The 119700-nt window shown below is 61.4% G+C and overlaps 1 protein-coding gene and 2 long non-coding RNA genes across 6 annotated transcripts; 1 reads left to right on the top strand and 2 right to left on the bottom strand.

The window, feature by feature from the left end:
* Positions 1-12646: 12646 nt before the first annotated feature.
* PRR5 (proline rich 5) lies at positions 12647-63221 on the bottom strand. 4 transcript variants are annotated; one of them, XM_042948089.1, is made up of 9 exons: positions 63005-63221; positions 39018-39137; positions 30075-30155; positions 24496-24544; positions 23007-23064; positions 18916-19007; positions 18323-18463; positions 15037-15172; positions 12647-13447 (listed from the first exon to the last, which is right to left on the bottom strand). In XM_042948089.1, exons 2-9 carry the CDS (start codon positions 39125-39127, stop codon positions 12972-12974), a joined length of 1143 nt encoding a protein of 380 aa, XP_042804023.1. In that variant the 5' UTR covers positions 39128-39137; positions 63005-63221; the 3' UTR covers positions 12647-12971. The 4 variants fall into 4 exon arrangements, with proteins under 4 accessions (XP_042804023.1, XP_042804021.1, XP_042804022.1 ...); XM_042948087.1 differs by lacking the exon at positions 63005-63221 and adding an exon at positions 56635-56730; XM_042948088.1 differs by lacking the exon at positions 63005-63221 and adding an exon at positions 31519-31651 and having other exon boundaries at positions 39018-39063.
* Positions 63222-63360: 139 nt separating this feature from the next.
* LOC122223759 lies at positions 63361-66065 on the top strand. Its single transcript, XR_006204461.1, has 3 exons — positions 63361-63431; positions 63965-64139; positions 65800-66065. It is a non-coding gene; the product is annotated as an uncharacterized LOC122223759 (long non-coding RNA).
* A 20270-nt stretch (positions 66066-86335) lies between these two features.
* LOC122223758 lies at positions 86336-88097 on the bottom strand. Its single transcript, XR_006204460.1, has 3 exons — positions 87762-88097; positions 86950-87192; positions 86336-86807 (listed from the first exon to the last, which is right to left on the bottom strand). It is a non-coding gene; the product is annotated as an uncharacterized LOC122223758 (long non-coding RNA).
* Between the last annotated feature and the right edge of the window lie 31603 nt (positions 88098-119700).

Here is a 119700-nt window from a genome sequence, read left to right as displayed (position 1 = left end):
TCTCCCTGCTGTGCCCTGGCCCCTTTGATCTGCCCCAACACAGCATCCACAGGACCCTTTCCTGAGACCCTGCCTTGCCCCAACTCCCGTGCCCCCCTCCCTCTCTTCCGGGGAAAGGAGGAGTGGGGAGGGACAGGCCGCTTTGCACGGACGGTGGCCCAGCTGCTGGTGGCTCTGGGCTCATGTGTGACGGGCTCTGCTGTGTCCAGTAGCCATTATACAGCAACCAAGATAATCAGTCAGGCGTACTGATCTCTCCCCACCTCTAGGGGGGTGATCTGGTTGCAGAGGCCAGTCCGCAATAATACCGCCCCTCTTAACAGCGATGGTTAAGGCTCTGGAAGTCAGTCAACGCAGCCCTTCTTCATGCCACGGTTAGCATTGAAGACCAGTCCAGCAGGATAGTTGGGGGAAGAGAAATCCTGCTTTCTCCTGTTCTCCCCCCCAGCCCAGATGAGGAAGTTTGGTGCACTAGAGACACGGGGCTGACCACAAAGAGATAGAGGCAAAGAGATCTACACAGAGACGGCAAGGAACTGGGTCCTTGGTGACAGTGCAGAGCTCCTGGATCAAACCTGCCCCGAAGCCCGATCCGCCTCTGGACTTGCTAGTTAGATGCACCAAGAAATTCTCTCATGGTCAAAACCAGTTTGCGTTTTCTGTTTCTTACAACCCAAAGCATCTTCTGATAACATACCCTTATACAGTTTAACCAAGTTGTAGAGTTTGTTTCCTGACAACCCTGGCAAACAAACACACAAACAAACAAAAACAGGGAAGGCCTCTGACTGGCTGAGTCTGAGACCCATAACCTTTCCAGGAGTGGGAAAGGAGTTAGACCAAGCCCTGATCCTCCCCAAAGTCGAGACAGCAGGCTTCCTGCCAGTTTTGCTAACGATGACCATGAAATAAGCAAATGTGGATCAGTGTAGACAGGACCAGTGCCCGGCACTAAATGTTGGTTGTTTCCGTCCCATGGCAGGCCAGGGCCGTGAGGCTGTTTGCTCTCTGCCTGCCTCAGAGTTGGCACCAGCTTCAACGTGAATGAAGAAATAACCTCTGTCTCCTCCTAGGGTCGAAAGAGGACTTCCACGGCCTCCATTCTGACCTCGGTCTGTACCTTCTGATTAAGTTTTTTTCCCCCGGCGTATCTTTTAACTCAGGCAAAAGACCCTGCAGGCCAAGAAACCCGTGGTGGGAACCGAAATTACGCCCTTAAGCATTAGGGACCTGCCCTCATGCCAGCAAGTCCCCGAGTGATCGACCCCAGGACAATGGCCGGCCTTTACTGCCCACCTGCACGGACGCACCGACCTTCGTAAACTGGGAAGTATTTTCAGCTCTTTAGAGAGAGTCTTTGCAATGTTAGTCTGTTGCCTACCTGCTGTCACCTCACTGAAATAAATTCCTTTCTTCTTTACCCACCACTCGCTCCTCTGCCTTTGGATCTTGTCAGCCACGGTGGCTGAACATGGTCCGTGTGGGAGCCCAGAGCCAGGCGCTCCCGTGCCCCTGTGCCCCAGCTACATCACCTGTCACCCGAGCGGCTGCCTTTTTCTGTGCAAAGAATCTGTAAGGATCGTCACCGGCCGGCCCGTTCAACGGACACAGTGCACCTGCGGGTTCTTATTAGCACCGTCCTGCTCACGAGGGACTCTTGTGGGGAGGGGACTGTGGCACTCACTTCTCCCACGTCCACGTCTGAGCCTCTGGATGGAGCAGGAATGGGCCTCTTTCTACACCAAATACTTGGCTCCCAAAACAAGACAGTGAAATCAGGGAATTTGATCCAATTGATCGGATTGCCTTGGTGCTGTTTCTCTTTTCCTGTTTTGGAAGGCAAACGTCTTTTTTTAGTATCAGTGCGAGATCAGTCTTCCATGCAAGGGGGACAGTTTGCAGGATTTCTGTCCTAAAAAGTGACTTTGGGGGCGCGTGGGTGGCTCAGTCGGGTAAGCAAGCGTCTGACTCCTGGTTTCCTCTTGGGTCATGATCTCGCGGTTGTGGCTTTGGGCCCCAAGATGGGCTCTGTGCTGACAGTGCAGACCTTCTTAGGATTCTCTCTCTCTCTCCCTCTCTCTCTGCCCCTCCCCTGCTCCTGCTGGCATACTCACTCACTCTCTCTCTCTCTCTCGAAATAAATAAATAAACTTGGGGTACCTGGGCAGCTCAGTCGGTTAAGCGTCCCACTTCGGCTCAGGTCATGATCTTACCGTTCCTGGTTCCCAAGTTCAAGCTCCACATCCGGCTCTGAGCCTGGAGCCTGTTTCAGATTCTGTCTGTCTCTGCCCCTCCCCCACTAGTGCGCGCGCGCGCGCGCTCTCGCTCTCAAAAATAAACTTTAAAAACATTTTAAATAAATAAACGTTTAAAAAAATTAAAAGCGACTTTGGACAGAATTGCCCCCATAATTTCATGGTATTAAGGCCTGGAGGGGAAAGGCCACCCTCCTCGTATTTGTGTGTGTGTGAAAACCTCCTACAAATTCCACAACTGTAGCTTAGCGAGATTAAGATTCGCACAATCGAGCAATAATAACACAGACCGATTACCAGGGAAACAATGCAGGTGTGTTCCACCATTCATAGTAAAAGGAAAGAGAAACAGAAAGGAACCGTAAAACCCAGGCGAATCCCGGTGAGGTTCTCGCTTCTGTTTTTCCCCAAGTGCGTCTAATCGGCAAGCCACCAGTCCCTCGTTTCCTTTTGTTGCTGTAACAATGACTCCGTGCATTTCAAACGCCCGGCAATAGAAGAGGAAGAATAATCATGTGAAACGGAGGAATTACATCTGAATGGCATTATTCCCGGCTTTATTAAATTTGCTCTTACAAATGTTTATGAAGTCAGAGTTGGCTCTCCCCCAAGGAGCCAATTCCACATTAATAAGCACTGGGGGTTGGAGAGCTGGAAGGAAGGAGGAAATAAAGATCCTTCGGTCCAAGGTCTTAGGCTTCACGTTTGTTTTCTCCCAAATTAACTCTCCCTGCAGCTGCTTGAGCCAAGACTCGCTCAGCTTTGAACCTTATTAAAACCGCGAAACCGCAGTTTCCCTGCTGAGCGTGGGCGAGGTAGCCGGGCTGAGCTGAGCCTAAAGGGATCTAGAACGCGTCCCACGCCGCAGCCTGGAGGGCCGGGATCCTGAGGCCCAGCGAGGGGAGGGGCTTCTCCGCAGGCCGGCTCCCGCCGGCCTCCTGACCCCCCGGCCTCCTCGCAGGTGCCCCCCCTCCCCCCCGTTTCCGTTTCCGAGCAAATGCGCGTGGCTGTTGGCACTGCGAGCTAAATGCAACCCATCCGTGCTCCGCAATGTCTTCCGGAATCGTTTGGACCCAGCAATCGAAATCCTTTTGATTTCCAACTGAGCAGGCCACACTCTTGATGCCCTAGTTGATTGACATCAGGGAGGGCGTCGGGGTGGGGCGCTGCTTGTGGCCTCCGGACCCCGGCACCTTTCACATGCCCCCGCCACACTGGGATTCCTGATCTTACTGGTCTCTCTGCCCAGTGTGGCCAGACAACGGGTTTACCCAGAGCCTGCTTTGCAACCGGGGCCCAGACAGTGACTTAGGCTCCATCACTGTGATGTGGGCCTGGAGGGAGGAAGCAGCCCTGGGGTACATTGCGGTGGAAAGGGCAGCTGCGGGATGTTCAGCGTGGGGGGCGGGGGAGGCTGCAGTGGCTACAAGTAAGTACCTGGGACACGATTGGTGGCAGCTGTGGGTACACGATTGGTGGCAGCTGTGGGTTCTTCCGGCACAGTGGGAGCATCTCTGTGCCGGGGGAGCATCTCTGTGCCGCGGGAGCATCTCTGAGCAGGGGGAGCATCTCTGTGCCGCGGGAGCATCTCTGAGCAGGGGGAGCATCTCTGTGCCACGGGAGCATCTCTGTGCAGGGGGAGCATCTCATCCCAGTGGGGGCATCCCGGTGCAGTGACAGCAGGAGCGGCTGTTCTCTCATCAGGTGTGTGTTGGGGGGGGGGGGGTCCAGCACTGCTCCTGGAAGGCGCATGACGTCAATGTTGGCTCTCCCACGTCCCGACAACGCTGGGGGTCTCCCAGCATCCTTGAATGGACTGCTTCTCCACAACCAGCCAGAATCTGCTTCGCTTGCTTGCAAATAAGAACCCTGCCCGATCCCACATCCTAGCTCATGTTCCTCTCCCCCCACCCAAGCCAGGCTGACATAAATCATCGCAGTGAAAAGAGAAATGTCAGCACGAGAAATTCTTCTCGCCACGATGTGGATGAGACTCTACATTTTTATAGCTTTTTACAGCCTGTTCAAGCGGTTCTGAGCTCTAAGCAAACACATCAGTCAACGAGGAGGAAGAGCATTCTTGGGGTAAGACCATCCGTTTATTACGAAGCCATTATCACTTTCAGGTCAAAACCCGTTAAGTACTTGTCTGCCCGACGCACCGTCATCTGCGTGGAGTTACTTAACCAGGGACGCTGGTGTCTAGGATCCCACGGTCTTTTTTTTTTTTTTTTTAATTTTTTTTTAACATTTATTTATTTTTGAGACAGAGAGAGACAGAGCATGAGCAGGGGAGGGGCAGAGAGAGAGGGGGACAAAGAACCCGAAACAGGCTCCGGGCTCCGAGCTGTCAGCACAGAGCCCGACGCGGGGCTCGAACTCACGGACCGCGAGATCATGACCTGAGCCGAAGTCGGACGCCCAACCGACTGAGCCACCCAGGCGCCCCATAGGATCCCACGGTCTTATAGCCATGCTCTGCGTGTGTCCATAGTGCGTGGACAAGCAAAGAAACATCACCAGTCACAGAATTTCGTATGTGAAAAGTCCTCACTACAGATGCGGAAAATGAGGATAGAGGACTTGCCCGATATCACACAGGAAGTTAGTGACCGTTCAGGCTCAGAACCCAGGGTCCCGGCTCTGCCGACGAGGGCATGCGTTACACGTACATATAAAACAGCATATCCCCCATTCTGCCTTCTCCCCACTCCTGTAGAGGATTCGGGAAAGAGGAGCGTGTCGGTCAGACTGAGCCAGGTTCACCACAGTAACAAACATCCCCCAGTCTCAGGGGTTTACGCACACGTAGGCCTCCTTTTCATTCACACTACATGTCTGCAGCCCCCAGGACCCCACCTACCCCATCTGGAATCCGACCGGTCACCAGGCAGAGGAAAGGCGAGCTCTGGAGAGTCTTCACCTGGCAGAGAAGGGGTCCGGCTCCAACCGAAGCGTCCCGCATCCCTTCTGCACGCAATGCATTGGCCAGAGCTGCTCGCGTGGCCCCCCACCAGCCACGGGAGACAAGGAGGTACGGGCCTTCCGTGTGTTCAGGAGCCAGGGCCCAGAAGAGCATCGTGGGGTCAGGGGCTCGAGTCTGTGCCCTGTGCACCCCGGGCTGGTGCTCCACTGAATCCCCAAGGTTATTGCCCACTCCACTGCTGGACGCTCCTGGAGCACGGGGACCACAGTCCCCACTAGAATGATGCTCCTCTCCACTCGTGCCTCAACAGAGGAGCCAGCACGGGGCATTCCACACTCCCCAAGGGGACTGCTGCAGGGAGGGGAGGAGGTCTTTCCTCTTTTCTCCTTCCCTCCCTTCCTCCTTTCCTTCCTTCCTTCCTTCCTTCCTTCCTTCCTTCCTTCCTCCCTCTTCCTCCCTCCCTCCCTCTTCCTTCCTCCCTCCCTCCTCCTCCTTCCTTCCTTCCTCCTTTCCTTCCTTCCTTCCTTCCTTCTTTCCTTCCTTCCTTCCTCTCTCCCTCTTCCTCCCTCCCTCCCTCTTCCTTCCTCCCTACCTCCTCCTCCTTCCTTCCTCCCTTCCTTCCTCCTTTCCTTCCTCCTTTCCTTCCTTCCTTCCTTCCTCCCTCCCTCCTTCTCCTTCTTTCCTTCCTTCCTTCTGTCCTTCCTTCTTCCCTCCCTTCCTTCCTCCCTCTCTCCTCCTCCTCCTTCCTTCCTTCCTTCCTTCCTCCCTTCCTTCCTCCCTTCCTTCTCTCCTTCCTTCCTTCCTTCCTCCCTCCCTCCCTTCCTTCCTCCTTTCCTTCCTTCCTCCTTTCCTTCCTCCCTCCCTCCCTCCTTCCTCCCTCCCTCCCTCCCTCCTTCCTTCCTTCCTCCCTCCCTCCCTCCTTCCTTCCTTCCTCCTTTCCTTCCTTCCTTCCTTCCTTTCTCCCTCCCTCCCTCTTTCCTTCCTTCCTTCCTTCCTTCCTTCCTCCTTTCCTTCCTTCTTCCTTCCTTCCTTCCTCCCTCCCTCTTCCTCCCTCCCTCCCTCTTCCTTCCTCCGTCCTCCTCCTTCCTTCCTCCCTTCCTTCCTCCTTCCCTCCCTCCTTTCCCTTCCTTCCTTCCTTCCTTCCTTCCTTCCTCCCTTCCTTCCTCCTTCCCTCCCTCTTCCTTCCTCCCTCCCTCCTCCTCCTTCCTTCCTTCCTCCTTTCCTTCCTTCCTTCCTCCCTTCCTTCCTCCTTTCCTTCCTCCTTTCCTTCCTTCCTTCCTTCTTTCCTTCCTTCCTCCGTCCCTCCTCCTCCTTCTTTCCTTCCTTCCTTCTGTCCTTCCTTCCTCCCTTCCTTCCTTCCTTCCTTCCTCCCTCCCTCCCTTCCTTCCTCCTTTCCTTCATTCCTCCTTTCCTTCCTCCCTCCCTCCCTCCTTCCTCCCTCCCTCCCTCCTTCCTTCCTTCCTCCCTCCCTCCTTCCTTCCTCCTTTCCTTCCTTCCTTCCTTTCTCCCTCCCTCCCTCTTTCCTTCCTTCCTTCCTTCCTTCCTTCCTTCCTTCCTCCTTTCCTTCCTTCCTTCCTTCCTTCCTTCCTTCCTTCCTTCCTTCCTTCCCTCTCTACCTCCATCCATCCTTCTTCCTCCTTCATAACCATTTCTTTTTTAACAAATGTTTATTTATTTATTTTGAGAGAGAGAAAGAGAGAGAGGGAGGAGGGAGGGGCAGGGAGAGAGGGAGAGAATCCCAAGCAGGCTCCTGGCTGTCAGCGCAGAGCCCGACGCAGGACTCGAACTCACAAACCAGGGGATCATGACCTGAGCCAACGCCAAGAGTCAGACGTTTAACCGCCTCGGCCCCCCAGGCGCCCCCTTCACAACGCCTCCTAAGTGCGCATTGCACGCACATTGTGCGGTGTGAACGGGCCGGACTCTTTCCGTCCTGCGACGTTGCACCTCTCCTCCCAACACCCCATTTCCCCTCCCGAGCCCCTGGCGACCACCTTTCCACTTTCTGCCCCTATGAGCGTGATGGCTCTAGGTGCTTCATAGGAAGTGGAATCCGGGGCTCCCGGGGGGCGGCTTCAGCCCCGCAGCCTGTGATACTGGTTGTGGCCGCAGGAGCTGCGCCGGCAGATGCGGACAGAAGCCTCGGACGACCGTTTCTCCACACCTTTGTTCAGGTGGCAACGGGAGGAGGGCTCTCTGGGGGCGACGGGAGGTGGTCGGAGGATGTGTGACCCTCCTGTGCACGACCCCCCCCCCCCCCAGGGGGAGGCTGCTTTCCCAGAGCCACGCGAGTGCGTGCAAACCTGCAGGTGTGTACGCGTGTGCGGGGGTGCGAGTGTGAGCCAGCACGTGCATGCGAGCGCAAGTGGCTGTGGTGTGCGTGTGCCTGAATAGCTCGGACCCCACCACGGTGGGGACAAGCCCGAGAGCCTTCCCAGCGCGGGGCTCCGGATCTGGAGCCCGGGGCTGGAGGAGGGCGGGGCATCGTGCCCGGGGAGGCCACGGAGAGGCCACGGAGAGGAGGGGAGTTTCAGCAGTGGGAGGAGTGGACGAGTGGCCAGCTGTGGCAGGGGTGGGGCCTCCTGCGGCAGCTCGGTTCCCCGCCCTCAGCCAAGAGGCGGCCAGGGGAGCCCGGCCCGGCCCTCGGGACCCAAGATCGGGGGCCTCCCACGGCCTCGGGACGGCCGGTTCCAGGCACGTGGGTGGTGGATTCTGGGACATCTTGGCTGTTGTGAGTGTGTGCAATTGCGGGACCCGCGTCCTTGGGAGCACGGGTCCTCCGCGTGACGGGGCGGCGATGAAAGCCGAGCGCAGCCCCCTCCCCAGGCGCGGGCCCTGCGTGGGGGTCCTGGCTGTCGGGAGCAGCGGTGGCGGCAGCTGAAGGGGACTGCTCGGCATACCCCACTGGGTCGCGCGTCCCCGTCTGCCGGTGAGGCTGGGAGGCTGTGCGTGCGTGTGCGTGTGCGTGTGCGCGCGCTCCCTGCGCGCCCCACAGGTGACCGCTGCGTTTGCAGTGTGCCCCAGCCTACAGTGACGCCCTGGAGAAACGCCAGTGGCGTTCTGAGCTGAAGTCTGGGACGACGTGAAGGAAATGGTAGACGAGGGGCCAAGAATACGTAGGGTTTCGGTTTCCCTTTTCCAAGAACAGGATCCAAGGCTCCCTCTGGCCTGGACGTCTCTCCTCTGAAAGTATCCTTTTCCGTTCAGCTCAGCCCGCAGACGTGTGCCACACGGGCAACCCCTGAGCCAGGCCCCGGGGGGTGCAGGCCCCCAGCCGTGGGTCCCACGACCCGTCCCCAAATGCTCGGGCCAGCGGCCACCAGAGCTCCGCAGTGGGACAGAGCTGGGACAGCGTTCCGGGGCCACCATTCTCAGAGCCGAGGGACCACAGCCCGTCTCACACCCACCTCTTGGAGCCGCTGCCACCTGTCAGGGCGGGGACGGAGACAGGGATGGGGGACGGGGACGGGAGGACCGAGCAGACGCTGGCCCAGAGCGGGTGCGTGCGTGGGGGTGCACGTGTGCGTGCATACATGTGCGTGGGGGTGCACGTGTGCACGTGCACGCGTGTGCATACATGTGCGGGCACGTGCGTGGACGTGCGCGTGCGCGCACACGCATAGTGTGCGCGTGTATGCACATGTGCCTGCATGCACGTACGTGGGCGTGCACGTATGCGTGCATGGGTGTATATGTGCTGCACATACATGGAGGGAGTGGCGTGTGGGGAGCCCGCAGGGGAGGAAGGCCTGGAGTCCCTCCTGCCCTTAGAGGTGAACTGTAGGGTCTGGAGCGCCACTCCAGGCCCCCTGAGCGACCTCTGACCTCTGGGTGGAAGTTAGCCCCGCCCCCCCATCCGCGGGGTCAACGAAGCCCCGCCTCATGAGCAGCCCCCAAGGTTTGTCCCCAGCAGAGATCAGACATGCTCACACCCTGGGGGGGGGGTCGATGCCCCGACCAGTCACGTCCGCTCCAGGCCCCTCCAGACACCCAGTCCGCGTGGGACCTGCGTGAGATCGGGCAGCTGACGGGGTCACGGACGCGCGTGGATGTTCCCATTGACTCGTTTCAAACATGTGTCGAATGCTGCTTCAACAGACGAGGTTTCCTTTGGGATCTTAGGTGTTTTGTTGTAAAAACTATTCTAAGAAAAGTGTCCCTGGGCTTCCCCGGATGCCCGAAGGAGTCACACGGACCAACTCAAGACCCCCTGAGACAGAGTGGGACCCCGGCTCTGGTTTCCCGGGATGAATAAAAAAAAAAATTTTTTAATGTTTATTTATTTTTGAGAGAGCAAGAGACAGAGTGGGAGCAGGGGAGGGACAGAGAGAGAGGGAGACACAGAATCCCAAGCGGGGTCCAGGCTCTGAGCTGTCAGCACAAGGGGCTCGAACTCACAGACTGTGAGATCACGACCTGAGCCGAAGTCGGACCCTTAACCGACTGACCCACTCAGGCGCCACCCCGCCTCGAGATGAATTTTTTAATGCAATTTTTGTTCCCCCGGATCATCCCGCTGCGTGGCCCTCTGTGCCCTGCACCCCTCTTCACCATCCTCGTCATCTGGTGAGGTCGCCAGACAAAGGGGGCACCCCTTCCGACACGTGCGACGGTCCACAGCCTGCTTTTTGGATGTGTTTCTACCTCAAGTGCTATTGGTTTTGACTATGTAGCGGGACTTTTCGTTTCAGACTTTGGCAGCACCTGCCTTGGGCCGAGAGGGTTTCCAGTGTCTGGTGTGGATCGGGGCACAGGGATCCGGATCCCCCTGGGATCTGGCTGAAATGCAGATGTAGCATCGGCAGGTGTGGGCTGGGCCTAAAATCCCATATTTGAAAGGCAAGGTCATCAGAATCTACCACAAACAAACAAACAAGGACAAAAACACTAAGAAGGTTTCTTAAACCCCAGCCCTGGGGATGCATAGGAAACATTCCATTGGAGAAGGTTCCCTGGGGATGCTGCCGACCGATCCCAATTATTTCACTCATTCAACAGATCCGTTGACCTGTGGCTGGGGACAGGACAGGTGGCCTCCTCATAGGGGCAGACCGATCACGGACTCATCTGTCAGAGCAGGTCTCCCAGGAAGTCATGAGGCTAACACCCGGGGGCCTCTCTTGGACTCAGGTCTTTTCCAGGGGGTACGGTGTTGCAGATGTACGGGTTTTTCCACAACTGGAATCTCTCTCCAGTCTGCTTTTAAAGAAAACTCCCACACTGTATGAGCTTCCGGTCCCACGACCCCTGACTCTACCCCCGAAATTTCAGTGCCAAATCCCATGGAGGGAACAGGGGGAGACACTGGAGGTAGGGTGCGGGCTGGGGTGTGAGAACAACAGAGCAGTGGGGCAGACACAACCTTGGGGCTTGACCTGAGCTCCCTGGCGGCCAAAGTGAGACCTGGTCAGGGATGCGACCTTCATCGTAAGAAAGTTCGGTTCTCGGGGGGGACACCAGTGTTTCATCTAAGGCCAAGGCCCACACATTCTGTGGATTTGGGGCGGGGGCTACCATAGCTGGTCATTTATCCTAATTTATGTAACGCTCGGCCCTGATTTTTCTTATGTAATTCACCAATTTATAACAAGATGTTCTGATGTAGATGACCATCAATATTTTTTGAACAAGGCTGAGTATAACACATGGTGCCTGGGTGGCTCAGTCTGTTAAATGTCCGACTTCGGCTCAGGTCACGGTCTTGCGGTTCACGAGTTCGGGTCCCACATTGGGCTCTGTGCTGACAGCTTGGAGCCTGGAGCCTGCTTCGAATTGCGTGTCTCCCTTTCTCTCTGCCCCTCCTCTGCTCACCCTCTGTCTCTGTCTCTCTCAAAAATAAACATTAAAAAAAAAAAGGCTGGGTAGAACATGTGGACATGTTCCAGGCCAATGTGATGAGCGGCTCCTTTAAAGGGGGTATGGGGGCAGCCCCAGCAGAAGCAGCCCTTCACTGCTTCAGGACCCAGGCTCAGCACCCATCCCGCTGGGACCCAGGCTCAGCACCCATCCCACCGGGACCCAGGCTCAGCACCCATCCTGCCGGAACTCAGGCTCAGCACCCATCCTCCTGGGGCTTCAGCCTCTCTGTTGCAGGTGAGGCACCACTGGCTGGTGTACGGGGCCTCCCTCCCACCCCCCAGGGGCAGGATTTGTCACAGAGCTCAGGGACGCCCACAGAGCGCCCATACTTGACCATGAGCCCACGTGCTGGCAGATGCCACTGGAGCCCACAGGGGCCTGGGATGCTCAGACCCCCACAGAGGAGGTCATCGCTAGGGGGTGGGGGCAGAACAGGGGGCCCAGCACCCCGGTGAGGGCAGAGCCCAGCCAGCCAGGTCCCTGCCATTTCCGCCCTTCGCTGGGCCCTTCTGCTTTGAGGGGACCCTGCTGATAATGGTCACCCCCAACCCCCACCCCAACCCCAACATTAGCTGGTCTCGAGCTTGTCCCGAGCTCCATGAAGGAGCTGGGAGCCAAGGAGGGCAGTGCAGGGATCTCAGCCCCATCGGCCGAGCAGCACGGCCTTTCTCTTTGGTTCTCGGACCGGGGACAGCCTTCCGGCCCAATTCCCAACCCCGAGCCCAGCTCCCGGAGGCTGGGGTCACTCTCTTGCTCCCCAGCTGCCGGGCCGAGCCCTACCTGTTCCTAAAGCACCTTCTGAGTGCTAAGTGGTTGTGAACCTTGTGAAGGTGGTAGGTACATTCTGGTGCAAGTGACAAGACTGAGCTCCTCGGGGCTCCTGGCTGGTCTTTCCCGGTAGGTGGGAGAAACTTGTCCATGCGGACGGCTCTTCCAGCGGATGCCCGCGGGCGGGGGCTCCTGTGACTCCGCACTGGCCTCCCTTCCCTGGCCACCCGACGCCCAAGAGTCCCCAGTCCCCCTTCCGTTAGGACTGCTCACCAGGCGGTCTACTTGTTGTTTGCTCATGGGACACTCCCCACCCCACCTCCAGCAGAAAACTCCGGGAGGGGTGGGTCCTTTGAATGGGGCCAGGGGGTTGCATTCTAACCTGGTGCAAAAACATCCCCCCCCCCCGCCCCCCAGGAGAAACCCCGCACTCCCTTCACCCCCTGGTGGCCACGCCGACCCCTGACCCTTTAAGAGTGTGCCCCTACCCGCTGTGGTCCCAGCCACTCCTGAGGCTGTCCAGCTCCTCCTCCAGGGGCCCCGCTGTCAGGATGGGACACAGAAACTAGGCAAAGGGAGCCCCCATCCCCACCCCCCTGCTCTGGGAGCGGGGAGGGGTGGTCCCAGCGCGGGTGGTGGGCGAGATCTGAGGGTGGGGACCGCGGGAGGACACCTGGGGCCTGGCGTCGCAGACACGAGCTCAGGATGGGGGCAGACAGGTTTTATTCTATCCTCTTCCTGCCCGCGGCCGCCCTGCTGGGAGGGTCTGGGACAGGCTGGCACAAGGAGGTCACGTCGTGGCCTGAGGTGAGGGGAAGGGGGAGGGGGGTCTGCCACCGACCCCCCCCCCCCCCCCCCCCCCCGTTGCTCTGGGAGTCATTCCGGAGGCCTGGCTGAGCCACAGGATTCACAGTCTCTGCGGATGGGGACGCCGGAGGGCCAGAGTGGCCGTGTCTGTTCCGCGCACACGTGGCTGACCAGTGCCCCCGGCGGCCCGTGCGACCCAGCATGGGGTGGGGCCGGGGGCCGGGGCGGTGACGGTTTTTCCAGCAAAGACTCAGGAATGGCGGACGGGATGGGACGGGACAGAGTAAAAACAAAACCTCTCGCACGCACGCACCCCACAGGCACACGCACACGGGGTCGGTGAAGACGCGAGGCCCTCACACGACGCTCTGCCGGTCCCCGGTCCCCTCGAGCTCAGCCGTGCCAGAGCTCCGACCCCGGCCAAAGTCAATGAAGATCCCTTCGGAACCCGAGTCCACGGACTCCAGGATCCGGTCCACCAGGTTCTCCGGGCTGGAGGAGGGAGGGGAGCCGAGGGCTGGGTCTGGGCAGGGCTCAGGGGGCTGGGCGGGGGGATACAGTCTGCTGGGGCAGGGCCCCGACGGGGGGACCGGAGAGTGTCTGAAGGCCGCGGTGGGGCCCTGGCCAGGCGTGTCGGAGAAGCCCTGGGGCTCGGGGAAGGACGTCATCTCGGAGACCGAGTGCCTGCGGATGCCCGGGCCGCCAGCAGCCGCGCCCTCGGCCTCGTGCTCTGCCACGGGGTTCAGCAGCGGGGTGTTGTAGCTCTTAGAGCGCACTACTGGGTTCTTGGCCAGGACGTCCCCTGAGCGGGAGCGACGCTGGAGGTGCTTCTCTGCAGAGACAGGCAGACGAGGGGTCAGGGCGGGAGGCGTCTACTCGGGAAACGGGGGCACCTGTGTGTTCCAGGCCATTCCTTCGCCAGCACCTGCCGTGTGCTTAGCTCTGCAGGAACGGGCGGCCCCGGGGAAAAGCCCAGTGAGTGCAGATCCCCGGCCCAGCCCCACCTCACCCCTCTGCGGGGGCGGCCTGGCAAGTGAGGGAGGGGTGCACGGACTCCCACCCCAGCTCTGACACTGCGTCTGCCCCGAAGAGACGCCTTCCTCTCCCTCCTGAGTCCCAGCCTCACCCTGGATGGGCAGGAGCTGGGCAGGGGTGGGTGGAGGGTGCTCAAGTCAACTGCTTGGTTCAAAGGTACACATGCCTCAGTTTCCCCACCTGTGCAGTCAAAAATCTTAGCCAGCACTTTCCAGGCAGACTCAGCTCCTGCCTGGAGGAGTCCCGGTGTGTGTGTGTGTGTGTGTGTGTGTGTGTGTGTGTGGCGGGGGGGGGGGGGGGGGTGACAAGCCCACGTGGGTGGGCCATAGGTCAGGAAGTGGTGAAATGCCAGGACAGAGGCAGGATGACAAAAGGCCTTTCCACGTGAGGTCGTGGCTGAGGTTTTATTCCGAGTGTGGTGTGGTGGGCGCCCCGGGCGGGGGGCAGGAGAGGACAGCGGGGGTGGGAAGGGAGAGGTGGGCAGAGCTCAGGCTCCCACTCGGGGCCCTGCAGTTCCGCAGAGTGAACCCTAGGTGGCAGCACTGTGCACGGCCAGCGGCTCAGCGGCCTTTCCGGGGCGGGAGCCAGAGGCTCCTTCCTAGCCGGGCAGGGTCCAAGTTCTCCTCCCTGTGGCCCTCCTGCCTCTGTCCCCTCCGTCCAGGACGCGCTACGTGCACCTCTTCCCAGGCCTGGCTCCTCCTGGTCCTTCAGCTCAGCCGTCACCCTCCAGTCTGGCCTGGGCTTTCCACCCACAGGCCCCTTATCACTTGGGTATGGGTCACCTTGGGGACTCCTCTGGGGACTGTTTAGTCGTTGGTCTGCCTTCCCTGGTGGCGAGAGCCCATGTGGGTGGGGCTTGGTCTCTGCCGATCCCTCAGGGCCAAGAACAGGGGCCGGCACATAGGAGCCACTCTGTTTACAGAGCTGAACGAACCAGCGGGCCCTCTGTTAAAGGAGCACCAAGCCAGGCAGCCTCACTCCCCCCTTCCCCCTCCCCTGCGATTCTGCAAACAAGGTAGGTTTCTCGGGCTCCCGGCCTTTGCACATGCCGCGGCCTCTGCCGGCCGGTCTCGACTTTCAGGACTGAGCACAGATGTGACCCCACTGGGAACACGGAGGCCCCTGCGGGGCTCTCAGGGGGGTCGACGCATCACCGTACACGGTGTCTGCCTGCCGGGCCCCCCTCAGTTCTTGAAGGAGGGACCCCAGGCCCTAGTGGGTCCGGGGCCCGGCACATAGCGGGGCTCCTGCTTTCATGACCGAAAAGCAAATGCCCAGTGGGGTGTGGTTCTGGCCGTCTGTTCACTGGGAGGCCTGGACCCTGGGCAGAGGTGCACGGGGCCAGTGATCGCCCAGCTTCCCGCCCCAGGCCCAGTCAAGCCCTACCCAGCATGCAGGAGTGTGTGAAGGGGCCCTCGCTGGAGTGGAGGCCGTAGGTGCCCAGGTAGGGCGACACCACCTTCTGGATCAGCGTCTCCAGACACAGGTAGTCCTTGGTCACACCCCGGGACTCGTGCACCCCCTGCAAGAGAGGGAGGGAGGGAGGCAGGTGGTCACTAGATGGCCTGTTCCTTGCCTCCCTGGCCCAGCCAGCCTCAGCTCAAAGGTCACCACAAACGGCCCGTCCCTTCTCCCCATTCCCACGGGGTCTCTGCCCCGATCGCAGGGCACACAGTGACCTCCCCCCTCTGCCCTCTCTCTCGAGTTGGGGCCGCCGAGTCCCTCTCCTGCTTCGACACCCTGGAGCCTGCCCTCTGCGCACAGCAGCCGGCGCGGTCCGAAAGCATGTGACGTCCCGTGGAAAAGGGCCCGGTGGCTAAGCCAGGCTGAGCACTCCGAGCTCTGCCCTTTGGGATAGAGTCTCCTCCCTCTGGGAGCCCTCGGGGAGACAGTAGCTGACCTCCCCCAGCGAGGGCAGCTCATGCCCTGGGGCCCCCTGCCCTCGACCCATAGAGCGCTATGGGCAGAGCAGGTCGAGCCAGCCCTGCCCCTCATCTGCCGGCCCGGCCAGGTCCCGTCCACCTCCTCCCCGAGCCCCCTTGTCCAGGGCTGTGAAGGGATCTCTACCCCCTCCGGTTCCATTAGGGCCAAAACCTGAGGAAGGCGGCCGCCCCCAGGACAGCCTTGGTCTTGCTGATGCGGGGAGTGGGGGGGGGGGGCAAGCTCTGTGCCCCCAGCAGCCGAGGCAGAGGGCTGGCACATGGGAGGCCATTAGTGAGTGCTCGCCGAATGAATGTCTGAATCCACGGGAGCAGACGCCTCTCTTCTAGGGGGTTGCCAGCTGCTCACAGGACAAGATACACTTGGACGCAACGTGTCAAAAGACAGCTGCAGACGGCCAGAGAGTCCACCGACATGCTGCCCCCGAGAAACCCACACACAAATTAAAAGTAAGGGGCTGAAAGAGCCCTGCACGCCGACGCCAGTCACAGGAAAGCCAGAGCAGCTAAGCTGATTTCAGACAGGGTGGACTTCAGACCAAGGAAAGTCAGCAGGGGTCAAGAAGGTCGCTATGCCACGATGAAGCGGTCAAGTCTCTGGGACGACGTAACCACCTCTAATGTGCCTGCGCCCGACGAGAGCGTCAGATGGTGTGAGGCGAAACTCGCGGGAGTTAGTCCGCTCCCTCGGTGGGGGGACCCCGTGCTCGCGCAGGGACAGACCGGCCCCGGCAGGAACTCGGGAAGGACACATCGAACTCAACACTACAGCCGATCGACTGGACCTAATCGCCATCCTTCACCCAACGAAGGCAGAACACACGTGTTCTCCTCCAGCCCACGCGTAACATCTGCCAAGCCAGACCACATTCTGGGCCGTAAAATACACCTAATTTAAAAGGATTAAAAAAAAAAAAAATCATACAATACCTGCTCTCGGACCCCAGCGAGACTGAACCAGGAGTCAAGAACAGAAAGATAACTGGGGGAAATCCCCAAATACGTGGAGACTAAAAAACTCCCTCACTTCTAAATGACACGTGGATCAAAGAAGAAACCTCACAAATACCTTAAAATGATTGGAAACAAATGAAAATGAAAACAGATCCACATTTACCGGATGCGCTGAGAGCTGTGCTTTGAGGGCAAGCGTAGCCTCGAACGGATATATATTAGAAAAGACAAAGCGCGAAAGTCAGCCATCTAAGCGGAGACCAGAAAAAGAAAAGCAAAGGAAGCAGAAGATGAGAAACAGTAAGAGCAGAACTCAATGAGACCGAAACAGGGAACCGACAGAGAAAAAGCCAAAAGCGGGCTCTTTGAAAAGGTCTGTAATGTCGCTAAGCCTCCTGCCAGGCCAACCAGTAAAGGGAAGACACGAATTCCTAACGTCAAGAATGAGAGAGGAGCCATCACTACCGACGCCAAAGGTCTGGGGGGCGGGATTCCACGGGCACCCCATAAGCCATCTAGATGGGCACGAGGGACCCCACATTCCCCGGAACTGCCTCTGGCCCCAGCAATGGTGGGGGGTGGGGGGAAGGGACTGACTGCTGGTGAAGCAAAGGGCACACAGTAGGCCCTCAGCACAGGCTAACCAGCATTTGTGCCTTCAGATCTATCTGGGACGAGTTCACTGGGGGTGTGAGACGAGGTCGCTCAAAGCGCAGGCCAGGAGGAGAGTGGGGGAACGGTGCTAAGCCCAGGACGCTGCGTCAGGCACACGGGCCACCAGGGGGCAGCACCGCCCCAGCCTGGCCACCCACCTGGGTGCCGGGATCCAGGTGGGACCTCCGTCTTGGCCCCAAATCCCAGCCCGGCCACCGTGGGCTCCCAGAAGCACCACAGAGGGCTTTACGTCTGATTTCTCCCCCTCATCCTGGAACCTGCCCTGCAGGCAGGTGGTTCCACTGTGTCACCCAGGTGAAGAAAGAGGCTGAGACACCCTGCTTCCACCGGCCAAGGTCTAACCTAAACCCTTCAAAAGCCCGGCGGCGGGCCCGTCCCGTATCCTGCTTGGCTGCCAGGACGACCACCAGCTCTCACCTGCCGCTGGGACGCTTCAAACCCCGACATTCATCCGCCCTTCCCTTGCCCTGGAATCCGCACGGGCTGGGCTGCCCGGGACCCCGGGACCAACCTCGCAGACCCTGATCAAGGGTGCCCGTGTGCACGGTGGGGGTGGGGGGCGAGGAGGAAGAACAGGACCTCGGAGCCTGTCAGACGTGGGTGAGGCCAGGCCCTCTTGGCTCTGGGCAAGCGAGGATCCTATTTCCCACCTGTGAAACGGGGTGGTTGATAGTGCCTGCGTCCGTCCTGTCACCCTGGAGGGTAAGCCGGCAAACCGTGGGGTGCCGTGCCCGTCACGGGGCTTGGGGCGCAGCGGTTTGCAAAAGACCCTGTCTGCAGTAAAGGCTGTCGGTGGCCCGCGGGATCCTCTGCTGTCTCGGCCAGGCCACTCGCCCCCAGCTGCCGGCCCCCTCCCAAGGCCGCCCTCTCGGGGAGAAGCCATGTGCCCCGGAAACGTCTGGAACCGTCGCGGGGCGGGAGGGGCGTGAAGGCGCAGCCGTGGGCCCGTGCCCGCTCCCGGGCTCCGCTTCTCTCGAACCCCCCCCTCCCCTGTTGGCAGGTCACGTGCTCTGGGCCTGGGGAGCCTGGCCTTGCCCCCCCGCCCCCTCCCCGGACGCCCCCGATGCAGGAGCGAACCGTGGCCTCCCGGAGGCCCCGCCCACCTGCAGCACCAGCAGCATCTGCACGATGGCGGGGGGCACGCGGGCGTGGGTGCGGGCCAGCGCCCCCTCCAGCTTCACGCTGAGGGTGATGGTGTTCCGGAAGTGCAGCAGGGCCAGCTGGCGCACGGACGGCTCCTTGCCCTGCAGACACAGAACGGTGTGCCCCGCCCGGCGGCCGTCACGGGAGACCCCCGCCTCCCTCCGCGTCCACACATCGGGGGCCAGACCCGGGGCCGTGGCCCCGCCGGCCCTCAGGCCCCTTCCACCCCGTCCTCCTCCCCAGATGACCCTCGTCCTGAAGACAGGGCCCCGTCAGCTTCCTCAGGCGAGGGGAGGGTCGCGGTCCCTGGCCGAGCCCCGACTGTGTGCTGGGCACAGCCTACTCCGCGCTGCTCAGGGCCTTACGGGGCCCGGACGGGGGGCACCGGCCTTCTTTCCAGACTGTGGGTGGGAGACAGGCTCTGGGAGGTCCAGGCACCTGCCCATCACCGGGCCGGGGGGCCTGCAGCGAGGCCAGCACGGGCCGCGCCCCTCCCCCCCCCCCCCCCCCCCCCCGGGGCCCTGGGGGTCCCACAGCCGCAGGGGCCACTCGCCTGCACCGGGTAGAAGATGGCCTGCAGTGTGGGGAGCACGTCACTGAAGAAAAAGTCCCACGTCTCCGCCAGCGAGTCCAACAGCTTCTGTCCTGTGGGCACAGGGAGCCGTCGCTGCGCTTACCCTGAAAGGGCCGTGTCAGACCCTGCAGGCCCCCCCCCCCGGGGTGGGAGTCCTCCCCCGTCCGCAGGAGGACACAGGAGCAGAGGGCCCGGCTCCGGGCCTCCCCCCCCCCCGCCCCACCACCCCGGGAGGCGCCCCCCGCCCCCAGGTCGACAGCTCCGTGGCCCGGAGTCCGCCGTTCAGCCTCTCCACTGATAAAACGGGACAGTGAAAGGGCCACCTCCCAGGGCTGCAGGGATGAGATGGGCTGAAACGGGGCCTGGGGCGGAGAAAGTGCTGGTTAGCGCTGCCTGTTGGTTCCTGGTCCCTCGTCACACCCCAGGCCCACACAGGACCCCCCCGCCCCCGCCCCAGGAGCCGCAGCGCACATCCCGGTCCCGTCCGATTCCCACGGTGACCCTCAAGCAGGTGGGGGATCCATCCACCCATGCAGGTGTTTCCAGAGCCCGCGCTGGGCACCCAGAGGAGCCTCAAAGGTCCCCAGACCCATCACAGGACACGGAAGCAAGACCCTGAATGGCAGCTATGAGCACAGTCATCTGTCCATTGAAGGGGTGACCTCAACGGGCAAAGAGTCGGAGTCTCCAAGAGATTCAGGCCGCGGGTCCCTGCCACCCCGGGCTGCCTGAGGTGGGATCCGGGGAGCCAGGGAGACCACATCCAAGAGCAGCAACATGCCCCAGGCAGGAGAGGAAGTGGAGAGAACCAGGCAGGGAGGGCTTCCTGGAGGAGGTGCCATCCATCCAAGCTGATTTAGGAGGATGGTTTGGCCAGGCTGACTGACATCCTCGGGTTGGAAAGGAGGCACGTGGTCAAGCTCTGGGCATTTCCGCCAGCCCCGGGGAAGGAGCATCCATCCTCGGGGAGGACAGCCCCTGAGGCTGAGGACAGAGGTGTCCCCAAGCCGGCTCTGGGCTCCCCCAGCAAGTGCAAAGCGCTGAGCCCTCAGCCCCCCTGCCTGGACTGGACGGAAAGCGAGAATGAACGGCTGCGGGGTCTCAGACAAGCAGGCCCCGGGATGTGTCACCAAAGCCTCTGTTTGGTGGGACCCCCCCCAACCCTCTGGGAGCCAGACTGGAGACTGGCTGGTTTTCCAGACCACACTGCTCACGTGGGGCTGTCTGGACGCTTCCACGGCAGCCAGGGGGCTGCACAGGGGCCTCTGCCGCTCCTCCTTACTTTCTCTGGTTTCTGGGCCCCACCCCTCCCCCGCCCATAAAGCCCCCCAATCTGCGTAGGGCTCCGGGAGGGGGCAGCCCCAGGAAAGCCCACCCAGCTGAGGTGGCGTGGCCTCTGTGCACGGCCAATCTGCCGGCACCGAGGCTCCGAGCCGGCGGCCGGCTCCTGACCCTCCCTGGGGGCCCACACCTAGCTCTGCGGAGCCCTGCCCTCCAGAGGTCCCTTCAGGTCCCCGCCGTTGGGGGCAAGAAGAAAGACGGCTCAGTTCCCTGGGCCGGCCGTGGGGTGGCTCTGGGCACTGGCCAGGCCGGCGTCCGCGGGCCGTCCTCCAGCCCACGGGGCGGAAATGCTGTGGAAGGCAGATGTCGTAAAACACAGACTCCGGGCCCCACGAGGGCACGAGGGGCCGGGAAGCACGGCCTCGCCCACTGGCCACGTTCTCCGCTGGGATCTAGGGGTGCCGGGGGAGGGGGGCGGTGACGGGGTGGTCAGTGGGCAGAGTCAGGCGGCACGGCGCTGGGGCCCTGCTCTGCTTTGCTGTGGGACCCCAGCGTGATCCTCCGTAGGGCGGGCGTCACGGGTGTCCTCATACACACGGGGCCTGGAGCCTGCGGGACACCCTGCGCCCCTCCGGGGAGGTCTCACGTGCCTGCCCGCTGAGGGGACTGTCCTGGCTGCAGCGAAGACCACCGAGCCACACCCTCAGAAATGGCCCAGGAGAGGGACTCCCCCTCCAGGCTGTCCCTCCGGACTTCCTGCTTCTCTCTCCGCTTGGGAGCTGACGTCCAAGGCCTCGCTGGAGGCCGGAGGGAGTGCGGGGGGCGTAGGCAGCAAGGTCCTGGGGCCACCCCGCGTGAGACCACCCATCCCCCTCCAGCAGAGGCACAGGTGAAGACATGGCTGGCCACAGGGAGGGGTCTCAAGGAAGAGCTCCCCTGGGACCCACATGGGGGCAGGAGGCGGGTGGGGTGGGTTCCAGAGGCTGACCCTCAGGGCGCGGCATCAGCTGCTGTCCCCACGGTATGTACTGAAGGGGCCAAACGTGCTCCCGAACGGACCGCGTTTTGAGGCCTGACTCCAGGACCACCACCTCCGTGCAGCCCTCCCTGATTGCCAAGACGGAACGGACTCTTCCTTCCCCACGGCTTCCCTTCACCCTGACAGTCCTCACACTGAATTGCCACCTTCCGGTCCGTGTCTGTGTCCCCAGCTGGGCTGGATGGGAACTGCAGGCCAGGCCCTGCGGCCCCCGGACTGGGGCTCCATGCCTGCCCCCGAGGCCTGGGGAGGCCGGCTGGGGCCGGCACTCCCCTGCTGGGTGGCCTGGCGGACACGGCCGCTCCAGGCACGATTCCACTAAGCCGCACAAAGCTTCTCTTCTCTGAGGATCCCAGCCCCGCTGGTCCGGAGCTGGTGGGAGGCACAGCGCGCTGGAATGTGCCGAGTAAGGAGACGGGCGTGGGAGGGCGTCTCCGCCCGGCGCCAGACCCCCACTGCCCTGCCCGGCTGGCTTCCTTTGCTGCCTCCTCCAGGAAGCCAGCCTAAACCTCTGGCGGTCTCTGTCTCCGCCTCCCCTCGACTGGTTCTGGTGGCCCTTCTCGGGCTCCTGCCCCGAAGCTTCCGCCCGACAGAAGCAGGGGGTACAGCAAGACCAGGGGACAAGCGGCTCTGAGTTCAGCCGGCACCCACCAGGCCACTGGCCTCGGCGTCCTGCTCTGCGAGATGGGCTAGCACCCCTTCTTTCCAGGATCAGAGTGGGAACCGAGGCAGCAGCGTGGGCCCAGGAAGCAGGCCTGGGTGCCTCGGTTTCCCTCTTTGTGCAGCGGCTGCAGCGATGACGGCCCTTTCGCAGGGTCGTCGGGAGACCCAACGGATCGGTAGCCGGAAAACACTCAGGACGGTCCGGCACAGAGGAAGCACGTGCCCGGTGCCCCGGTGCCTGGTGCACGGAACGTGCTCAGAAACGTTCTGCTGGGGCTTGAACTCGGTGCAGGGCCTGCAACGAAACCGGCCTCGGAAAAGGCGGCGTGGTTTGGCCGGGTCCTCCCGTGACTCCATCTTTCCCTACGCCAATTCTCTCCTGCAAGGAGGCCAAGCGTCGTGGCTGCCCCGAGGCCGAGGGCGCGGGAGCCTGAAGATCCTTCCCTGCTTGCAGAGGCCCGCTGGAGCTCGTGGGGGCCGGGGCCGGGCTGGCCTGGGCTCGAACCTGCCCCCACCCTTTGCTCCCAGCGCGGCTGCAGACGGAGCCCCTGTCATCACTGAGCTGCCACTAGCCGTGAAGGGGACAAGGACCCGAAGGTCTCACGGGTGGGTGTGAACTTTAAAAGAGAAAACTCGTCTGGAAGGTCCAGGGCCAAGCTGAGGCCCCCCAAACCCCACAGGGCAGCTGTGCCCAGCCAGGGAGCAGCCCCCTGCCAGCCTCCCCCTTCAGGAGCATCAGGGCAAACCTCTGCCCTAAGCTAGTTCCCTGGTCCTCAAACCGGGGCTTCTCCGGGCTGCTGGGACGGGGTTCACTGGCGGCAGAAGGCCCCGGGGGCAGCGAGGGGAGGCAGGGCCTTTCCCCCGAGGGCTCTCAGCCCCCCGGGGCTCTCACAGGTCGTGGGAGGGCCCACGCTCTCCCCAGTAAGGTCCCCTCCTGGGGTCAGACGTGGTCTTGCCGCCTCTCCTGCCCTCCCACCCAGAGCCCTGGGGGCACAGAAAAGGCCGGCAACGTCACGCCGCCCAGCGGCCACACCAGCCGGGAGGGTGGCCGGGCGCCCGGTCCCCGCCACGGGGCCGCCAGACTCACCCTCATAGAAGCGGATCTTGTCCCGCAGGATCACCATGCCTTTCGTCAGCAGCTGGTTCTGAAAGCCACACACAGAGATGCCGTCACTGCTTTGGGGGGAGGGGCGGGGGCCGGCAGGCAAGGCCCCCGGAGTCCCCCAGCCACAGCTGAGGCCCAAGGGTGAACGTCAGCTCACCAACCCCCCCCCCCCCCGGAGGGCAGTGACAACTGTCGGGGCTGGTCAGACGGGAGGTGGCCGCGGGGACCCCTCAGAGACAAGCCGAGTCGGGCGGGTGGCTGCCTTCACATCCCACGGCGAAGGAAGACCTTCCGGGCAAGAGGGGCCCCGTGCCGGACGTCCTGGCGCGTGAAGCGCCACCAGCGACCTGAGGCCCAAAGTGCGCGGTGCACGCGGTCACGCTGCCCCCGGGGTCTTGGCCGAGAACGACACCGTGTGGCCTCAGCACCACCAACAGCCAGAAGGTGGAAACAGCCAGTGCCACCGACAGACGGGAGGACAAACAAAACGGGGTGTCTCCGCACAGTGGAATATTATTTGGCCGGAAAAAGGAGTGGGGCGCTGATGGTCGCAACACAGATGCCCCTCGCTAAGGCCATGCTCGCGGGAGCAGCAGGCTTGAAAGGCCACTGACAGGAAGTCTCCAGAATAGGAACATTCTGGCACAGAGAGCAGATGGCTGCTGCCAGGGGCTGCGGGGAGCAGGGAACGGAGGATGTTTAGAAACGTGGGGCCCCTGGGGCGCCTGGGGGCTCAGTCAGTTAAGCGTCCGACTCTTGGTCTCGGCTCAGGTCACGATCTCGCGGTTCGCGAGTTTGAGCCCCACGTCGGGAGCTTTGCGTGGATGGTATGAGCCTGCTTGGGATGCTGCGTGTCCCTCTCTCCAAACAAATAAATAAGCGTTAAGAAATTATTTTTAAATGTGGGGCTTCCGCTGGGGAGGCTCTGGAACCAGAGGGGAGGACAAGGAGCCCCCCCGCCCCGAACCGCACGCTTTAAACGGGGGCGCTGCACGGGAATCACGCCGCGGCAAAGCTGTTAAATGAGAAGAGCAGCCCTGAACCCACGGGAAGGGGGGGCCCTCTGCCGGCCCCTCCCGGCTGGTGACCTGGACAGGGAGCATGTGTTCGTGACTCTGCAGGCCTGTTGGCCAGATGAGGGGTCACGGATGTCAACTGAGGCACAGCCGGGGACACAGAGGCCTCGCGTTGCTGACACCACACGGTGACCCAAATGCGGACGTCTGGGAGCCCCCAAGGCCGGTGTTCCAGGAGGCGCACAACCCCTAACGACCCCGAATGCTGATACTTTACCTGCCCGTCGCCGTTAACCTTCACGACAATCCACGCTGCACAGACGGGGAAACTGAGTCAAGGGGAGGCAGAGCCCCGGAAAGCCTGTGCTCCACACGCCCACCGAGAGCGGGTGACCCCGGCCCTTCTGGCCACCGCGGAAAGCAACCCCGCCCCCTGGAGGGCACGGACCACCCACCTGCAGATACTCCGTGAAGAAGGACCCCAGCTCTGTCTTCAGCAGCTGCCTGCGGGCAGGAGGGGACATGACAGTGAGCGGCAGCAGGACTCAGAGGCCACGCGGTGGGGACAAGGGGGCCGGCTGGGCAGCGGGAGGCTGGCCTGTCCCACCTGCCCCAGCCCTGCGGGGGCTCGGTGGGCCTCGGGCCTCCGCGGCGTTCAGCTGTGGCTCTTTACACACCCGCCGCCACCTGCCACACCTCTCCGGAGGGCGAGCACCTCTCACGTTCTCGGGGAGACCCCCCCCCTTCCGGCCGTGCTGGGCCTCCACCACTCGGCTCACCCCTTCTTCCGCCTGCCTGGCCCCGGAGCTCGCCGCCCCGCACCTCTGGGCTCTCTCCTCCCGCTGTAGGTGCTGAGTATGGTTCCCTTTTACAAGTGAGGCAAAGGAGGCTCAGAGAGGTCAAGGGACTTGTCCGAGGCCACACAGGACACACCGACTTAGGATCCAAACCTCGTCCTTTGTACATATGTTGACAATTCACTGCGCCGCTCTGGGGGCAGAGAGAACGGCGGGCGTCCCGTTCCACACCACGCACAGCCTGGAACAGGTCAACGGTAGGCCCAACGCTCAACCTCACGTCTCCTCTCGGCCTTGTAGCTGTGTGTGCGCATGTGCGGGCACGCCTGGGGGGCACTGAACTCGCCTCCCTCCCCCCCACTAAGTAGGTGCTCTGGTCCTCAAAGGCCTTTTAGGGTGGCTACATTCTACCTTCCCAGTGGAACTGAAAGCGGGACCCCGGCTCAGGGCTGGCTGCCCCCCAGTGGGGGTGGGCCCCCGGGGCTAAGTGACGCACAGAGGACAGGTGGCTTGTGGGAGGTAGCCAGCACCCCAGCGGCTGACCGGCTGTCCTCCCTGGTGCCTGGGGCTCGGGCAGGATCCAGAGGAGCAGAGATGGGGCCGGGGGCACAGGGAGGGACACGTTTCCTGACAGCTCCCGGGGGCCACAGCCAGGCCAGGCACAGACCTGAGCTCTCAACCGCCTGACAGGTGGGGCTGGTGTCCCTGGACGGGATGGACGAGGAACCTGCCTTTCAGAGCAAAGGCAGCCCCGGGGCCCTGTCCCACGCCCCTGGCGGGCAGCTTCTCTTAGTACGGGACCCACACTACGTCACAGCCCGACGCCGTCCCCGCGTGGCTGTGAAGTTAGCAGCGGAGGCGCTCAGCAGGCTGCGCTCTGCCGGGACAGCGAGGGGACGGGGTGCTGACCCGTCTGAAGCCAGGTGACCCTCTGCCGCCAGCCCCCAGCCCCAGCCCCTCCACCTCCTCCCAGCTGTCTGGGTTTCCAAGGACCAGATGTGACCTCAGCTCCTCGTGTGACCCCCCCCACGTCCAGCCTCGGTGTCTGTCTCAAGGTCACCACACGCAAGACACGAGGGGCCGCTCTGGGCAGGGCCAGGGAGCAAAGGGCGAGGAGGGAGGGTCTTGTTTTGGGCTCAAGGCTGAGTCTTCTCAGATAGCCCCTCCCCCGACTGAGCTCCAGGACCCTCATCTGGGGCCTGGGATGCGCCAGAGGGTAGAACAGAAGGGCCCAGGCTGTCAAGTGAGGGCACGGCTCACCCTTGATGTATACAGCACCTGCTGTATACAGGGCTCAGTGAAGCCCTCCTCGCCCTCTCCCTGGCCCATCGCTGGTGGAAGTGTGTATGAACATGAATGAATGAATGAATGAATGAATGAATGAATGAACGAATGGTCTCCTTCAGGGCGGAGCAGACCCTCTGCCCCGCTGCTGACCCGCTACATGAGCCCAAGGGCACGTCCGGCCGAGCGTTCCCCCAATGTGTGCCCACCGCCTCTCCCAGTTGCCGACGAAGGGAACCATGGCCATTCCACAGATGCGGAAACTGAGGCCCGGGGGAGGGCAAGTGGTGAGGTCCCGTGGGGCCTGCTGGTTAGGCTGCTCCTGTACCCACAGGGGAGCCTCCGGGCGGCTTCTGCACCCTGGGACACCACTTGGGGAAGGCGCCGCAGGGGTCCAGCCTGGGTGTCGTCTGAGGGGCCGCGGCCACGGCCACCCACAAGCGCCCACAGGCTCCCGCACGGCCCTCAGGACTCCACGAGCCCCCTGGCCCCAGGCACACCAGTAGCCGTTCCGTCGAATGTTGGGGGAGAGGCCGCCCCAGACAGTCACCCTGGCAGGAGCCGCAGGGTCAGGGCAGGCACAAGGAATGCAGAACGTACAGCGGCCTGGGTTGCTGGGCCTGGGGCAAGAGGCCTTGCACAGCTGAGCACAACCAGGGCAACCGGGGGCCTGACTGTGTAAGAAGGGGGGCTGCGGGGCGCCGGGGTGGCTCAGTCGGTTAAGCGTCCGACTCCTGATTTCAGCTCAGGCCATGATCTCGAGGTTCGTGGGTTTGAGCCCTTGGGATTCTCTCTCTCTCTCTCTCTCTCTCTCTCTCTCCCCCAGCCCCTCCCCTGTGCCCACTCTCTCTCAAAGGAGATAAGCACTTAAGAAAAGGAAAGTAGGGGCTGCACGAGTCCTGCAGGGGCATTGCCATCCGAAGTGGGGTAAAAAGAGGTCGGGGTGCTTAAGCACGAGTCCTCTGCAACCCAGAGTGACTTATTCTCTATCTGGAGAAACTATCATGCAAAACGTGTCCGTCTGGAGGGGCCTCAGGAGAAAGGTGGTCAAAGGAACCGCTGAAGAGCGAGGGCTAGACCCGCGGCCCAGACCCCGCCGAAATGAAACCTGCGGGCTTCCAAGGTCACTACCGAGAACACGGGCGTACATCTCACTGATGGGGGCACGGATGTGCAAATCGGTACGTGGCGAGGGTCTAGATCCAGAATATATAAAGAACTCCTGCGATTCAACAACAACAAGATAAACGATCCCACTGAGAAATGGGCCGGGGACGCGGGGACACATCTCCCCCCAAGATGATACGCAAATGGCCAACGGGCACGTGATGCTCCTGTCGTGCGTCATCGGGGAAACAGGAGCCCAAACCACAAGACAGCACTTCCCTCCACCCCCCACAAGCACTGTTAGAATGATCCCCCGCCCCCCCGCCCCCCCACCCCCGGGAGAAGGTGGTGGAGCAGGGCCCTCAGACGCAGCTCGCAGGAAGGAAGCTGGTGCGGCTGCCGCGGAGGGAGGCCGGTGGCTCCTCAAACCACAGCAGTGACGCGACGCAGCCGTCCGCGCCCAGGTGCGCCCCCGGGAGAGACGGAGACGCACGTCCCCACCAAACCCTGCACGGCGCGTTCAGAGCGGCGCGTCCGTGACAACCCAGAGGTGGCCACGACCCACAGATCAGTGGTGAGCAGACAAGCAGAGCGCGGTTTCCCGAGCAGGGGGTATTACTCGGCCATGACGGGAATGACTAGTGACACAGGCTCGGACGGGGACGAGCCCTGAAGGTACCGGGCTGCACGGAAGGAGCACGTTGCGCGATTCCGTTCCGTGAAACGTCCGGGACAGGCCAAGGTACAGAGATGGAAACTTGACTGGTATTTGCCAGGGGCTTGGGGTGGGGGGGGGGTGATGAAAACGTTCTGGAATGACACAGGGGTGAGGGTTGCACCACTCCGTGAATATGCTAAAAACCACTCAACTGTGCATTTTTAAAAAGTGAATGATATGTCGGGGCGCCTGGGTGGCTCAGTCGGGTGAGCGTCCGACTTCGGCTCAGGGCATGATCTCGCGGTTCGTGGGTTCGAGCCCCGCGTCGGGCTCTGTGCTAATGGCTCGGAGCCTGGAGCCTGCTTCCGATTCTGTGTGTGTGTCTCTCTCTCTGCCCCTCCCCCGCTCACGCTCTATCTCTCTCTGTCTCAAAAATAAAAACATTAAAAAAAAAGTGAATGACATGTCAAAAAAATATATATATGTATATACATATGTAAAAAACAAAGAAAGGGTCATGGCCAGACATCAGAGTCTTGTTACTATTCACCGTCTCTGGACTTGGCCATGCCTGGGCACAGCCGGGGAATGCCCGCGCCCCCTGCCCCCCTCGACCCCAATCTCACTCCCGGCCACGAGAACCGAGGCGGACGTTCAGGTGACGGTACGATCAATGGTTCCCGTCACAGGGCTCTCTCGTGAGATCAAAGCTAATGACCGGCGACGGATATCACGCATAATTAAATTCACTTGACTTAATGTGGCCATGTGATGGAGAAAAGGAAGAGATGGGGGGCGGGGCAGGGGGGCAGGCCCGAGGGACCCACAGGCCCTGGGGTCAGGGACCTGAGTCTCCGTTCCACTGACCAGCCCCGTGAGCACGAGCAACCTGCGATCTCTGTGCCTCAGTTTCCTCATCTGGAAAATGCAGATGAGAAGGTGCCCACCCCTCAGGGCTGCCTCAGTAAGGGTTCTGGGGCTGGAGAGGGGAGCCTAGGGCCCCGGGGGGCTTGTCTGTTCCCCCCCCCTCCCTCGAGAGGCCGCCTGCTCTGGAGGTACAGTCCCTGTGGGGAGGCGGAGGCAACAGAGAGCCAGATAATCGTGACCACTGTCTAGGCCACTGGGGGGGCAAGGACGTGCCGGGGGGGCCTCGCTGGCTGGCTTGTTCCTGGATTTAGAAATATCTCCCCTTGCTTTGTTGTTTAGACATCCAGCAGATTCCTCAGGCTTCCTACGAACTCCTGTTTCCTTAAGGGGGGGGCGTGGTGAGGAACACGGGCTCCTGGGGCCCCACCCGTAGCAGCCAGATGAGCCCCTGGCCGGGTCACACGGAGGGGGCCCGGGAAAGGCAACAAGCCTCTACTCTGTGACTTCGGCTGCTCCTTCCCCTCCCTGGGCCTCACTTTCTCTCTCTGCAAGGGTCCCCTCAGCCCTGCCACTCAGCTGGGGTGCTCTGTACGCGAACGATCCCTGTCCCTATCGTCCCTCATTCCCACCTTGGGCCGATGAAGACCTGGGCTGCCTATTCTTCCCAGACGCTGGCACGGGGACAGGGTGGCACAGGGACAGGGCGGGAAGGGAAGGGCACAGCGGTAGGAAATGCCTCCCTGAGCAGCTGTGTGACCCTGGGCAAGTCTCTTGACCTCTCTGAGCTTCAGCCTCCTCCATCACAAAGCAGGACGAACGCGGCTGGCCTTGCGGATCCCCCGCAAGTGACGATGGGGTCCGGCCCACAGCGGCAGCTCTGAGCGGCTGGTCTGTCTCAGGCTCCCTCACCAGTGCTCACTGGTTGGCCATTCACAGGAAATGAGGGGCGTTCGGCCGGGTTGTGACTGCCTTTCCGGGAACGACACTCCCGTCATTAGACAGGTGGGTCCTTCCTCTTTAACAGGATAATATCCTTCGTGATGTTCAGAACCAGCGGGGAATGTGGGCGTTCTCTTGAGCCACCGTCCAAGTCCCACCCTGCTTCCCCCGAAGAGAAAGTCCTCAGGACGGGTGGGGGTGAAGGTCCAGCGGGCTCAAAAGCCACACGACCAGGGCCCGTAGTCAAGGTGCACACGGTGGCCCAGGGGTCACTGCCCACCGTGGCTTTAAGGGTGGCGTCTCAGGTGTGCCTGGGGGACCAGGGTGTGGCCGCGGCCTCCCTGCCGCTCACAGGCCCAGGACGGGACACGGGGCCACTCACCGGACGCCTTCGTTGAGGCTGAAAAGCTCCTGGTCGGGCAGCCCCTTGCGCTGGAAGACGGCGATGACCCCGTTGTGGATGCTGCAGGTGGGAGAAAGAGATGTGTCATCGGGGCCCCGAGACCCCCTCCCCGCCTTCCCAGGCCTCCCTTCTGCCTTGCCTCTTCCCAGCAGCTCACGCTGCTCTGCTCCCGGGACAGAAAAGGGCCCGGTCAGAAGCAGGTGCTGGCTTTTGCCAGGCTGTCCTCCTGGGACCCTGTCCACACCAAAGGCTGAGTTCCCATCTCACTGCTGGGGTCGAGCCCTAGCCCCCGCCTCCCCAGAGCCCTGGGCCCGAGTCACCAAGGCACCTCCCAGTCACCTCCCCAGGAGGTCTCACGTAGCCTGCCCACACTCTGCTCCCCTTCCTGTGTTCTCGAACCCTCTATTCCCGGGCACACCCTTTGATCACCAGTCCCACCCTCTGATGTGTCCAAGCCTGGCGCTCACTGTGGGTTTCCCGGTGCCCCCTCCCGGCTCCTGGCATCCCTGAGCACTGGACGCTCACGTTATCTGTCCCGCTGGGGATGGGGAAGCTGCCTCCGGCCCCAGGGCCTTTGTACACGCCCTTTCTGCTGGCTGCTTCTCCCCCACTTCACATTTACCTCCTTTAGATCACGTGTTGTTGCCAGTTTTCACGGCACTTGTCCGTGTGTAACCACACGTTTATGTGTGACTTTAACTTGTTGCCACCATTATCTACAAAGCCCTAGAGCCCAGGGTCCTGCGTTGTTCGTGACTCGCCTGTATATACCCAGCACCCGGCTCGAAGGAGAAGCTTGTAAACATCTGGTGAAAATTTATCCTTGACTATCCCTCGTCCTCCAAAGCCAATCTATCCTGAAGTCTGATCCCTTTCTATCGCCTGGATCTCCGCAGCACCCCTCCCCTCCCTGCAAGCCAGGGCCCCTCCCTGCATGCCTGGACCTATAACACCAGCCCTGCCTCCCTACTGCCTCAAGTCAGGGAGTCACCTCCCTGACCAGGGTCTTGTGAGGCCTCCACTGTCCTCAAGATACAGCCCAAGGCCTGGACATGGCATTCAAGGCTCGTCAGGAATGCCCCCTCCCTGCATTCCGGGGCATCCTACACTCAAGTCTCAGAGTTCTGGACCTGCCCGAGGCTGCCACACCTCCGGGTCTCTGCACCCACTGCCCTTTCTCCTGGAAGGCCCTTCGCTCCCCCATGAGGCAAGCAACCATTCATATTAAAGACCCAGCTCAGAAGCCACTGCCTCCAAGAAGCCCTCCCAACTTCCCGCCTTTCCCATGAAGACTCCTGTTCTGCAACCTTCCTGATTCACTTTCCTGTTAGCACTGCTCCCCCGCCCCCTCCACGAGAACCGGGTGTGGGTGGCTCCACCCCCCTCCACCTAGGACCCAGTCACTGCTGTAAAGCTCACAGACCTGCTGCTGTGGTTCTCAGGGCAGAGAGGACGGCTGGACCCACGCTGCCACTCCCATCACGGATCGGGCAGCAGCCACGAAGCTCCCGATGCCTGTCTGTCTTCATTGGCTCTACCTGTCCTGGGAATGTGGACTGGCCCCCCACGTCCCAGATGGGGAGACAGAGGCTCATAGAGGCCAAGTCCCCTGCGGGCGGGCACAGAGCTCCCCACCCGATAGCTGCTCCCTCTCTCCATGCAGCCTCCCCACAAAGAGCCGGGTCTGGGCAGGGCTGGGGCGCGAAGGGGCCGTGCCCACCAGGAGTTACCAGCGTCTCAGCAAGTGCTGGCAGAGACGGGGAGGGACACCAGTCACGCGACCTGGGATGCCCAACTACCCCAGGCCTGGCGTCGGAATGCCACGTATTCGTGTGTCTAAGACACATGTCCTCCAAATTCTGTTTCCCGTCTCTGAAAGGGGGTCACGAGTGTGCCTGCCCCCCACCCCCTGGGCTGCCGTGAGGAAGAAATGCCTGGCCAGAGCCTCAGGGCGTGGTGGGGCCCGGACCGCGCTCGCCTCTGTTAGAAGTCCCCGCTGGCCCCGGCCCTGCCACTGTGTCACCGGTCCTGCCACTGTGTCACCGTAAGGCTGCTCCCCATCTACAACCCAAAGAGATAAAAGTCCGCCAGGAAGCCAGTGGTCCTCTAGCAGCCACGCTGAAGTCCCTACAGCTGCAAGATCACTTCTGGCCCTGTGGGGGCTGCTGGGGGGCCGCGCTGCCCTCAGGCAGAGGTGACCAAGAACGGAGGCCCCAAGGTGGGAGGAAGCCGGTGCAAGCCGAGCCCTGGGCGGCTCATCGCACAGACCTGCTCCTGGCGGCCTGCCCGTGGCCCTCCTCCTCTTCCGGTCAGCCTTCCGGAGGGACCCCAGCCCAGGGGTGACCCTACACCTGTGTCACATGCATCACCCCCTCCTGCCTCAGGGCCTTTGTCCTTGCTGTCCCGCCCACCTGCCCCTGCAGACCTCACCCCCTCCCCTGGCCCCCGAGTCAGGTCCTTCCTTCCTTCCTCACCCCGCGTTGCAGAAAAAGTTGACCTTGGCCTTCTTTGAGGAGAGGGGAGGCCTTTTGCTTTACTATGTAGCCCTGGTCCCTGACCCCCAGGCTCGCGCTGGGGCTGCACGGGGAGCCTTGGCCAGCGAGGACCCATCAGCGAGGGAGTCTATCACCTCCCTTGACTCTCCCAACGCCTGTATCTGAGCAGCACCCCGCCCAGCCCAGGGGTGGCCCTCGAGCTCTCCCACCCCTCCCCCATCCCGCGAACCAGGGCCACCTGGGCCCCCGGCTTCCCCATCCACACAGTGGATTCCTAGCTGCGACCTGCCCGTGGGATTCTTCAGCAGTGACTCCGGGGAGGGGCGTGTCCCCCGGACCCACCACCGCTCAGCGTCTGCTCTGTGGTTTCTCTCTATCTCTGCCTTCTATAACCACGGTACGGGGTGAGCTGTCACACCCAGGCTACGGAAGGAAACACCGAGGCTCGAGGCTCCGACACGCAGCGCGGCACTGGGTGGCTGGGAAACCGCCTCCCGCCCGGCCCCTGCCCACACGGGGACCCGCACAGGCAGCGCCCTGCTCCCTCCAGCTGTGGCCTGAGATCTCATTCCTTTGCGCACTCCAGGTCGGGCAAACCAAAAATCTTGCTGTGAGCCACTCGGGGAGGGGAAGGGTGGGGGGGCGAGAGGGCCTCACGTGACTTACCGTCTCCCCAAAAATAGAAGTGAAACCCCAGCCACCCCGGTCTGGGGCCTCCGGACCAGGGGTGGGCCGGCCCAGCCTCGGGCCCTGGCAAACGGTCCCATGGAAACCACAGGTGGCCTCCAAGGGCACTTTCGGGGGAGGCCTGAGTGGAGGTGACCCATGGCCTCCCCTCAGCTGGGCAGTCCCTCACAGAGTGTGTCCCCCTCCCCAGTGCACGAGGACAGGAGGGCAGGGCCAAGTCCCGGCATCTCTTGCCTGGGCACCGGGTGTGTACAGGGTGAACGGGAGAAGGCGCGAGACCCCCCGGTGAGGCTTCGGGGCGTCCTGGGCAGTGCTGAGACCTGCTGTCACCAGGGCTGGCCTGGACCACACGGCCCAGGAAGAGGGCGGGGCGCAGCCAAGCCGGGAGAGGAAAGGCTGGCTGTAGGGCTCCCGGGGGCACTTGCCCGGGGCCACCCTGGCTTGGGCTGGAGCCCGTGTGGGGCTGCAGGCCGAAGGGGCCCCCGTGGCTGGTTCTCTGGCCCGCCATCACCTTTCTTAGTGCGGCCCACCTGCCCATACGGGAAGCCCCAGCAGAGAGTGAGTAGGATCTGGACCCACCTAAAGCCAGGCTTCTGGTCGGTCAGGCCGATGCACCTTCCTGGTGCCCTGGAGGCAGAGCCCTGTCCTTCTCCGGCGCCTACCCTGATTTGGACACCGGAGACCTCAGAGGACACAGAGAGGAGGGCAGGTGCCCCCAGAAGGCCACCCCAGACCCTGAGCGGGGTGGCCACCTCCTTGGGCCCCTCCCAATGGTGTCCAGGCCTGGTGCATCTCACGGGCTCCGTGGGAAGGGATGGTCGAGTAAGTGATGAAGGGCAGGTGAGCTGGGCTCCACTGGGTCCCCATGGGGCCCCCAGGCTCCTCCTGCCACCACCCCCCCCCCGACAGCTGGGCTCTGGTCCTCCCTCTGCCCCGTCCCTCCAAGGGCAACCAGATGGAGCCCCGATGTCCTCGTCAGTACCCCGGGAATCACGCCCAGCCCGGCCTCCTGGCTGTTCTAGCCGCTCTTAGGCGCAGTGCCCACGGCCTCCTCCGCACGTCCAGGTGAAAGGCAAAGGAGGCAGGTGACTTGGAATCCAACCCTGCCCCCAGGCCAGGCCCCGAGCGGACCCTCTGGAAAATGGGGGTGATGGTGCCCCTTCCAGCCCTGTACCAGCTTCCTCTGCCCCTCAGCAAACAGGTGTCGCTCACATCCCGGTTTCAGTCCACCCGGCTGATTCACATGCTGCCCCCCCCCCCCCCCCCAGCAGGGTTCCTGGCTGAGCAGGAGGGACCCAAGGCCACCTCTGCTCCTCCCTGGGCACCCGGCAAGGGCCCTGACCCACTGGTCCTGACCACAGAGGGGACAGTGGAGTGCCCACGTCCTCGAACACCTGCCTGGACTTCGCACCGCCCTTCGCAGTGGCGAGGCGGGTGCGGGATGCCGTGCTGGGGAGGGCTGCAGCGGGCCCGAGCCCGGGCTGGTGGGTGGGAGAAGTGACGACCCAGAGCACGTGGTGGGGGTGGGGGGGGGGTGTATGAGCGTCACGAATGCCACAAACACAGTGGCTCACAGCGACCCAAATGTGTGTTCTTAGGTTTTCGAAGGCCAGAAGTCCTAAGTCAGTTTCACGGGGCTGAAATCAAGGTGTTGGTGTGACTGGCTCCGGGGAGAGTCTGGCTCCGGGCCCTGCCCGGTTTCTAGAGGCGCCCACGTTCCTCGGCCCGGCCTCCTTTCTACGTCCCCACAGCCGGCCGCGTGGCGCCTTCGGTCTCTCTGATTCTACCCCGCCAGCTCCTTCCCTGACGCCGCCCCCCGTGCCTCCCTCTTGCGAAGACCCTCGAGACGACACCGGACCCCCATCTCGAGATCCTTAACTCGGTCACACCTGCGAAGTTCCTTCTGTAAGCTACCACATGCACAGGTTCTGGGGGGCCAGGGTGTTGACATGTTTGGGGGGGGGCATTGCTTTGCTGACCATACCCAGGCTGCCTTGGGGCGGGCGGGAGGCTCAGGACCCAGAGCGAATAGGCAGGGGCCGGGTAGGGGAGCCAAGCACAGGTCCCCAGCAGCCTCCGTCCCCCACTCCCAACCAAATGATCACCCTGGAGCCTTCAGCCAGCCTCCCGTGGCCCCTCAGAGACCCCCTGAGGTGTCGGCAGAAACGCAGACTTCGGAGTCGGCCCCAGGTTGGATCCCCGCTTCTGCCCTGACACGCCGTCACCCACCTTTCTTGGTCCCTGGGCAGTGACCTCAAGCCACCCCTGGGGCAGGCGCCCCCTGCCCCCGCCAAGCCCCCCCCCCCGGGATCTTGAGCAAGTACCCCCCCCCGCCTCAGTTTCCCTATCTGTAAGCTGAAGACAATTATCCCAGCCTTGGAGGGAGATGATGGGGAGTGAGTATCACACGCAGGCAGTGTGCCTGGCACCACAGGGGCACACACTCTGCCCTGCTTGGGGCCTCCCCTCCCACACTGAGCAGGTGGGGTGGGCACTGGGATCTCTAGACCTCAAGCATTCGGGAAGATCCAGGCCTGGCAAGGAATAGCGAACTCCCGGATGGTTTACACCCTTTGGCCCAAATGCATGCACAGGGGACCTGTGCTGGGGAGGCCTTTAGGGCCAAGGTTTGGGGAGCTCCCTCTCACCCCTCGGCTGGCCCCTCAGCTCAAGGGCATGACCTTCATGGAGCTAGAGACCCCACGCCTGCATGGGGTCCAGAGGCAGTGAGGAGCTAACTGGGGCTGGCCAGGGGAACGCGTGGACAGAGCGGGACACGGCCTGCCATGTCCCGGCCCTCGAGGAAGCGGGGGGGGGGGGGGGGACTCCAGGTGGGGGCGGCAGGTAAGCCCTCCGAGGCCCCCACCCTGACCGTGCTGTACACATGCCCCTGCCTGCAGCCCCGCACTCGGCTTGGCTCGAAGGACAAACCCGCCCGTGAAGAAGCAGGTGCTCAGAAAACACCTTGGATGGTTCCAAGGCCGGCCACCGCCCACCCCTCACTCAAACCTCCCCTGCACCGCTATGGCATCGACGTTCTAGACGCAAGAATGAAATGCGGCCGGCCAGCTGCGCGGTCAGCACGTACCGTCCCCCCGGTTATCTTCTCCCCGGCACTAAACACGACCTGCGGTGACCTCACTCCTTTACTTGCGTCCCTGTTTCCTTCCTAACTCCCTCCACCACGTCCAAGCTCAGGACGCTGCTGTTTCTCTGCTGACTCTACGCCCCCCGAGCAGCTCAGGGCCAGGGAGCGAGCGAACGAATGGATGGTTAAATGAACGCGTGGATTCCGCTCTCACGAGAGCGAGCTTTGTATTTTCGCCCCGTGTCAAGATGAGGAAGGGGCCACAGGAAATTCAGGGGACGTGCCCAGGGCCCCTGTAGTGGGTTGAACAGCATCCCCTAGAAATCCAAGTCTCCTGGAAACAGGGTCTTTGCAGATTCGTTAAGGATCTTGAGAAAACATCATCCCGCGTTAGGGGTGGCCCTACGACCAATGACGGGTGTGCTTATACGAGAAAGGAGGGGGAGGACCCGGCCACAGAGACCCAGGAGAGACCACGTGGAGGGGGAGGCAGACGGCCACAAGCCAAGAAACCACCGGGAGCTGGAAGAGGCAGGATACTCCCCTAGAGTCTCTGGAGGGGGCATGGTCCTAACGCCGCCTTCCTTTTGGACTTCTGCCTCTGGAACCCCCGGAGACCACGTCTCTGTTGATCTCAGCCACCCAGCTGCCGGCAATGTGTTTCGGCAGCCCTGTGACACTAGCACAGTCGCACAGATAAAAGGGGGTGCAATCTGGGCTCCAAATGAAGAATCCACAGCTCAGCGAGGCAGGCCCCGGAGACTGAGAGCTGTCTTGCGTGAGGCCGTGGTCCCGAGGGCTCTGCAGGGAGCAGCGAGGGGCGGGCAGGCAGGCAGAGACCAGAGAGGACCCCCGCCCTCCACCGCTCCTGCTCAGGGACCCGGCAGAGGAAGGTGCTTTTGCCTGCCCTTGGCTCAGTCTCCCCTCTGCCTGGGGAGGAGAGAGCAGGGGCTCCGGTTCTGCCATGTCCTACATGGGTGACCGTGACACGGACAGGTCGGCCGGGTTGCTCTGTGTCCCCCTCTGCACCTCTAAAGTGGGGGAGGTGACAGAAGTAACTCCCTCGCTGGGCAAAGTGAGCTAAGGGGCATGAAGGGGCCTGGCGCATAGTAGGAGTAGAGGGTGGCAGCAGGAGACCCCAGCTGGGGGAGAGGAGCTCACAAAGCTGCTAGTTGGTGAGTTGCTGAGCACCCCCCCAACCTCTCCTTACAAACCCACCCCAACATCCGGGGCTTGAGTCATGAATTACAGAGTACCTACTGTGTGCTGGGCACTGTGTAGAGGGTTTTAATATGTGTCTTTGCACTTAATCCCTACAACAGCCCTGTGAGGTGGACACCATTACTAGCCCATTTGATGGATATGGAAATCAAGCACCAGAGAGGTTAAGTGACTTGCTCAAGGCCACACAGCAGGGAAGAGGCAGAGCTGGGAACTGAACTAAGTCTGTTTGGCTCCTCCCTCTAAACCAAAGCAGAGGAATGAGGAGGACAGCTGCATCTCTCTCCCTAACTCTGAGAGAGAAGAAAACAACTCATCACATAGTGAAGTCATTGCGTCAGTGAGATTCCCCAATGACAGTCCTTCTTTCGCAGTCTCCCCACCAGCCCTGTAAGGAGGAATGCACAGGCACATGCCCGCTGACAGCTAGGGAAACTGAGGCAAACGCAGCTCCAAGCAGTTTGCGACTTGGTAGGGGACAGAAGACAAGCACGTGGACAATGGTGTCCTACCCAGTGCACAGACAAGGCTCTTAGGCTGGCGGCCCTGTGCCCACTAAGGTGTTCGAGAAGTTCTGGATCAACAGAATGAACGTGGGTCCACACTGAGGGCCGGGGTCCTGGGGGCCAAGACCACAGCCAGCGGGTGCATCTGGCCACGCTTCACTGCCCGCATCCACGGCCCCCCCCCCTCCCCTCCCCTCCCTTTTCCTTTCCGTGGAAACGTCTACTTTGAAAAGGGCTCAGAAGCAGACACGCTGGGGAATCCCACTAAATAAACCATCTCTTTTCCGGATCCCAGCCCTGCTCTTCAAACAAAGCCTGGGGGTGGGGGTACTTCCCACGCCCCTGCTCGTCTGGGAACGGCCCCCGGGGAGGGGGAGGGTCGTCTGAGGAATGCCTGGCAGCTGCTGCCTCCCTGCAGACAGCTGGGAGGACCAGGGGCCGCTCGGGGGAAACTGCCCGCCCACCCCCCTCCGACCAAAGGGACCTTTACTCCGGGACAGGAAGCGCGGCGGCCACCCACCCGCGGCGCCCTTGAGGCTCATTTGCTCATCCGAGAAATGGGAAAAATACTTCCTGCTCTATTTACCTCTCGGATTGCCATGAGCCACGGAGCGGCGACGTGGGAAGACCCCGGGCGGGAGAGGCAAGCACGCGGGCGCCAGGCCCACCCGGTCGCCCACCAGCTGGGCGCTTCGGGACGAGCCCCGAGGTCGCGGTCTGGTCCCTCCGTTCTAGAAACACGTTGCACTAAACTTCCCTCCCGGCCCGCACAACTCCGGCGGAGCAAGTTCTCGGCGAGCTGTTAAGCGCCGCGGTGCTGAAGGCGCCGTTCCTCGCCCGCGGGCCGGATCGAGGGCTCCCTCTCCCCCCCGGGGCTCGGGGGGCCCCCGGGCCCGGCGGGCGGCCCGGGAGGGCGCGGCCTTACCTGTTCCAGGTGGCGTTGGCGCAGGCCCGGCGCTGCTGCGTGCCCCGCTCGTCCGCGGCGGCGGCGGCCGGCTCTCTCTTGCCCAGGTCACTGAGGCTGGGCGAACTCATGAACTTCAACCTGCGGAGAGTCCTCATGGTGACCCCGGCGGCCCGCTCCGCGCCCACGCGCGCCCGGCGCCGCGCCCTGCGCCACGCAGCGCCGCGGGCCCCGGCCGGCACTGCGCCCTCTACGAGGAAACTTGGGCGAGAGCAGGAAGCTGAGCGGCCCTCGGGGCTCCCGCCCCGGTCCCGCGCCTCCGCCCCGGGCCCCGCGCCGGCCGGCCCGCCGGGTTAATCATTGCTGGGAGCGGCCGCAGCCTGGAGCGCCAGGAGCGCGGCCGGCAGCGCGGACCCGGCGCAAACGGAGGGCGGGGGCGGGGCCGGGGGCGGGGCCGCGCCGGAGGGGGCGGGGTTCAGGGCGGGGCGGAGCAGAGGCGGGCCCGGGGGGGCGGAGCAGGGCAGGGGGCGGGGACGAGGCGGTGCCTCAGGCGAGGGGGCGTGTGCAGAGGCGGGGCCGGGAGGGGCGTGGCCACGTAGCGGGGACGGGGCCCCGCGCCTCGGTGGCCGCAGCCTCCCCGACGCCCCCTTTGTGTGCCCTTCCGGGTCGTGCTTGGACCCCTCGTCTTCCGAGGGCCGCGTGTGCTCACAGGAAACCAACACCCATGGGACGCACGACCCAACCCCAAGCGTCGGCCCCGAGCCGGCCACTGCGGCCACGCACACGCGCAAACACACACACACACACACACACACACACACACACACACACACACACACAACGCTCCGACCAGACCCCCTTTGCCAATGCCTCGCCCAAAGTCACCACCTCCCTGCCGTCCCTCCCCACAAAGGCTGTGCCCACACACGTCCCTCAAGACCCTGCCACGTGGACACAGACTCCTCCCACGTTCTCACGAACACCTGGCCGAGATTTTCGGCCCCCTCGGGCTCCGTGGCCAGGACCCCACCCCACCGGGCCTGACTACCCTAATCGCCCTCTGACCTGGTGGGGTTGCCAGGTTGGGGGCTGGGGGAGTCAGGCGTGGCCTCTCCAGGAAACCGGCAACGCTGTTGCTCCCCCCGCCCCGTGGGTATCCGGGGTGGTGAAAACAAGTGGGTCCCCCAAGCCTCTGCGGCTGGGGAGAGGGACCCCACTGAAGGGAGGGCACCGCCTCCGTGCTCCCCATGCTTTACGCAGCACTTTTCGATGCTTGGTCGCAGGCCGGTCGCCCTCTGTGAGGCAGGAATTCTCGGTCTAGATTTAATTTTTTTCGAATATAGTTGATGCAGAAGTAGCCACGCTTCGCCCCATTTCCCAGTTGAGGAGGTGAGGCCCCAGGGGGTGAAATAACCTGCCTGACGTCATACAATCAGCAAACGGGGAAGCTGGGCCAGGCCAGGTCTCCTAAGCACGCGGCACGGGCATGCGCCCCTCCCCTACCGCCCCCCGCACCCCCAATCAAACAGGGCACGATCGCATCGCTGCCCTCATCCTACATCCTGGGCCTTTCCTGGGGCCGTGCCTGTGCTGAGCACGTTCTGGTGATACCACAACCCCTGCCCCATGTCTTTCCATAAGCGCTTCCTTTGTAAATCAGTGGGGAGAAAGGGGGGCTGATCCTCAGAGGGGCTCAGTAGGTGAGGGATGCTCAGAGCCCCCCACCATGTTGTACAGAAGAGGGAACTGAGGCCCAGAGGCCACTGCGTCCCTTATGCCCGGTGTGCACATCTCCTGCTTCTCTTCGATGGCAGAACCCAGGAATCTTCCCCCTGTGCCCCCTGCGCCCCCTGAGAAAGGGGTTCCTTCCATCCCATGGATAGGGGCCAGCCAATTCAGTCTGATGCAGTGTAGAGACAGGAATCAGCCTGCAGGAGGCAGTGACAGGGCCTGGCTCAGCCCCCAAAGCTGGGGCTCTTTCTGCCAAATGACCCAGATGACCCAGGCCGGATGGTTTGCCAAGGTCAGGCCAAGCAGTGGTTTCAAGGGCCAAGAAAACCCCGTGTGAAGTGTGGGAGAACCTCGCAAGGGTACATTGCCCAGTTAAAATCAGTCGGCATTTCCTGAGCACCTGCTATTTGCCAGGCATTACCCTCATCCTAGGGAGGCAGAGTCATGACCGACAGACTCCCTGGCTCTGAGCTCAAGATCCACGGAGGGGTGAGGCCTGAATGATCTGGTGAGAAGTGACAGGCCAGGAGGGACTGAGCTTGCCCCTTCCTCCCCTGTACCCAGTCACATGGTCTCTCACCCCTTTAGAAACACCTGTGGACCCTGTATGCTCCCTCCACCCCCTCCGCTACCTCCCCAGGCCAGGAAGCCGACTGTCTTCCAGTGCCAGCCATCCCCCCACTCCCTTCTCCAGCTGCCTTCACCCCGGGTTAGGCTCTGGGGTTGCCCTCCGGTCATTTGGTGGCTTTTCCATCCTGTTGCCTTGAGCCGGGAGGGCAGGGACTGTAACACCTGGCTCAGCACTACATTCCCAAGCCCAGCGCACAGTAGGGATGCAGGATGTATTTGGTTGAATGAAGTAACTACCAGTGGAGCAGAAGGCTGAAGGTGGGAGGGAGGCGGGCCCTTCTGGATGAGAAATTGAAGGGGCAATGGGTGGCGTATGGGTAAGGGCAGCGCGTGTGGGAGGCAGGAGGAGGGGAGAAGAGGAGGGGCCGGGAGGGGGTCTCGGGAGCGGCGGTGGAGAGCAGGGCTCTGGGAGAAGTGGCCAGCCAGAAATCCCGGGGATGGCCCTTGAAAGCCATCGGTAGTCCCACAGCCCGTGTTCAGGAATTAGCTGTAGCTGTACCGCCCAGACCGGCTGCAGACCTTTGTAAAATCTGTCTACACCCAGTAGCCCGGAGCAAGGGTGTGGTGACGAGTCAGGGGAAGGTGTGGCTGCCTTGGTGTCCTGGCAGGTGACTTACCCCCAGGATATGGGGGGTGGGGCTGGGGTTCGCCAGGGCAGCCGAGGGGAGCAGCCAGCCCCCAGGGCTGGAACCTGAGGCACAGGCCAGGAGCAGACGAGGCCATCACAACCCCCCCAGAGAGGGGGGTTGCTGGGTGGCCAAGAAACAAGGCAAGCCCCTGAGTGTGTTCTGTGCAGCCTGCGGTGTGGGCAAGAGAAACAAAAAACAAAACTGAATGCAGCCAAGGTTTCACAATGGAGAGATTGACATAGAAACCCTGATTTCTGGCTTCCTGGGAAGCATCAGATGACCAGGCCTCCTGGGCCTGAGGCCCCACGTGATAGCTCGCGCTGAGAGCTGGCCCCACGGGCGGGCGAAGGGGTTCTGGGCGCCCACCAGGCCCTCTGCTCACTTACGGGGTCTTCTAGGCCTGAAAAGCGGTCGGGGACTGAGCCACTGTATTGCAGGGGTGGCCCTGGGCAGGGCCCATCAGTAGCGAGACGCAGGGAAGGGAAGTGTTCTCCACCAAAGAGACTGGGAGACTGGGGCCCCAATCACGCGTCCCCAGAGCTGCCAGAGTAACCTTGCTCTGGATCCATGCCAGGCCAGATGGCCCCAAATGCGCCCTCTCCTTCCCCGGGACCCGAGTTTCGTTCCACACTCCCACCTGCTAGTCGAGTGGGTATTGGGAGTTGGTACAAGGCACTGGTCACTAGGAGGGATCCCAGGACTTGGGAGGGAGCGGCCAGAACTGTGGGCCAGCAGCCCTCCACCAAGTCCGGTGATTTCTAGGGCCTCAGTTTGCCCATCTGTAACATGGATGAGGATTAGGGGCCCTGTCCTCCGCCACTCCCTTTCCCCATGCCTCCACTGGTGAGTTTGAGGGACAGGGGAAACGAGAACCCATAAAGCCCTTTAGAGGTCCCGTGCTCCCTGTGGACGTGGCGGGAGATGGTGACCCGGGTGTCTCTGATCCCTGAGGTATGACGGTGCTGAGGGGCTGGCCCAGAGGTTTTGTCATCACAGGTAAAGCACTGGGACCGGCAGTGACCTTCAGGACGGGCCTGGCACCAGCAGCCGGGCTCGTGGCATTGAAATTTTCATGTCAGGATCTTTGGGGGCAGGGCCTGGGGCTTACTAATGAGCATCTGAGAGGACTCTCGTGTGCCCTGGGCTCTGCACACCCCTGAGCCTGGCTCAGCCCCTCATGCACAGATGGACAGTCTGACACCCAGAACGGACTGCGGGAAGTCAGTGCAGCTCCAGAAGCCAGGCCTCCAGACTTCGAGTCCACCAGGGAGAGTTCTGGAGCTCCGGGGCACCAGCCTGTTCCTGTATGCCAACCCGAAGTGGGGAGTCAGCCCGTCCCGAAGGGGCCGGGTTGGAAGGGGGCCCAGGGATGGGCAGAGAAGCAGGGCACGGGGACCGTCACCGTGGCTGTACCGCGGCGTCCAGGCTCATCCAGGCTGGAGAGTGGGGGTGGGGGGAGGCCCGTGCCCAAAGTCACAGTCAGCGAGTGGCCGAGCGGAAGCTGGAGCCGGGCCAGCTTGGGGGTGAGGGGGTGGACGGCCGCCAGCCCCGTCACTGTCACTGTCACCGAAGCTGTCCTCAGCTGGCCTGCGCCTTGCCCACTCCCAGGCACTGCCTGCTCTGAGCAGGGGTGCTTCTGCCCCCCGGTGGCGAAGGCTGGTGCTCTCCAAAGCTGACTGGGAAAGTCCGTCCAGCACCCTGGGGTCTTGGACACCGGGCACGGGGAGCCGCGGGAGGAGTGCCGGCTCATCCCTCCCTTCTCGGGGACGGACAGGGATGGTGACACGCCTGCCCCACGAGGGGGTGAGGTGGGATGAGACAATTCAACTGTCACCACGGGTCGGTTATGGCCGCGTGGCACAAAGATTCCCGAGTCAGGGCCGCCTGTGATTAGGTTGGTCGTCTCTGATGGCTTTGCAACGCGCCGTTCTCAGTGACCCTCCCGAGGCCGGACAGCAGGCCATCCTCCAAGGCGGGATGGGCGTCGGGCCCGTCAGGAGCGACACGTGTTATCTTTCATGAGTGGGGGGGGGCCTCACGGGGGTTCCCGCTTGCCAAGCCCGGGGTGCGTGGGTCCTGCCCTCAAGCCGCTCCAGAGGAAATGTCCCTCTGGTGGCCTTAGAGCCGGGCTCGACTATTATTACTCCCGTTTCACAGATGTGGAAACTGAGGCCGAGTGGGGTTAAGTTGCCTGCTCAGGGGTTGTCGGCTGGGAAGGGTTGGAGCTGGGATGCGGTGCCACCGGAGAGACAAAACCCACCTCCCCAGTGCTTTAATAAACACTGCAGACGCATTTATTGAACACCTACTACATGCCTGCCCCTGTTCGAGGCGAATACAGCAGGGGACAAGAAAGACGCGGTCTCTGCCATCATGGGGGGGAGCTCCCGTCCTGTCCGACGTCTCCTGACATCTTCGTGTGCCCCTCAAGTCCGCTCTCTACCCGCTGGGCCCCCAGCCCCCCATCCCACGCCACCAGGACCCCATCTGGGGCTCTTCCCCAAGCTGGCGGTCTCTGCCCTCTGCTCTCAGAACACTCCCCCTCCTCTTGCTCTGGATCCTGTTCTAGAGGCGGGGGAGGGGGGTCCGATCAGCAGAGGCCCCCTGTCTCCGACACCACGAGCCCCTAAACGCATTCGCGGGACTCTCTCTCCGAACCTCACGTTCCCCTCGGCGGACGAGGTCTTGAACAACCAGTTCCCCGGACCCTTCCCGGGGAAGGCGTTGTATAACCCTCATTCTGCTCTATAAATAGGTGCCCGGGGCGCGGTGAGCGAGCTGGTAGGCTGCACAGTCCCCCCAAAACCGGGGCGGCTCCCTGCCGGGCCACCTCCTCTGCCAGCCTCTCAACCTCCTGGAGCCTCGTCTCCTCGGATGAACACAGAAAGGGGGGGGTGGGTAAAACCACGCACCTCCCAGCGTGAGCGTGAGGGTGCGGTGAGAGCAGTGACCGCGGACGATGCTTTCGGAGCACTCGCTATGGGCCGGGCACGTTGTGGCGTTCATCCCCGACTTCCCCAGCAATTTTAGACGGAGGCAGCCACCCACGTCATCCCGGTCTATAGGGGAGCCAGCCGGGGCCCCGGAAGGTTAAGTGACCGGTCCAAGGTCACGCAGCCAGGCCAGGACTCCAACGCAGGCTGCCCGCACGCCACGTCAGCGTGTTGATGACCTTCGCGAACGAGGCAGCGGGCCCAGCACAGAGCAGGCCTGGAATGAACAGCAGCTGCCGCTCTTTCGTGTGCACGTAATCACCGTCACGTCTAGAGGCTACGTCGGCAGCCTGCAGGGTGGGGGGAGGCGAGCCACCGCCACCCAGGTGCCCGCCCCTCCCAGCCTCCTCCAAGGAGAAGGACCCCGACGGCCCCATCCAGCGCCGCAGACCTGACTCGGGTACGGACAGAGCAATCTGCCTGCTGGGCTGAGTCCTGGGGAGGGTTTCCAGACTGCTCTCCTGTCGTGGGTACAGTTGTGTCCCCCAGAAAGACACAATGGAGTTCCTAAGTCCTGGCACCTGTGAACGTGAACTCGTGTGGACACAGGGTCTTTGCAGATGTGACCAAGTTGACGCAGGGTCATATTGGAGGAGGGCGGACCCTACCCTACGTCCCGTGACGGACGTCCTTATAAGAAGGACACAGAGATGGCCACAGAGGGAGGACGGCCACGGGAAGACAGGCGGACTGGAGGGATGTGGCCACAAGCCAAAGAGAGCCAAGAAGGGACAAGGTAGGATGCTGAGCCCATGCTGACACCTTGATTTCAGACTTCTGGCCTCTAGAACCGCGAGAGAATACATTTCCGACGCGAGCCCTCCACTCTGCGGTCATTCGGGAAGGCAGACCGAGGACACTACTGCATCGCCAGCCCCCGGGCCCTGGCTTTGACCTCACGTCCGGCAACCCCGCGTCCGCGCGTGAAAGGTCGGGCCCCAGCGCCAGCACACTGGAGACCCCTTCGTTCCCCTGCCCCTGCTTTTTTCCAGCAGGAACACACAAACCCCAGGAGATGGGGTGGCGAGCAGTAACTTCTGCCCAAAGCATCGCACTCGGGCCCCGAACGCTAACAGTATGCCCTGTGGACTCATTGCTGGCTGCTCCACGGACATTTCTCGACCTGAACGTCTGTAGCAACTCCGGAGGTCAGGCCCCGTGATCATCTCCACTATGCAGATGTGTAGACTGAGGCCACGCAGGACAGAGCTGGATGGGATGGGGCTTGACTTCCGGCTTTATTTCTCCCTAAGGCACCCCCACCCCCGCTGCCTTGGCCAGTGGCCTTTTCTTAGCAGAATCCTCGGGAAGAACAGCTTCTCGGGACATCAGAACTCACGCTGGTAACGAAAACACCCGGGAGGAGAAGCCTGAGAGGACGGGCAGGCGTGGTGCGGGACTGGGGGGTCTCGGGACGTGTTTTTGCACTCACCGCTGCCTCATTACCCTTCCAGGCAGCTCCCAAGGCCCTGGGAATTACTAGTCCCAGGCGGGAATTCAGATCCAGCAGGGTATGTAGAAAAGGGTGGCATCCGAACTTGGCCTGCATTCTTGACTTTGTCAATAAAGCCCAAAGAGCCCCGTGAGAAGGTGACATTGGGCCGCCTGGACTCTGCCAAGTCCAGGGCTCCGCCCTCGGAGGAAGGGGGCGTCCACCCAGCATGGCGTTCCATGCACCATTTCCCCGCTCCTGCAAGAATGCGGTTCAAAGCCCACGAAGGGATGGACTGTTTTTTTTTTTAAAGCTTATTTATTTATTTATTGAGAGAGAGAGAGAGGACATGGGGGAGGGGCAGAGACAGGGAGAGAGAGAGAATCCCAAGCAGGCTCCACACTGTCAGCACAGAGCCCGACGTGGGGCTCGAACCCACAAACCGTGAGATCATGACCTGAGCCGATATCAAGAGGTGGCCGCTTAACCGACAGAGCCCCCCCCCACCAGGCGTCCCAGGGACAGATTTAAGGCAGGAGAAAACACTGCTGAGATTCACTGTAGGGTGGGCCCGGCCCACGTATCCCCACCGTAACCCTGCTCGAGGGGCAGCCTCACCCCTGCAGGTGGACCCTGACGTCCCAGAGCCTGATGTCACCCACAGGGTCACAGGCTGGCGAGGGGCAGGGCCAGCGTGGACACTGGGGTGCCTTTCCAGTCCCTGGCTTCCCGCAGTGGTGGACTGTGGACGGAATTCATCCGCCTGGAGGCCAGGACCTTCCGCACCTGAAGCCTGGTCAGGCACAGCTCCCCTGCCATCTTCCCAGCCCCTGCCAGGCCGGCAAGCACAGGTCCCATGCCCGCGCCCACAGCTTGCCCACCCCTCTGGGCCCTCAAGCCCCTGCAGGCTCAGGACTCCCCCCTCCCCCCCCCCCCCCAGACACGGACGCAGAGCCTTCCGGAACCCAGCTTACTGCCAGCACACCCACTCGCTCCCCAGAGGTGATCTGCCCCTCCAGCTTGGAGACCTCAGACGAAGCCCTCTGCCTGCAAGATTTCCAAATATCCAGGTTCAGAGTCCAGGACCCTCCACAATCTGGGCACAGACTTTCGTTCCTTCCGTTTCTGCTTCGTGCCCCACGGAGTCCCTCCAGGCCCCTTTCTGCCACCAACCTCCAACCAGAAGACAAAGTGACTGCTTATTCTCCAGACTTTCTACCTGCTTCCAGCCCCTGGGACTTCAGCCAGGCGCTGCCCTTCCCCCCCGGGGTGGCCTTCCTCCCTTTCCTCCAACTAATTTCTTCTTCAGCGATCGTAATCACAATAATGCTGCTGCTGATGTGGATGCTGTAGGGTGTCTTGATTCAAGGCATCGGCTGCGGAGCCAGAAGACTGCCTGGGCTGGGTTGTGGCTTTACCACCTCGGGCGGACTGCTTCCGTTTCCCTGGGCCTCAGTTTCCTCGTCTGTAAAATGAGAACCATAATAACACCTTCCTCCCTGGGAGATCTCAAGGCTGAAAAAACGTGTCCAGAGATGTGAAATGGGCCAGGCGCACGGTAGGGGCTCGTCAGTACTGGCCATCCTCCCTCTGCCTTGCGTCCGGATCTCGGGACAGGGCGGGCGGCCTCCTCTAGCCGACTGGGCGTTGGCTGAGGCCGAGGGGGCGGCCTGCAGAGGGTAGAGGTGCGAGGTATGTGCCTGGTAGACAGACAAGGACTTTCTTGACCTGACTTTGTTAGGGCTCTTTGAGCCCTCTGCTGGACGAGGCCCTTCCTTGGGCATCTCTCTCTCTCTCTCTCTCTCTCTCTCTCTCTCTCTCTCGGCGTCTCTCTCTCTCTCTCTCTCTCTCTCTCTCTCGTCTTGTCCTTGCAGGATCCAGTTTGAGCAAGAATCCTGCTAGGTCAGTTTCGCCCAACTCCCCCCCCCCCCCCCCCCACCATGTCTTATCGCCGTGGCCTGCCTTCAGCGAGAATTCCCTTCAGCAGGTCACCGAGAGTGTCCCTTATCCCACCTGCTTCCTCCCCGAGTACCTTCCTCCCCCCCCCCGCTGCTCCTGGCCCTGCTCCTCGGCTATAAATCCCCGCTCATCCTTGTCGGCAGGGGAGTTGAGTCTAATTTCTCTTCCCCACTGAACGCCTCTGTCCACAACTAGGAAACACATAAGCTCGGCCAAACTCAGTTTTTTTAGGGCCCGTCTGGCCGCGGAATCTGATCCACTGTGGCGTGAGGCTATTTAGAGCCCTGGTCTACCCCACTCGGTACAGATCTGGTGCGGAAACGGTCCCCGGGATGCCGCCCTGGTGCCTCCAGCAGGGTATCATCGGGTTGAGAGGGAATCACAAGTCACATCTGGCCCTGAGGGTGTCCGCTAAGGGCCGCAGGACTCACACCGGACTCCAGAGATGGCCTACAACGGAGCAGGAGCCTCAGAGACAGGCTCTGGAAAGTGCTTGGTAAGAAGCAGTAATCTCTGGGGGGGGGGGGGGGCATTATGATTATTTTGCGTTGACCACTTAAAGGCCGAGAGGCTGGACAATTCAAGGAATGGCCACAACCTGAGAGCTCTCTCCCTCCACAGCTCCTAGAAACGCTGGGTAACAAAATTACAGACATCTTCTTTTTATTTATTTTTTTAACATTTATTCATTTTTGAGAGTCAGAGTGTGAGCAGGGGAGGGGCAGACAGAGAGGGAGACACAGAATCCGAAGCAGGCCCCAGGCTCCGAGCTGTCAGCACAGAGCCCGACGCGGGGCTCGAACTCACGGACCGTGAGATCATGCCCTGAGCCGAAGTCGGACGCTCAACCGACAGAGCCACCTGGGCACCCCTACACGCATTTTCTAGATGGATAACTGAGCTGGTAAGAAAATGAGGAGCATCAACAGGACCCAGAATGATAATACTAATATTATCATTAAGATAGTCTTATCACCTCACTTCCATCGTATTTAATTATTGATTTTCCTGAAGGCCAGAATAGTGCTTGAAAGAAGCAATGATTCAACGGGGAGGGACATTCTCAGTGCCTCAATGCATCAGGCCATCTAGCACTTGCCACAACCTCAGTCAGGGCTGTCCCCATTTCACAGATGAGGAAACTGAGCCCTTCCCGTGCTGGCAGAGTGGGGACCCAAGCCCCGGGTAGTCTGGCTCCCGGGTCTGTATTCGTTGCTTGTTGCGCTCTAATCAGCAAGATGGTTAAGTCACAGGAAGAGGCCTGTGTGGCAGGGAGAGGGCGTTGAGACAGAGGGTAAAGCCAGCAGTCAGGAGGGGAGACACTGAGCAAGCAGGCTGATGGCGGAGGTAACTGACCTCTTCACACAAAGCCAGGGGCCACGCCCCTAATAAATGGGTGGCCGGGGGGAAAAAGATCTGTCCCCTGACGAAGAGGGATGACAAAGAAAACCTGTGTGTGTCCCCCTGAGCTCAAGGGAGAAAAGAAAAAGCATGAGAGTCTCCTAGAATCTATGGCCCTGCATCTGGATGAGGTTTGACGGGGCTGGTGACAGCCGGGGGCTACCCGCCAGAGCCGTCTTAAAGGTACCCTGGAGGGGTGGGCCCCCCCAAGCCAGGCCAGGTGTCCACAGGTAACTCCCGGCTGGAAATAAACTCAAGATCTTGATGACACGGTGCACAAGGAAACAGGCCACCAGGAGGGAAGGACAGCACACATGACAAAACTCCCGAGAGCTTGAGCCAAGAAACTCTTGGAAAGAGCCTGTCCCGTGCATTTGCTCAGCGCAGTCAAAGGGATACGAGAAAGCAAGACTGGAGCAAGATGTTATAAGAGCCAGCTGCCTTCTAGGAAGCCGGCGTCCCGGGCATGGGACGGGGCTCAGTGGTCCCAGCTTCCTGGGCGCCCCCCTCGGTGCGTGAGCGGACAGGACCACGCAGTCTCACTGTCGATTCCCCCGCCGTCCTTCCTCGATGGACCGCAATCTGCGGAAAGGTCCCAGCCGACTCCAGGGCCCGGGGAGCCTGCTGAGCTGGGGTCCCGGAGTCCCTGGGGTTTTCAGGTTCTGTGACCCCCCCCCCCCCCGAGACTGTCTGCAAAACTCCTTTTGCCTTTGGGCGGGGGGAGGGGTTCTCTGAAAGGTGAAGGTGAGGCATGAGCATGGCCCACTGGAACGGAGCATCCGCGGTGCCCGAACATTTGGAGGAGGGAGAGCGTTGTTCGCGTACGAAACTACGCGCGGCTCTGTTACGGACGAAGGTGAAACCCTTGTGCCTTCTGTAGATGAGGCGGGAGGCTTCGGCCATCTCAAGGTGACGGGACCTCATTGGGTCCCCAGCAAACCTGAGGATGCCCTCCTCCCTCTCCCCTGCAGTTAGCAGAGCCTGAGGACCCTGTTCCAGACGCCGTGTCCTCGGATTAAGCCCGTCCACAGGAACACCGAGGATGCTGCTCTGCTCGTCACACGGGGACCCCTGTATGAGGGCTCCTAGAAGGTCATCCCTTGGGTCTCATTACCAGGAAAACCTGTGCTCTCATCTTAAGGGTTTGCTCGAGCCCAACATCACTCCATATCTCACAGGTACACCGGACCTCCTGGCAGGTTTTGTTTTCTTTTTTTTTTAAATCTGGGTGCGTCTGGATGATGATTCTAGAACAACACTATGGCAGGTATCACCTTAGGAGCATTTTTCATAGAGCCAAGCTCGCCCAAGGGAGGGGCGCATACAATCACATCATCAACATCCACTCCCCTGCAGGTATCAGCATTCCTGCCTTACAGACGGGCTGAGGAAGCTGTTCCTGGTGAGGCCATGTTCCCCCCGGGGCACACAGGGAGTCGGGGAGAGCAGCGGGGCACTTCCCCAGGTGGCCCCGCAGCAGGGGAGCGGTAACGATCTGACTCCCTTCCTGGGGCTGGAGGGGGCAGGTTGGGGAAGCTAGAGACTCCAGATTCCACTTCCAGAGGAGTCCGGAGGGAAGGAACCTTCTCCCACGGTCCCCTGGGGTCCCTGAGCCCCTCAGCTCTCCTTCGCGCTCCCCTCCTCACACACCCGTCTAGGGCTCCCACACTCCCCTTGTCCGCTGACGTGGTTTAACTGGCACAGGGTGTCTAAGAAAGGCATTTAGCCAAAACCACCTGGCCCTCCTTTCCTACAAGAAAGGCCCTTTCAACACCGTAGAAGCAGGAGGAAACCAGAGTCAGGCTTCCCAGGGAAGGACGCCGGGCCGCCCTGTTCCAACATCGCCTCCCAGGCCCTCCTCGCTCGGCTGTTTCCCACAGGAAGCCATGCGCAAGGGCTCCATTTTACAGGTGGGGAGACCGAGGCCTCAGGCAGGGGTGGGACACACGGGCCACCCACCAGCAGGACTGTCCTGACGTGTGGGGAAACGGAGGAGGACTTGCTGAGGTCCCACCGGGTGGCCCGGCACCCACCTCCCTCCCTCGCGGGGCCGCCCTACCAGTAAGAATTCCCGCCCGGTTTTCCGGGGAGCAGGCTGCAGGGCACGGGGCACTGGCCAGCCCTGGATGCCGGAGGCAGTGGGTGGAGGACGGTGATTGCCCCGGGGAGTCCTGAAGAGCCCTCAGCAGCTGTGACATTTTAAACAGGCCTGGAAGGGGGAGCTTGCCCAGCGGTGGGGCGATTGGTGGGCCACACCATCAGTAGGGGCCGACCTTGCGCTCAGCATCTCCACCCGCCCGACGTAATCTCCCAGCAGCTCCCCCTGAGAGGCTGTGGTGGGGGGAGGTGACCCTAGGGGCCTCGTGAAGGCCTTCAGGGGCCCCTGAAGCCAGGGGAGGGTGAAGGGCGTTCCAAGGGATGCAGTGTGGTGAAAAGGGACCCGACCAGACCAGACGGGCAGTCTGGATACTGGGGGGGAGAGTGGGCGCCATGCTGCCGGCCTTGGGGTACATGAAGGTCAGGACGGGCGCCACCTGGGGTTCAGAACTCTGGAGTCCGTGGGTTAGCTCTGCTCCCCTCCGCTCCCTGCCCTGCAGGCCCAGCCAGCCCCCAGGCTCTGGTTCCACCATCACCAGCCCTGAAAACGTGCGCATGTCACGTGGGGGTGATGCCAGGACCACACGGGGCGGTGGAAATGGCGGAAAGGGTCACGGATGTGACCTTTGGGCATCCCCTCCCACCGCGATGCTGAGATGAGGCCAGGCCCACAGCTCGGACTCTGTGGGCACTGGGGTGGGGGTGGGGGGGTCCACATGGCTCACCTAGCTGAAAAGCCCCAGGCCCTGTCCCCAGCCTGCCCCTCTGACCCAGGCCCTCCTGGACCTGTGTCAATTTGGGAACCCCTTGTCTGTGGGCAGGTCTCACGGCTGGCCTCAGACCCAGGCTCTCTGGGGCCCCAAGGGCACTGATACAGTCACCCCAGCCCTGGTCTCCCGCTGCTCATCTGCTGTCCTTTGAGCCTCAGTCTCTTGATCCGTAAGACAGGAAACCAGGGAACGGCAGGAGCCCCCTCCCCACCTGCTCTCTCGCGCGCTCTCCTCCTCTGGGTGCCGGGCATGGGAGGATGGCTCTGCCCAGTTGCCCTGCCTGGTCCCCAAGGGGGCCCTCGTTCCGGTCTTCGTGGTTTCTGGTTTTGCATAACCAGGGCTCTGGCTCTTTCTCTGTGGTTCCCAGTGTGGGTGGCAGATAACGTGGGGACAGAGGTGAGATATCTGCACCCAGGAACTGAGGCTGCCCGGGGGCCTTGGGGCACCTTCAACCTCAACGATCTCCCCAGACCGGAGGGACAGGTGACAGGAAGGGGTCTCGGGGGCCCCGGACCACAGGGATGAGACAAGAGGGTGGGGTTGTAAGCTCCCAGCCCCTTGCAGGGACCCCCAGGCTGTCAGCTCTGGCGATATCTGAGAGGAGAGGAAAAGGGGGGTCAGGAGCCTCCTGAACAAACAAAAGTCAAGGTCAACATTCTGATGAAAGGCGCTGTCCTTGGAGACCGGGCGCAGTTCACGTGCACATACCTGGCCTTCCCTCTCTCTGGAAAGACCTTCCTCTAAGCCAGGCTTGGTTGGTCAACTCCTATTCATCCTGCAAAACCCTGCCCGGGGTGACCTCCCCCAGCAAAGTCTTCTCCACGAGCCCCACCACCCTGCCTGTGCGAGTGCATCTGGGGGACGGCACTGCCCAGGCTTCCCGCCACCACAGGCACATTCCCCAGGAGGTTGAGAGTGAGATCCCTGACTCCTGAGGACATGCTCCTTCCGGACTCTTTCCTTAGCTGGCTCCTGTGGCACAAGTACTATGTAGGATGCACCACACGTGGGGTCTGGCTCCACAGCATTCCCGGGTGGGCGGGCCCCTAACCGCCTCAGTCTGCACTGAGGACACAGGGCCGAGAGGGCAAAGCCATGAGCCGTCTACTCTTCCCTCCTTTTCGTTCTCGGTGTCTATTTGGCCATCATAACTGCTCTGGGAGGGAGACACAATGCTGGGGGGCAGGGAGGAGTCCCCATTTTACAACGGGAGGCCTGCACTGGGGATACTGCAGCGTCTAGAGCCCAGCATCTGAAACTGCATCCAGGGGGCCCGGCCCACCCCACCTTGTCTGTCCAGCTGCAAATGGGGGGAGGGGACCCTCACCGTCTCCTGGTGGAGGGAGGGAAGGGTGGTGGGCTCTGAATGGGGCCTGGACAGGCCTCTTCCTCCTCCCTCCTCTGCTCTGGTCCCCCACTGCCCACGGCACCTGTTAGCAAACAGGCAGGAAAGAGTCGTCTGACTGCAGACATTCTCAGCCCCCGACCATCCAACACCAGGGCCCGCAGTCTCCTGGAGGGCCTCCTTGGCCTTGGGGCCAACAGACCAAGGGGATGGCCTCCGACGTTGACGGTCAGCATGGAGGCCTTTTCTCTTCACGCTCACCTGTGCTGGCCCGCCCCCTCAGTGACTCGGTGGGCAGATGCGTTCCCTGCCTGCCTCGGCGGCAGGGGCCCGCTGCTCTCAGGGCTCTCTCTGGGTGACCTCGTGAAATCAGACTCATTTCCCTTTGGAAATGAGTTCCATCTGGCCTTGAACCTGTGGGTTCACTCCGTCCCCGAGATGGCTCCCGTCCCCTAAACAGCCACCCTGGGAGATGCTCTGACCACAGACTACAGAACCAGTCCCGGCAAGGACTCGGCATGGTGAGCTTTAAGATTCGTTCTATGAATGAGTGGTGACTGATGTCACTTTCTAATCCCCTCTCTGCAGATGACACAGCGGAGGCCCCGGAGGCTCAGGGACAAGCAAGGGGTACAAGAAAGATGCTCCAAGTTGGGCTCCGGGGACAAACAGACCTGGGCTCAATGTATACCTGTGACTCGGCCTCAATTTCCCCATTCTGTGAAATGGGGACACAGCAGTGCCTGCCTCACAAGGTTGGGTGAGGATCTCATGGGTTCCTCCGTGCAAAGTGCCTCCCCCAGTGGCAGCCTAGTGGGTGGAGCGTTCAGGGCTCAGGGGGTGCAGGGGGTGATGCTCTTGGGGTGGGGGGCACCCCTCCCCATCACTCAGGATCCAGTCCAGCCCTCTCCTTCAGGGTCTCCCCATCCCTCCGTCATCTTTCCCCGGGACTCTAGCCACACAGCACTCACTGGCCTAGCACACCTGCCTCCCCGGCAAACCCACCCTCCAGCAAGGTGCCAGCTATGCAAGGCTGGGGCGGGCGTCCCCGGGGCCTCCCTCTGTGATAGCTCCATCACACCTTGGGTCTGTGTCCCATCAGCCTCCCTCATCAGACTACATCATGCCAGTCTGATGGACAGCCAGACCCAGCAGGCAGGAGCTGCGTCTTCATGGCATTTGCCTCCCAGGGTTTAACACAGGCCTCTCAACACACGTGCAAAGCCACCGAATGAACACCCATGAACACGCCCGGCCACCTGCCTGCCTCCCTCGGTCAAATAAATGCTGGGTTTGCAGAATGGACGTGGGGCCTGACAGACGGGGTGAGTCGCTTGGGGTCGCACGGCTCCAAGAGGAGGGACTCTGGCCGGGAGGCCAGCTCTCCTGACCCCCAGGGTTCTGCAATGCTGCCCCATCCCCGGCACCGCCTGTCTTTCTCCTGGCCCCAGAAATCCTGACTGTCCAGCTGAACATCCATTGTGTGTGAAGGTCAGGAAAATGGAGGCCCCGTCTGCAGACTGTAAATGCACTGAGTTTCCTCACAGAGCACACCTTACAGCTTTTCTCCTGTCCCTTACCACATGTTTCTAAAACCCCACCTTGCCCCGGGGGTGGGGTGGGGCGGGGGATGCAGAGCAGCCTAGAAGGCTTCCTGGAGGAGGAGGACCTTGAAGAACCAACAGAAGCCCTCGGTGAAGGTGAAGACAGACAGGAAAAGAATTCCGGGCAGAGGAACCCAGGAAAGGCGGAGAGCAACTAGGCATATACAATCTGACCTGCGTGCATGCGCACGCAGTGAGGGGCGATGCCGGCCCGGGGCCACGTGTCACCTGGCTCCCTCTTTTAGCCGTGGTGGCGAGCCTGGCTCACCAGAGCTTCCCTTCAGAACTCCACGGACAGACGGCTCGGCCAGGCCCCCGGGCACCAGCTTCTGGTTACTCCCCGGGAGAGCCGACCGCAAAGCCTGCTGGGGCCTCTCTGGAAACCAGACCTGGTCCAAAGGCCAATGAACGCCTATCCGGCCGATGTGCACATGTGACGAAGGACAAGGACACAGGCGTGATCCTCACTGGAGAAGGCAGAGTTTACCCCCAATTCGCCAGCGGGCACGAGGCTCAGAGACGCGGAGCGAGCTGCCCGGTTCACCCAGCAGGTGCGTGAGCAGAAGAGCTGGCCCAGGTGCTGAACCCAGCCCTCTCCGGTTCCACGCCCCCCACCCCGTCCCCGGGGCGTTGGTGTCCCCCCACCGGTCCTCGGACCTAGGACGCTGGCCTCTGGGCAGCGCACCCAGAAGACGTTTTATGAATGAGTGAACAAAAGAATCTGAAATCCTTGGTCTTTCTCCCCCCACCACCCGCCAGCAGGAAGGAGCCATCTGCCACTGTGTTTTGTCGTTGCTGTTACTCTGAGAATCAAAAGCACAAACCCAGAGTCACAGCTCTGTGTCGTATCAGGTCGGACAGACACCCCAGCGCCTGATGCCAGGCTGGAGCTCCGTTTGGCCTCGCGGTGGACAGACGAGGACCAAAATCCCACTCAGCCACCAGCCCCTGGAGACCTGACCCACTGCACCACCACCCGCCCCCCCGCCCCTGCTCTGAGCCTTGGTATTCCCACCACCGAATGGAGGTGCCAGGGGACCCACCTACCTTGCTGGCTGCCGTGAGGACTAAGGAGAAGGGACCCTGCAGGGGTGAGTGCAGGGGGGATCCCGGCCCGCTGGCCTCCTCTGCCTGTGACCTTGGCCGCTGGGGAGGCTCTGGAACCCTCTGCACTAACTGCGCCCGATGCCCTGGTCCTGTGGGCAGCTGAATGGCTTACCCATTATGAGGCACCCACACGGCCAAAGGGCAGAGGGGCCAGCGAGGGCGCGGGCAGGTGGCTCACTGGGCTCCCCTGTGACTCAGCAGGACTCAGGGAGGCTGCTGGTGTAGGGGTGGGAGCTGCCCCTGGCCATACCCTGTGCAGGGAAGCCCAGCTGCCGCTGTTTCTGATAAATATTTTATCACTGCTCACAGAGCGGTCCCCGGGAAGGCACCCCTTCCTGCCCGGACAGGAGGACGTGGCTGGGTCGGGTGCGGGGTGGGGTCAGGAGCCCAGACGGCTAGCTCATTCAGGTCAGCTCAGCTCAGCCGATGCCCCCTGAGCCCCACCCACACTCTGCCCCACGCCGTGCTGGGTGCTGGGCTCAGCCCTGCCCCGGGGACAGCACCCACGTTCCTCTCCACCACGCCCAGCGTACCGGCCCCCTGCCCTTTGGCCCAGTCAAACGGTCCATCCTGCTGGCCCAGTGACAGTGCTACCTCCTCCGGGAAGCATTCCCGATGCTCCCCTTCTTACTGTGTGACCTCGGGCAGGGCCGTCACACTCTCTGGGACTGTTTCTAAAATGGAAGGGATGACCCCCCCGCCCCCCACCGTCATGGGGAACAAGGTGAAATTATACAAATGAAGGGTCTCCCAGCGCCTCGCCCATATGGGCACCTTCCATTTGGAGGGCGCTGAACACCAGGAATCCAGTCAATAAATATTACTGAGCGTGTCTCAGGGTGGGACACAGGGACATACGGAGCCTGGCCCCTGTTCGCAGGGGTCCGTGACTTTACTGGGGACACAGGACCTAAACAATAATACTCCTACTGCTAATAACAGCAGCCACAACCACACAACAGTAATAACAGCTGCCACGGTTCAAGCCCCTGTCAGATAGGCGACATCACATCCCCTCGTTTATGTCCCCAGGAGCCCTGTGCCGTGCGGTTCTTACCCCCATTTCACAACAGAGCGGAAGCCACAGCTCCCCGTCTCTCCATCCTTGGGCCTCCCAGCACCCCTAACCCAGTATGGTCAAAGCCAAGCTGGGGGTCTTCTCCCAGCCTTCCCTCTCCACGCTGAGTCTACTGTCCCAAGGATCACCTGCCCCCTACTGAAGTCTGAGACCGATAATCCTGGGGACTCTTAAGGTAGTGAGCTCCCTGTCACAGGAGATAATCAAGCAGGGGCATCATGCCTATCATCAATAAGTGGCCTCACTGGCTGGCTTTCGGTCCATCTCCCTCAGACCCAAAGGCTTGACCAGCTGTGTGACCTTAGACAAGAGACTGACCTCTCTGTGCCTCGCCTTCCCCATCTGTACAACGGGCTCATACGATGGCCTCGGCGGGTGAAATGAGGGCAAATATGTGAACTTGCAAGCTGTCTTCCAAGTGCATCTCAAGGGCTGCCTGTCTGTTGACCATTATCAGGTCGTAGCTTTACCTTACCCCCCTCCCCCCCGATCCCTTCCCGGGAACCAAGCAGGGTGGGAATCAAAATTTCCATTTCGCAGATTTGAAAAGTGAGGCACAGAGAATAACCCCTCAGACTCAAAGGGTCTGTGGTAGAACCAGAACCAGAGTGTGGGTCTTCTGGTGCTGAATGGGGGCCACCCTCCCAGCCTGGGTCCTCCCTCCCCACGGTCTTTCCTCCCGGGCTCTCTTCTGGGCTCCAGACAGACTGGTTTTGCCGGAGAAAGTGCTTTGGCAACACACAGAAGGTTCTTAACCAGTTCAGCTGATGGCACAGAAAGCAAAGCCTTAAGAACCTTCTGGAAAATGAGCAAGACTTCTGCTGGGGAAAGAGGAGCCCCACTGTGGTAGCTCCTGATGGCGAGGTGCCTCGGTGACAGTCTCTCACCTTCAGGCAGGTAGCGGGATGGGGTGAACAGGGGGCAGGCGCACCACCGGCCAGAGACCCTAGGTTTGAGCCCCGCCCCTCCCTCCTTGCTGCCCTCCTTGGTCTCTCGGCAACCACTTGGCCTCTCTGAGCCTCAGTTTGCCTGTCTGTTAATTGGGGATGACCACGATCACCTTCTGGGCTGGCTGGAAGGAGTGAATGGGGTGGTGCCTGGGGAGGTCTGTGCACAGGACCCGGCACATAGTAGGTGCTCAGGAAACAGCAGCCCCCCCTTTCTTTCCAGACAGAAGCCCACGCCCTGGGGTCAGAACTGAGGAGAGCAATATTCTGTGCTGAAACGAGCTGCATGCATTTTCCTGATCGTCCTTTCAGAAGGGACCTGGCCCCGGCGTCCCCACCCCCACCTGCCCCTGTGTGTAGACGGTCAGTGGCGACGGGACAGTGAATTCCACCTCTGTCCTCACTGCTGGCCCGGAGGGTACAGATGGGCACAAGCGTCAGCCGAAGGTTCCCCTGTGCCAGGCATCGAGTCCTCCCGCGACCCAGAGGCGGCCATCAACACCGACATCAACACCGACGCTGACAGTGACTCCATGGCACCTGAGCACTCTTCAGCACTGGCACAGGGCACTGTCCCCTCTCAGGGCCCTACACGAAGTCACAAGGCCCTCGCCACAACCCTCTGCGGTGAGTGCCACAACTGTCCCCAAGAAACGAAGGCAGACGGAGGTTTAGTGACTCACCAATGTCACCCAGCCGGGAGGGGTGGGGCCGGGACTCGAACCCAAGCAGCCTGGCTCCGGAGCGCATGGTTGTAATCACCTAAACAGTTTATGCCAATCTACATCATGCAAACGGCAGAACTGAAGCTCAGAGAGGCCAGGCAGGTTTCCCGTGGCCACACAGCTATTAAATGGTGCCGCCAGGATTTACAGCAGGTGGGCCTGACTCTGGGGTCCCCGGCCTTTGCAGCCCCTCTCTGGCCCTGGCTGGCTCCTCCTCCCAGCCCCCCAGAGCTGTGTCCGAGACTGAGGGATCTCTGAGTCACCAGAACTGTGCTCACAGACCTCAAAGTCCCCATCCCGCCGTGTGCTCCCCGCCTGAGATTCAGTGTTGAGACCTGTAAGAGGGATGTGGTTTAAAGGCAAAAAGAGGGTTATAGTGTCACCAGGAAGTCACCTTCTCGTTCCACTAAACCCACATCGTCAAAGCAGTCCAAGAGTCGAATGTGTATCTCCCGACTCTGACTTGGGGGTGGCTGGCCTTCCTCCGCAGGCAGCCCTGGGCCACCGTGCTTCAGGGTGAGTCCTGAAGCAGGGCATCCTGATCCTGCTGTGTGACCCTGAGGACCAGTGACACCACAGTCTGACCCTAGAGCTCCCCATCCAGATTGCGCCGGTGGCCTCCCCCTTTCTGTGTGGGTCTCTTTGCCTTAGTGGGGACCCCCTTGCCATCTGCCAGGCCTGGAGAAGGCCGGTGGGAGTAAGCAAGTGAATGAATGAATGAATGAACGAATGACTTTTTCTGCCCCTCTATGGGTATCTTGGGAGCCCGCTCTCCTCACAGATGTCCCAGAAGATGACAGTTTGTTCATGTCTGTGAACGCCCAGCACTCGGGGCACGTGGAGAGGGCCCCAGTCTTTCTCCTTCCTTCTCCTCACCCCAGCCCCTCCTGGCTCCGCCGGGAGTCCCCCGGGGGACCCGGGTGTTATCTCCCAGGGCCTGCGTCGAGAAAGATCTGGCACCAGCAGCCCGGTCGGATCCCATAAAACGCTGCCTGACTCTGCCCAGGCAATTCTGCTCGACCATCCCCAGGCCTTTTAATCCATCCATTAGAAACAGAAAAATCCATTAGCTAACAAATGTTTCCGCACAGGCCGCTTTCCCTGCTTATGAGAAATTAAGTCCATGCGAATCTCCCCATCACCGGATAGTTAAACTCGCCAAAACCCAGAGAGTGCCAACCCCTCTCACGACGTAGGCCATGTTCATGGTGGGCTTGTGATGTATCAGGCATTATGCCTCTTTGGCATCCCTGGCCACCTGTAAGCAGTGGGCAATATTATGATTTCCAGTTTTCAGATGGAAAAACGGAGGCCCCGAGAGGCAGTGACTTGGGTAGGGCCACACAGACAGCCAGCGGTGGCCCTGGGGTGCCGACCCAGGTCTGCCTGACTCCAGAGCCCCCCCTCTGCCCCCACAGTTTCAGCAAGCAGCTCAGAATCCCAGACCATTTGGCAGGAAGGACCCTTGGCAGGCCATAACCTGCGGACCGATGGGGACTCGGCCTCAGAGAGGGGAGCACCTTGCTCAGGGACACAGCGAGACCACGCCCTTGGGTTGCGTTGCTCTTGGGTCCCCCCCGCTGCCTACCGGCCAGAGGGAACTACGTGCCCTCATCCAAAGCCACCACGCATCGGTGTTCACACTTGTGTGTGTGCAGGGCGGGGGAGGGGATGAGTTGTAAGCTATGGATTCCTGGTGCCCCCATCAGAGGTCAGGACGAGAGCCCAGGAACTGGCATGTTATCAAGCACTGTCGCTGAAGGGGACAACCCGGTGGTCCCGGAGCCCCTAGCTTACCCCTCCAGGAAGGGTTCTCAGGCTGGGCCTGGTGCAGGAGGAGGTCTGAGGGCCACAGGGAGCCCCCCCGCCCCCTCCGGACGCAGTCCAGGGAGTGGTGTTTGGGATCCCGGGGAAACTCCGGCACAGCCAGGCTTTCTCCAAAAGCATCACGAATCACCTGCACAGCAATGGCCACTCCATGCATCCTGCCGGCAGCTGCCCGTGGTTCTCACTGCTGCCCCACGGCTCGGGTGGGGCAATGGAGGCCACCCACAGGAAGCGGCCTGGCCGGGCAGGGCCAACACCACACCCCGTGATCCCCCCCCCCCCCCCCCACACCAGGCGCCAGGGACTCTGCCCAAGCACAGCCAGTTCTCCCCTACCTTGGCTCCATTGGAAACAATCTTAGAAAGCGTCAGGCCCCGCTCCTGTGAACAGGGTCCAGGGCACGGTCTGATTTTGCCAGAGGCCCAGACTCAGAGCCAGGCAGGTCTGCCCCTGTGCCGTCTCTCACGGGATGGGAGGGGGGCTCCCCTATGTGCTCCCACCCCGGGGTCTCTGCCCTCAGATGTGTCTACTTCCCAGACCGACCCCCCCCTCCCTTCCCCCCCCCCCCCCCCCACGCTCTGCAGGGCCAGCTCCCCGCAGGAAGGTGGCGGGAGGCCCAGGCCAGAGGCCAGAGGGGTGGGGCCCCAGGCTGAAACAGGACAGGGCTGGGAAAGGAGGTGCCTCCCTCCCTCTACCGTCTTCCTTTGCTCTATTAAGGGGGGCACTGTAAAGGGAGGGGAAGGGCTGCCGTGGGGCGGGGGCAGCGTTGGGGAAGGAAGATCAGGAAGCAGGGCAGCTGGCCGCCCAGCTGGACGGATGCGCAGAGACCCACCCACAGAGACCGAGAGAAAGTCAGAGATGGAGACGAGAAGGGGGCGGGGCGCGACGGGGCGAGGTGGGGGGGGGGTAGCGGCGAGGGGGAGAGACCCCGAGAGAGGAGCGGGGAGGTCCGGGGGTACCGGTAGTGGGTGAGGCTGGAGCCCCCTGCTGGGGGCCGCCCAACCCCTGTCCCATCCCCTGTCCCCGCACCCGGCGTGACGCGCGCGCGCGCACACACACACACACACACACACACACACACACCGCGCCGCCGGCCCCGGCCACCCGCAGGGGCGCGCGGGCCACCCCCCCCCCCCGAACCCCCCGGGCCCCTCCCCCCGCGGGGCCTCCGGGACCCGCCGCCGCCGCTCACCTTGGTCCCCGCGCCGCCGCCGCCGCCGCCGCTGCCTCCGCGCAGAGCTGGAGCCCGGGCCGGGGGAGGGGGCCGCGGAGGCCCCGCCCCGCCCCGCCTCCGGGCGCGCGCAGGGGCGCCGGACGCGGTCACGGCCACCGCCGCCCGGGCCGGCCGCGGCCGGGAGACCCGCGGGAGGAGGCGCCCCGAGGCCGCTGGTGGCGGGGGGGTGGGTTGGTGGCAGCGGTTCGCCCCAGCTGGGAGCCGGGGGTGGGGTGGGGTGGGCCGGGGCGCCCTCCGCGGACCCCCCACCCCGGTGCGCTGCGCGGGCTGTAGGCGGTGCCCGGCCCGGGGATGGGGCGCTCCGGGCCACCCAGGAACCCAACCCTCGGCGGTCCCTAAACGCCCGCCGAGCGCCCTCTCCTCGAGCCTAGGCCTGTGCGCGGCGCTGCGGACCGGGCGGAAAACCCAGACGCTCAGATCCAGTCCCTGCCCTGGGGCTCGGGGTCTGCCGGCTGGCCGAGGGGGCAGGGACGGGGGCTGACAAATGCTGTTGCAGTACCTGCACTCCGCGAGGCTCTGGTTCTCCGAGGGTGGCCCCACCTGCTCCGTGGGGGTCACGTGTGAGCAATGCACCTTCTCAGGCCCCACCCCGGGCTTAGAGGATCCAGGGCTGGGGCCTAAAACCAGGGTGTTTTGACAAGCTCCGCAGGTGATTCCCAAGCTCGGGGGAAGTTTGAGAAGCGCTGTCCTGATTGAAATATCCAGCGGCCCAGGCGCCAAAGCCCAGAGGACGGACGACCCGGGGTCTTTTCACCCTTCGTTTGTTTACAAAGGTCCACCTCCCCTCCTTTGTGACACTGTGTTGGTGGGAGAGGGAGGGGGACAGGGGTGAGGGTGGCTAGCACTTCTCTGGCAGGATGAACCATCAGAGCAGGGCGCAAGGCTGGGGCCTCCCCACGTGGTTACTGGTCCTTCTGTGTTTTAAGGTGCAGTGATGGTTTTTAAGTTTTGAAATGCAACTATGCAAATATTTCTGTCTGTAATCAAGACGAAAGCCTACCTTTCTCTCCCATGATTGTACCTGTTTTTAATACGCTTCACTTTTAATTTTTGTGAGAGAGAGAGAGAGAGAGCGAGCATGAGCGAGCAGTGGGCAGAGAGAGAATCCCAAAGCGGGGCTCGAGCTCACCAACCGTGAGACGGTGACCTGAGCCCAAGTCGGATGCTTAACCAACTGAGCCCCCCAGGCTCCCCAGATGGTGCTTGTTTGAAGCTAAGCTACCTGCCCTCGTTAAACTGGGACAGGTTGGGGGGCACCCGGGGAGGGGTTCAGTCGGTTGAGCAGCTGACTGTTGATTTCGGCTCAGGTTGTGGCCTCGCAGTTCGTGAGTTCGAGGCCAGAGTGGGGGCTCTGTGCTGACAGCACGGAGCCCGCTTGGGATTCTGTCTCCCACTCTCTCTGACGGTCTCCTGCTTGTTCTCTCTCATTCTCAAAATCAATCAATCAATCAATAAACAGTTCTCGAAAAATGGGAGAGGTGAGCCAGCAGGCCTTCCTGGTGAGTGGAGGCCAGGAGAGGGAGTGTGCTGATGGGCTTTGCCAGGGTCCAGGGACACGAAACTCTGCCTGGGCGGCGGGCCAGGGCGTCCAGAAGGTGGAGAGGGCATCTGGACAGAGGCACCAGCTGGAGCAGGTACATGCAGTGAGTGTGTCCTGGGAATTTCCAGCATGTTCTCTGGACTGTCTCAAACAGCTGCCCCTTCTTTTTTGTTCCCTCACCCTGCTTCGGTTTTCTTCCTAATGTTTGCACTTGGAGTTATATTCTATCATTGGTTATTTCTTTATGGTTGAGTTTGTCCACGAGGATGTAAATTCCCTGAGAGAGGGGACTTGTCTCTTCTCTTCGCCCAAAGCGTCCCCAGGGTTAGGTACTTTGAAGGTGCCAATGAGGTGTTGATGAGTGGCCCCATAATGAACACTACTGATCACTTGTCACTTTTCTCCAAGGGGTTCTGCGTCCACCCCGATGGACGGCTGGGATGAACGGCAACCCAGCCGGTTGGGGCTGGCTAATGGAGGCAGCAGCTGGGGATCAGATTCCCACTGCCCGTGTGCCTCGTCGCAGGCACTGGCTGTGCCCCCTGTGACCGTCACTCTGGCCGGGAGGCCCCACCACGGCTGTAGGTCCCGCGGGCTTCCCTGTGAAACACTGCCTCCTCTTTTTTTTCTTCCGGCTCCACAGATGGGAGTCGCTTCCTGCAGGCACAGCCTCTGGGTGCCCCTGAACCTGCCCACGCCTCTGCAAACAGTCCCTTTGGCGCGTCCCTTATCTGGGTCACACCTATGACACTTACGATGGTAGATACGTGTCATGACACGTTTGTCTCTCTGTCTCTCAAAAATAAACATGAAAAAAACTGTTTGAAAAACGCCCAAGACCACGCACGGAGAAAGGACAGAGCCAGTATTTGAACCCAAGACCCTCTGTTTAATTAAAAAAAATTTTTTTAATGTTTTATTTATTTTTGAGTCAGAGAGAGACAGAGCACGAGCAGGGGAGGGGCAGACAGAGGGAGACACAGAATCCGAAGCAGGCTCTGGGCTCCAAGCTGTCAGCACAGAGCCCGACGCGGGGCTCGAACTCAGGAACTGTGAGATCATGACCTGAGCCGAAGTCGGACGCTTAACCGATTGAGCTACTCAGGTGCCCCCCCCAAGACCCTTTGTTTTAAAGCCCATATGTCTTTGGGGCACCTGGGTGGCGCAGTCGGTTAAGCGTCCGACTTCAGCCAGGTCACGATCTCGCGGTCCGTGAGTTCGAGCCCCGCGTCAGGCTCTGGGCTGATGGCTCGGAGCCTGGAGCCTGTTTCCGATTCTGTGTCTCCCTCTCTCTCTGCCCCTCCCCCGTTCATGCTCTGTCTCTCTCTGTCCCAAAAAACTAAATAAAAAACGTTGAAAAAAAATTAAAAAAAAATAAAAAAATAAAAAAATAAAGCCCATATGTGTGGCTGTTTGGGGGTTTGAGCTCTTCTCCCCCCAGGGGTCTAGGACGGGGGGTAAACAGTGACAATGAAGCTGACCCCTGGAGCCCCTGGAGAGCATGGCGGTGGCTGTGCTCCCAGGATGCCCTTCTGCCGCTTTCAGCAACTCAGAGCTGAGTGTGTCCCCTGGGGCCTGGCAGGAAACCCCAGCGAACTCGTGTGTGTGTGTGTGTGTGTGTGTGTGTGTGTGTGTGTGTGAGATGTTCCGAGGGTCACGTGAGGCTGTGGGAAACCACCAGGAGGCTCAGGTGAGGCCCCTGTCCCTGCCACAGCAGCTGGTTGACCTTCTATTTCCTTCCTTTCTTCTCTAAGTGAGCAGACGAGGCCCCCGCCCACTGTGCCCCCGCCCGCTGTGTGCCTGGACTGTCCCGGAGCCGAAGGGCACAGTTCCTACACCCAGGAGACCAAGACTCAGTCCCTTGTCGAGTGACCTCTCCGCTCCGAGCCTCAGGCTCCTGTCTCCACAATGGGGATGGTCACGCTTGCTGATTTCACAAGTTTGTTTTCTTACTTATTCATTGTTGATGGAGTCGTTGAAAGATGTTTTACAAGCCGTTGCTCAGTGCCTGGCACGTAAGAAAAGCGCTTTGCAAATCTGTAGCCCTGTGCGGAATTTAGTTCTCTGATCGCTGAGTCTCTGTTGTGGGACGGGGTGCAAACCCGCGGACTCAGGCCTCTGTGTGTGTGTGTGGGGGAGTCCTTGCAGACCCCCACCCAGTCAGGGCAGACAGAGAGACAGAGGCCAGCGATGTGCAGTGACTTACCCAGTGTCACACCGTGTGCCGGGCTGGTAACCCACACGCCCTCTCCCCCACCAATGTCCACGTCCTAATCCCCAGAGCCTGTGAGTCTATTACCTTGCAGGGCAAAAGGCGCTTTGCAGACGTGATGAAGGATCTTCAGATGGAGGGATGGCCCTGAATTATCCAGTGGGCGCCCTTGACATCACAAGGATCCTTCTCGGAAGGAGGCAGGAGGGCCACAGTAAGAAAAGAGTGGCACGGAGGGACAGAGACAGAGGGGGATAAGGAGGTGGCAAGCCTGTGGCTTCGAGGGGGGTGGAGGCCACAAGCCACGGAACGCAGGTGGTCTCTAGAAGCTGGACGAAAGTAACGAGACAGATTCTCTTTGAGCCTCCAGAAGGAATGCCGCCCTGCCCGCTTCCGGCCTCCAGAACCGCAAGAGAACGATTTGTTTAAAGCCCGAAAGTGTGTGGCCACTTGTTAGAGGGGCCACAGGAGGCTAGTTTATACAGCAAGGCCAGGTTTGGAAGCTGGTCTCCTGCAGCTCAGCTGCGCCCTGCTCCCCCAACTCCCGGGCTGCCGTCCGGGGGCTCCTGGGACATTGGCCGGTGCTCCAGGATTAATTTTCCTCCTGTAGGGTGCTTAAAAAGTTACAAAAAAAAATACATAAAATAACAGAAAAAGCAAAACAAACGTGACTCCCAGCCTCGCCTACCCAGGGGACCCCAGCTGTTATTCCAGATCAAGAAGGTGGGCGCCGGGCCGCCTTTTGTGACGCGAAGGGAAAATAACGGGTTTCTGAGTAGCGATGACCCGACAGCGGCTCTCCTTCGGCACCTCAGCTTCTTGGACTTGACCTCTTGTCTCAGAGGCTCCGGTGGATGGCACTGGATGTGCGGGTCCCTCCGCACCCCCCCCCCCCCGCAAGCACCTGTTAGTTAATTACGGAGCGGGGGCGCTGGGTCCCCAGGGCGCAGCACAGGGCTGGGGCCACAGCAGGTGCTCAGCGAATGTCTTACAAGTGACGGAAGTGCCCTGCGGAGCTCCGCACGGAGTTGGCACCCGAGAGCTATTCCGACAAAGGCACGGCTCACCCGTGTGCCACACCTGGGATTTACGCACGGCCGTTGCCCCTGGACATCGCACCTGTGTGCCACACGTGGGTGTTGCGCACAGGAGTGACAGGGGCGTGAGAGGAGGCTGTGGGAGCTGGGAAGGCCTTGAGGCTTCCACGCTGGCCCCAGGCCAGGGCCGGGTGGGTTGGCGGGAACGTCGTCCTTGGCTGTGTCTCTTCCTTTGGACTCTGGAAGTGTCGGCTCCCTTCAGGAGGGCACTGTCTGAATGGAGCCCACCTCCACAAGCTGGTACCAAGAGGTTACTTCCTTGGTACGACCCAACCTTGAACCTCTCGTCTTGGGAATGTCCTCCGGCCCCATCCACCCAGGATTCCAGTCCACCCAGACTGCCTGGCCCCTGACCCCCACAGGAAGTCCAGGGGACCTGGGGGGGCCTCCGTGCAGAGCTTGGCCCATCCGTCGTGTCCACCCCGGAGCCCCCCCATCCCAGCATGCGGTGCATTCGGGAAAATTCCTGAACATTCGAGCCCTTCCCTTTCTCCGGAGAACCCTCCCTCTTCAGAGCAAACAGCTTGTCCTCCCGTGGAACATAGACACTTACACGGAATATCAGCGTCCAACAAGGCCGCTAACGGATCATCAAGACGAAGACAAGACCCCTGGGTCATCACTGAACACGGACGACAGCATGAACATCATTCAGGCCACAGAAGGACCAAACCTCCCCGGCCCGGCTGCAGGAGCGCCGGCTGCTTCACCGGCCCCGGCTCAGGGCAGGACCAGGCTCCCTTCCCTGTGGGTGAGGGTCACCCAGAACCCCCCTTCCTGCCAGCGGCCGGTCCGGAGCAGACCCCCGCCTCCTCAGGCCCCCCACATCCCTCAGCACTCCCCCAACACCCCGTAAGTCCTTTCTAACCCCCTTACTGAGTGCCCACGCTGCCGGGGTGACTCTCCCCGGCACCCCCCTCTCCCCCCAATGTCCACGTCCTAATCCCCAGAGAGTCTATTACCTTGCAGGACAAAAGACACTTTGCAGATGTGATTAAGGATCTTCAGATGGAGGGATGGTCCTGGGTCACCAAAGTCCTCCTGCAGACCCTCAGACTGAGGGCGAGAGAGCTGGAGGGGAGGTGGGAGGTTCCAGCCCGGCTGGTGGCTGTGCCAGCTGAAAGGGAGACCGTCTGCCACGGATACTCCTGTGGTGACAGGGCCCTGGTGGCCGGCTGGGGGAGGTGACCCAGCATGGCCAGTGGGCAGAATTGCCGGGCTGGGCTGGAGGGGTGGGGGCTCTGGCCGAGAGCGGGGGACTGCCTGACTCTCCCTCTGGTTCTGGCTCCAGCATTAAGATTCATCTGCTCTGGGCCCTTGTCCCAGTTGAAACCCAGGCGTCCCTCTGTCTTAGGCGCTGGGTGGGCTGCTGGCCCACTGGCCCGGGGGGGTGAGTCTGGTTCAATCTGAGGACCATTTTCCATGTTTTCCATGGGCCTCATCTATGCTAGGCTTTGCATTTGGGGCTGGGCTGCAGATGGGAGCCCTGGGCAGCTCCGGGGGCAGGGGACCCGGACTCTGAAACCAATTTTGCCACTGGTGTGACAAGGGCTATGATACTGGGAGCCCAGAAAGGGCCCTGGGGAGCTGGAGGGGGAGATACCCCTCTCCTCCTGGGAGTTCAGTGGCAGTTTCCTACAGAGGGCAGACCTCAGCTGGGGACTCCGGGACCAGTGCTCATCCCCCAGGCCGGTGCCCTTGAGCGTGGAGGTTCCCGTTAAGTACCCCAGGCCTGGTGCCTGCCTGTGAGGGTCTTGGGTTCAGATCCAGGCAGTGAGGCAAGGCAGGGGCGCCTGACAGGGTGAACTCGGCAGGACCCGGCCTGCCAGCCACGTGGGCCCGATTCTCCTTCTGGAGACCCACTCACTCACCCCTCCCGGTGGGAATGGCTCTGGCTGAACAACGGTCCCTCCCCTACCCGGGGTGGCGGGGGCGGAGTGCAACTTGGGGATGAAAGGGATCTGGGCCGAAGCCCTCCACACAGCCAGCCCCTGTCCCCCTGCCCTTCCAGCGCCTACCCTGAGAACCTGGCAGTGGGCCCCCTGCCCTCGGCCCAAGCATCCGGGGCCAGGGAGCGGGATTCGCGGAGCCCAGCCGTCCTGCCAAGGAGCTGTCTTCAATTGCCGCTTTCTGATTTCCCAAACAGAACAAGCCTGGCCACCACAGAAACCCGGGCCCAATCGGCCTTAAAATAACTCAGCATCCTCGGTGGCCTTCTGGGCAGAAGCAGCCCCTGCAGCCTTCTCCCCAAGTTCAGCCTTCCTGGCCGCCCCATTCAATGCTGGGACCATCTCCCCCTCCGTGAGGCCGGGCCTGGTGAACGCTCTGTAGATTCCCTGGGGTTTTCTGCACGGATGATGGTGACACTGGCACTTAGAGACGGGCTGGGACCTCCCGGCTCAAGGTGGAACGAAGGCGGGGACAGTGGACACAATGTCTCCTTCCCGCCCCCCCCCCCCCCCCGGGAAAAAGCTTCCAGGCTCTCACCATTCCCTGAGCCCTTGGCTATAGGTTTTTCTCGTAGTTTTCCAGTCGGTGATGTTCCCTCGTATTCCTAGATGGCTGAAAATTTAAAAGAAAAAAAAAGGTTTTTTTTTTTTTTTTATCATGAATGAATTTGGTCACGTTTTTTTTTCACATCCATTGAAATGACACCGTTTTAAAAAAATCCTTTATTCTGGTAATGAAGTGAATCGCACTGATTGATTTTGAATATTAAATCAACCTCGCATTCCTGGAAAAAAGCCCACTTTGTCACGCTTCGTTATTCTTTGTGTATTTTGCTGGGCTTATAATTGTGGTGAGGGTTTGCATCCACGTTCAAGAATGATATTGGTCTGTAGCGTAATCTCCTCTCTCGCTCTCCCTCCCTCTCGGTCTCTCGCTCTCGTGTGATGTCCTTGTCAAGTTTAAGTATCAAGATGGCTCTACCTTGTTAGGACAATCTGCGACGTGTTCCTTCCTCCTCTGGTGTCTGAAGGGTTTCTGTAATAATCGTGTTGTTTCTTCCTTAAATATTTGAGATAGTTCGCCGGTGAGGCCAATAAGGCCCAGGTTTCCCTTGCAAGGGAGTTTGAATTACAAATTCTATTTAAAATAGGTACGAGGGTCTTTACATTTTCTATGTTCTTCTTGGGCCAGTTTTGGTAAGTCATGGCTTTCAAGGAGTTTGTCTGATTCACACGAGCCATCAAATTTGTCGACATGAAGTTTTTTGCAACGTTCGCCTACGATCCTTTAACGTAGGTAGGGGTCTGTAATCATGTTTCTACTTTCCTAGTATTGCTAATTTGTGTGCGTGTGTGTGTGTGTTTCTTTTTCTTTTCCTTGATCTGTCTCACCCAGGCTTTGGCTATTTAATTAATCTTTTCAAAGAACCAATGATTGACTTTGTTGATTTTTGTATTCATTTCCTGTTGCCGCTGTAGCGAAATGACTTAGGGCCCAGCGACACCCATGTATCACCTTATGGTCCTGAAGGTCAGAACTCTGACGTGGGTCTCACGGGGCTAAAATCAAGGTGTCTGCAGGGCTGTCTTCCTTTCTGGAGGCTCCCGGGAGAGTCCCTCCCGGTCTCTTCCAGCCTCTAGAGGCGGCCCGCACTCCTTGGCTTGCGGCCCCTGCCTCCCTCTTCAGAGCCCGGGATGGGGGGCTCAGCCCTGCTCTGATCTCATCCCTCGGAACCTCTGCCTCCTTGTTCCACCTTTAGGGACCCTTGTGATTGATTACACGGGGCCCACTGGAATAGTCCAGGATAATCTCTCTGTGTCAGCAGGCTTAATTTAAGCCGTGACCTTGGTTCCCCTTTGCTGCCTATTGTAACACATTCCCAAATTCCGGGGATCAAGGTATGGGTGTCTCTGGAGGGCTGTTATTTTGTATTCTATAATTTTCTCTATTGTTTATTTTCCATTTCATTAATTTTCTCTCATCTTTATTTCTAGTCTCCTACTTACAGTGAGTTTAATTTGCTCTCTAGATTCTATTATTTTTAATCATTGTTTTAAGCCACTAAGCGTTGGGGTGGCTTCTTTTTTTTAATGTTTATTTATTTTTGAGGCAGGGAGGGGTAGAGAGAGGAGACACAGAATCCCAAGCAGGCTCCAGGCTCCGAGCTGTCAGCACCGAGCCCGACACGGGGCTCGAACCCACAAACCGCGAGATCATGACCTGAGCCGAAGTTGGACGCTTAACCCACTGAGCCACCCAGGCGCCCTGTTCTCTAGCTTCTTTAGATTACTGGCTTTAAACCTTTGTTTTTTTAAAAATATAAACACCGAGGGGCACTTGGCTGCTTCCGTCGGTGGATCGTGTGGTGTTCATCTCAGGGTTGTAGGTGCGAGCCCCATGCTGGGTGTAGAGATAACTTAAAAACAAAATCTTGGGGTGCCTGGGTGACTCAGGTGGTTAAGCATCCAACTCTTGGTCTCTGGTCAGGTCATGATGTCACACTTCATGGGATCGAGCCCCGTGATGGGCTCTGTGCTGAGAGCCTAGAGCCTGCTTGGGATTCTCTCTTTCCCTCTCTCTCTCTCTCTGCCCCTCCCCTGCTCATATGCTCTCTCTCTCTCTCTCTCTCTCTCCCTCACACACACACACACACAATAAATAAACTTAAAAAACAAAACCTTTAAAAAATACATACATATATATACATGTATATATATATACACACTGAAAACTATAAAATTCCCTCTAAGCCCTGTGTTAGCTGCTTCCCACAGATTTTGACACGTATTTTCATTTCCATTCCGTTGAAAATATTTTCTCGCCTCCCCTGAATTTCTTCTTTGACTCACAGGCTTCTTTCACTGTGTGTTTTTTTAAATATCCCAACATTCGGACCTTTCCTAGATTGTTTCGTTATTCTGAGCCAATGAGAGAGGAATTCTCTGCATGGTTCTGGTAAGCGTATCCAGACTCGTTTCGTGGCCCGGGAGCTGCTCTGTGTTGGTGAACGTTCCACGTGGCCTTGAAATGCACGTTTGGAAGTTGTTCGGCGGCCTGCTCTACAGGTATCGGTTGGGACAAATTGGCTGCTCAGCCTTCTGTATCACCATCTCCCCTCTGTGGCCGCGGTCCCGGGACTCGCCTCCGCTGCTTGTAAACCCCTGGCCCTTCCCCGGGGCCTGGGGTCAGTGGCTGTGGCTCGCCACTGAAGAAGGAGGGGGAGAAATCGAAGCGATGCTTTGGTCAAAGTTTGTCCCGGAAACGAAATGTCAGGTCATAAGCGACCCAGGCAAACGTGTGAAATGCTCGCGTGGAGGCCAGGTGAGCAGGCGGCCTGGAGTGCGGGCAGGCGGGCAGGGGTTGACCTGTCCCGCTTTCCAAGTCCCTGCGTCCCGCCAGGGCCCAGCATGGGCCCGGTGCTCCCTAACGACTCCTCCATGCAGGAACCACCGGAGGGCAGGGCTCAGCCGGATCTGGGTCCGCGTCCTGGCTCTGCCCCAGGGAGCTGTGCGATCCTGGGGGGTCGTTCACGTCCCTGACCCTCGGCTTCCTCATCTCTTAAGTGGAAGGGTAATGAGTGCTTTGCAAGTGTTGAGACGAGCAGAGAAGGACTCCTGTCCGGCATAGCGCCTGGCGTGGGGCGGTGCTCAGCCTTTACTGCTGCTGTCCAGCGCCCTGGGGGCTCCTGGGCACTCTCTGGTCTGTCCGGAAGCCTCGGGTGGCTCTGGACCTTGGAAGCGGCACCAAGGAGGCCTCTTTGGCGCCTTGTTATGATCCCCATCCCCTTATAGACTCCTTTCCTGGCTTCTTGGCCTCCGAGCATCCAGGGGCAGTTTGATTGCTCCTAGAGACGCTGGGCTCACTACTTGAAGCCGTTGCCCGAGCTCTCATTGTGGGGTTCAGGCTGGAGAAAGATCTTTCTCGTCTACCTCCCTCGTCTTTCTCTCTGCTGCGTCACCTGGTCACCTGGACCGTCCACCTAGGGAGTGGGTGCCTCGGTTTGGAACACGGTTAAAGCAGGAAGATGGACACAGGGAAGTCGGCGAGGAACGAGATCCTGCCGCTTCTCGCTCCGTTGCCTTTAAAAGCTGGTCTCGGTGTTTCTGGGGTGCGGTTGCCTCTTTGTCCCTCCACCCTCTGCCCCGCAATCTCCACCTCACCCTCCAGGAACGGCCGCAGTTCGGGCCACATCTGAGAGGCGCTCCCTGCCTCCGTGCCTGCCAGCCAGCACCTCACTGTGGCATTGGGCTGGAGCAGGTACGGGATGGGGCAGCACCCGCCAGTGGGCATCGTCTGGCCCTGGAGCCTGGCTGGGCCTTAGCCCCAGCTGTTCCCTGTAGCAGCGGCATCCCCGTCCTGGCTCCTGCAGACGCTGGGCCGTGGAGGTGACCGCTGCCCCCGCCCCCGGCTTCCCACAGCTGCTTCCTGCCCTTCTGCTGCAGGAACCCAGCCCTCCGGGTCTCCCCCAGGACAGGCGTGACCCTGCTCCAGGGGCCCAAGGGACCCTTGTCTGTGGCCCTATTGGAAGCCCTGGAGCGCCCTGGCCTCCTCGCGGGTCCCGTGGGACATCGGCTGAGCCGGAGGGGTCCCGCGTTCGCCCTGGGCTCCTGCTGGCGGCTCCTGGGTGGAAGGACTTCTGTCTGGCTCAGCCAGCAAGGGCCCAGGACAGACTCAGTCCCAGCTCACGGAATTCTCATAACGGGAACCTCTCAGCTCAGTTTGTGACCCATAATAAACGCTCAGAAAATATATTTTCAACAACTGTGTGCATGTAATTACAGGTTTCTGGTGCCCATCTCTCCTCCAGAGCCTGACGGTAACTTGGCGAGAGGGTTTTGTCTGATTTATTTGTCAGCCCCCAGCCCCCGCCCCACCCCCGGCCGGGCTCCAACACCGAGGGCACCAGGGACACGGGGCCAGTGACTGAGTGTGGGAGTGAGCGAACAGATGGGCGACCCAAGCCTCCCCCGAGCTGGGGCCTGGCTCCCCGGCCACAGCGCTTGGCCTCCCGGAGCTGGCGGGGTTCTCTGGCCTCTGCCCTTCTGAAGAGCTAGGCGGCCCCTCGATGGGGCCCTGGGCCTCCGAAATAGGACGAGCTTCTGAGACACGAGGATCTTGACACACCCCCTTCTCTCCCCAGCCTCCAAACCGCGTGGCCGGTGGAGGGAACATATAATTTGAAAAAGGCTCCTCTAGTTACATGGAAACTCCTGCCAGGCACAGGGAAATAAATAAGTCGCCGACGAAGTCCAGGAGCCCAGTGCATTTGATCCGCTGCTGTTCTGGGAAGAGGCCGGAGCGGCCCCGGACCAGGGAACAGCCCGTCCCCCTGAATCGGGCCAGCCTGGGGGGATGGGCTGTGAGAGGAGATCGTGCAGTGGCCCGTCCCTGCTGGTGCCCGCCGTCCCCGCGTTCTCTCGTGACCCCCCGTCGTCTCCATTTACAGGTTAGGAAGCCGCTGGCCAAGGCCACGGACCCGGCTCTGCGGGCTTCTCAGGCAAGCAGGCCTCCCAGCCTCCCAGCCTCAGCCCCAGCCAGGCTCCGGGGAACCGGCGAGAGGCCCTCGGGCAAACCTCATCCTCGTGGGGGTCGGAGGGCCAGCGCTGGGGCAGGGCAGGCCGCCTCCCAGCTTCAGATCCGCAACGGCACCGGTGACGACAGACCCCTCTGGACTGGGGGTGGGGTGGGGGGTGGGGAGGTTGGGGGGGCAGGGGAGTGGCCCTCTGGAAGGGGGGGAAGGTGAACTTCGCGCTGGCTGGAGGCCAAGTCCGCCGTGCGGTTCAGGAAGTGAGCTGCCCCGGTAATTCCCGGTCTGGAAGCCCTTCACGCTGTTCCTCAGGGCGTTATTTGTAGCCACACGAGTGCCCCACGAAAGTGGACCAGTGGACGGTGAACTGGTGAGGCCTCCTCCCTCCGCAACGCGTTTCAAGGACGTGGGGAAACGCCGAGGCCAACAGATGAAGTTTAGAGCCCCCCCCTGGGACGCCCGGGTGAGGAAGGACGGGCCATCAGGGGCGAGCGCTGCACCCCTACCGTCCGGGAAGTTCCTGTTCTTCCTGGTTTTTCGAGTTAGCGTTTCCCAACTCCTGCTAACGAGCGCGTGATGCTCCGATAGTGGGAGGATCGGAGCGAGCGCGTTTACTCCGTGGACCGAGGGCGGCCACCCAGGGGATGAAAAGAACCGGGTCCTGCGTCGTGTCCAAAATTAGCGAGAAGCAAGTTAAGGACGCCGCGGCCTCCGGCCCAAGCCCCATGCTGAGGACGGAGTCACAACCCACAGCTGACGTTCTGCAATGGTCTCCTGGTCACGCTCGGGTCTGCGTCTCCCCCAGGAGCCTGAGACTCTTCCTTCCCTGCCCCCCCGGGGCCGCTCCGTTCACACCACCAGCCTCTCTGGCTCCCAGATCCTGCTGCCGAAGCTTAGGGGCCTGGGTGGGGCAGGTGAGTGGATCGCAGACAATTACATCGTCGTCGCTGTTTCTATTTCGCCCTTAGACCCTGGTCACCTCGAAGTTTAGAAGAAAGCACCGGGATTCCTCCAAAGCCGACCCTCAGAGCGTGTGCCTTCTGGGGTCTTCAATGTGGCTCAGACGCTAAGACCTTAATCTCCAGCCCTCGGGTTTGGTCTCATCGATGGCCTGCTTTCCCTGTCCTCAGGCACTGCAAGGTTCCAGCACCTGCTGTTGGTGCTGCGTGCTCCCCCTTAGCCGGACACCTCCTTGTTACCTCCAGTTTCCCATGAAGAAGCATCTCCTGCGGGCAGCCCTCCCCTCCCCTCGATGGCAGGTGCCGCCCTTGCTGGCATCGGCTACATTTGCCTCTGGGCCTCGTCTCGGTGGGAAGGAGTGACCTTCACGCGCTGAAGGCGTCCGGCGCCACGAGCCCTCGGTTTGGCTGCTTGTTGTGTCTTCGTCGCGGGACGCAGCGCCACGCGCATAGTAGGCGCTCAAGGAGCCTCTGCAGGACGAGCCCTGGGAGCAAATGAAAATGAGCTTTGGCACCACGGGTGGGTCCCCAGGGGCACATCCAGGTGGATGCTGACACCTGCAGGGCTCCTCTCGAAGGGATTCTTGGATTTTGTAGATGAGTGATGGGCAGTTCCCGTCAAGGGATCCTGGCTCCCGACTGAGCCACTCGGTTTGGGGGGGCCTCCGTTAGCCTTTCTGTGAAATGGGCACGACGAACCTTACCTCTCCCACAGCCTTCCTCCGGTGTCCCTCCTTTACTCACGAGCGATTACAACATTCACAAGGCTTCTGACCCCGGATGTGTGGGTTCCCCCCCCCCGCACCCCATCACGCAACTTGGTGACATCAGCTGGGCGTCCTACAATCTCACTCGATTCTGACACCACCTCCCTGGAGGCAGCATCAGACGTCACAGGTGAAGGGCTCAGTCCCACAAGACTGCCCCCCACTTCAGGTGCCGGTGGCAAGCAGGAGGTCCCCAGGGTACCCCCAGCTTCTGTCTCGACTTGGTTACAAGCGGGAGGTTGCCAGGACCTCGTCCCCCTTGGATTTGGTCATGTGCTAGAACAGCGCACGCAACTCAGGGAAGCACTTACTTCCGTTTACCAGTTTATTAAAGGCTATGCTAAGGACACAGATGGACAGAACAGCCAGGTAAAGAGGTACATAGAGCGAGGTCAGGGAGGGTCCCCGGTGCAGGAGCTCCTGCCCCTGTAGAATTGGGGTGCACCACCCTCCCGGTACATGGATGCGTTCACCGTCCCGGAAGCTCCCCAAACCCTCTACTATTGGGGTTCCATGGAGGCCTCCTCATGGAGGCGCCATCAGCCAGCCCCTCTCTGGAGGGTGGGGAGGGGCTGAATGTTCCAGGCCTCCAACTGTGGCGTGGTCTTCCCGGTGGCCAACCCCACCCAGGAGTCCACCCAGAACGAGACACGCTCCTGGTGCTTTTATCCCTTAGGAATTTACAACGGCTTCAGGAGTTCTGTGCCAGGAATCAGGGGTACAGAGCACCACCCACTTCCTAACATCTCACATCTACTGCAGAAGGTGGGGGCGAGGTCTACTCTGAGAGCAGACGGGGGTGGCTGGTCTGTGGCTTGAAGCAGCCAGGGTGCCTTGCGGCCGGACGCGGTGGGGGGCCTTTGTGTGTGTGCACCTGCACTCGTGCAGAGGGGATGTTAAGTATCCAGGAGGATCCGGCCTGATGAGCCCACTCGGCAGCGTGTCTGTCTTCTCTCCTCCTCTCCGGGTCTTTGTCTGCCCCTGGCTTAGCAGAGAGGGCGGGCCCAGGCCCTCCCCAGGCCAGCCCCTTGGCACCACTTGTCTTAGAGCAGGGTTGGCCTGTCTGCTCTGAGGATGCTCCCATGGGTCCTGTTCTCACTGCTTGTGCCCCTAGCAAGGGAGCCTTGGCCGGGCTGTGAAATCCAGGGCAAAGAGTGGTGCTGACTCTTACCCTCCTTCATGTAGCTCATCTGGCCTGACCGTCCCCTCCCAACACCCTTGTCCAACCTGGAGCCATTGGAGCCAGAAAAGAGAGAGAAGATACAGGAGTGAATTGAATTCCCTTGTCCCAAAACTGTCACTGGAAGAACTTTCTAGGCTGCTGAAAACCCATCCATCCATCCATCCCTCCCTCCATCCACCCTTCTATCCGCCCATCCACTCATCTACCCATGGGTCCATCCATCCATCCATACATCCTTCCTTTCTTCCTTCCATCCATCCATCCCTCCCTCCATTCACCCTTTTATCCACCCATCCGCTCATCTACCCATGGGTCCATCCATCCATCCATCCATCCATCCTTCCTTCCATCCATCCATCCCTTCATTCATCCATCCCTCCATCCACCCTTCTATTCACCCATCCGCTCATCTACCCATGGGTCCATCCATCCATCCATCCATCCATCCATCCTTCCTTCCATCCATCCATCCCTTCATTCATCCATCCCTCCATCCACCCTTCTATTCACCCATCCACTCATCTACCCATGGGTCCATCCATCCATCCATCCATCCATCCTTCCATCCATCCCTCCATTCACCCATCCTTCCATCCACCCTTCTATCCACCTATCTGTTCATCTACCCATGGGTCCATCCATCCATCCATCCTTCCTTTCTTCCTTCCATCCATCCATCCCTCCATCCCTCCATCCCTCCCTCCATTCACCCTTCTATTCACCCATCCGCTCATCTACCCATGGGTCCATCTATCCATCCATCCATCCATCCATCCATCCATCCATCCTTCCTTCCATCCATCCCTCCATTCACCCATCCCTCTATCCACCCTTCTATTCACCCATCCGCTCATCTACCCATGGGTCCATCCATCCATCCATCCATCCATCCATCCATCCTTCCATCCATCCCTCCATTCACCCATCCCTCCATCCACCCTTCTATCCACCTATCCGCTCATCTACCCATGGGTCCATCCATCCATCCATCCATCCATCCTTCCTTCCATCCATCCATCCCTCCATCCATCCCTCCCTCCACCCACTCTTCTATCCACCCATCCGCTCATCTATCCATGGGTCCATCCATCCATCCATCCATCCTTCCTTCCTTCCATCCATCCATCCATCCCTCCATTCATCCATCCCTCCATCCACCCTTCTAACCACCCATCCTCTCATCTACCCATGGGTCCATCCATCCATCCATCCATCCTTCCATCCATCCCTCCATTCACCCATCCCTCCATCCACCCTTCTATCCACCTATCCGCTCATCTACCCATGGGTCCATCCATCCATCCATCCCTCCCTCCACCCACTCTTCTATCCACCCATCTGCTCTTCCTTCCTTCCTTCCTTCCTTCCTTCCTTCCTTCCTTCCAACCATCCCTCCATTCATCCATCCCTCCATCCACCCTTCTAACCACCCATCCACTCGTCTACCCATGGGTCCATCCATCCATCCATCCATCCACCTTTCCACCCATCACTGCTCCTTGTCTGATTCCTGCTCTGTGGAGCCCCTACTGAGTGCTATGGACACAGGGGTAGCCAGTCTGGTCTTTGACTTTGGGGAATTCACAGTGGGATGGGAGAGACAGAAGCAGATAGGGACAACCTCAACGCTAGGTAATGAGTGCTGTGATGAGGGTGTCCAGCAAGGCTGGGATGTGGCTTCCTGGACTTTCTGGAGGGGTGGAGGATATGCCTTGGGGATTTGAGTGGGAGGCAAAGCAGGAGAGGCTGTGGGGCCAGGCTTACTTTTCCATATGAATTTAGGGATCGACTTCTGCAAAACAGGCAGCTAGGATTTTGGTGGGGTGGAGGGCCTTCATGTGGAGGGCAATGGGGAGCCATGGGAGAGTCTTGAGCAGGTCAGTGACAGGGTCAGACTCGGGTTTCCCTTAGACTGATCTCAGTGTGGAGAATGGATTTGCAGGGGTGGGTCAGGTTCAACGAGATGCAAGGAGAGGAAGTAGGGATTGGGGGGTGTTGAGGGACAGGGAGCCATGGGGTTGGGGTGGGCAGAAAAGTCAGGGCCTGGGCTGCTTAGCTGTGTACAGAAGGAGGGGTCACCTCTTCCGCATACCCAGCCTCCACTTCCTAGCCCTGCCTCTCCTTTCCTGGCCCTCCCCCCTTTCCATGAGGGCCTCCGATGGGCAATTTCCCAGTCCTTTGGAGCCTAGCTTTAAGCAGACCCACCCACTGGATCTGGAAGGGCCTTGTACATCTATGCAGGCGTGAGCCCCACCCTGTAGATGGGAACACTGAGGCCTCATACAGTTATCCCCCCATCCCCTGCGAGTTCTGCTCTTGGACCTCAGCTTGGCCCTTGCCGGTCGGTCCCTGTGCCTTCCCCCTAGGACCTGAGACCAAACTGCCCGCAAGCACACGGCTCATCGGACGGAGAACTGAGACATTATTGTGACTTGGGCATTCCAGAAATTTCTTGTCCAGGAAATAAAGTTGCAAAGCACTTTATTGTTTCAGAAGCTTCCAGAAAATCCATTTATCTGAGCAACTGCTCACTCAGGTGAGCAAACTCCTCGGCACGAAATGACCGTTGGCTCACCACCAGGTGCTTGGACACCCAGCCCTTTGCTGTGCCCAACACCATTCCGCTGTATCAGGAGTAGGCTGATACCCGTGCCCGCCAGTCTCCACTCGGACAGACCCCAACCTCGCAAAGACCCCCCGGCCCCCGCTCCCGTAATCTCTGCTTGATTACACTTCTTAACCTCATGCCTAAACAAATATTTTAAAGCAATAGACTTTACTCTTTAGAGCAGTTTCGCGTCCACAGCCAAACTGAGTTAGAAAGTACAGAGATTTCCCACATACCTGCGGCCGCCATGCACGGCCTCCCCCGTGGTCCACACCCCCCACCACAGTGGGGCATCTGTTCCAATTTGGTGAGCCTGCGTGGACACGTCGTTGTCACGTAGATTCCACAGTCGACGTTAGACTCCCTTCTCGGTGTTGCACATCCTATGGGTTTGGACAAATAAATGTACAGGACACGTACCCACTGTTGGGAGTGTCCCCACTGCCCTAAAACTCCTCCCTCCTCCCCTCCCCCGGTAACCACGGGTCTCCTTACTCCAGAACCACGGGTTCTGCCTTCTCCAGATGTCATAGGTTGCACTCATGCAGCTTGTGGCCTTTTCAGACTTTGCTTTCACATCGTGCGTTTAAGGTCCCTCCGTGGCTTTTCGTGGCTTGGTAGCTCACGTCTCTTGTTGCCAAATAGTTGTCCGGATGCAACGGTTCATTTGCCTGTCTATCTGCTGAGGATGTCAAGGTGACCTCCGGCCGGTCGGCCCTTTATTGTGGCGGATCACGGAGGTGAGCTTTCGCCTCTGCGAGGCCCTGGACAGGAGATGAATGGTCTCTGTGGCCCTGGGCCAGTCGGGAAGTGACACGGAAGTGACGAGAGAATGAGCCCCGGGTTGGGCTTCCTGGGTGGTCCCGAAAATCCTCAGCAGGACTGGGGAGCCCAAAGCAGGGGTCACGGTGGGGCTGCCCCTGAAGGCTGTTGAGGGCAGGCGGGTTGTAGTGCTGTGCTCAGGGACTTCCTTACCTCCCCCTCACCTCCACGCCCTTGCCCTGGGGGGCATTAACTTGGGCGCCTCTGGGGGCAGAGAAGATTGCTAATCATCGCCCTGTCCCCCAACAGGCTGCTGCATAGCCAGACGCAGCCTAGGTGCTCAGCGGGGCCGGGGTCTGGGGGGCTGGTTTCTGAGGCCAAGCCTCTGCGAAACGCCGTGTAAACATTATCTTGTTTGATCCAAGAGGTGGGAACCTCCCCACTGTCCGACAGGCTGAACGGAGGCGCAAGCAGGTGGATGGGGTTGTTCGGTCTCAGCGCAGAAAGGGGGCCAGGCCGCGATTAGAATCTGGGTCTGAAGGCAAAAGTCCCCTCTGAAGCACCGATCCCTCTGCCCGCCGCCCCTCCTTACATCATTCGCCACCTGCACGTTGAAGAGGCGGGACCAGAGATCCATTGCCGCTTCTGAAGACCACCCCCCAGCTCCCGGGCACCAGTGGGCTTTCCTGGGGGCCCACTCAGCCTATGCTGGCCCTAGCCCGTCTACACAGCGTAGGCTCCTGGTGGAAAAGGGGATCGGAAGCTGAGTTTGCAAGCCCTGGACAGAGGGTGAGGACGGTCCGCTTGGGGGAAGGACCAGATGTCGATGCTGGGGTCCAACGCCCGACAGCCTCTGGAGGGCAACCTGAGGAGGGGTCATCTGGCCATGGCTTGGGGGACTCTGGGAGGAGTTTTGGCTCTTGGAGGCCCAGCTGGGGGTCCGGGGTCCCTGCCACTCACCAGCTGCATGACCTCGTTCCCTTCCCCTCCGTTCCTCATCCACAGCGCGAACAGCTACTTGGAGAGTGGTGCGGGGAGGGTAGCATGGCTGTCTCTGCCCTGGCGCCCCTTCCCCCCCCCCCCCCCCCCCCCCCCCCCCCCCCCCCGCTGTCCCAGTTTCCATCTACATTGCTGGGCCCCACCCTTCCGCCTCCCCAGGTTGGTGTGCCGCCTTCTCCCCATCGGCCACCAGATGGCAGCCGAGCTCCACAGATCCCACGTCGGGGCGTCCGGCCTCGGGGACTGGAGGGCTGACCACCCATCCAGGGGGCTCCTCAGGACCGGGGCCTGGGCGTAGGGCCCTTCGGGGCCGGAGCTAGAGCACCCACACCTGCAGCCTCTCAGCGTCCCGGACAGTTCACCGGTCAGTGCATCAGTAAAGCCTTCCTGCTGTGTGCCTGGCTTTGCACGGGGAGCCGGAACGCCATGGCACTGGGACGCCAGCTCAGATCCCAATGGGACAGAGGCCCGCGGGGTGAGCGAGCCTAGAGGAGGCGTCTAGCTCAGCCTGGCAGCCAGGGAAGGCGTCCAGGCGCTCTGACGTTGTCCTGGAGCTCAGGCGCATGGAGGGGGACCAGCGGGGACAGCTGCCCCTGTGGGGACCACGGGCATTACAGGGCCAGGCCCAGCTCACCCACCAGCCCCGGGGCGAGGGCGGCATCCACCAGCTCAAGGGCAGGACACGACGGCCAAGGCCCAGTGCAAAGTGAAAGTGAGGGGCCCTTGCTCAAAACGGTTAAATTTAAAGTTGGTGACAGCACAGCGCGAGAGCAAGCTCTGGGCTTTAGGAGCGTGGGGCCCCGCCCCCAGAGTCCCAGGCCGGGTTCGGACCCAGTAGCTGTGTGGCCTCGGGCTGCTGTCCCCGGGGCGGGGGCCCTGGTCTCCCTGCAGGAGTGGGAAGGACTCCAGGCAGGACACAAGGCTGGCCAGATGCCCACAGGCAGATGTTAGACAAACAACAGCAGGGAGAAACCGTGCGGCCTTCCTCAAACAGACGCTAACGACTTCCTCCCTTCACTCCGAGAACGCTGCCGGCCCGGAACCCCCGCCAACAGATTTTCCCGGCTGGGCTGCGGGGGCCGAGTGTCGGCCCGTCCCGCCTACGGGCTCTACTGCGCCCAGGTTCCCGCCCGGGCTGCCTTGTGAAGGTCACTGCGGCCAGCAGGGGGCGCCGCAGCCCCATTCGCGATGCCGGGAGTCGGGGCACCAGGCTCCAGGTGGCAGCCGCCCGCCCGCGCTAAGGGGGTCTGGGGACAGCGGCGCCTTCAGGGCCCCCACATCCCGCTGGGGCCCCTGCTCTCCCTGCGCCCCCCACTCTCTCTGCAGTTTCCCCGGGTGGGACAGGCCTGAAAGGGCCCTGGGAGGCATGGAGCCCCACTCATTTGTGGGTTCCCAGGGCCGGCCTTCTGGGCGACGCCTGGAGACGAGCTGGGGTGCCGTTGGGCATGAGCCCTGGTGGGGGCTGTGTGGGAGGGTCTGGCGGTGGGGGCGATCATTCCGGAGCGGTGCCGGGCCCTCCTGTCCCACTCCCCGGCTTGCTTCGCACACCCTCCTGCCGTCCTGCACCCACCGGCCACCTTCCCACCCTCCCCGGGGGCGCAGCGTGGGCAGGAGCCGGGCTCGGACCGCACAGAGGCCCTACCACCACCCAGGCTCCGCGTGTCAGTGTCCCGGGGCTGCCACGACCGATTGCCCCACACTGGGAGGGTTCAAACGATAGAAATTCTTTCTCTCACACCCGGGAGGCCCGAAGTCCAGGATCAGGGGGTGGGCAGGGCCACGCTGTCCCTTGAGACTCTAGGCGTGGATCCTTCCTGTCCCCTCCAGCTCTGGGTGGCTCGGGCGATCCGGGCTTTGCTCCCGCGTCTCCGGTGTCTGCTCCCGTCTGCACGCGGCCTCTGCTCTGGGTCTCCGCCTCTTACAAGGACACTTGTCAAGGGATTTAGGCCCCACCAGATAACCCAGCATGCAACACGCTTTCTCCAAATGTAGGCTCGTTCACAGGCTCTGGGGTTTAGGATTTGGACACTCAAACCACTGCAGTGAGGACAGAGCTGGCCTGAGGACCCAGGAACCCGGCCCAGCCCCCGGCCCGTGCTCCTCCTGGTGAGGCCCGGCCTGGCCTGAGGTGTGGGGCCTCTGTCCCGAGTGACCTATTTCTCTTTCAGTGTTTCTCATCCCCCACGGCGAGGGCAGCTCCCCCCTCCCCCGACCCCGAGACCCTTCTCTGGAGTCCCCTCCCCACCCCGAGGGTCTGCGAGTGGCCTCAGGTCCCCCACCAGCCAGGGCTGGCACAGAGGCCTGTTTAGGGAATCCGCATTTGGGATATTACCATCCTCCTTCTCTTTGGCCCCTGGTTGTTGCTAACACACCGCCTCCTCCTGGAAGCCCTCCTAGGCTCCCCTTCTCCAGCCTGAGCACTCCAGGCTGTGGCTCTCGGATTGGGCGCCCCCCCCCCCCCTCCCCGGGCAGGAGTGGGTCCGGCTCCGGTGCCCCTGGCCCTGGGGAGACGCTCAGAGGATGAGGAAGATGTGAGGGGCCAACCACGGCCGGCAGAGGTATGCCCACTGCCTGCCCCCCGCCTTCTCCTTCAAGAGGCTTGTTCCCTGCCAGTCTGAAGCCCCATTTTGCGGCAGGGACGGGAAGAGCGTGGGCGGCGATGTGGGCAGCCCCCTCACCCTGGGGGGGTGGGTGGGGAGGAAAGGCCTCTGTGGCCTGGAACAGAAAGGTTCCCTCCTGAACGATTCCTCGGATCAAATGGGGAGCTGCAGGCCCGACTGGAGACTCAGGGGCTGCGGGGGGAGAGACGACTCCCTAGGGAGCCCGTGAGTGGGGTTCACATGTCTCTCTGGTCCTGCCCGTGTGTGTGTTGGGGGGGATAAGAAGGAGCGGTGGCCTTCACTCAAGGTGGGGCTCAAGGCCCGCCTCCAAGTTCACTTCTGAGCTGTCCTGGCTCGGGGTGGGGGGGGCCTTCTCACTGTGGGGGCAGCACAGGCCGAGGGCGTCCCATCCAGACCTGTCCCCACCACGCCCAGAGGGTGGGGGGGCACGGCTTCTCCCAGGAGGAGATCGGGCCTTGCCCTCCAAGAGCCTGACCCTCTCTGGGCCTGGAAAGCCGCCTCCCGGCCAAAGGCTCTGTAGGACGGGCCCACACTACGGTGTGGGTCCTGGGCACGGGCCCGGGCACCAACCGGACGTCCCTAGGAGAGTCCCAGGCTGCAGGCACACTCAGCCCAGAGGGATCTGGCATGCCAGGGGCCTCAGTGGACACATTTCTGAGAGCAGCAGTGGTGGGAGAGGCCGGGGGAGCCCTGAGCTGGTGCCTGAAGTGGGCTCTGGGGACTGAAGTCAGAGAGGGTTCTCCCGGGATGCCATCCCTCATTGGCCGTTGTCTTTGGAAAGTCTTGCTGAATGCCTCGGACCCTCAGTTCGCTGCCCTGGAAAATGGGGAGAGCACGGTGCCCACGGGGGCGGCGGTTTAAGTGTGGAGTGACCCTGGCGTTCGTCAGCACTCAGCCAGGCGGGCTGCTCCCCTCCTCCTTCTCCATCTCCCCCCCCCGCCCCCCCCCCCCCCCCCCCCCCCCCGTTTCTCCTGTTCTGCCTCCCCTTCTCCCTGCTTCCTCCCGTCCTCCCATCCCAGGCCCCTGGGAGTCCCTGCCTCCAGCCTTCCCCCAGCAGGCAGGTCAGGGTGCCTGGGCCCTTGCTGCACCCAGTCCCTCCCTCTCCCCTCACTGCCTTCACTTTCATATTCCCATGTGTGTTCCTGATCTCCTCCAAAAAAGGGCCTCCTCCAGGAAGCCTGCTTTGGTTTGTGGGCGGAGCGTGCCCGCTCCTCCCTTTCAGCCCCGCCCCTTCTCTCAGAGCCAGGACTGTTCCTTCCTAGCTTTGGGCCGTGGGTGTGCCAGTCACCGCTCTCCCTCCCCGGCGGCCTGTGAGCCCCACTCAGGCCCAAGGTCTCGGATCTCGGGAGCCCAGTGCCCGGGCTTCGTCCCGAGCAAGAGTTCTGGGCACACTCAGTGAGTCACGCCCGGGCAGCGGCCGAGGTGAGAGAGTGGAGTCGCTGACCCGGACACATGTCCACACGCGGTGCTAAGCGGGGACGCGGGGCGAGCCGTGCGGTGGGTGACCCTTGTGAAAACCACGTCCACTGTTAACCTCCCGGTCCGGCACCTAGAGACGGATGGCCCCATGATGTCACCGAAGAGGAGATAAGGAGAGTCTTAACCTGCGTTTGTATACTTTCTTGTATTGTTTGAAAAACATTTCTTTACAATGTTATGTTTATGAGCCCATAAATCAAAGCTGCTGTTCCCAATTTTGACAAAAATGAAAGCCTTGCAGGAGAGGGTTCCACCTCTGATTCTCCCAGCTGGGTCTCCGCCCATCCCCTCCCGCCCGTCTCCCTGTCTTGTCCCCGCAGGTGGGCTTTCTGAGACAAGGGGGCTTCTGGACACACGTCCCTCCCCAGAGCCAGAGGAGACACGGCAGGTGCCCGGGAGGACGCGGCTCAGTTGCCAGGTGATGGTGGTCGCCGTGGCAACGCTGCCTCCTTGGAGGGAGCAGAAGCCTGGAGGGGCCCCCACCTGCAGGTAGGGGAGTGGGAAGTAGGGGGGGGCTCTGCCCTGACACCCGGCTGTCCATCTCCCGGGCTTTTCTTTGTCTCTTGCTCGTCCTGTGCTCTTCCTCTCCAGACAGGGGCTGTGGGATGGGGGCGCAGGCGGTGGGGGGCTGTGGGGTGGGGGGGGGCCACCCCAGGCTCAGGGGCGGGGCCGTGGGGTCTGCCCTGCTCCTGCCTCCACTGACTCCCTGGTGCCCTTGCCCTTGAGCTCAGAGTTCCCACCTGCCCAAGGCGACGGTGACGGCTGCTCGTCCTTCCCCATTCACAGGAGTGTGTCCTGGGTCGGGTGTCCCCGGACGGCCTGGCAGGGCAGTAGGGCGTGTGCTCAGACGTCAGGGCGAATTTCAAGGGTGCCAGTGGAACCTCAGAGGGCCAGGAGGTGGGAGAGCCGTGTGGGGGGCTGGTTCCGCCACTCAGAGCTGGGTGGCCTGAGCCGGTCTCTTGGCGTCTCTGGGCCTCCGTTTCCTTGCGTGACAGAGTGCAAGCCCTCTTCGCCTGCCCTGTGACCACAGGGGGAGCAGTGGGGGCACCGCCTTCCTCCCAGCCCTGGAGAGAACTGGGGGGCAGGGCCTTCGCCCCAGCCCCTGGGGAGCATGGGGTCACTGTCTTCACCCCGGGGACTGAGGATAGGCCCAGCTGTGTCCGCCCAGTCCCATGCAGCGGCTGCCTCCCCCTCCCCCGGCTCCGTTTCCTAGGTGTCTGATTACACCACTTTCCATGGTCCCCGTCTACACCAGCGTGTCCCCTGGGCTGCGACTCCCCGGCTGGACTGCATCCCAGGACCAGGTGTTTTGGCTGCGCCCAGACAGCCCCCCCCCCTCCCCCCGGTCCCCTCCTGTTTGGCCATCCCCGCTGTGCTGTGTGACCTGGGATCAGACCCTTGGCCTCTCTGCGCCTGGGTGATCCTGCTCTCAGATGGAGGCCGTCAGAACACAGCCCTGGAGGACGAGCGGTCAGGATAGGGGGTGCCGGGCCCAGCCAGCGCCGGGCACACGGGTGACAAACCCCGGGGCTCAGCTTGGGACCGAGCTCACCCTCACGCCCCGCTTTCCTCATCTGTGGCCCGAGGGAAAATCAGCCTCGCGGTCACAAGGCCATGGGAATGGCTGGCTGAGCCGACGCAGGGCGACCCCTCAGGGCAGCAGGTGTTGTCTCCGGGGGGCTCTATGCCCCAGCCGCCCGGCCCCCCGCCCCATTCCTCAGCTCATTCTGCTCCTGCTCTGCCTGTGTCCCCCCGACGTGTCGGCTTCTGCCGGGTCTGCGGGGGTCCAGCCGCCCCCTCCCCCGGCCCCCGCGTGGGTGGCCAATCCCCGGAGTGGCCGCGGGGGCCCAGCGCCCACCAGCGCAGGGGGATGTGTGAAGGTGCCAGGCTTCCCTCAGCCCTTATCGGTTGCCATGGAAACCTCCTAGCAACCACGCAAACGGGCGGAGGGCGCGTGGGCAGCAGCAGGCACGGTGTGCTGTCACTGGAGCCGTCCGGGGTCACCGGGCGCGGCCCCGGGTCAGGCCGGGGACAGGGAGCCGAGTCCAGCCTGACACCCGCCGTTCGGCGTTTATCGACGTCGTCAGGCTCGTGAATGACGAGCGTCTGGAGAAGCGGGTTCCCTCGAGCGCCGCGCCCCGTCCTGCCCTCTACCCCGTCCTCGTCCCTGCCCCGCTGCGCCCCACTCGGGACGCCCAGCTGCACGCAGACCGACCCCACACGCTCACCCTAGAGGCTGACACACAGACGCCCTCACGCGCCCCTCTGCTTAGAAGGCCGCTGGGTTCCAACGTTTAGCCAGCCTCGTGGGCACGCCGCCTTGGAGGGGCACCAGCCCGTGAGGCCTGCGGAGCCCCCCGCCCCTTGGAAACCATCCCGAGAGTGGCCCTCCTCGGCCCCCCGCCCCCTGCATCCTTCCCCCTCTCCCACACGGAGCCCCCTCCTCTCTGGTGCCGCGGCCCCTTTCCAGTCCCAGGTAATCGGAACCCCACACCCACTTGTGCCCCACACCCGTGTGCGGGACACGCATCCCGGGCTGCGTCTCCTCCCCCCGGACACGAGGGAGTAGGCAGGGAAGGGTCCCCGGGCAGCTGGACCACCGGCCCGAGTTTAGCCACGGGAGGACGCAGACGCCGGGTCCCCAGGACGGGTCGGAGGCGTTCGCCACCGTGCCTAAGGCGGGAGCTCCTTCGGGGCCTCCCTGGGGCTGCGTGCGCACCCGCGATGGCGCCTCGTGTCTGTTGCACCCGCAAGCCTGGGGCGAGGGCGTGTGTGTGCGTGCACCGTGTCTGTGTGCATCTGGGGCGGGGGCGTGTGTGAAAGCGGGGCTGTGTCGGCGTCTCAGCATGGTGCGTGCGTGGTACGCGTGTGCGTGTGTTTGCGGCGTGTGCACGCGGGGTGTGTGTGTGTGTGTGTGTGTGGCGCGCGCGCCTGCATGTAGAGCAGGGAGGCGGGCCGGAAGTGGGAGGGGCCTGTGGAACAAGAACTGGCCGTGTGGACTGGGCTGGGGGCAAGGTTGCCTCCCCCTTCCCACATCTGAACCGTCGAGGTCCCCGTCCTGGGTTCTGTTTCCCAGGTGGGGGGTGGGGGGGGAGGATTCCAGAACCAGAGGTCACAACTCTTCTCGCTCACCCTTTCCTCCTCCCCGTGTCCCGGCCCAGGAGGAAGGGTGGGGGCCCTGCCGGGAGGCGGGCTGGGGAATCGGGGCCCCGTGCGCTCTGGGGCTGTGGCCCCCCCCTACTTCTGCACTCAGGGACAGGCCCTGCCTGACATCTGGCGGCCTTTGGCGAGCCGCCAACTCCACTTTCAGCCCACCTGGGCCGCCTCGTCTGCACTCCCTGCAGGGACCTCGACGCATCCTTCTGGAGGCCGCCGTGCCGGCCTGGGGCGGGGACTCGGGCGCAGTGTGCGCGGGGCCGCTGGAGAATTCGACGTGACACCCGGGGGATGTGGGGCTGTCCCGGGGAGCGGGAGGCTGGGGGTCTGAAGGAGAGACACCCCCACCCCCCTTGCCCTCCAAGGCACAGGTGTGGAGAAGGCTGTGCGTCAGGGAGGCCACCAGCCAAGGACCAGGTCTCCGAGTCCCCTCCCGGCCTGGCCCGGGCGCCCCTCACGGCCCCGCCTGCGTTGTGTTCTCGCTCGTGGTCAAGGCCGTGTGGGATGGTGGCCCGCGTCCCCAGACGCTTCCAGCGGCTTCCTGTGTGCCGTCTTCATTCTCCGTCCGAGCGTCTCGGGCGTGCGTGGAGACGCCCCATGGGGTCTTTACCCTGGGACATTAGAGGGGTGGCCTTGACAAAGGAACGTGACACGGAGTGGTACTTTGGGCAGTGGGACACCGGAGCCTCTGCTGTCTCCGCCGCAGTTAGGTCATTCCACGGCTTGCGGCCGCATCACGCTGTTTAATGTCGCCACTGCCGTGTCCCAGGATTGCGTGTGTTCCTATTATCGCCCCCGCGATTACCCGTGTCATGGCTGTGGTTGTCGAAATCATTGTCGTTTGTGTAGTCACTGTCACTGTTGCATTTATTAGCGTTGCTTTAATTATTAACCCTCTTTGGCACGACTCCCGGCTACGTGCCAGCTCTCCCAGCGGCAGCGGGGCTCAGGCTGGCGCTCTTGCCCCCAGGAGACGCTTGGCGATGCCTGGGACGTTTCTGGGTGTCACGGTTGGGTGGGGGGACGTCTCCGGGCATTCCCACGTAGACCCCAGCGATGCTGTGGTCATCCTACGACGCACAGGACCGCCCGCAGCGGGACATCATCTCGTGCAAGGTGTCAACAGGGCGCTGTCCGAGAGCAGCTTGAAGCGCCCTGGGAAGTTCGGAGCCGGGTCTCCAGAACCTTCTTCGGAAAGCGAGCATGGGGTAGTCGCCGTTGAAGCCTTGGCTGCAGACCAAACGTCTGGGTTGGTGCTCGGCTTTGCCATTTTTCCTGCTGGGCTGGGCTGGCCAAATCCCCGTGTCACCTTGACCGGGCGAAGGGAGGCCCAGATGGCTGGTAAAACATTCTTTCCGGGTGCTTCTGTGAGGGCGGAGAGCAGCATTGGCTAGGTACGGCGAGTAAAGAACAGTGCCCTCCCCGGAACAGGTGGGCGTCATCCAGCCCCTCAAGGGCCCAAATAGAACAAAAAAGGCAGAGGAAGGGTAAATCCTGTCTCCCTCTCTCTGCCTGAGCCGGGACATCCATTTTCTCTGCCCTTGGACATTCGTGTTCCTGGGTCTTGGGCTTTTGGGCTTGGCCTGGGACTACACGATACTGGCTTTCTTGGGTCCCCCGTCACGGATCTTGGGACTTCTCCGCTTTCATCGTCAGACGGGCCGATTCGTCCTCATGTATCACGTGAGCCACGTATGCGATGTGTGTCTAACCTCCTACTGGAAAACCTCGGCGAACACGGTTGTCTCAGCTGACAAAACACTGAGTGGGGGGCTTGCACAGCAGACCTGTATTCTGGAGGCTCAAGGCCAAGACTGGGGGGCCGCCCGGTGGGGTTCTGGTGAGCATTCCCTCCCGGGGCTGCGGACTGCCGCCTCGCACCGTGTGCCCCCCCCTTCTCTTCTCCGAAGGGCACTCGTCCCAGCCTGGGGCCCCACCCTCGGGACCTCATCTAAACCTAATTACCTCCCAAAGGCCCCCCCTCCAGACGCCATCACACGGGGCGTGATGTTTCCGCACATGAACTTCGGGGGCACCCGGACATTCAGCCCGTAACACGTGTGATCTTTCTCGTTTTACTTTCACTTACGTATTCGTTTCCAACGCACGTCGGGTTGCCTTCAGTTTTTGGCTCCTTTGGAAAAAAAAAAGGTGCCGTGAATATTCTTACGTACACCTGCTGGTGGGCATATGTTCTCATTATTTAGGGGAATAGATTTAGCAGGGGAATGAATCGCTGGGTCGTAGAGCAGGAGTGCATTGCGCTTCCCCAACTTTTTGTAAGGTAGTCATTTCGTATCTCGAAACAAGTTTTTTCAAAAACAGACGTTACTTTTGGGGCGCCCGGGTGGCTCAGTCGGTGGAGCGTCCGCCTTCGGCTCAGGTCGTGATCTCACGGTTTGTGAGTTCGAGCCCCGCTTCGGGCTCTGTGCGGACAGCTCGGAGCCTGGAGCCCGCTGCGGATCCTGTGTCTCCCTCTCTCTCTGCCCCTCCCCTGCTCACTCTCTGTCTCTGTCTCTGTGTCTCTCTCAAGAATAAATAGACATTAAAAAAATAGACTACTTTTTAGAGCAGTTTCAGCCTTACGGTAAAGTGACAGATAGTGAGGAGAGTTCCCTTACACCTGGCACCTGTCTCCCCTGCCGTTAGTGTCTTAAGTCCGTGTGCTACCTTTGTGACAATATGATTTGCAAAGTCGTCTCTTTACTCCAGTTTCCGTAGATTTCCCCGATGCCTCTTTCCTGTCCCAGGGCCCCAACTAGGGGAGGACGGCTTATGTAGCTGTCACACCTCCTTAGGCTTTTCTGGGCTGCGACAGCCTTTTTTTTTTTTTTTTTTATTGGGCCACCTATTTATTCATTTAAAAATTTTTTGAGTTTATTCATTTCTTTTGAGAGAAAGAGAGCATGAAGGGGGAGGGGCAGAGAGAGAGAAGGGACAGAGAATCTCAAGCACGCTCCACGCCGTCCGAGCTAAGCCCGATGCGGGGCTCGAACTCACGAACCGTGAGATCACGGCCTGAGCTGAAGTCCAGTGTGGGACGCTTAACTGACTGGGCCCCCCAGTCGCCCCTTTTTATTTATTTTTTAATGCTAGGACCCCACCCAGCATCCAGCATGGCCCAGGCGGGGGGGAGCTCAGTGCTGTTGGCCCAGTAAGAACCACAAGAAGCATCAACACGAGGTCCATTGCTGCTTCTGGAACACTCTCTTACCTCAGAGGCAACTGCAATCTCCTGAGGGAGGCACGTTACCTGCCCTATTTGACAGGTGGGGATACTGAGGCTCTAGGAAGGCCCTCGGGTGAGTGGGGACAGAGTGTCTTCCTTTCCAGATGGCAGGCCCGGAAAGCCTGCCCTCATTTCTCTCTCCCGCTTTCCCAGTGAGGCTCTCGGACACAGCGCTGGTGGACAGAGGTCCATTCAGGAAGCGATTCGGGGCACAGGCCGGTGAGCACCCCACGGGGGCGTCTCCGCCCGGCTCAAGGCAGCCTGGAGATCTGCTTCAAGTGGGAGCCTCCAGGGTGAGGGCCAGGTTATCTGTCAGGAAGTTGGGGGTCCCCCCAAAACCCCACCACGGACTCCCCTGCTGGCCTCTGGGGAGCCAGGACAGTGTGGCTTTTGGAAGCCGGTTGGGGGAGGGGATTAAGTCCCTCAGGTTGTCCCGTGAGTGGCCGGGCTTGGCTGATGCCCATACGTGCACGTTAACCCTGCCTGGGCAGGAACGGGCGGGTTGAATGGGCCTCAAAGCCGGAGGCGGCCTCCGCCCGGCCTGGGGTCATCGGAAAGTGATGGAACGGGGACCTGCCTTCGTCTGGCCCCGCCTGAGTGACAGGGCGCTGTGCTGGGTGTGACAGACGACATATCTGCGGGAACCCCGGGGGGTGGGGCACAGGTGCGCCCACCCGGTGGGCTCGGAGCCGGGGCACGAAGGCGTAGAGGGCGGGGGGTGACCGACGAACCCTGTAACACAGGGGTGGGGCCTGCCCGGCCAGCTGTGAGGGTTAAGGACGTAGCGTTTGGGATGCTTCCTGCCCCAGCTGTTGTCCCTGGCTCAGGTGGCCAAGAGAAATGATGGGCCCTGCGGAGGGTCCTTCATGACGGGGTCGGGGGAGGGTACGGCCAGCTGGAGACCCAGACGTTTCTGATCTGGGGGCCCCATGAAAGGCTGCTTGAGCTGGCTTCCTGGATTCAGGAGGGGAAGGGTTTTTGAGGCCCCTTTTGCAGATGGAGCGTCTGAGGCCAGGAGGGGAGGGGTGGCACCCAGCCCTAGGTCACAGGCGGGTCGGCGTGAGAGCCGGGGTTCAAACCTAGGGCGGCCTCCCGGCCCCCCCCGCATGCTGGATCCCGGCCTGCTCGGGACCACCCTTCGGGGGCAACCAAGGACAGCACCGCTTCCTTCTCAGGGGGTCCTGTCCCCTCAGCTTCTCCCTGGGGGTGGGGGCGCCTTGGCTGGAGGCCGTTCACTCATAAATGAACAAGCGTCCCTTTGGCTGGCCTCCTGTTCCGGGTTCCTTGGACGTGACGGGCTCTGTTGCCTGGGCTGGCAGGCGCTCCGCCCCGGGGGCCGCTTAGATGCCTGTCACCCTCCCCCCCCATCCCCCCCGCCCCCCGCCGTGGCTGTTGACTCTTCCTGCAGAAGAGGGGCAGGTCTGACGTGCCTCCTTCCTCCCCGGCAGCTGCTGGGGCCCCGGCCCTCCCTCCTCCATCCACCGTGTCAGCATCGCTGTCCCTGACCCCTCTGTTGGTGTCCTGGGGGCCTCCCAAAGCACCAGAGGTGGGGCCGCTTGAACAGACGTTTACTGTCTCGGGCTGGAGGCCAGAAGTCACAGGGCCGCTTTCCTCCTCCTGGCTTTGGTGTCAGCGACCGCTCCTTCGTGTGCCTTCCCATCGTTTCCCTCCACGTCTGCCTCTGTGGCCAAACCCCCCTCGTACAAGGACACAGTCTTATTGGACCGGGACCCACCCTAGTGACCTCATGCTAACTTGACCGGCTGCAAAGACCCTGTTTCCAAATAAGGTCCATTCACAGGCACGGGGGTGAGGACGGTAACACATTTATGGGGAGCCCAATCCACGCACGGTGCCCTACTTTTGGCATCTGGCCTTGAGCACCTGGGCTGGCTGGAAGCTTCCGCCTCCCTGCAAGGCCCCTTCCTGTCCCACGTTCCCTTCCTCTGTGGCCACTTCTAGCCCCCTCTCCATGATGTGTGTCTCAGGGGGAGCCCCTGTGCCTCTCCCTGGGCCACCTTGGGCTCTCTGGTGCTGGCATCTCTGTGGGCCTGTGGGCCCCTCAGCACATCTCCGAGCTTGCCAGCTGCTCCCGGGCTGCCATTTCAGCCACCCAAGCCGGACACCTGGCGTTGTCTTTGACCTTTCCCTCTCTCCTCCCCATCCTTCCTCCCTCCTCCTTCATCCCTCCTTCTTCTTCCCTCCTCCATCCCGTCTCCCATCCCTCCTCTCTCCTCCTCCATCCCTCCTCCCCACCTCTACCCCTCTCCTTCCCTCCTCCCTCCTCTTCTGTCCCTCCCTCCTCCCCATCCCTCCCTTCTTCCTCTTCCCCATCCCTCCTCTATCCCTCCTCCCATCTCTCTTCCCTCCTCCTTCATCCCTCCTTCCTCTTCCCTCCTCCATTCCTCCTCCCCACCTCTACCCCTCTCCTTCCCTCTTCCTCCTCCCTCCTCCCTCCTCTTCTGTCCCTCCCTCCTCCCCATCCTTCCCTTCTCCCTCTTCCCCATCCCTCCTCTATCCCTCCTCCCATCTCTCTTCCCTCCTCCTTCATCCCTCCTCTATCCCTCCTCCCATCTCTCTTCCCTCCTCCTTCATCCCTCCTTCCTCTTCCCTCCTCCATTCCTCCTCCCTACCTCTACCCCTCTCCTTCCCTCTTCCTCCTCCCTCCTCCCTCCTCCCTCCTCTTCTGTCCCTCCCTCCTCCCCATCCTTCCCTTCTCCCTCTTCCCCATCCCTCCTCTATCCCTCCTCCCATCTCTCTTCCCTCCTCCTTCATCCCTCCTCTATCCCTCCTCCCATCTCTCTTCCCTCCTCCTTCATCCCTCCTTCCTCTTCCCTCCTCCATTCCTCCTCCCTACCTCTACCCCTCTACTTCCCTCTTCCTCATCCCTCCTCCCTCTGCTTCTGTCCCTCCCTCCTCCCCATCCCTCCCTTCTCCCTCTTCCCCATCCCTCCTCTATCCCTCCTCCCATCCCTCCTCCCTCCTCCTTCTTCCCCCCTTCTTCTTCCCTCCTCCATCCCTCCTCCCCACCTCTACCCCTCTCCTTCCCTCCTCCCCTTCCCTCCTCTCTCCTCTTCTGTCCCTCCCTCCTCCCCATCCCTCCCTTCTCCCTCTTCTCCATCCCTCCTCCCATCTCTTCCCTCCTCCTTCATCCCTCCTTCCTCTTCCCTCCTCCATTCCTCCTCCCCACCTCTACCCCTCTCCTTCCCTCCTCCCTCCTCTTCTGTCCCTCTCTCCTCCCCATCCCTCCCTTCTCCCTCTTCCCCATCCCTCCTCTATCCCTCCTCCCATCCCTCCTCCCTCCTCCTTCTTCCCCCCTTCCTCTTCCCTCCTCCCCACCTCTACCCCTCTCCTTCCCTCCTCCCCTTCCCTCCTCCCCTTCCCTCCTCCCTCCTCTTCTGTCCCTCCCTCCTCCCCATCCCTCCCTTCTCCCTCCTCCCTATCCCTCCTCCCCCCACCGCTAACAGCCCGTCTCCTCTGCTCCATCCCTGCCCAGGCCTCACCATCCTCTCTGATCCCTGTCTCTGCTTCCTGTCTGGTCTGCAAACACTCACTTGTGTAAGAAGCCTGACCAGGGCCTGGACGGTCTGTGCAGACGGTGATAGGGCTGCGGGCAGGCCAGGGCTCCTGCTGCCGCTGGGTGGGCGGCTTCAGTTTTCCTTATCTCGCTCTTTAAATTTTTTTTAACGTTTATTTATTTTTTGAGAGAGAGAGAGATGGAGCGTGTCTCTGGGGAGGGGCAGAGACAGGGAGACACAGCATCCGAAGCGGAGCCCGACGCGGGGCTCGAACTCACGAACCGCGAGCTCGCGACCTGAGCCGAAGTCGGACGCTCAACCGACTGAGCCGACCAGGCACCCTTGCTTTTTCAAAACTGGTTCCCACCCTCTGATCCTGTTAGGGCGCCACCAAAGAGTCTGATATCTGGAAATGTTCTGTGAACCTAGAAGGGCAAGAGACGCTTTATTAGAGCCCGATGAATGCTGTTTGGGCAGAAGTAGGAGGGAGGGGGCTGAAGGAGACCCTGGGGGGGCCCGCAGGGGGAGGGGAGTGGTGTGGTGGGTGAGGGGGTCCTGTGATGCTTGCCCCTGACACAGGCCGAGGGCCCGCCCCTCCGTCCCCGGATGCTCTGCTTCCTGAAATCTTCACTGACCCCCGGCCACTGGAGTCTTGGGTTCAGATATCCCCGGAGGGTTCCAGAAGTCAGCATACAAACAATGGGCGCAAACCGAGTGAGCGTCCCGGACCCAGGTTCTGAGAACCTTCTGGAGGCAGTGAGACACAAGGCTGACAGCGGGGAGAGGGGCACGGCTCATTCTGATACTCCATTTTAATAATATTCAAAGTGTTCTAATTAAAGCCTCTGTGCTCCCTTTGAAATACTAGCAATTACAAAGATGAATAATTGCATAATAAATATTAATTTGCATCATGGTAATGAGGCCCAGAAGCATCCTGCTGTTAAGTGAGAATTTAGCTCTTTCCACTCTGGGTCTGGGAGGGGGGTGGGGATTCCCCAGCCCATCAGGGACACGGCAGGAGGGGAGAGGCCCAGTGCTCCCTCCAGTGGGCCTGGGCTGGGCGGCTGAGTCCCCGTCTGCAATTATTATCCTAGTCTGTGATGCAGGGCTCATCGCTTCCCTCCTCCGGGCCTCGACTTCCCCACCTCGACAATGACAGAGTTGGGGAAAACGGTCTCTAAGGGCCCTGCCAGTTGAGACCGTGTCAGAGGTGACCGGAAGTTTCTATTACAATGTCAAGGCTCGCATCTGGAATCCCTGACTGTCAGCAAAGCAGCCAGAAGCCCGTGGATGTGAAATCCACTCCGTTCGAAACAGCTCCCACAAACCCTCTCCCTTCCCGGCACCCACCCCTTCCCGACACCGTGTGGTAGCCTCGGGTTTACTCTCTGGCTCCCACGCGGGGGCGTGAGCTCCTGGGGGCAGCAGGTAGACTGGTTTGCTCGCTGCTATCCCCCCGCCCCAAGGACAGCGCCCAGAACTTGGGAGACAACGAATATTTGCTGACTCAACCGCGACATCCCTCTGCCTGTACGCAGCACCTTGCAGCTTTCGGGGCTGGTTTTCCTCCTCGACTCCCGTGAACTCAAAACCAACAAGGTGCCCGCCTCCAGCTGGACCAAGTGCGGCCGTCACATCCCACCGTCAGGGAGGCGGAAAAAGCGGCAGCTCGTCCCCTGAGAGAAAATGGAACCAGACAACCACAGGTGACCGAAAAGGACGCCCGATGTCCTTCTAATCTCCCACGTACGTGAGATCGTGAGCTTTCACGCCGGTTGCTGGTGCGCCTGAGATTACGGCTGACTTTTTGCAGTGCTGCTGGAAGGTATGCGACGACCTTGGCAGACATAATAATCACGGGGGGCGGGGGGACATTGCTACTTTTCCATCCGAAATGGCGAACCCATCATGCGTGGTCGTCCCGGGTCTTGGTTTTACCTTTGAACGTCAGTTGTGTTTTTCTCTTTGGTGAGCCGCCCTCCATGGTAAGTCTGGCTTCCCTCGGGTCTGCAAACCTCTTTGGAAGTAAACGGTCTCTCGTAGAACTTTCGTTGTTGGAGACCCCGCAGGGACGCCATAAGAGTTCTCCCGCGGCGCTGCGTAAATGCACGGCCTTACAAGTACATCTCGCGGTGCACCTGCCTCCACTCTGGGCCGGGGGGCGAGGGCTCACGCTGCAAAAGCGCGGCCACTGTGCGCGTGCATGTGCTCCCAAGGGTTGTGGTTGGTGCACGGCGGCTGAATTTTGACGTTGGAAGCTGGTTTCGGTGGCCTGATGTGCAGGGCGGCAGGGGACAGGCGTCCGGGTTGTGTTTGTGTGTTTGGTACTTTCCTCGGCCAGTCTGCCTTGAGGATTCTGTTGTCTTCCGACGTCAGTGACACCTGTCACGATGTCACTAGGTCCCGGGATGTGGTTTGGTTGGGCTGATGGCCGATGGCCACAGTGGACCTCGGAGGGCCCCCATTCTTACTCTGACCACGTGTTGTGTGTCGTCGGCCAGATAGAATTTTCTACGTTGTGTAGCTCGTGTGCATGTCCCCAGGAGACTAAGTCACCACAGTAACACAAGTTTTTGCGTCTGGGAACAGCCAGCAGCCCTTCGAGGGCCCTGGGTCTCCCTACCCGCCTGTTGATGGGGCTGCTGTAGTGAATCCGAGTGGTGGATGCTTGTGCTCTGGGTCACCTCCGACTCAAGGCTGAAGGCATACAGTCAGCAGCGATCCTCCTTGTGTCTAAATGAGACAAAAGAAAGCGTCTTCTCCCTCTTTCCAAGGGAAGGTCCTCAGCCTCTGTGACGATCTGCTTGGAACGGGAATATCTCTCCTCTCTCTGGGGCCTGCTTGGGAGTCCCTCTTTCACAACTCCTGGAGATCAGTCGCTAATAGAAACTGAGCACTTGTGTGCCCTTGTAGGATCTCTATAACCCGCAGGCTTGTATAACCATGAGGACACGTGTGTCACGGGCTTTGGGCTGAATTGTGTTCTTCACACTTGATCTTGGCCAAAAGGCCGAGAAGCGATGACTTGTGCTCTCCTAGATTCCACATTGACGTCCTCACCCCCAGTATCTCAAACGTGACATTGTATCTGGAGACAGGGCCTTTACGGAGGCGAGAAAGGTAAAGCTAGGTGATCTGGGTGGCCCTGATCCACTATGACTTAGGTCCTGCTAAGAAGGGGAGGTCAGGACACCGACACACACAGAGGGACGACCGTGTGGGGACGCAGAGGAGGACGGCCGTCTGCAGACCCACGAGAGAGGCCTCCGGAGGAGACCGCCCTGCCCACGCCGTGATCCCGGCCTTCCGGCCTCCGGAGCTATGAGATCATAAATGTGGGTTGTTCAAACCCCACAGCGTGTGGTGTTCGTCACGGCCGCTCAGTGCATCACAATTAAGAAAGAAGTGACTTTTTAAAAAAAAATGTTTATTTATTTTTGAGAGAACAAGACAGAGTGCAAGGAGGGAGGGGCAGACAGAGAGGGAGACACAGAATCCGAAACAGGCTCCAGGCTCCGAGCTGTCCGCACAGAGCCTGACGCGGGGCTCGAACCCACGACCTGTGAGATCATGGCCTGAGCCGAAGTCGGACGGTCAACTGACTGAGCCCCCCAGGCGCCCTAAGAAAGAACGGACTTTTCACAGCTTGGAGAAGGTTCTGTTTGGTTTGGGTGGTGACTGCTTGTGTGGGGTGGCAGAGATCATTCTGGCTGGCCTGGGGCTTCATGGCCTGGCTTCTCAGCGTTGACTCCTCTCTCTCCAACCTTACAGGAAAATAGGCATGTTCCGCAGAGATGCACAAGCGACGTGAGCGTCCCGTGCAGCCGGGAAGGTGCACGTAGTTGGCTTTTCTCTTCGTTCATTTCCTCAGGGTCAGCTGGGAAGGGGGGTCAGGCCCCCTCAGAGGGCGATGCAGAAGGCAGAATTCCGACGTGGCCTTCAAGTCCCCACCCCCTGGATACGGCACCTTCTCTGTCACTTAGTCAGGTGCTGCGGTGAAGGGGCTTCACAGATGCGATTAAGGCCCCTGATTGTTTGACCTTGAGAGAAGTATCCTCAGTGGGCCTGGCCTAATCAGGTGAGTCCATCACAGGGGCTGGGCTGTCAAAGTGAGACAGGGATCGGACATGGGGAATAGCGCCGGCTTTGGGGATGGAAGGGCCACGGGGCAGGGAATGCAGTCAGGCGCTAGCAGCTGAGAGAGGCCCCTCGCTCCACCGGCACCGGTCTCACCATGGCTCACAGGCCCGGGGGGGGGGGTTGGTTTCCAGGGAGAGGGCAGGGGCACAGGTGTGCACCTGGACGGGAGTTTGGGTTCAGAACGGGGAGACACGAAGGGAGGGGTCAGCAGCGGCCAGGGCTCACGGGCCTCCCAGTCAGACTATCCAGAAGGCAATGGGGAGCCATGGAAGGTTCAGAGAAGGATCTGTTTGTGCAGGAGAAAGGCCCTGAAAGCATCTGAGGGTGCTAAGCCAGGAATAGGCCAAGGGGAGGGGCTCATCAGGCACAGGGGGCAAGTGAGGGGCTCCCTGTGGCCTCCCAGGGGAGAGAGGACAGGGGCTGACCGTGCCCGCCTTCTCCCGGCCCTGCATCGGCAGAGCCGACCCTCCTCCAAGTGGTCCAGGGCAAGGAGGAGAAACTGTCTTCCAGGTCCCCAGAGACAGTGGGTTGGCTGGCAACACAGTGACCTGGCCCCGCGGGTGGGTCTGGGCTCTGAGATTCGTGGGGGGGGGTCACCTTGTCTCCCAGAGCCTCAGTTTTCCCTCTCTGTAAAGTGGACATGAACGCAGAGCCCTCCTGGGGCGCCTGGGTGGCTCCGCCGGTCGAGCGTCCGACTTCAGCTCAGGTCACGATGTCATGGTCCGTGAGTTCGAGCCCCGCGTCCGGCTCTGTGCCGACAGCTCGGGGCCTGGAGCCCGCTTTGGATTCTGTGTCTCCCTCTCCCTCTGCCCCTCCCCTGCTCATGCCCTGTCTCTGTCTCAAAACTAAATGAAACATGACAAAAATTAAAACGAAAAAAAGCGGAGCCCTCCCCCCAGGCTCACCAAGGGGAGATGGGTGGGACAGTCCTCTGCAAACGGTCAGGCGTTGACCCCATGTGACCTGGTGCTTCCGGCCGCTCTGACCTCAGCCCCCCCCCCCCCCCCCACGTCCACCCCGGGTGTCTGCGCCCCGGTCCTGCCGCCTCCTCCCAGAGCCCTCCTTGCCTGCCACGTCACGTTGTCCCCCCCCCACCCCAGGCCCCTTCTATCTTTCTGGCACCCACCGCGATCAGGAGGACAGGTGAAGAGCTGTGCGTGGCAGTCTCTTCTGCCGGATCGCCGTCTCCGGGAGGCCAGGGGCCGGCTCGGCGTCACCCACCGGGACCGTCTCGGGCGCAAAGTAGACACTCGGCCAACGTCTGTGGGAACAAACGCGCCGCCTGGGTGGGTGGGCCGCCGCCTCGCTCAGCCTGGCTTGCGTTTGAAAGGGCGAAACTCCGGCCAAGTTCTGACCAGCTGGGAGGCGGGAACCGGGGTGCGGTGGGGGGGGGGGTGCTGGAGGTTTTGGGGGCTGGGCCGGGCCATGCCCCGGAGGGTGCCGTGAGCCCCGGGAGCCGTAATCTTCTTTCTGTCACAGCCACTTAGTGGGTTTTCCACCAAAGGCGGGAAATGAAGTCTCCCAGGGTTTGGAGCGACACAGCCGATCGTTTCCAAGCAATTAAAACACGATTTGCAAATCAGGCCTCCAGGAGCACCCTCGCTTCTGCCAGCTTTGCGGCCTGGGTCCCAGTCATCGGGGAACGAGCACCCAGGGCCAGAAGATGCCCCGGTCTGCTGCTCAGGAGGCCACATCCCCGCCCCCCGCCCCCCTCGGGGGGAGGCACCTCACCGGCATCGTCCCATGGCTATCGCGTGGGCCTTCCAAATGCACCCCCAATGCAGCCGGTCACTGCTCAGCCTCTCCATGGTCAGAGCGGGGCGGCCGAAATACAAGACAGAGCAGCCACGTGGCCCTGAGCACCGCCAGGGGCTCCCACTGTGGCCTGCGGGGGTCTTGGTGGCCCGACTCGGGCTCCTGGTCCTGTCCCTCCCTCCTCCCCTTGCTGGCTCCACCCCAGCTATCGCTGTTCTCCAGGAGGCAGGCAGAGCGCTACCCCAAGACCTTTGCCTGGGCCGCGTCAGGCACTCCCGTCATCGAGGCACAGGTCCCCCTCGTGTCGGTGGCCAGGGAGGGGCGGGAAATGCCCGAGTACTTGAACCACTGCACCCTCCGGGAAATTCCCTTTTAGGCTCGTCACCATTCCCTGCTGTTCACCCCTGGAGAGGTGGCCGGGCTGAGGACCCCAAGACACTCACGCTGGAAATATACGGGGGCTTGGAGCCACATCCCTTTCTTATTCCTCCTCCTCCTCCTCTTCTTCCCTTTTCTTTTCTCTCTTTGCTTTTAATGTCAGGTCCTTGGGCTTCTTCTGAGCCACAAGGGGTTCCTCCGATCTTAGTCTCATAATAAACATTTGTAATATGTGTCGTGTCGGGATCGTCTTTCTGGGGCCCACGTGTCAGGCACGCCAGAGCTGGGTCTGGGTGTCCCTCCTGTCCCTCAAGTGGGGTCAGGCTGGGCACTCGCTGCCCGGCCCCCCGGGTCCACACAGCAGGCGCTGGCTGTCACAGAGAAGGACGCGGGGGGCGTTTCTGGGAATCGCGCGTGATCGAGCCCACGAAACGGGCTGAATGACGCTACCGGCCCGGCGAGATTTACCAAAGCAGGTTTTCTCACTTAACCCGGTTGTGTGTGGACAAGGGTCTTTGTCCCACCCCCCACAGCTCTTGGCCACGAAGGATCATCCACGGTGTGGCTGAGCATGAGTGCACATGGCAGGAGAGAACTTTCTCCCTCTTGGCAGGCGGTCATTACCCGCAGCCTCAGGAGCTGGAAGGTTTCTTTGGAAGGGGCCCCAGGGGGCCTGGTGTCTGACCCCCCGCCCCGTCCGCTGCAGCCCTGACCCCACTCCGGGGTTACGATCTCTTTCTACCCACGCCTGCGTGGCGACGAGCACCTCGAGGGCGCGGCGGGGTGAGCCCTCGGTCCCGGGACGCTTTCTGAAACACTTTCTGCGGAGACAGAGAGGTGTGGGATGGTGTGTGTCTGAGTTTAAGCTGTGCTCAGGAAACCGGCTGGGGTCCGGTCCCGGGGGAAGGTTCCGGACCACAGCGAAGAAGCCTGGCCCGCCCCCAGGCTCGCTCCGGAGGGAAGGAGGGGTAAGGAGAGGTGACAGGGCGCCGAGGGCCTGGGGGCCGTGCACGCCTCCGGGCCGGGCCTGTCTTGGGGATGCTGGGTGAGACAGGACCAGCTGCTCCAGTGGGCAGAGGCTATTTACCCACTAAACACGGAGTACCCGTCACCGTGGCAACCGCCCCCCGACGCAGGAGCGAGCCCTCACATCTGCTGCACCTGGCATGTCTCGTGGGCTCTCGGGCGTCGACTCATTCAGTCCTCTCCATGTCCCGGGGGCTGACTGTGCAATTGTCCCCACCCCTCGGGCGGGGAAACCGAGGCCGGGAGAGGGGAGGGGACGCAGCCAGGGTCTCACGACCAGCGTGTGGTCTCCCGACTCCCGGCAAGGATGGCCCGTGTCGAGGGGGTCCTGACGGTGGCCTGCCGCCCGTCGCCCTGGCTTCTTGGAGTCCACCCGGAAGCTTCCATTCCGTTTTGGGAAGAGGCCCCCGCCTGCTGTTCTGACGGCCCCAGAGAGGGCGGGTGTGGGCCCCGCTCGGGGCCTAGACTCCCGGTGACATCAGAAGAAACAGGGGCACCGAGAATGTCATGTGGGAGCAGGGAAACTGAGGCTGGCAGACACCTGGCCTTGGTTGACCTGTGCAAGTGCCCGCTGTGAGCGTTGGTAACCAGCTGGTGAGAGGGTGAGCCCCCTGCCTCCACCTGGGAGCCCCGCCCAGAGGGTTACGATCTGGCTTCAGACCCGTGTCCTCCCCTGTGATGTGGGGACCGTGACGTGGGGACTGAGTTCATGTCTCAGTCGGCGCTGGTTGGCTCGGGCTGCGGGCGTTACCGTTTCACCACGCTTGTCCGGCCGCTGCGGCCACGTTCGGAGGTGAAGGGGTCAGTTTGCTCTGGGGGACCAGCAACCCTGGCCCCTAGTGAGCAGGTCAGGTCAGAGCAGGCACGACTTCTCCTGCGATTCCTTTAGGTGAATCCTTCTCCGGTGGGGGGGGGGGGGGTGGTCTCCAGGTCTGTCATCCAGTTAAGCCCCTGAAGTCTCCTTATGGGCCCTCCTAATGGCCTCAGGTACAGGTGCGCCCCTGCCCCACGCGGTCCTTTCCGTGATCACATTAGAAACTAAACACAAGAGTGTATTTCATTTTTTTTTTTCTTTCTAAAGTATTTTGTAATTAAGTAAACTCTACCCCCAACGTGGGGCTCGAACTCACGACCCTGAGATCAAGAGTCACCCGCTCCACCGACGGAGCCAGCCGGGGGTCCGGGGTCCCGCAAGAGTGTATTTTAAAACCACAAAGTGCTATTTCCATGGGAGAGACGGACGAAATTCTGGGTGACGGCTGGGAATTGCAGTCGCCAGGAGGAAGCTTCTGCCGCCCTCCCGGACGCCCCACCCCGGACCCCCTGCAAGCTCCACAGCCCCCCCCCCCCCCGCAACCCCCACCCCTGCCAACCGCCTACGCCTCCAGCTCCTGGAAAGGAGAGATTCCAGGTGCGCTGAAGCGTGACATCAGCCGACCCAGGCGTGTCGGGCCAGCAGGCGTCGGGGACAAGCTCTCGTCGCTTCCGGGCCGCTAGCCACCCGCGAATGAGTGTCAGGCCAGCTGTTAAACGACCCGGGAAGAGGGCCGCTCGGTGAGGCGTGAGGCGCAGGGCAGAATTACAGCTTCCGACAAACACAAACGGGCTTCGGTGAATGTCTCCGCCGACCAAGCGCTGTGACATTTGCGTCATCATTCGGTGGTCTCCTCGGAGAAGCTGCCAGCAAGAGTGTGGGACGTCAGTCGGGGGGAAAGAAAAATCTAAATGGCACGGGCTGCCTGGGCCCCATCTGAGGGCCCCCTCCCCCACCCGGGGCCGGCCGAGGGTTCCCCGAATCCTTGACTCAAACACCCACCCCGGCGGCCCCGCTTTGTGTCCGGAAGTGGACTCCCGGCCCCCCGGCCCCCCAGCCGCCCCCTGCGGGTCCTCGAACCTGCTCCACTCTCCCGGGGGCTCAGGCCCCAAGTCTGGAGGGTCCCCCTGCCCCCTCTCTTCCTCTAACACCCACAGCTGATCCATTCGTATGCACCACTGGCTCTGTCTTCAACATTCAGCTGGAATCGGCCCCGGTCCCTCCTCCACGGTCGTCAGCTGGCCCAGGCCGTCCTCACGCCTCCCGGCGTCATTGCAGTCGCCCCGAAGGGAGGGAAACTGCCCCCTGCTGTGTCCCCCACACCACGGCCTCAGCAGCAGCCTTCACGCCCGAGTCAGATCACCCCGTGCCGTACGGGGCCCTGCGCGGTCCGGCCTCCCCATCTTGCCATCTTATTTGAACTTGGAAATAAGGCCCGGCCTTGCGACGAGGCGACATGGCAGCAACGGCGGACAGGCGAGGTGATAAGCCGTGAAGCGGCCGGGGCGAGAGGCGGGCAGGCAGCGCCGGGCGCGGGGCTTGGGACAACGAGAGCTGACCCAGTGTGGCCCAGAGAGTCAGACCTCAGAGCCCTGGGGGAGACAACGAGATCACAGACCTACCCTCTCTCCCATCATCGCCGTTTCTCCTCAAAGCTCACCCTCCCATGCATTTTGGAAACATCTTTCTGGGCCCTCACCTGCGGGGCTTCCGAGGGGAGCGCGGCCGTGCTGAGCTGGCTGACTGCAGCCCCTCACTGGGTCGTGTGCTCCCCCTGCACAACCGCCCGGGGCCCACCGTCTGCCCCAGGAGCCCCCTCCCGTGTTTCACCCGCCAGGCCCTCGAGCCCACGACCGACAGCTCTGGCGTAGAGGGGGAGGCAGCGAGCTGGTGACCCCGGGCCCCGGGAACCAGAAGGCCCATTTCCATGTGACCCGCCCCCCTCTCCCCACCCCGCCCCCCCAGCACGAGTGGGTGCCCGGCTGCTGTTGTCGTCATCCTGGCCCCCTGTCATCCAGGTGGCAGAGCCCTGGGGCCTCCCTGCCTCCGTGAGGAGCCCTGGAGCGTCGGGCACGGCAGTGGCTGTGTTCCCGGGAGCACAGGGGTCAAGGGCGAGAAGGGCACAGCTTTTGCAAAGGCCCCGGACCGAAGACGCTGTGCTGGGGTGAGAAGGAGGGTCTGGGGAGCTGCTGAGGATCTGGAGGGGGGCTGTCGTGGGGAAGGGCAGCCCCTTCTGGCTTCTGCGTGGACGGTGCACCGGCAGCAAGGACTTGGTCCCCAGGCCCTGAGTCAGGGGTTCGAATCAGGCTGACCCTCCTTGTACAGCACTCTGCTGGCTGCTTCCAGACCCAGACCCTTGAATCGGCCTCCGAGTCCTTTTGTGGCTGCCCTCCCTCCTTGCCAGATTCTGCTCGTCCCTCTCCTCTCCTGTCCCAGACACCCTGGCCTTCCGTCGTTCTAAAACATTCCATGTCCCCCACTCATTGTCTTTGAAGCACCAGACAAGGGATTGGGCCTCTGGGCCAACAAGACTCCTCATGGTGAAGGGGGCCGTCACCCCGGAGGCTGTGGGAGGGTCACGCGAGGTGCTTGGGCGCCTGCCGGGTGCAGAGCTGGAGCCCAGGACATGTGAATGACAGCCACTGTTGTGTTATTGCTGACGGGTCACCTCACGAGGCTGGTGTAGGATACAAGGAAGTGAGGGGCCCTGGGGACTGATCGTCCCCTCCCCGTGCTGGCCTAGGAAGATAGCATTGGCGTCCCCAGGGTCAGGCCACTGCTGTCTTCCCAGATGCCCAGGACGGCTGCGTAATGGAACGCTGGGGTGCAGAGTGAGGCAGTGGGACCCTCGCTCCAGGATCAAAATTTCACAGTGGTGGCCACAGGGCCTTGAACTGAAGGGGGCACTTCAGGGTGGGTGGCCCTGCGTGACTGCCCGGGATTCGGGCCCTGAAGCCTGCCCTGCGGGGATCCCAGGGCCTTGGGTGGGTGGGGAGGGGACGGTGAGACAGGTCAGAGAAGCCAGCCTCGTGGGTTCACATCACCTCGTTCGTGCCAGACAAAAATCGCCCTCCTTCCTTTCCAGCCTATTTTAGCCTTGGCTCGGCATGAATATTTTATTGGGAGGCCATTTTTCTCCATTAAACCCCGGAGGTTGAAAACCCTCCTGCAGGAGGGGGCCCGGGGTCAGCCAGGCGTCCCCTGAGGGTCAGCGGACGAAGAGCAGGCTGCCAGCTCTCCCGGGCAGGGGACCTGGGGTCTGAGGCTCAAAGCCACCGGGGCTCGAGGGACCCTCCCCAACTGGGGCCCCGGGGGCTCCCTGCACCCGGGGGGTTGTGCAGGGCATGGGGAGCCAAGGGGTCCAGTCCCAGGAGAGTGGGGTGATCTTTTCCAGGTGCTTCCTCAATGCCCCCTGTGACTCCCAGAAGCTTATATAGAGACGACCCCCATGGGGCCTTCTGCACAGACAAGTTAAAACGCCCAGAGCCCCCTCTGAACACCTACGCTCCCCCCTTACTGGAAAAATGGGAATTAGGGGTCTGTGCCTCCTTGGAGCCCATCCAGTGTGGAAGGAAACGGAGCCCCACCCTGAGCTGGGGCCCCCAGAGCTGTCTTCTGTCTTCTGTTTCTCGGTTCCCCACGGGCCGGGAGGCAGACCCTGTTTTTGTCCCCGGTTTGGCAACCTGGAAACTGCCCCCTGGCTGCAGCGGGCAGGGTCACCCTGCCTTCAGGATCCGCATGAGGCGGAGGCCGTCTCTCTCCCTGCGGCCCCAGGGCCCCCGGGCCGCCTTTCCTGTCCTGCGTGTCTCCTGGGGCAGTGATTCTTAGGGTGTGGTCTGGACCGGAGGCGGAATGTGCTGGAACTTGGAAGCCACAGGGCAGGCCTGCAACACGAGCCCTACAGGGGTCCCGGCGCTCGCTGGCCTTGAACGGCCACCGCGCCGGTGACTAAGGTGATGGTCTGCGCCTGGGGTCCGGCTCCCTCCCTCCCCGGGGGTCACTTCGCCGCGCTCTGCCTCAGTCCCCTCCTCTGTAAAAAGGTGGCAGGGCTGTCTCAAGGGTCCCCGTGGGGACCGAAGGAGCCCACGTGTGCCAGCGCCCCCGCACTCCGCCAGCCTCCGCCTCTTCCCTCCTACCCTCTGCAGGTGCGGTCGCCGGGCGACGGTCCCCACAGAGGCCCGCGTCCTGACCCCTGCCACCTGTGAATATGATATCTTCCAGGAGCAGGGGGCCGTGCGGGTGTGATTCATTCGGTGAAGGATCTCGGGGCGGGAAATTATCCTGGATTACCTGGGTGGGCCCAGCGTCATCACAAGGTCCTTACGAAAAGGAGGACGTGAGGACAGAGTGACGTGGGGCCACGAGCTCTAGAAGCTGGAAGAGGCGAGGAACGGACGCCCCCCGAGCGGCCAGCCCCTCCTGCACCTTGATTTTAGCTTCCAGAAATTGCTTTTGGACTTCTGACCTCTAGGCCAGTAAGGGAATACATTTGCATTCAGCCCCTACATTTGTTACAGTGACCACAGGACGCTCATCCGGGGTGGGGGGGGGGGGATCCACAGGGAAGGGCAGTGGTGACAAGACTGTCCCCAAATCCTTTTCCAGCCCCACACCCAACCCCGGGGCTCAAACCCTGCCCGTCCCTTACCCGCTGAGCGATCTGGAGGAGGCCACCTCCGTCCTCAGAACCCTGGTTTCTCTCTGAAAAACGGGGTACGGTGACTTCCTTGTAGTTGGGGTGCCCTGTGGTCAGCACGGATATGTATAGACCCCAGTAGACGCCAGGCCTCCCCTTGCGCCCCCGTGAGAACCGGGGGCCGATGCCCTGCCATTGTCAGCCCAAAGCGGGTGGGGGTCTCCGCCCCGTGCTGGCCCTGCGGCCACCGCCTGAGGGACGGTTGAGTGCAGCGGTTCTGGGCCCCGGCCCTGTCCCTTCCTCTTCCCGTCGCCCTCTCCCCCACCCCCCCAGGGTCCCCGCCAGGCTGCCACCCGCCGCTCCGGCCCGATCGATCGGAGCTCCCTCCCATCTGCACACCCAGACGAAGCAGGAAAGCCTGCCTGCAGCCGGGTGGGGCTCATAAGTGGCAGCGGAATGGGAGGTCCCCTCGTCCCCCACCTGCCTCCGTATTTTCAGCTCTGGAATCGCTGGCAAAGAAAAAAGTAGCTGCAAAGGGTTGTAGTAACAGTTTGAGAGGCTGTGGCCCAGGGGGCTCCATGGGACAGGGGCTGGGGGGGGGGGAGCAGCGTGCTGCAGAACAGGGCAGGGGGTTGTGGGGGACCACCTGCTGGCACCGGGGTGACCGAAGGGCGGGAAGGACTCCGGCAGGATGTGAAAGGAGGCAAATTCTCTCTCCAGCCCTCCAGGCACGTGGGCAGCCGGTGGGTAGCTGAGGACCCCTGTTTTGGGGCCGAGTAACTCCAACCTGTGCGCGGTCGGCTCAGCTGGCTTCTGGCAGGATCGGGAGGGAGAGGTGATTATTCAGGTCCTTCTAGAGCTAGGACACGGTGAATCAGGGTGGGTGACGCCTGGTCTCTGAGCCTGTTTCCTGGTCTGTACCACGGGCACGCGACATTCTCTTCCTCACCATGTTGAAAACGGAACGAGATGAGATGGGCTGGGTAGGACGTGGGGGTCAGCTGTCCCTGCTCCTTCTCCCGGTCGCACCTGCGGATCCCCAGTTCCTGGTGACGTCCTGGCCCTTTGCCTCGTCTCCTCCTAGATTCCAGCTCCGCGGACCCGTCCCCCTTCCTGAGACCTCTTTTTGTTGGCCCGTGTGTGGCCGCCACCTGCTTCCAGTCCTAGATTTCCCCAAACCACACCTCTCGTTGGGCACTGTGTGGCTCAGACACAGAAAGTTCTAGAAAATGGGAAGCGATAGCAAGGGGCAAGCAGTTGGCTCCAGCAGCCCGGTGGGGCGTCCCCGATCTTCGCGCCGGTCCAGTAACTCTCACCGCTGGGAACGTCTCAGTTCCGAGGGTCTCAGCCTGGGGCCCTGTGTGGTCTCTGTTCTGCGCCCCTCCCCCCAAATCCACAGTCCCTATTTGTTGCATCCCGGCTGCTGAAAACGTCCAAGGACTCGCCACGGGCAGGTTTCCACCTTACGGAGTTAATCATGTCAACACGTTGGCATATTTGCTTTCCGATTCTTTTTTCTTCTCCTTGGAAAACGGCTCTGTCGCTTTTTACGAAACAACGCATACGATCGTATCAGTCAGAACAATGCAGGCTGTGCTGCCGTAACACGCAGCCCCTAAGCGTCAGATAAAGCAGAAAAAATACGACGTTCGAGGTGTGAGAAGCACCCACGTCCTACGACCCAGAAGCGATCGCCCTTAACATGAGGCGAACATCACTCCAGACAAAGGAAGGAAGAGAGAGAGAGAGGCTTTTAGGAAAATGCCATCTCCCCGTACGAGACTTCTGGTGAAAACATTATGTCTGATTTTTACACCCAGGTAAAATGAACAGGCAAGGGGGAGGGATTGTTAAAATTCAAGCAAACCCTTTCTTAGATCCCTGCTGAAGCGGGCACTTCTTTTCTTCCTTGCAGACAATTTTCTTTTTATCCTAAATGCCCGGCGGATTCTGTTTCCTTGAAATCTGTGACATCCTAAGAGATAGGTGGGGCAGCCGGCCGCGAAGCTTTCTGGAACCTGGGGTTGCTGTTTTCACTTTCAGTTTCAGTGGTGTCTTCCTTCCAAGGACCCTCTCTCGCGTCGTGTGTTTGCTACATAATTGTCACACGTACCCGGGGCTGCGAAGCCGGGGCGCTAACCGTCCTTGCGTCGTATCGTGTTCTGCGTCTACGGACTCTTCTCGAATTCTCTCCTCCCTCTTTGTCTTTCTCAGCTTCAGTCATCGTGACGGATCCCCGAATGTTCCTCTACGTCGTTAATTCCGTTGTGGTCAGGGTCTGCTCTGTTTCACTCGTTCATTCGCCGGGGGCGAGTGGGTCGCTTCCTATTTGGGGACACAGCAAGACAGGTAAAAGCCTCCGTCTTGGAGATTGTTGGGGCAGAGAGACAATTGGCCCGACAGATGCATCCTAGAGAACGAGAGAGGTTGGCAGGGGCCGTGAGGACAGCAGAGCAGCTGCGGGAGGGTGGTCGGGGGGCCTCAGTGAGAAGGGACATGCCAGCCACGTCGGGAAGGAGGCGAGCTTCCTGGCTGCTTCCCGTTTATTGGTCCCCAAGCACGTTTTGTCCTTAATTTCTTTCCTCGGGTCTGAAATCTCCCTTTGCGGCTCGTTCTGTAGCCTGACGATCTCTCCCGTTGAGTTTGACTTTGGCGGAAGGCACGGCTCCGCTCGGTCCCTCACAGCGTGAAGCAGTCGGGGGGACTTTCCTTCTGTGTCTTGGCGGGTTTCATTTGTGTCGGGCCGTCTGTCTCCCTCCCACCTCCGAGAACGCTCCCCCCCTTTGCCTTCTCTTTCGGATGCCGTGTGTTTGCACGGTTGCCATGGCACCCTTCCCTCTCGCCCAAGCTCGGGTGGCTCCGCCCAAATAGTCTGTTCTGGTGATTGGCACGTTTCCCTCCGGTTCCTCTTTGCGTTTGTCCCTTCGGGTTTTCTTTGAAAAGCGTGTCGCAGCGTTTGTGAAATGATACCCGCGCACCGTGGGTGACTTTGGGGGGGCTCCCGTGACTGGCTCCCCTCTCTCTGGGCACTGGGCTCTTTCTCCTCGTTTTTGTCCACGGGGGGCATCTATCTGCTCGCAGCCCCTGCCCTGGGGCGCAGCACGGGTGAGACCGTCCTGGTTGGAAAACCCGGCAGTGTTCCCTCCCGAGAGGGGGTTCGATGTCCACACCGGGGCTCAGCCCGCTATGTAGGAGCCTCCCGTAGGGGGCGCCCTCACGGTTCCGTGTGCGGCTCTGGAGCCTGGAGTCTCACGCTCGCTGACGAGCCCCGCGGCGCACGTCCCCCCTCTCCCCTCCCACAGCTGGTCTGGGCGCAAAGCCCTCTTCTTCAGGGCTTCCCCTGCCAGGCTCCGAGACGCCCCGGCGGCCACGGTGGACTCAGGTCCACACTCTGGCGACCACCCTCGGCCCCCAAACCCGCCCGCCCCCCTCTCCTCTTCTTTGGGCCGGCATGGATTGCCGGGTGGGTGCCCACCGGTGCCAGGTGCTGTCCTGCGGGCTCGGGGGGTGTGGGCGACTGGAGACTGCCGCCCCGTGGAGCTGACCTTCTAGCAAGGGGTCTCAGGCAGAACCAACCACCGACTATGTGCGGGATAGAGCACACGACGGGGCGGACAGCAGTAAGGTCCAGGGAGACCTAGGACATCCTGGGTGCCAGCGTCCCCATGGAGATCGCAATTTGAAACAGGTGGCGTTAGGACACGGGGCCCAGGGGCGGGAGGGGGGGGCCTCCTGGAGGGGATGAGGGGGTGATAGGAGCTGATGTTGGGGGGGGTCACATAGGAACTTGAGGGGCCGGGGGGCACTTGAGGGTTAGGAGCAGAGGACGGGCCCACGATGGGCCTGATTTCGGATCGGTCCAGCTGCCGAGTCACAAAGAGACCCCCTGCTCTGGCCCCGGGCCGGGCAGCTGGAAGCAGGGGTGTCAGGGCAGAGCATCACGCGGGGAGAGCCGCTGGTGGCTTTGGCCAGCACTATCCCAGGGGCGCCGGAAGACGTAGGTGGGATGGCCAGCGACGTTGGGAGCCCGTGAAAATGCCCGCAGCCTTGTTTTGTCCTCCAGGAAGAGCCCGCTTAGAAGGGCCCCCGAGAGCCGCTCGGGGGGCCGGGAGGCGTGAGCACCCATAGGCTCTGGCCTCACCCTCCCTGCTGCCCTACGTGTGACTCAGAAGTACACGTCCCCGGCTGGGCACCCGGTCACCGACGGGCTCCTTCTCGGAGCCTCCGTTTCCCCTGCTCGGTCCTTTCAGCCGGCTTGGGACCTACGGAGGGAAGACAGGGGTCACCAGCCCCAGGTTCCTGTGTTTGCTGGCTCTCTGTCACCACCGGAAAACCCAGTGGCGTCTGTCCCCACCTCTAGGGGTCAGTGGGAGCACCGTCCTTGTTCGCTTCTGAGATCAGAGCACAAACAGACCTCCCCCTGTGGCTGTTCTGTCTCCGGCTTCATTGAGCCTCGGGATGGGGAGGGAGGGAACCTGCCGCAGGTTCTGATTCTGACTCAGGCCCGAGCACGGCTCAGCGCTGGCCGGTGGGGGGGGGAGGGCGTGGACGGAGCTGAGCCGGCCGCAGTCCCTGACCTTGGCCCGGGGCGGTGGGCAGTTCCAGCGTTGTGGTGAACGGGTGAGAGACGTGCAGGTGGCGAGGGGCGGGGTCTCCTGGGGGCTGGAGGCGGAGATCAGGGACTGCTTCATGGAGGAAGTGGCCTTGCAGCTGGGTTGTGAGTGATGACGTAGGTTCGGACGGCCAGGGGTGCCAGGCGGAAGCAACAGGAACAGGCAGGCATCGGGGCAGAGGGGGTGGTGGCTTGCATCTGAGTGGGGCCCAGGGTGCGTGGGAAGAGGGGGTGGCCACACCTGGAGCCTCGATGGGACGCTCGAACCAGAGCTGATGGCCTTGAACGACCTGCACTCTCCCGCTTCTCCCTGACCTTCCTCTGATGTAGAGACTGGAGAGCAAAACCTTCAAGTGCTTCGCCTCCACCGCAGCTAGACATGGCCGCGCGACCTAGTGCTGGCCAGTGAGAGGTGGGCAGAACTCCCTGGGGACACTTCTGTCTTCTAATAAAAAGGCAAAGACTTCTAAGGAGATGACTTTCAGCCTCTGGCTCTTTCTGCCTGGATTGTGGCGGTGATGTCTGGAGGCACAGCAGCCACCATGTGACCATGAGGAGGTGCATGCTGAGACGGGCATAGGAGGAAGCCAGGAGAACGTGGCCTCCGTGACTCTTTTGAGCCCTGTTCTGTCTGTTCCTGAACATCAGTGCTGCACGACTGAGCGTGAACCGGGGCTGGTGGAGCTCAGAGAGGCCCCGCCACCCTAGGAGCAGGAAGGCTTTTGGGAGCGGGCGGTGCATGAAGGCTATTTAGGGCTCGGCCAGGCTCCAAACTTCCCCCCGATTATATCTGCCACCTCTTTCTCCTAGGACCTGGGTCTGGCTCACCGGGCGTCCTCAGGGCCTGACATCAACAGGTCGAGGAATGTGGTTCAAGAAGCAAGAGGACTTCTGTGTTCTGCTTGGCCAGCGGGTTGGACATCGGAGTCTGGGCTGGAGATAGACGTGGGGGATTCGTGAGCAGAGCGGGTGGCGGAGGACGGAGGGCAAAGAGAAGCCTGCCAAGGGCTGCCCGCGCCAGGGGCTTGGGTGGTAGCCCAGCGGGGAGAGGTGGACGCAGGCCGGTGGGTGGGAGGGGAACCGAGAGAAGGAACTTCGTGAGAAGAAATTTACTCTCTCACGGTCTGGAGGCCGGAAGTCTGGGATCGGGCTGTCGGCAGGGGGGCTGTGCTCCCTCTGAGGCTCCAGGGGAGGGTCCTTCCTGCCTCTCTAGCTTATGGTGGCCCCATGCTCCCGGGCTTGTGGCCACGTCACTCCAGTCTCTGCCTGCCTGTGTCGGTGTCCCTCCCTCTTCTGATGAGGACGCCATCATTGGGTTTGGTCGTTGACCCTGAATCTAGGACGACTTCGTCTCAAGATCTTCAACTAATCGCACCTGCAAGGACCTTATTTCCAAATGGGGTTCTGGGTGGGCATGAATTATTGGGGGGCACTATTCGATCCCTCGGGGCGCCTGGTCATGCCGGTGAAGGTCATGGGAGCCGGGCCCCGAGCCCCTGGGCCGCTGGCTCTGTGGGTTCAGCCTCTGGTACCGGCTGCGGCTCTGTCCCCGGGTCTCCATGATTACGGTTCCCGGCGGGAGCACGTCTCCCTTGCGCTCCCAGGGACGCGTGCCCGAGGCTGATAATGAGCTCTGCCATCCGAAGTGACTTCTAGAGTTAGAAGTAATTTTCTGTCTGGGAATAATTAACTCAGGACCCGAGAAAAGCGAGCTAAAAATGAGGAAATCAGCGGCTGGAGAGTCTGTTTGAAAAGGAGCGAGAACAAAGCCCTGTGGTCACCGAAGGCACGCCTGGGCTCCAGCCCCAGCCGTCAGCGCACGAGGCCACAGCAACCCGCTTAGCCTCGTGGTCCCTCCTGCTGCCCGCCCGGGGTCATGGCGCCTTCTGCGAACGGGCCTGCTCTCTGTGCCGAAGGCTCTGGGTGGCGGGGAGGGCCCGGGGCTTGGAGCCAGACCATGTGGATTCAAATCCCGATTCCGGCACCTACGGAACAGGAGGAACCGCCAGCTGCAAACTCTCTTCCATAGGAGGGACCGTGTGGCCGCCCCGGGGCCGTCGGGCACACGCGTCGCAGGGGACGAGGTGCGTGCTGTGGGAGGCAGCGCCTGGCCCATAGCAGGTGCTCGGGGAAAGCGACTACATCTCCTGGGAGAGCCGACCGCGGACGGAACAGACACGGGAGTTAAGGTGGATGGGAAAAGGTGCAAGATCCAGGCTCGACTCCGTTCTCGCCGCTTCCCGAGCAGGGCCTGGGGCCTTGGACCGGTGGCTGAACCTTCCTGGCAATTGCAGCGGGGGGGGGTCCGGGCGGTGGAGAGGGAGGTGGGACGTGGGAATCCCAGGGCCCACCCCAGACCTGGAGCAGATGCCCTGGGGTGGGGTCAGCAAGTTCTCCGGGGGATTCTGATGCGTGCCGTGTTTCAGGTCGGCTCCCCTGGTCTGTTCGGAGCCCCCCCCCGAACACGAGCGAGTTCTCCCCTTCTCCTGAGCCTCCCCGACCAGAGCCGCCTCCGCAGAGAGGGGTCACCGGCCATCGCGGAGCAGGCTGTCCCCAACGGGGTGTGCCTTACCTTGCCGAGGAGCCCCTGGACATCATCACCCCTGTGTGTTTGAGGCCGAGGCCACCCGGGAAGGCCCGATGCCCGTGAGTGTCCCAGGCCTCGGCCGCGGCACAAAGCCAGGGGCTCGTTCTGTGGGCCTGAGTTTGGGGGAGGCCCCATCTCCTCGAGGACTCTTGGGAGGGCGGCTGAGGAATCAGGATCCAGGACTCCAAAATCCTCTCTGCTGCCACCTCCCAGCCCCCGGTGGCTCTGGACACCCAGGTTCCCCATCTGTGTCATGAAGACCTTGGTCCTGGAGGACGTCTGTCATTTCTTTTTTTTTTTTTTTTTTAATTATTTTTAATGTCGATTTTTTTTTAAAGGAGAGAGACAGAGTGGAGTCGGGGAGGGGCAGAGAGAGAGGGAGACAGACGATCCGAAACGGGCTCCAGGCTCTGAGCTGTCGGCACAGAGCCCGACGCGGGGCTCGAACCCACGGACCGCGAGATCGTGACCTGAGCCGAAGTCGGACGCGTCACCGACGGAGCCACCCGGGCGCCCCCTACATCAGTATTTCTTGAAAGTCCATCGTCCCTGATATGCAACGAGCTGATGTTTCAAGTGTGGGGGGGGTGGGGGACACACGTGGCCCCTGACCAAGAGGACCCTGCGTGAATTCTAGCTCCCCGCAGAGGAGTTAAATATAATCGCGACGCCCCCTCCCCACCTTCGGCGGGCCCTCTGCAGTTCAGAAGTACTGATAAGCAGTCAGCCAAGGCGCTTGTGTGAGCAGCGTGCTGGAGTGGGGAGGGGTTTGGAGAAGGGAACGTGGGACCCGTGTGAGATCAGGATTCAGACCCCGGTCCGCTGCTTCCCGACTGCGGGACTTTGAGAAAACCACGTGACTTGTCCCAGCCTTATTTCCCCGCGTGAAAGATGGGGCCGCGTAAAAGATATCCCTGGCGTTGTGCAGTGCGCCACCTGCACAGCCGCGCACAACGTCTCTCTCTTCCTTCTCTTTAGAAATCCCTACCGGTTTTCCGGGTTGTGGCAGCTCTTCTTCAACGGGCTCTGTGATTCACTGATCGGGTTCACACGGGGGAAGGGGCTTTGTGGGTAAAGGTAGTTAGGGGGGACCGGGTTGCCGAAGGGTAGGTGAGCCACAGATTCCGGGAGGACCTGTCCCAGCATTCCTGGAGGGGCTAGGTGGCTGGCCCACTGCCTGGCTGGGCAGCACCGGGGACCAGTTTGGGTTCCCCAGAGGCAGACCCCGCGGACCCGCCACGGCACCTGGCCGGGTGCCCGTAAGGGCAGTGAGCGGTGGGAAAGTAAAATTGTGGCGGGCACGTTGCACCGGGAAGAGGGTTAGGGTCTCGCGGGGGCCTCTGAGGGCACTGAGGGGGCCTCACCAAGACCGCGTGGTCCCGGGGGGAGCTGGCCGTGAGGGGTTCCGGGAGGGGGCGGGACAGGAACCGAGACCCGGAGGCTTACGTGGCCGAGGCTCCCGGATGCCCCAACGTATCCACCCTTCCGTTCTTCAAATACCAAACGAGCCCAGAGCTTCGGACGGGCACATCGCCTGTGGGAATGGAGCGCGACCTTGACGAGGCCCCTTTGTGGATACGCGTGGGCTCCTGATGAAGGTGTGGCAAAGATACAAGCGGAAATGATAGACCTTTGGTGTTTAAAGGCTTGGCTGGAGGCGTGGCCCTCGTAAGCTGTCTGCTTTGCCTCTTCCTTCGGGTCTGATGAGAATGTGATGGCCGGAGCTCCAGCAGCCACCCTGGATCAAGAGGCCACCTTGAGCACGTAAGCCAAGTGAGAGCAGAAATACAAACACTAGCGTCTCCAGTGAGTGGCCAGCGGTCAGGCTGGTTCCGGAGACCCCACCTCTGAGCTTTGGAGGATGAGGTGTGGCCTCCCCCTCCCCCTCCCCCTCCCCCTTCCATCTTGTTTAAGCTTCTCTCGCTTCAGGTTGTCCTGCTGTGGAGCCAGACCTAATCTGGCTGGCGAAGGAGGGAGAGAGAGCTTGCCACCCGCAGCGGGAGCCCTTGCAGGGTGCCGTGTGGCTGGGGGGACGTGGTCGGCTGGAGCTTTAGCCGGACGCTTGGGCTGCTGCCTGGAGGAGGGGCTTGGGGGGCCCGGTAAGGGGATTTGAGAGGGGCAGGCCCCTCCTAGGACGTGACTATTCTGGCCTCTGCCTCTGCCTCTGCGCTTGGATTGCCCGTCACGCAGTGCTGCGGAAGCTACGAGAATTTATCTGGGGCCCCGGTGGCCTTGATTAAGTGGTGTCTCCGGGCGGCCGAAGTGAGGAGTCGTCTCCCGCGATCAATCTCCCGCAGGGACGGAGGGCCAGAGCCAGGCTCGGTGCGGTGGGGAAGAGACGGAGGGAGCCGAGGAGGACGTGGGGACCCGGCAGGGGTGCCCAGGCTGGGCACCGCAGGGCATTTTAGGGGTGACCCCAGCTGTCAGCGAGGACGGAGGGCGAAGGCCTTGAGGAAGAATTTGCTCCTTCATCTCTTCATTGATTCAGGCCCCGAACGGTCCCCACCCCCTGGCAGCGAACGCCTCATCTGTTCCCTCAAGTTGCCCGATTACTTAGCAACACCGAGATCGGCAGGGTCACGGGCCCGGCTCATCCTTTCCACCCTCGTCCTACAGGTGCGACCCTGATGCCCCGAGAGGGACAGCGACGTGTCCAAAGTGCCTGCAAGGCTGCTCCCAGCCCCCTGCCCAGTGCTCTTGGCAGACTTCAGGCTGAGTTCCAGATGCTTCCGGCGACTGGGTGACTGTGCCCTCCGAATGCAGAGGTGGGTAACCCCCGGGGCCTACAGGGAGGCCGCTGCTGGAGGGCAGGGGTCGGGGAGGGAGGAGCCCTGAGCTGGGGGTGGTGTGTGTGCGCCAGGCCCCCAACCCGTACGGGGACTCTGAATATGATTTGTATGTCGGCCCTGGAATCCTCCCCTTAGAGCTGGGGGATAGAGACCCAGGGCCCCTGAGCATCACTTCCCACACCTGGCGGTAAGGGAGCCACGCCCAGAACAGACGATGCCGAAGGGTGTAGACGGCGGCTTCTGGTGTTTTGGAGCCGCAGCGAGGGGGGCAGGACAAAAGCTCCCAGCAGACAGAGAGGCCCGGGGAGGTGGCGGCCAGGGGACAGCAAACAGAGGTCCCAGTTACGGAGAAGTCCTCGCAGGGAGGGCGGCCTGCCGGCGTTTCGTGTCAGAAGCCTGGGCTGCGGGACCCGGGCCACTGCCCCTTAGTCTGCGTTCTGCACCGTCTGGCTGGCGGCACCTGGGTCCCAACCTTTTGAGGGTGTTCTGTGCTCCCTGGACCTCCAGGCCTCGAGGAACAGCATTGGCCATTTTGGTGGGTTATCACTGCCTTTGCCTCCTTTCTTCCCCGACTCCCTGGAGGCAGATTCCGGGGAGGCCCGTCCTCCCCGAGGGCCGGAGGCTGAAGCATGTTCCTGGGTCCAGAGTGTGAGCTGGGACGCGCAGAGGCCGTGGTCTCTGAACTCGCCTAATGTAAGGGACCCGGCTGACATCCTCCCGGGACGGGGAGCTCCCTCCCACATAGGCCGTGCGGCCGCCGTCGGGGTCCCCTCGTCTCTACTGAGCTGACGTCTGTCTCCGAACAGCATCCCTCTGGGATCTTATCTTCAACCCGCCTGCTCTGATTC

The sequence above is a fragment of the Panthera leo genome, chromosome B4 (assembly GCF_018350215.1).
Source record: "Panthera leo isolate Ple1 chromosome B4, P.leo_Ple1_pat1.1, whole genome shotgun sequence".
NCBI classification, from domain to species: domain Eukaryota; kingdom Metazoa; phylum Chordata; class Mammalia; order Carnivora; family Felidae; genus Panthera; species Panthera leo.
This window is presented reverse-complemented; position numbering and strand designations above follow the sequence as displayed.

What these genes read in the sequence shown, in the direction of transcription:
- PRR5 (XM_042948086.1), bottom strand. Translation starts at nt 39,154, where the DNA reads ATGAGGACTCTCCGCAGGTTGAAGTTCATGAGTTCGCCCAGCCTCAGT. An exon ending in GCCAACGCCACCTGGAACAG is followed by an intron (nt 30,156 to 39,017) that starts GTAAGGCCGCGC and finishes TCCCACCTGCAG; the next exon opens with CATCCACAACGGGGTCATCG. An exon ending in CCATCTTCTACCCGGTGCAG is followed by an intron (nt 18,464 to 18,915) that starts GCGAGTGGCCCC and finishes CTGTGTCTGCAG; the next exon opens with GGCAAGGAGCCGTCCGTGCG.